Here is a 144,179-nt window from a genome sequence, read left to right as displayed (position 1 = left end):
TTATTTTCCATTTTCAATGCCTTTCACATATAAAGTAACCCCACTTTCACTTCTCTTGAAGCCATTATTGACTTGATAAATGTCAATTCTAGTATACAAGGCCCTAGGTGCCTACATAAGGTCATACAAAGCCTTTTTCAACTTGTATATCATATCAGACATTTCTTCAACTAAAAACCTCTAAAGTTTTTCAATAAGAATCTCCTCCTACAAGAGGCCATTCAAAAAAGCCTATTTTACATCCAAATGATAGAGCCTTCAATTTAGTTTTGCTGCTAAGGCCACCAATAGTTTGATGGTGTCATCCTTGTTACAAGTGCAAAGGTGCCACCATAATCCCCTCTTGGTAATAGTCCATAATCCTTTACCATTAACTTTGCTTTAAATTTGAAATATAATTATCTTAGTTGAATTTAGTCATATATACCTATTTGACTCTAATAACATGCTCATTTTAAGGCCCCGGTACAAGTTGGCAAGTGTAATTTTTATTAATCATGTTAATCTCCTCCTTCATAGCAAGTTACAACTCGTTGTCCTTCATATCCTCTTTATAATTTATTAGTTTAATGATGGTCAAATTGCACTTTTCATAAATCTCTGCCAATGACTTAGTCTCTGTGGTTGGTGTATCTGCAGTTAGATAATCAAATTCTGTAGAATCAAGTTGAACATTTTCAGCAACAACGCTTCGGGAACTTGAAGCTACAACAGTTGCATCTTGTATGAGTTTTTTTGCTTCAACTTGTTTCTTATCTTAATTCCATAATGTTGATTCATCAAAAACACATCCCTACTCGCAAAAATTTTCTCTGTCACCACATTGTATATTAATTTCAGCGTTGTCATCTAATTTAGTTCTTTTAACTAAGGGAATGTGAATGTAACATACTGAACCAAAGATTTTCACGTGTTGTGTGCATGGTTTTGATTCACTTCATGCCTTAATTGGAGTCATGTCTTTAATAGATCTTATGGAAAATTTGTTAATCAAGAAGAAAACAGTATAAATTGCTTCAATCTGGAAATATTTGGGAAAAACAATTCTCAACAAGCATGCATCTCACCGCCTCCATCATTTTTCTGTTTTTCCTTTCTGACATTTCATTCTACTTTAGTGAATAACTGACAGTAAACTGATAATGAATATCATTCTTGTTAGGGATATAATTATTATGCCCAAAATCTAATTATTCGTGTAAAACCCTACTGTGAACGTTATCTCATACCGGACGGGGTATGGAGACTTGGTCATTTGGCGCTCATACTAGACGAGGTATGGGGACAACCTGCTTCACTCTCATACCGGATGGGGTATTGAGGTTTAATATCTTGGCGCTCATATCGGACAGGGTATGGGAACGGCCCTAGAATTAAGATTATTAAGAGAAATGGTTCATGTATAGCAGGGACACACCTATGGATCCCCATAGATACTAGTAGGCTGGTGAAACAAGAAATGGTGATGATTAGTTATTGTTCATGAATATGAATTTATGATATTTTCTATGTTACTGATTGTGTATGAAGTTATGATCTGTATAATGTTATTGTCTTTATAGGTTGTTTTCACATATTTCCCAATGGTAAGTAAAAGAAAAAATGATTTTATTTTTAAATGAATGTATTGGTTTAAAATTTATGCTCCATTGATTGTTTTTGGCTTTCTACCAACCTTTGCCTCTATGCCGGCGATATAGTGTGATGTCTTTACTAGGCTAGTGTAGTTCACCCCTTATTTAACCATTTCAGATCAAGAGGACCCAGTTCCCGAGCCCGATCCGCAAGAAGGTTACGAGTAGATGCTAGATACTTTATAGTTTTTTTTTTGTTTTTTTTATTTCTCATATTTCTTTCAGAGAATTTGTTCTGTGATGTTTGTTAGTACTTTTAAGTTATCATGTAAGGGATGTTAACCTTAACCTTTATTTCGCTTCCGCACTCAAATTATTATATGCATTTCCTTTTAAATTTTTGGGGCCGTTACACCTCCCTCACTCACCGACTTCTTCATTCTCTCTCCTCCAGCAGCCTCCTCCATGTACATCCTTCACACCTCCACGCTTCCACCTACTATCTCTAAACGGAACCCTTTTCCGTCTATAATTATTACTATATACACATATATACATACATACAAAAAAAAAATTTCAACATCCAATTACTACAATATTGGAGTGGAAAGAATAAGCAAGTTGTACAAAGAAGGTTACCTTGAAAAATATAATTATGAATTATATCCAACTTATGAATGTTGTATCAAATGAAAAATGACGAAATTTCCATTTATTGGAAGTGAAAAAAGAGCTTCTAAATTATTGAAACTAATTCATACTGATATTTATGGCCCTATAAAAATTGGAGCCAGAGGAAGATATTCTTACTTTATCACTTTCACTGATAATATGTCACGATATGGATTTGTATATCTTATGAAACATAAATATAAGTCTTTTGAAATGTTCAAAAGATTCCATAATGAAGTTAAGAAATATAATAAAAAAGCATTAAAGTGCTAATGTTTGATAGGAGGAGAAAATCTTAGTGATGATTTTATTGGATATCTTAAAGAGAATGAGATTCTCCCACAGTAGACCCCTCTTGGAACACCATTACACAATGGTGTGTTCGAAAGAAGAAATCAAATCTTATTGGATTTGGTGAGATCAATGATGGGGTTTATAGATCTTTCAATTAATTTCTGGGGATATGCTTTGGAAACTACAACATATTTCTTAAATAAAGTAACCACTAGGTCAGGCTTTACAACACCATATGAGATATAGAAATGACATAAACCAAGCCTCAAACATGTTAAAGTTTGGGGTTCTCTAGCTTATCTTAAGACATTACAAATCGATAAGCTTAACTCAAGATATGATAAGTGCAGATTTTTATGAACCCATAAATAAAGCAAAAATTGTGTTATATTCTCATTGAAGATATTGTTGTTTAAATAGTACATTATTGGATACTGCAGGACTCGTTTAATAGTTTTTCAGTGTATATCTGTTAGAGCTGAGTAGCTAATGTCTGGCCTAGTGATGGTTGCATACTAAAGGGTCCTAACTACTTAACGATACATAGAGCCATCCAAAAGTAGAATACCCATAGATTTAGATGGTATAAGAGAGCCAGTCATTGGTGTTAGACATGGTTTTGCATCTTCAAGGCCTATTCTTGAGAAGATATCATGTATATATTTGGTTTGATTGAGGAGTAGCCCATTATGCTCATAGTTAACTTCAATACCCAAGAAGTAATGTACTCGTCCAAGATCATGTACAGGAAATTCAGACTTGAAGGATATAATGATGTGGTAAATGAGATTAGAATTATTATCGGTGATAACTAAGTCATCAACATATGCTAGGAGAAAGAGTTTATCAATTCCATGATGATAGATGAACAATGAGATATCAGCCTTGGAGACATGAAAGCCAACTGAGATTAAGAACTGACTTAGCATGGTAAACCATGCCCGCGGGGCTTGCTTCAAACCACATAGTAACTTTTGTAATTTGCAAACATAAGAAGGATGAGTAGTAGATTTAAAATCTAAAGGTTGTTCCATATAAATTTTATCTTCCAAGGTACCATGGATAAAGGCATTTGAGACATCCAGTTGTTGAATGTCCCATTTAAGAATAGAGGTAAGAGACAGTAGAATTCTGACGGTGGAAGCTGTAATGACCCCAGAAATTAAAAAGGAAATGTATATATTATTTTTGAGTGCGGAAGCGAAATAAAAAGTTCTGATTAATATCCCTTACATAATAACCGAAACGTACTAACAATATGAAAGAATAAGTTAACTAAAGAAAATACTAGAAATGAAATGCTATAAGGAAAACTATAAAATATTTAAGCATCTACTCGCCGTCTTCCTACAGAATGGACTCGGGAACCAAGTCTTCCTGATCTGAAATGGTTAAGTAAAGAATGAGCTACACTAGCCCAGTAAAGACGTCACACTATATCACTGTCACAGAAGTAAAGGTTGGTAGAAAAACAAAAATGACCAATGGAGCGCAATTTTTAACTAATTCATTAATTAATAATAAAACTCTTTACTGTCCACTTACCTCGGTGAGATTTATGAAAACAACCCATATAAACAACAACATCAAAGATATCATGAATTCATACATATTCTGTAACATAGCACATGTCATACATTTATTTTTCAATCATCAAACAGCAATTTCCCTCTTTTATCAGCCTACCAGTATCCATGAGGATCCATAAGGGTCCCCGCTACACGTGAACCATTAACTTTAACAACTTAATTGCAGGACCGTCCCCATACCCCTCTGGTATGGGTGCCAAAATATTTAAAGTCTCCATACCTCGTCCGGTATGAGACAACGTTCCCGGTAGGGAACCCCCTATGGACCTGGTCCGTCCACCATCTTTTAGAATATCTAGTGAGGCTGTCAACTTATTCATTTATCAATTCACATACCTTTTACTATTCTTCTCTTAGTTTTCTATTTCTCACATAAACATGAACACTTAAACAAGTAACGTGCATTCAACGAGGCAAGCATACATTAAATCCACGAAACCAAGCAGTAGTGAAGTAAACGGTGATTCATTTATCCGAAACCATAGAATAAATAAGCCACATGTCGTAACGCATTTAAAACTATAAAATAAATAAAACAAAACTGACCGAAAAATATATTAGATTCGGGCTCCATCATTCTAGCTCCCAGGTAGCCTCCCTTGGCGTGTGGTTTTGTCACACGACCTTTACAAATGATATTTTCCGGTTGCGGAGTATTCTGCTCTTTCGGTCCTCAATGCTGACTGATACTTCCTCATAAGATAAGTTCTCCTGGAGTGGGAGGGGTTCATGAGCCAAGATATGAGAGGGGTCTGAATTGTACTTACGTAGCATGGATACATGGAACACATTGTGGAACTTGAAAAGCTCTGGAGGTAGTGCTAGTCTGTAGGTGGCAGTACCAATCCTGTCTAAGACTTCGAATGGTCCAATGAATCAGGAGTTCAGTTTTCCCCTCCTGCCACACCTACTAATTCTCTTGAAATGAGTGACCTTGAGGAACACCCGGTCGCCTTTCTCAAAGGCTAAATCTCTCCTCCGGGTGTCCGTGTAACTCTTCTGCCTGCTCTGAGCCATCTGAATGTTCTTTCTGATTTTAACTATTTTAGATGTGCCTCTACCAGCTCCGGGCCGAATAATTTTCTATCGCCCACTTCTTCCCAACAAATCGGCGATCTGCATGGGTGCCCATATAACGCCTCATACGGAGCTATGTCAATGCTCGCTTGGTAGCTGTTATTGTAGGCAAATTTTATCAAGGGTAGATGGTCGTCCCAATGGCCCCCAGAGTCAATGACACAAGCTCGGAGTATATCCTCAAGTGTACAGATTGTCCTTTCTGATTGTCCATCAATCTGAGGGTGGAAGGCAGTACTGAGAGACAACTTTATCCCCATGGCTTGCCGAAAGCTACTCCAAAACTGAGAAGTGAACCTGGAGTCCCTGTCGGATACCACGGTCACTGGGACTCCATGTAATCTGACTATTTCTCGGATATACATTCTTGTTAACTTGTCCAATGGATCGGTCATCCTAATGGCTAAGAAGTGGAAAGACCTGGTAAGCTGGTCAACAATTATCCAGATGGCGTCATGTCCTGAGCGTGCCTTAGGTAACTCTGTTACGAAGTCCATGGTGATATGTTCTCACTTCCACTCCGGGATCGGTAAAGGCTGAAGTAACCTGCCTGGGTGCTGATGCTCTGTCTTAACCTGTTGACATACCAAGCATTTAAATACAAAGTTAGCTACGTCTCTCTTCATCTCATTCCACCAAAACTGGAGTCACATGCCTTGGTACATTTTGGTACTTCCGGGATGCATGGCAAACTTCGAGCTATGGGCCTCTGTCATGATGTCTCTCTTTAGCTCTCTGTCTTCTAAGACACACACCCTCTCCTGGAATCGGAGTAATGTATCGGCAGAGACTCGGAATCTTAAGCTCACTCCCTGATCTGCATCAATCTTGCGGGCTACTAAGGCGGGGTCGACTGACTGGGCTTCCATTATCCTCTAGATTAACTCGGGCTGGACAGTCAAATGGCCCAAACATGTGACTCTCTTCAAGTCCTGAAATCGAACCTGTTGTGTGGCCCCAATTTGCCTGCATTCTGAAACCATCATATGGGCTAAGATACCTGCACTTTTCCTGCTGAGAGCATCTGCCACCACGTTGCCCTTACCCGGATGGTACAAGATATCACAATCATAGTCTTTAAGGAGTTCCATGCACTTTCTCTAACGCATGTTGAGATTCTTTTGAGTGAATATGTGTTTCAAACTTTTATGATCAGTATAGATCTGAAAGGTCTCTCCGTATAAATAATGGCGCCAAGTTTTCAAGGCGTGTACGATTACGGCAAGCTCCAAGTCATGGGCGAGATAATTCTTCTCATGATTCTTTAATTGTCTGGATCCATAGGCTGTGACCTTCCCATACTGCATTAGAACACAACCCAGGCCTAGATAGGAGGCATCACTATAAACTGTATATCCCCCCGATCCACTTGGTAAAGTCAGCACGGGTGCAGTGGTCAGCCGCTTCTTTAATTCTGAAAAACTTCTTTCACAGTCCTCATTCCACTCAAACTTGGCATTTTTCTTTGTGAGTCAGGTTAGGGGAGCTGCTAGACTGGTAAATCCTTCAACAAACTTACGGTAATAGCCCGCCATTCCTAGAAAGCTATGGATCTCCTTAACTGATGTCAATTTTTCCCAGCCAAGCACAGCTTCAACCTTTTCGGGATTCACTGATACTTCATCCTTTGATATGATGTGTCCTAAGAAGGCGGTCTGCTCAAGCCAGAATCCGCACTTACTCAACTTTGCATACAACTTCTTTCTTCTGAGGACCTGCAGAACTTGGGCTAGATGGTGAGCATGTTCTTCTTTGCTTTTTGAGTAGACCAAAATGTCATCGATGAACACGATAATAAATTGATCTAGAAATTCTCTGATGACCCTATTCATCAGATCCATAAAGATGGCCGGGGCGTTGGTTAGCCCAAATGGCATGATCAGGAACTCATAGTGTCCGTACCTAGTTCGAAAGGCCGTCTTGGGGATGTCTTCTGTTCTTATTTTCACCTAATGATAACTTGATCACAGGTCTATTTTAGAGAAGACCTGCGCACCCTGCAGCTGATTGAATAGGTCATCAATTCTGAGAATGGGATATTTGTTCTTGATTGTGACTTTGTTCAATCCTCTGAAATCAACATACAGTCTCAACGTTCCATCTCCCTTCCTGGCAAAAATGACTCCAGCACCCCAAGGGGACACACTATGTCTAATAAAACCACTGTCTTGTAATTCAGTTATCTGTTTTCTCAGTTCTTCTATCTCAACGCGGCTCATGCGGTAAAGACCAACCGAAATGGGCTGGGTGCCTGGTTGTAGGTCTATGGTGAACTCGACTTCCCTATCCACTGGCAGTCCGGGTAGTTAGTCTGGAAACACATCTGAAAAGTCTCGGACTACCGAAATCTCTTGAATACAATTCTGTTTCTTGGGCTTGCCTAGTTAGAGAAAATAGCAAGGTTAAGGTACTTGATAATTAAGAAAACTTGCCATCAAGGAAGAAGTACTAAATGATTTTATTAATTTGTAAATGGCTCCTCGTTAGGAGGATTAAATACAACCTTCTTTCTAAAGCAATCTATGGTGGCGTGATACGTCTCTAGCCAATCCATCCCTAAAATTACATCAAAATCCCTCGTGTCTAACCCTATTAGATCTACACTTAGTTTTCTATTTGCTATCTCCACAGTACAAGCCCTGTAGACAACTTCTCCCAATAGTGTTTCACCCCCAGCACTAGACACAAATAACATTGAATCAAGTTTATCAGGTAATACATTAAATTTGGATGCAAAAATATGTGAAACAAATGAATGCGATGCACCAGTGTCAAATAAAAAATTAGTAATATAGTTATAGATAGTGTACATACCCTGTACCATGTTCGGGTCGGCATCGATATCCTGCTGTGTGAGGTTGTAAACCCTACCCTGAATAGGAGGTCTTCCTTGATTCTGGTTCCTGGGGCACTCTCTCGCATAGTGTTGGGCACTACCACATATGCGTCAGGTGTTGTTGAGGCAGTAGCATGGTCGGTCCCCGTGATCCCTGCCGCAATGCTGACAGATCTTACTACGTGCTACCCCTGAAGCTTGAGGGGGAGCCTGGATCATCGGTCTGGGCCTCTTATTCTGTTGGACAGGCGCAGTAGGTGCTGGTCTGCGGGTTGGAGCTGAGGATCTGTGATTCCCTGCTGACTGAGGGAGGGTGTGGAGGCTCCTCTCCACAATCTGTGCCTTTGCCAGAACAGCTGAGTATGTCTCGAGCTCCATTACAAATAAGTGTTGCTTGATCTCTGGGCGGAGGCCCCACTGGAACCTCCTAGCCTTCCTGCCCTCATCCATCAACGTCTCAGGGGAGTATCGACCCAGCTCTAAGAACTTACGAGCATATTCTGATACCGTCATGTTTCTCTGGACCAACTGGACAAACTACATCTCCTTTAGATGTCGGATGTGCTCAAGGAGGTACTCCGCATGAAAGGCTGCTAAGAACTGCTCCCAAGTGACTGGAGTAGGTAGGGTGGTCTGTTTGAGCTCCCACCAACGATCTGCTTCTCCCACCAGCATGTAGGAAGCAAGGGTGACCCTCTGCTCGGGAACTACTCCTAAGGTCTTGAAAGCCTTCTCTGTCTCCACCAACCAGTACTGGGCATCTTCAAAAGAGGATTCCCCGGCAAAGGTGAAAGGGTTCAGTCTTCTGTACTTTTCTACATAGCCTAAGTCAATCAAGGAATGAGCTGGGTCCCGCAGAAGAGGGATTGGGCCGGGCTGAGGATAGACTGGGGGGCTTTGTGGTGGTACTTGATGATATGGCAGGGGCACTGAATTATACTGTGGCGGTGCTAGGAAGTACTATGGCTGGGGCACCGGGTTATCCTATAGCGAGGGTGCCGGGTGGTACTATAGAGGAGCAGGCTCGTACCGGGGTGGCTCGGGATCCTATTACTGCAGCGGCGGCTCAACCTGTGGTAGTGGGGGAGGGTCAGGTAGCTCCCTTCTCTCCTCTCGACCTTGCTGGGTAGCAATGAGTCTTTCCAGCATCTCAAATATTCTGTACACCTTCCCGAAGCGAACCATCCCAGGCTGCTCGGCTTAGTGGGGGTCTTTCTCTCCTCATCTCTCTACACCTGCATTTCACAAGGAAGGGTTGAGTAATGATTCATTGGTTTGGTATTTCTCTATGTATTATTGTGTAAGGGACAAGTCCGAGGAACGCGGCTCTGATACCAACTGTAACGACCCCGAAAATTAAAAAGAAAATGTATATATTATTTTTGAGTGCGGAAGTGAAATAAAAAGTTCTGATTAATATCTCTTACACAATAACCGAAACGTATTAACAATATAAAAGAATAAGTTAACTAAAGTAAATATTAAAAATTAAATGCTATAAGGAAAACAATAAAATACTTAGGCATCTATTCGCCGTCTTCCTGCGGAATGGGCTTGGGAACCAAGTCCTCCTTATCTGAAATGGTTAAGTAAGGAATGAACTACACTAGCCCAGTAAAGACGTCACACTATATCACTGTCACAGAAGTAAAGGTTGGTAGAAAAACAAAAACGACCAATGGAGCACAATTTTTAACAAATTCATTAATCAATAATAAAACCCTTTATTGTCCACTTACCTCGGTGAGATTTATGAAAACGACCCATAGATACAATAACATCAAAGATATCATGAATTCATACATACTCTGCAACATAGCACATGTCATACATTTATTTTTCAATCATCAAACAAAAATTTCGTTCTTTAATCAGCCTACCAGTATCCATGGGGATCCATAGGGGTCCCCGCTACACGTGAACCATTAATTTTAACAACTTAATTCCAGGGCCATCCTCATACCCCATCCGGTATGGGTGTCAAAACATTTAAAATCTCTATATCCCGTCCGGTATGAGACAACGTTCCCGGTAGGGTTCTCTATAGACCCGGTCTGTCCACCATCTCTCAGGATATCTAGTGAGACTATCAACTTATCAATTTATCAATTCACATACCCTTTACTATTTTTTTCTTAGTTTTCTATTTCTCACATAAACGTGAACACTTAAACAAATAATGTGCATTCAACGAGACAAGCATACATTAAATCCACGAAACCAAGCAACAGTGAAGTAAACGATGATTCATGCATCCCAAACTATAGAATAAATAAGCCACATACCGTAACGAATTTAAAACTATAAAATAAATAAAACATGAACTGACCGAAAAATATATTAGATTTGGGCTCCATCAACAACCTTAATTAATTATACATATCTATTAATTACAAAAATACGATATTTCCATTCAATTAAACTTTAATTCTGCGATAGAAAATAGGGTGAGGGATCCTTACTTGATTCGAAGTCTAAAACCGATTTTTCACTGCGCCTACAGGCAGTCTCTAGATTCCCTAAATTTTTTTCCGAGAACTGAAACGCACTTATGGTACCTGCACATGTACCCAAATAACTCAAATTCAGACCCGGGGCCTACTCGGCCAATTTCAAAATTCTGACACGGCGATCCGCCTCGGATTGGCCATTTTTGGCTGTTTTCGGCTGAATTTGGCCAAACTTGTATTGGTTCCTATAATAAAACACCCCTAGGGCCCTCGGTGGGTCGAAAAAACACCAAAAACCGAAACTTACTGGCGGCAGGGCTCTCCAATGCAGTGGCTCCTCCGGCTCGAGTCGCAATTTGGTGTTTTGCTCTGATCAACCTGTAGAAGAAGGAACGATGGTCACAATGGTGTAAAAATTACATCGAACGAGAATCGGGAAGGGTCTCATCAGAGGCATAAATTCAAAAAACCTGCGGCGGCGCTGCTGGGCTTCAACGGTGTTTTTCAGCCAATTGGCCAGTGTTTTGGCTCCGATTTGGCCATAAGTGGGTTTAGAATCGAAATTCTTGCCAATGGGAGAATTTTTACCTCGTTTGGCAGCCGAAAGGTGCTCCGGCGCGGCGGCGGGTGGCAGCGGTCGGTTCTCCGGTGGCTGGCTGTCTTCTCCGGCGATGGCTCTGGCAGCTAAGGTTAGGGTTTGGGTGTGGATGAGATTATTTATAACCTTCCGCTTTTAATCTGAGCCGTCCATCGCAATTTAATCTGGACCGTCCGATCGCGATTAAATAAGAAATGAATCTGGATCGTTCATCGCGATACAATTTGGGCCGTCCGTGCGTGATTCAATCTAGACCGTCCGTACGCGTGCAATCTGGGCCGCCTGTACGTGCTTTTGATCTGGGCCGTCCGTGCACGCAGGAACGGATCTTAGCCGTTCGATCGCACGCACGCGGATCTTCCACGTGGCTCCCTTCCGCGTGGCGTCCCGCATCAGTGTCTCTACCACGCGGCGTGTCCTGGTTGGTCAAGGCTGCTGACGTGGCGCAAGTTTTTTAAATTGCGTTTTGACCCCTAATTTTCGATTTTCTTTTCAAAAATACCCTCATAACTCAAATTTTCACCCCTTTTTCTCAATTATTTTCAATTAAACCCCAAAAATAATTTTATTCCTTATTATTATTATTATTATTATTATTATTATTTCTACTTAACTAAATTAAACTAAATGATAAACATATATTATTACATAATAAATTATTATATGCATCAAAAATTTAAAAAATAATAAAATAATATTAATAAAAATAATAATAATTTGGGGTGTTACAGAAGCTTTTACAACAGGACTGAATGTCTCCTTGTAGTCAAGGTCAGGTTGTTGGGAGAAGCCTTGGGCGACCAACCGAGCCTTGTAGCGATTAATACTGCCATCAGATTTTTTTTTAATACGAAACACCCATTTGCTTCCAATGACATGTTTATGGGTGGATTTGGGTACTAGTGACCAAGTGTTGGTCGACTACAATGCATCAAACTCAGACTTCATGGTAACATTCTATTCTGTGTAACAAGAGGCCTGTTTATAAGTTTGAGGCTCAGTCTGAAGATAGTTTAGTATAGGAGAGTGTTTGACAAGGTAGGTGATATGTTTATGGGTCATGGTAGAAGAGCGAAGTGTCATGGGGTGGGTGCGCTGGGGATAAGTAGGGGGATTTGTATTTAAATTATATTGGGTGAGATCAACTATAAAGGGGATGAGAGGCATGGTAGTGGGTGAGGTGGAGGAATGAATCAAGGAGAGGATGTCTGGTTGGTGAGGAATGGTTGGGGGAGAGGTTAGAGAGAATGGAGACATATTTGTGTGAACTGTTAACCAAGGACAGAAAGCATCTGCAGCACCTAAAGAGGTGGAAGGAATAGAGGATGAAGAGATTTTGAATGGAAAGACTACTTCATTAAATTTAACATGGCGACATATATATAGACGACCGGATGAAGGATGAAGACAACGAAAACTAGAATGGGAGGGGGAATTACCTAAGTAAACACAAGGACTGGACCTATATGAAAACTTATGACGATTATATGGTCTGAGGAGAGGAAAGATGAGACACCCGAAGATTTTTAAGTTTTAGTAAATAGGAGCAAACCAAAAAGTTTGGTGAATGAGCAGGAATTGTTTAACACATTAGTAGATAGTATGTTGATTTAGGAGACTCCAGTCTCAAATGCAAATTGCCATAACCGAAAGGGAATATTTGAGTGACCAAGGAGAGTGAGACCCATATTAGTAATATGACGAATTTTTTTCTGACAAACCATTTTGTTTATATGTATAAGGACAAGCTAAATAATGAGTGATTCCCTTTGTTTTACATAATTGATTTACTTTTTTATATTCACCCCCAAAATCTGACTGCAGTGATTGAATTTTGGAATTGAATTGACGTTCAACATAGGTATTGAACTCAAGAAATTTTGATAAAAGCTCATTTTTATTTTTTAAAAAGTACACCCACATATAACGTGTAAAATCATCAATAAAAAATGGAAAAATACCTATAACCTTGACTCAAAAGAGATGGTGTCGGACCCCATACATCGAAGTGGATTAACTCAAATGGCCCCAGACTCTTGTGGGCAATAGAATGTAAAGTTAAGTGAGATAATTTTTCTGAAGGACAAGAGTTAAAAGTGGAGAAGTGAGAACTAGGCAACTTGTGAGACTTGAGGATGGAGGAGACAATACTGTGATGAGAATAACCAAGCCAGGAGTACCAATCAATGAAGGTGGAAGTGGTGCTAACATGTGCTTGCTTCTTTGGTGGTTGCAGTTCATAAATACCATTGTTACTAGGTCCGTGGAGAAAAAATTTCTTGGTTACCTGATCCTTAACAAGAAAATGTGATGACCAAAACTAAAAGAAACAATTGTTATCATGTGTAATTTTTGAACAAAGAATCTAGGTTATATAATTTTAGGCACATGGAGAACAGTTTTTAGGTAAAAAGTATGGGGAAAAGAGTAGTAAGTAGCCAAATCAGAGTGAGCAATTTGCATACCTTGGCCATTACTAATTTTGAGCTGATCATCACCATTATAATTGTTGGCAATACGGAGGGAAGCAATATTTAGAGTTATATGGTGGGAGGCTGTTGTGTCTGGATTCCACAACAGATACTGAGCACCTTGGTATGGCTGGGGTTGTGATGGGGAATGCTTGAGATTGATCTGGGATTACCGTAAGTGTAGTGGGCTTATACTGGAGTAGGATGTTATGGATGATACCTTTTTCGACATCTATCAGCGGTGTGATTTCAATAGCCGTAAATCTGGCACAATCCCTTGCGTCTGGATTGAGCAGACCTATTATAGTTGAAGGACGATTAAGATGGTTTTTTGTCAACTTTTTGAAAGCTGGTGGTGTGAATAATATTAGTAATCAGTGCGTCTTGAGTGCTTTTTATTAGAATTTCATGAGCATGTGGCTGCCCATGAAGTTCATAGAATGATATTGATTCAAGTTTCATATTAAGTGCAGTGATGATTCCATGAAATTCCTGACCTATATTGTGATAAATGATCGCGTTGAACTCTGCAGAAGAAATTTAATGACCAGTGGATGCAAGTTCATCAACCAAGGCTTTAGCTTTATAGAGAAACTATGAAATTGATATATCATTCCGCTTTAGGTCCTACAGCTCAATATGTAATTGAAATTAGTGGTTCTGATATACAAAGCCGAATGCAGTTGCTAAGGCATTCCAGATAGAGAATGAGGAAGTGAGACGAATCATGTACAGAGAAATTTCCTCTGATAATGAGGATAAAAGCCACGAAATAAGCATTTGATCTTTCTAAAATCATGCGAGATATGCAGGATTGGCAGTGGTGGTGGCAATTTCATCAGTGACTAGCAATTCAGGCGGTGCTGATTCACTGCCATCAACAAAGCCTTTGAGATTTTGATAGTTTAGGATAAGCATGAACTGAGTTTTCCATGCCAGGTACTTTTTGAGATTTAATTTGATAGAGAAGGAATGGTGAGTGGTTATGGGATTGTTGTTTGGGAAAGTAGAGATGAGAGAGAGTTGATCGAAAAAAGCCATTGTTTTTTTTTGTTCTATGATGGCTCTGATACCATGTTATGAACCTAGAAATAAAGCATAAATTGTGTTATATTCTCATTAAAGATATTATTGTTTAAATAGTACATTGTTGGATAATGTTGAAGCTAGAAAGCAGGATAAGATATATGTAAAATAGATAAGATAAATATATTGGAGTTATTGAGATAAAGATGAAGTCTTGAGGAGATAGACAATCTAGAGGAGATAGCTTTACAAATGTGAGGTGGTACAGATGACTGTGCTGGAGAGGAAATAGTAGATGAGGTTGATCTGGAGATGATTTCGGATGAATATCTTTAACAAAGATTCATTTGGTATCCCAAAGAAACAATAGGATATTATTCTATCACCCATTTGACCATAAAGTGTTTATGGCCAGAGAAGAAACCTTTTAAAAAAATGAATTTCTTTTAGAATGAAATCATGGTGAAATAATTGAACTTGATGAGGTTTAAAAAACTAATGAATCAATACAAAAAGAGGATCATGAAAAATTGGTTGAGCAACCTTTACTAGATATTTTGAAGATGACAAGGAAGTTGTCATCTCCAGTGGTTGAGGTTCAAGAAATAAATGTTGTTCAAGAACCAGTTAGTGAACCTGTTCAAAATCATATTAAACAGTAACCTAATCTAGTACAAAGTGAGCAAGTTGTACACGAATCTCTTAAAAGGTCTACTAGACAACATCGTGCACCAAATAGGTTAAATCTTGTGGTGCAAGATGATGTATCAAATGAGGTTAATCATGATGATGATGACCCCAATACCTATGAAGAGGTTATACAAAGCTCCAATTCTGAGAAATGGATAAAAACTATGGAATTTAAAATAAAATCCATGAAGTTCACCAAAGTTTGGACTTTGGTTGAAACTTCAAAGGATATAAAGCCTATTGATTATAAATGGGTTTTTAAGAAAAAGATTTGAGCAGACAAAAAGGTAGAGATCTAAAACCCTTCTTGTTGCTAAGGGATATCGTCAAATCGGATGAATCGATTATGACGAAATATTTTCCCCTATAGTAATGCTTAAATTAATTCGAATTTATTGTAGCTGCCTACTATGATTATGAGATATGGCAGATAGATGTGAAAACAGTTTTCCTAAATGGTGAATTAGAAGAGGATGTGTATATGACACAACCTGAAGGTTTCATATCCCCGTCTGATTATGATAAACTATGCAAGCTACAAAGATTCATTTATAGATTAAAGCAAACATCTAAGAGTTGAAATATTCATTTTAACAAAATAATTAAAAAGTTCAATTTTGTTAGATGCAAAGAAAAACCTTATGTGTACAAAAATGTTAGTGAGAGTACAATTATTTTTTTAGTGTTATATGTTAATGATATATTACTCATTGGGAATGACATACCAGTATTACAAAATACTAAGATTTGATTATGTAAACAGTTCTCCATGAAAGACTTGGGAGAAGCATCTTATATATTGGGAATAAAGATCTATAGAGATAGATCTAAGAAGTTGCTTGGACTTTCCTAGTATATGTACATTGACACCATTATGAAGAGATTTAATATGAAAAATTCCAAAATGAGTTATCTACAAATAGGAACTAGAATTACTCTTAGTAGAGAAAATTGTCCTAAGACCTCTAAAGACAGAGAATGCATGGGTAGTGTCCAGTATGCTAATGCAATGGGAGCTATCATGTATATCATGACATGTACATGTCCTGATGTGCCTTATGCACTGAGAGTGACTAGCTGATATCAGGCGAATCCTGGTGAGAAACATTGAAAAGTGGTAAAGATCATTCTTAAGTACCTAAGAAGAACTAAAAATCAATTCCTCATTTATGGAGAATTTGAGTTGAAATTAGAAAGTTATACCGATGCAAGTTTTACTTCAGATAAAGATGATAACAAGTCTATATCTGGTTATATGTTCACCTTAAATGGTGGTGCAATAAGTTAGAAAAGTTCCAAACAAACTACGATAGCTAATTCAGTGACCGAAGCAGAATATATAACAGTAAGTGAAGCTGCTAAAGAAGTTGTTTGGATGAAGAATTTTTTAACTGAACTTGGTGTGAGTCCTTCAATAGAAAGTCCAGTTCTATTATTGTATGACAATACTGGAGCTATCGCACAAGCAAAGGAGCTAAGATCGCATTAAAAATCCAAACACATTCTGCAGAAGTACCACTTAATTAGAGAAATTATTAAACGTGAGGACATTAAAATTAAAAAAGTTGATGGAAAGGATAATGTAGCTGACTTATTCGCTAGTGCTCTTGGTGCAAAGGAGTTTGAAAAGCATAAGTGGAATATGGGAATGAAATACATGATAAATTGGATCTAGTACAAGTGAGAGATTGTTAGGGATATAGTTGTTATGCCCAAGATCCAATTATTCGTATAATATATTGAATACATTATTATTTGACAATTTATTTTAATATATGGTAATAATATTTTTATTATCATATTTATTATAGTGTTGTTTAATTTATATGATAAAGTACTTGATTAAATTTAGAGATTTTACATCAAGATTGAGATCTTGATAATAAACGTAAAAAATTTTTGATTTAATTTAAAATGTTCTTAGTTGTTAAATCATCAAAATATGACATTAATAATTTGGTAAGACTAATATATATGTAATAATTTTTATAAGATAAAAATTAATTGATCTCATTAACTAAATCACATATGTAGATGATGCATATGGAGATATCATTGCTAAACCGACCAAAATGAGAATTCTTAATGGTTAATATTATCTTAAACTATTATTAGAATATTCTCTTAAAATGATGAGATGTAAGAATTTTCTTTTACCTGCTATCATCATAATAATTAATAAGTTATTTATCATATTTTGATTCTGAACACCTATAGTCATAGAACTATAGTTCATAGGATATTGGGTGTAATTAAATATTTATAAAATTAGTGATTGAGCAAGACTGAATATGTCAACTTTGGTAATAAGTTTAAGATCTATATTGTTATTTATTATAACGACTAAATTAAAACATTGGCCAAAACAATTGAATGAAAGAAAAAATGAATTTTTTATGTCATTTATTAGTCAATTATAATTGACATAAAACATGATTGGTTACCTATTAGGATTTAACAGTCAAACCATATCATATGGTTAACCTGGAGCAATAATGACAGAAGAAAATATTATATAATTCTTTAATAGGTTCATAAGAGTAATTCTACACTTCATGCTATCAAGTCGTTAAAAAGTGTTGCTAAACACTAATCTTAATTAGTAAATTAGTTTAATTAATTTGCTGCCGGTTTAGTATTGAACATATAAGGTCGCACACTAACGAATGTTCTGAGTTTTACTAAATAGATTAACTATTTTAATTATTTGATAATTAAATTAGAGAATTTAATTTAATTAAATAAATAAAATTTTTAATTTAAATAAAATATTATTATATTATTTAGTAACACAGATGATATAATTAATATTAGAGACTAACTAAAATTTTAATTTTAGAAATAAAAAATTAATATTTATATTTTTTGTTATTATATTATTACTCTAATAATATAATATATGTGATTATTATAATAATAATAATAATTATAAAATATAATTTTAAATCGAATTAATTTATAAAATTATTTTATTAAATAATAATAAAATACAACATATATATGAGATATATATATATATATAATTGGATGTTAAAAAAAAAAAAAAAAAAAAAAAAAGAGGGGGAGTCCAAATTAGTTTGGACGGTATAAGAAGTTGGACTTGAATTTTATATATAAGATATATATATATATATATAATTGGGAGTTGAAAAATAAAGAAAAAGTCCAAATTAGTTTGGACTTGTATAGGAAAAAGTCCAAATAGGAATTAATAACTACACATGCCACCAATATATATGGATATATATTTGAATGGAGATTGAAAAATTAGAGAAGAGAAGAAAAAAAAAAAAAAAAACCTTGCCGTACTCACACAAAAAAATAAATAAATTGAGTGAATTTTTTTTCATTAAAATTTTCTCATGAAAATTTTAACATAAATATTATTCAATTTATTTGCACGTTCTATTGATCAAAACGTTTATTAACAAAAGTCAGTTTCGGTGTAAATACACATAAAGTATGTGTATTTTTGAATAATTTTTATTTAAGAATCCGTTGTTATGTATGTCTTATATTTGATTTTTAACCTACAATATAATTTTTAAAGAACAATAGATCATATTGGATTATTTTATATTTTTCGTTGCATACTATGAACATATTACAATCTTTCAATTCTCTTTACCAGTTTTTTTGAATTCTGTTGAGATATATTCTTCTCTATTGTCTTATCTTAAGTAAGGAGTCTTGATTTCAGTTTGATTTTACTAAAGTTTTAAATTTTTTAAACACAAATAACACTTTATTTGATAAAAAAACATACTCAACTTATATGAATGTAATCATTAATAAAAAAATACAAAGAATCTATTTTTACTCAAAAATTCAATCTTCATAGAACCACACACATCAATATGTATGAGTTCAAGTTTCCTCACAGCTCTTCTCACACTAGCCAAGAGAAAACTAGTCCTATGCAATTCACCAAACTAACAGGCAGTACATATGCATTCACAAGCAGCTAACATAAGCATATCAACAACCATTCCACTCTTTTGCATAAACTTCAAAAAGTAAACATTATAATAGTCAAATATTTTCTGCCATAACTAGATCAAATCATCATTGGCAACGAACGCATATTGATTTACATATTTTAAACTAAACACATACTTATTCTTAATCTTTATTACTAGTACATTTGCAGAATCATAAATAAAACAATAATTATTTTTAAACAAAAGTAAAGAGCCCTTGTCTTACATTTGAAAAACACTCAACAAACTTTACTCTAAGCCAAGAATAAAAAGCATATAAGTTATGAGTTTGATACCTTACTTAGTTTGAACTGGTATTGAGTCTTTTTCTTGAGTTTTCACAACTACCTGATTGTTGTTAAATATAATGCAGAAATTTGTAAGTTACATATTTTTTTGTTTAGTCACATGATCTTTCATGTTTTCAATTATCTAAATTAATTGTCCTAATCTTATAGTTAGTGGGTAAGTGATATATATTTAAGGATCTGTTTATCATGGGTATCTAGTTGCTGATTTTGTGGGTTTATGGTTACAGTTTTAGCGTATAAATTGGTGGCTGGGAATAATAAAATCATGTCAGTTCTTCAGCGTTCTTTTCTCTGCCTAAAACCTGTTTGATAAAAGTCCTGAGTGTTTTTTGATTTGTTGCTCAATCTCTCTTGATTTTGCAGTCAAGCAGAGAAGTTCCTTTGTTTATTTCTAACCAGAATTTTAAAGTTAACATCTGGTATCAGATAAATGTTATTTAGGAGATCGCAAACAACTCCATATGTGTGAGTTCAACTCTTCCCTCGATACTTTAATTTAAAGGGAATGACTATGAACTATGGAATATAAAAATGAAGACTTTCTTCATTTCTCAGGACTTGTGAGAGTTGGTTGAGAATGGTTACAATGAAGCAGGTGTTTCAGCTAAAGTTTTTAAAGAATCCAATAAGAAAGATGTTAAAGCTCTGTTTTTTATTCAACAAGCTGTTGATGGCAACATCTTTTCACAAATTGCAGTTGCAGTGAAGTCTTAAGATACATGGAATGCAATACAAATAGCCTATAGGGGGATTGCCAAGGTCCAATCTGTCAGATTGCAAACACTTAGAAGACAATTTGAGGAGTTCTCCATGAAGGATGGGGAGGCTATGGAGGTTTATTTTTGCAAAATATTGGAGGTTGTTAACTATATACGCAAATATGGTGATCAACTATTAAAGCAAAAGGTTGTTAAGAAAGTGCTACGAAGTCTTCTAAAGAAATATGATTACGTAGTGGTTAAAGAATCTAAAGATTTGAGTCAACTAACAACTCATAAATATTTTGGCTTATTGCAATCTCATGAAGATAGGTCGAACAAATGTGAAGGGCATGGTGCTGAAAATGCATTTCACATAAAGATGCATTTTTAAAAAAATTCTAATGAGTCAAGTAATAAGTAAGGGTATAGAGACTATGTTGGCCATGGACGAAAAGGAGGTAAAGGTGGTGGATGTAGAAGTTATAATCACAGGAAAGATACCAAGAATAATGGTGAAGCTCATAATTAGAAGGCACAATATTTTTATTGTATGAAAATTGGTCATATCACAAAGTTTTGTCGACTCAAAACTGAACAAACAAAATTTACTAAAGAGAAGGAAAATGAAGATGAGACTGAAAGCTTGTTTATGGCTTATGTTGCTAGAAATAAAAGTTTGTTATATATTTATTATATGAACAGCAGCTGCAGTAACCATATGTCAACATATTTGAATGTTTTCATCAATTTTGATAAGACAATCAAGAAACGGGTGAAGATAGGAGATGGTATGGTTCGTGAAGCATGTGAAAAAGAGACTATCAATTGCAAAGATCAAGCACTTACAGTCTCTTTGGATGATAATGACTAGTTATGACACCACAGGTACGGGCATTTAAACTTTAATAACTTGAAATCTTTGTCTAATCAAGCTTTGATGGATAGTTTGTCACTGATTCAGCATGTGAATGATATATGTGAAAGTTGTATGTTTAAAAAATAACATCGAGATGTATTTCCAAAAGGATTGGCAAGGAGAGCATCATATCCCATTGAGCTAGTTATGTCAATTTATGCGGGCCTCTGAGAATTCTTTTACTAAATAACAGTTTATATTTAATTATATTTGTTGATAATTATAGTAGGATGATTTAGGTATATTTTGTAAAAGAAAAATCTGTTGCCTTGTCTATCTTTAAAAAACTTTAAAGTTATGTTAAGAAGCAAAGTGGAAATACTTTGAAGATTTTCATAACTGATTGAAGAGTTGAATTTAATGATTTTTTGAAAATTGTGACATTAAACGACAATTAACAACTAGTTACACACTCTAATAAAATGGTGTGGTGAAGTGAAAGAATAGAAGTATAGTAGTGATAGCAAAGTCCATGTTGAATGCAAAAACTCTTCTAAGATGTTTTTGGGTTGAAACTATTCACATGACTGCTTAACTTCTCAATCGGAGCCCTACATCAGCCTTGCAAAATAAAACATCTTTTGAAGCTTAGAATGGGTAGAAGTCAAAAGTAACTCACTTGAAAGTTTTCGATTGTATTTCTTACGTTCATATTCCCTTTTTAAAAAGACATAACTTTGATGAAAATAGTATCAAATACATATTTGTAGGCTATAGTAATGAAACAAAAGGGTATCGTTTTATGATCATATCACTAAGAAGGTAATTATTAGTCGTGATGTTGTGTTTGATGAGAAAAAGTAGTGGAATTGGTATGTGATACTCGAGCAGCTCTGACTTTGAAAAGTCATATGGTTACATGCAACATGAAGATATTGACTTTGAAAAGACGTTTGCACTGATGGCAAGATTTGACACCCTTATTGTCCTAGTTATAGCTGCACATTATAAATGGAGTGTCTATCAATTTAATATTAAATCAACCTTTTTAAATTATTTTTTAGATGAGGATATATGTGGAATAGTCGTTAGGTTATGAAGTAAAAAGGCAAGAGACAAAGGCGTGCAAATTGATAAAGGCCTTGTATGGCCTTAAGCAAGCTCTAAGGGTTTGGTATGTACGGATTGATGGACATTTCAGCAACAATGATTTTCATAGAAATGCTAGTGAGCCAACCTTGTATGTGAAACAAAGAGGAGTTGATGAGGTACTTATTGTTTACTTTTATGTAGATGATTTAATCTACACTAGCAATAGTCCTTCATTGTTGGTTGATTTCAAAAATTTTGTGATTGAAGAATTTGATATGACTAATTTGGGTTTGATGAGCTATTTTATGGGACTAGAAATATATCAAAGTGATGCTGGATTTTTTGTTTGTCAACAAAAATATGCAAATGATCTTCTTAGCAATTTTAAGATTACAAGATTGCAATCGGGTGAAAACTCCAATGGCAACTAATCAAAAGTCAAGTGTTGAAGATGAGAAAAACATGTTGATGCTCATGTTTATCGAAACTATGTAGGCAACCTACTCTATCTCACTAACACTTGACCGAACATCTTGCAAGCTATTAGTCTCTTGTCCTTTATGTAAAAACCAACAAAAATACACTATACTATGGGGCAGCAAAAAGAGTATTAAGATACTTGAAAGGAACAACTTCATATGGTTTGTTTTATAGCACCGGTAATTTAAATTTATATGGATATTCGGATAGTGATTGGAAATGTTGAGTTGATGGTCACAAAAGCACTACGAAATATGTATTTAGTTTGGAATCAAGTATTATATCTTAGAGTTCAAAGAAACAAGCATCTACAACTTTATCATCATCAGAGGCTGAATACATGGCTGTAATTTCAGCAGCTTATCCGGTAGTGTAGTTGTAAAGTATTTTAGAAGACATAAAGCAAAAGCAAGATGCAACTATGATCTATTATGACAATCAGTCCACCAATGTCATGATAAAGAATCCTATTTATCATAGTTGTATATGACAAATTAAAACTTGACATCATTTTATTAGAGAATTGGTAGCATAATGAAGCATTCAAATTGTATATTGCAATAAAAATGACCAACTAGGTGATATGTTTACAAAACTTCTTCCTTTAATAAAGTTCGAATATTTTAAACAAATGATTGGTTTTATAAACTTGTGTACTATAGGGGAATGTTAAATATAATACAAAAATTAGTAGGTCATATGCTTTCTTTATTTAATTACACGCTCTTTTATATTTTCAATTATCTAAAATAATTGCCCTCTTCTTATAATTAATGGGTAAGTGGTAGATATTTTAGGGATGTGTTTATCATGGGTATCTAGTTGTTAATTTCATGGGTTTATGGTTGTAATTTTAGTGTATAAATTTGTTAGCTGGGAATAATAAAATTAGATTAGTTGTTCAGCATTCTTTTTCTACCTAAAACCTATTTGATAAAAGTCTTGAGTGTTTTCTAATTTGTTGTTCAGCCTCTCTTAATTTTGCAGTCAAGCAGAGAAGTTTCTTTCTTTATTCCTAACCAGAATTTTAAAGTTAACAATTGTCAAGTTTTACTTAAGTTCTGCAATTAACATCTAAGTTGTTAAATAACATATGATATTTGGACATATGACTTGTTCACCCACTGTCCGCATACTTACACAAGAGGCCTCAGTCACTATGAAGAGATGACTTTCCTGTTGTACACACTTCTCAGTAAAATTGACTCTGTGTTGCTGAAGTGGTTGTTGTCATTGTTGAACCTCATTCTTTTTCTGTGGTACTTGATTTTTTATCTTCCACCACACTTTTTACAATCTTGCATTGTACATGCTTTTAACATTTGCTTTCAAGATGGTTGGATTTATCACAACTAACACAAGAAGGATATTTTCCTTTTTTCAATGAATATTTTGAACTTTATGGTTGCTTCCCTTTATTTCCTTAGGACTGAACTTCTTCTTTTGAAATTAAGATCTAAAATTTGTCCCTCTGCCTTATTTCAATCTCAATGATCTCACCATTTCTACTCCTGAATCTTGTTTCTCAAAGTCACATATTTCTTCTATCAAAGACAAAATTTGATTCAAACTTCTCAGGGAGGTTGTTCATCATTTTTTCAACCATTCTCTGATCTTTAAATTTTCATCCAAGTACTCTTATTTGATTAACAAGATTCATAATTCTTGTAAAATACTCTTTAATACTTTCTTCATCATGTATTCTCAATAATTCAAACTCTCTTTTTAGAGTAAGCAATTTCAGATCTCTCACTTTAGCACTTCCTGCATATTCTTCTCTCAAATAGTCTCAAACTTTTTTGGTTGTTTTAAAGGCCACCAGCCTTAGGAAATTTCTTCAAATACTACAAAATAAAGAATTGAAAGAGCTTTAAAATTCCTCATAAACCTTTCTACGTCTTGCGTAATTGTGACAAGGTGGGATTCTCGACAATGGAACTCTTACATACTCCTCGTCCGTAATGCTCCACAGATTATAGGAAAGAAGATAGACTTCTATTCTCGTTGCCGAAAAATTATAATTCTCCTTTATAACTACTGGTGGGGCTGGCAAGTTCACATTCGAAGCCTCTTTTTGCTGGAATGAGGAACATAATCCTTTATGAAAAGATTGAGTGAGAATTTAAGAAAGTTAAAAAGTGGGGAGCAAAATACAAGGAAGAAAGAAAGAAAAGTTGTTAGAAAATTTTTGATTGATATATTTTCAGCATTCATTCAACTCCTTAAATACAAAAATAAACTTAAGGTATAATTGTTAATAAGTGTTGCAACATAAAGTATTAAATCAGTTTTACTGATTATACATGTTCCAAATAGAAAGAAAAAAAAAAAAAAAAAAAAAAGGATTTTACAGATTTCCAACAACTTATAAATCAACACTTTTTTCTTTCAAGGAATTGCTTCCACTTCTCCTTCTAGTGGAGATTTTCTACTTCGCCTCTCTCATTTAGTACTTTTTTGTTTGAGACTATTAAGATTAATAGAACAAAAAATAGAAGAAGCATATGAAGAGCCGAGAAAAAACAAAAGAGAGAAATTAGGGGGAAAGAGACAACGTTGGGTGTGAGGAGTAAAGGCCAAGACTGAGAGTGAAAAAAGAGTTGAGCAGCGTGAGTTACCATGGTAGAGAATCAATAATTTGCTACCCTTTTTTTTAAAAAAAAAAATAGTTAGAATCATGATATTGTAACGATAATTTATCAAAAGTACTTTTGGGTAGAAGCAATTTAACACCCCTTACTATGTCTCCATTGTTAAATGAGAAATCTTATTAGCTTTATAAAGAAGAACAAACAAACAAAAGAAAAGACAAACTTTAAAAATTCCATGAATGAATTTTTCAAGGATATGCAACCTCTAGCAAAGCTTATAGAGTCTTTTAACAAAAGAACTCTAATATAGTTGAAGGATCTGTACATGTCATCTCCAAAGAAAAATTATGGAGATGAGGACTAATGAACTCACTGGAAAAATTAAATATTGAAGAATCATTGGTTGATAATAGAAATGACAATAAGGAAGAAATACAAGCTACGGTGAAAACCAAAAACAATAAATATACAAAGAGCTACCTAAAGAATGGAATTGTGCAAATGTTAATTTTAAGAACAACTTATAAGTGACACATTACGCGGAGTGAAAACTAGGAGTGTATTGAGAAATTAATGGCAATTTGTTGCTTTCATATCCCAAATTGAACCTAAAAATTTTAAAGAATGCAAAAAGGATAAAAATTGAGTAAGTGTCATGCAAGAATAATCAAATCAATTTGAAAGAAAGAAAATATGAAATCTAGTACCTAGACTCAAGGATAAAATCATTATTAGCATTAAATGGGTATTTAGGAATAAAATGAATTAGAATATGGGTAGTAGCTAGATTAACAAAGAAAATTTCTTAATTGTTCAAGTTATGCGAATGATATAATCTTTCGGTGCAGCTAACGAAAATGTGTTTAAAGAATTCTCAAAAAGTATCCCAAAAAAAGTCATACTTGCGTGCTCTCATGAAGATACTCAATTACTTAAAAGACACTCAATCTCTTGGCTAATTGAACATAAAAGAGTAGTAATAATAGAACATGTCAATTTTTGAAAAATATATCTGTTTCTTTAACTTTAAAAGAAAAAAAAAACACTTCAGATTGTCTTGTCTTAAATTTAAATAAAAAAATTAAAAAAAGTATTCAATCATTGCAAACCTGCTTTTCTTTTTCAATTATAATCTACATGTCTTAAGTTTATAAGCCAATTTTTGTTACTACAAAATTGATGGACCAAAAACAAGCATGAAAAAGAAAAAACTAATAAGGAAAATTCTCAGTTTCCTAATAAAATCATAACTAAAACAATCTTATAATTTGAAGATTCAAATTATAACTCAACGAGTACTTTTAAAGTCTAGTTGTAATATACAAAGAAGTGGTTTAAAAATTAAAATAATAATTTATCTTAAAAATGAGTATTTAATAAAAGATAAAATTAATTCGATAAAAGAATTTTACCAAGTTTAAGAAAAAAAAAAAAAAAACCCTAGTAACTTAAGCCATAAGCTTATGTAATCATTAATCATAATAAAATTATTATTTTTCATAAAATTAGATATAGGTTTTTTTAGGTCAAATTAGATATAAGAATAGGCCAAAATCAACTTAAAGAATTTTATATTTTAGTTTAATGTTGAGTCGGGTAAATACAGTAAATAATAATGGCTTCATGGGATGACAAACATGAAAGTAATATGAGAAGACTTAATTCCCATTAACTAATGTAACAAAAATGGAATTCTGCACACCCGCCAAGATTAGTGTCCCACCTACATGAATCAACAGATACTTCAAAAGTCGTTTAAGCAGGGTATCCAAACCATCATGATGAATACAAATATCAAGCCGGATCCACCAAACCTGTAAGGTGACACTATATATTCCTACATTAGCACCTAAATACTCTACAACCAGCCAATAGACGAATTCACAAGTATCGCCAGCCGCCGCCACCAGTCTCTGGCCACCCCGCCCCCTCATCCTTTCCCATCATCAGCCACAGAATTTTAGGTAAGGGTTATACCAGAAACGAAGGGGATAATACACTTCATCCATTTCGCCAGAAGGCACCTACAGCAACTCACAGGCTAAAAGAAAAAAGAAACCCTCAAATTAGCGCTCTGGCAAAACTTAACCACTTATGAGTCCAACATCTCATCTTGTATCTCGTTGGGGGCAATGAGCCCTGGAATAGAAAGCATCCGTTGCCGCTCTCTTTCTCTCTGAGCAGCTGCTTCTTCTGCATAAAGGTCTTTGTTGTCCTGAAAATTATTGGACAAAATTTGACACGTTTAAACTCAGAAAGATCACTCCAGCCTAGACCAAACATTAGAAGGATTGACAATATTCTAGTACCTGCGCTGAAAATTCTTTTGACTGCACAAGAAAATCTCGTATGTGATTTTTAAATGTGGAGAGGTCAGCTCTTGACTCGAGTAATCCATTCACAAATTGAGTGATCTGAAAATTTCAAAAGATCAATAATATAGCTCTAGGGTGTGGGTGGGACACGGGGGAATCAATATCAAAACACCACCAATAGGCCTTCAAGTTTTCATACCTCTGCTGCAGTCATATTGGGGAATGATGAACCCAAAAGTTTTATAGTGTATTCACGAACAAACATGGCATTATTTGGATATGGATAAGGAACAGCCGCAACATCCCATAAAGGTTCTGTTAGCGCACCACTCTCAACCTAAAAGTCAACGGTTTCAGCAACACCAACATGCTAAAAAGATAATTTTGCTTCTGGCCCACTTTAAACTGAAGGGAAACATTCTGGGGCAAAAGGAGGGTGCGGTACTAACCCCACCTCATTCTCAAATAGATGCTAAAAGGACCTATCATTTGCATGACACTTACCAGGCAAAATAAATGCTGTAGCACCAAAACATGTAGCTTGAACCCAGGTTTATGGAATGTGTCCGTCAAGACAGCAAATATTTCTTGCTCAATTGACAGAAAGTAAGTTCGGTAGAATTGGTTACAAAACTCAGAAGCCTATCAATTCCAAAACGAGGAAGTTAAGAATCAAGCATTAAAAAATCACGATTTATCTACCAAGAGAAGCAATAAAAGATTACATACCTGAAAATTCTTCAGCATTTCTAGTAAAAGATTTAACCCAGTTTCAGCAATATTTCTCTCTGTATGCCGAAATGCCCAGATGATTGAATCCATAACGAGTTTCAATTGCTGAAACAGAGAAATAAAGTAGTAAATAAGAGTAAGAAGGATGCATGCTTTAAAGTATACTAAAATCAACCCAAGCATCTAAACTAAGTAGAACTGCATTCCTACACATTAATCATAAGAAAGAAAACTAAACAACTATTTAGATAAATTCAAAGAAAAAAATTTCCCAGTTGATTCAATCCTCATTGAATTACTACCAAATTAACATATTGATAGAAAATTTTCATTGTAATGTTCCTCTTCAAACCAAAATTCCTCCCACATTGAATTCCTTGGGAGATATCCCGACTCTGAGATATAAGAATTAAAACCACCACCAAAGAATTGAAGGTTAGAGTGAAGGTGATCCAATTTGAAAAATTATGATGCAATTCCACCTATCAATCTTAGCGTGCAATTTATTATCTGAATAAGGTAGGAATTACATGAGAATTAATCAAGCAAGCCACTAAATACCAACCTGACTTGACAACTGAATCAATGAAGGGAAACAATGAGTGGCAATGGCCCGAAGTAATGAAAAGAACTTGAGGCGATGTTCTGGGTAATCTTCAAAATTTTTGGTTATCATCTGCAACCCAAAACAGATATTTAGAAAATAAGTGTAAGCAATAAATACACATGCAGATCCTTAAAGATTTGTCAGCTTGACCTTTACCCACAATTTTTTACCGACTAAAACAGTGGCAATAGCAGAAGATATCACCAAACTAGCACTGAGATCTTTCTAAGAAAGTTCATTTGCTCTTAATGAATTCCAGCAGGAAATATATATCAAAAAAATACAGACAAACAATTTCCATGGGTTTATTAAATGAACATAAATATAGACCATCATGCACTTAATCTAACTACATTTATATTAACTGCATTAACTTCCAAGCCATATTTTCATTCCCATCCAACATGCTATCATTCCAATCTCCTAATTTCCAATTAATAACTGTACAATTATGGTTGGTCTTTGCATATACCAGTTTAAGAAGAGCTCATTTATGGGCCTTTCCACTATATGAAAGATTACAACGAAGCATATATATGTATCAAAGTGGTTTGAAAATTAACTCCCACATTCTCACCTCCAATGTGCACTGGAAAATGGCCTCAAATATGCGAGGCACATCATCTATCATTGCAGCTTTGTACCTTCAGGCAACAAATAGAAAAATAAATTAGTGAAAAGAAAAAGTTCAATGAAAATTTGTTGTAATTACAGGACACCATGAAATTTTAGAAAAAGCAAGCAGCCTCTGCTGATGGACAAGCAACGGCATGAAGTTAAAGTGACAAACTTGACATACAGAAAACCAAGTGAAACAACACAAGAATATAAAATAAATCCAAATAGTAGATTTATTGCCGTTCCTGTGTTACGTAGAAACAAAGGAAGCATTACTCTTTGACACACAACGGATTAGGTTGTTAGTTTGTTTTGTCTTTTTAGCTTCCTTTTAGAAGGCTCTAGAAGGATATGCTGTTATATTATTCTCATCTTAATAATACTTCTATAACGAAGAAAGATTCAATAGTAGTTATGTTCTCTTTCCGAAAAAAACAAAAAGAGAACAAAAAAGATCTAGTAATTATGCTCTCTAAAGAACAATAGAACAAAAGATAAATAGTAAAAAGATTTTGCAATTCACAACAGCATCAGCCAAGTTAAGGATGATGACATGACCGCACATACATCTCCCAGAACACATGTCCGTATATACACACATATATATAAACAAGAGAAATCAAATACACCCCAAAATTATACATCTATATATACACACACAGAAACTAAGCATACCCTTTATTCAAATTATCACGATATTTTATAAGGTAAACATAGCATACTTGTTTATTATTGTAGAAAAAAGTGATAAGACTTCTGATTCTCTAGCATCAGGAACATTCCTCGCATAGTCACCAAGCACGGGATCCATCATTGGGGGCACAAACTGTTTTCCTATATGTGACTGATCTTCAGCTTTGTCTAGAAATGTCTCGATGAGCTTAAGAGTCTCCCTTTTAACAGATCTGTTCCATAGAATACATTTAGAACACTAAACTTTGGCTTACACAGTAAAACAAAGCAGATTCTTACTGAAATATCCTACCGCAGTAGCTTGACATACGAAGTCCTTGAAGCATAGGGCCCTCCTTCGGCTATGCTATTTGATACAAGCTCACTATACATTCTGTAGAAATTTCACTTAGGCACATATTAGTAAACATGAGATAACTAAAATACGCTACTGAAGTTTAATGTACATCAAACCCAGCTTATACGTTGAAACTTTCACCTGTACACATTTAACATGTCGAGAAAAATCAAAGATATTTGGGATAAGAAGTACGTCCCAAGAGAACTAGCAACACTAGTATTTGTCTGCAACACAACAAGGAATATTAAATAATATTCACAAAGCAGCTAAGCCAATATCACACTCCAAGTAAACTGATTGCTCAAGGTGAAGAAGTTAATATATATAATAAACTGATTGCTTCCATGACCATGAGAGAGCAAAACAAGTTCCAAGATGAATACAAGGATGAAGAAAATCCACACCTGCAATATATTGAGTACAGTCCGGATTACATCCTGATCTTTGAGAAAATCAACACTTTGCCTTGCCTGCCCGATTATTTCAGCCCATTTCTGTATAGTAGACAACATCATAAACCACATGCTCAGCGCTGCCCGGATTGTTCTAGAACAGGCAAAAATTGTGCATTTTTTTTTGTAAGGGTGGGAAGAGTATGGAGTGAATTATTATATCTCCAACCTGGTTAGGCAGATCCATTAATCTCTGCAGGTACTCATCCCTCTTCTGAGGATCAGATTCTGCTTGAATCATATGACCAACCTGAAAGGGCAGAGAAAAGTAGAAGATATTACCTAGAAGCAACATTATCTTATATGCCAGTTTAGATACCAACGACATGAAGAACTGCTTACAGATTCATAGAATGTGTGAATCTGGTGAGGTTCAAGGTCTGCCACAGTAGTTGCAAGTCCTGATAAAAGTTCGGATACAAATGGTTCACTTTCCCCAACCTGAAACCATGAGGAGCTTAGGAAATTAGTACTACTTTTCCCCTTACATAATAAATTGGCTCAAGCTAGTATTAATTTTAAGAGGAAAAAAGATACCTGTACGATAACAAACTTGCGCTTGCACTTTTGAACAATTTTCAAGAACGTATCACAGGCCATATCCTGGGAAATAAAATGTTACATACGTTAAACTAAGACTGTGAAACCTTAGATGATAGAATCTGGGTATACCACCTAACCAAAGAGCAGAAAAGAATTTTTATGAGTCATGCCAATACATAATGCAGTAGAAAGACGCCACTGTACCAATTACTGAGTAAATAACATATCTAAAGCCAGTGCTCCTAAGACCACAGCTTTCCCTAAGACGACAATCTGAATCTTCCAATCCCAAACATGGTTCCTTTATCACCTAGTTTAAAAAATTGTCGAGCCAAAGACAAACCACTAGTAGAGAGAAAAATCACAAATTTCAACAGTTCTAGGAAAGAAATATAAAGTATTAGAGAATCTTTTGCTCCATTTTTTAGGAAGGACAATTACTCCTTTACAAGGTGAGGAATGCTATTATATCTTGATCTTTTGAATTTTTTGGTTCTTAAACTACCTTTTTTAGATTATATGTGCAACCTATCCAATTGTATTTGTTTTTTATATTCCTCAACACATGTTTATCATGTATACACATAGGCTGATCACGTGTATATACACAATTTCACCCCTACCAAAATGAGTAATGTGTACTACAGGCCCAAATATGGGGCAACATGGACCACTCAGAACAATGTACCCTGATCTGTAGCGGGTACCATAACTATGACCTAGGTAACACCGCAAAACAACTTCCGGTCCCTAAGAACAGTAGATAATATCCAGTACAATCAGTTTGCTGTCACAATAACTCAAATTGGTATTTGATTTTGATTCTCAAAAAATTTCATTCAACTTAACTTTAAGCGTTGGTAAATGATAAATTTCGCTTATTTGACTACCGTATTAAATTCGATTCTTTCACTTCTCAGGAAAATACATTAAAACCTTTATGAACTCTTCTGCTTTAACTTGAATAAGTAAACCCCTAAATGTAAAGACTAAAACAAATTAGAATCTCTAAAACTTAGATCATGATTCTGGCCATATTTGGCAGGGTTCAACATTTGACTACCACCATAAGTTTCCTATCTTCCTCAACTACATCTTGTCACCAATGCCACCTCCCAATTGATTTCCAGAGACAGATTTAAGGAGAGAAAATACTTCCTAACCAACCCTAGGATGCTATGTCACACAATTCCAGCAATCAATTGTCAGTAATGTCAGACTAATATTTGTTAACACAGAAGTTACTAATTTGTTTTCATTAGTATTTGTTCAGATTAAAAAACAAGGTCAGTCGGTTTGTGAGGTTCTGATTGTATTTCTTTTGATAACTGACCATAGAATAGGATTTCTTTTTCAGGGAAACTTGATAAACTCGCCAAACACCGAAAACGAAATTGACTAAAATTAGTTCACTAATTTTGAATCTAGCCGAACTTTTTTTTTTGAAACATGAATTCAGCCCAACTTTGATCAGTACTATTTTTGTATTTGAACAATTCGATAAAATTTGATATTTTACGCTTCGGTTTGGTTACCAAATCTTTTATGCCCCCAGACCGAAATTTTACAGAATGGATACAAGAGACATGTGACTATTATGTTCAAAGGAACAACTGCTGAAAGTCCAGACTCTCAGTTAACTTACCAGCCCTTCTACATGACTATTAAGTTCAAGGGAAGAAACTGTTGAACATTGAGAATTCAGTTCAGTTAGCAACCCTTTTACACCCCCAGTCCAATATGTAGAAAATGGATACATGGAACATTTGCTTATGAAGTACAAGGGAAGAACTGCTGAAAAGCCCATAATTTTGAAGTTTTTATGATCATAAAATTTAGTATAAGTTTCTTAGGAGAGAAATAGTTATTTCATCAGGAGCAACCAGATATTTCAACATAACAAAAAGCAACAAATATTACCTGAACTCCAGGATGAGTTTCGTGCATAAACTCAAACAACTTATTCACAACAGTTTTCAAGAACTTCCAGTGAGCTCTTAAAAATCTAGGATACTGTCCAACAACATACCTGAAAAGGACCCAAAAAAATACAAAGGTATGAAAAAAAAAATCACCAATAAAAACCAAAGCCATGTCTCCAACTATTCTTCAGCAATCAAACACTGGAATACAGCAAACCACAAAGCAGTTTAATAGAACCCAATCCAAAACCTTTTCAGTTGAATTGCTACAATGAGAAAATGTTTTTTAGGAGGAAAAAACAATTTCACTAAGAGGCACCAAGGCGGCAGCATCTAAGGGTACAATGTACAAGAATTACAAAACTCCCAAAGACCTTATAAACAGGTCAACAACACAACCTATCTAACCTTAAAATAAAAAAGATAAGAACTATTCAAATTTGAAAATCTTACATGATATTACTTGCAATAACAGCTTTGTTATCTTTTCCTTTAGTAATTTCACATAAATTGAGTAAATCACGAATGACCATCACCAGAAATCTGTTTTCCTGCCATAGACCAAAATGTTATTAAGTGTCAAAATCTATATTCAGCAATCACAGGGTACAACTTAGATTCATATACTATGCAATTTTCCCAGCAACCATGAAATGAAACAACATGAAATAATTAAGAAAATCCCATTTCTTGGAGAGTTTTCTAGAATAATATTTCAACACATAAATGGAGAATTTTTCTCTTACATGTCAATTGTTCAACTTTTCGTACTAAAAAGTAAAAAAGAACAGTCTCAACAAGTCCCACACTCAACTGCAATACAGTAACCAAAGGTAAGAACAAAAAGCACGCTCCGAATTTGAAGCATGAAGGAAATTTCAAGATATTTAGAACAAGAGCAAAAGTATTTAGCCCAAAACTGTAAAATACTCTTGTAGAAAAGATATAAAAGTAAAATGCACCATTTTTAGCTTTTCTGTTTCATTTTCTTTTCATGCGGTTGGGAGAGATGTAGAGAAAAAGAAAGATTTGAAATTCAGTTTCCCACTCAGTTCCAGATGCATGTTCATCATTAATATTAGTGTGAATCCCTAATACTTAACCAGAAACAATATTTCAGACAGAGGTAGAGAAAGAATGTGAAAACCAACATGACTGATTTTATATGGGGCAAAATTATTCAACCAAATAGACAATATTCTCCGTTGCATGCAATTGGGAAGATAGGGAGAAGAAAGACTTTACATCCATTTTCCACTTTCAATTCCAAATATGCATTTTCACTTTATCAGATGGTGTCTAGAATTCCTAAAAGGAAAGACTGAATGCAGTATCGTACTTAAAGTTATTAAAGTAGATAAATTCTTACTTAGAAAGTTAATAGTTATGTGATAGTGTTATTGCAAAAAAAAAGGCAATTCATTTTTATAAATTAATAAAAATGAATATATCTATTAAAAAAAATTTATTACTTAAATTGTCTTATACTTTTTATTTGAAATAAAAAGTTAAATTGTTTTAGACATATATTGTTACTTTGAAAATGATTTCAAGACAATAAAAAAAAAGTAAATTAGATATTAAAGAGTAAGAATTTTTTTAAGATTTCAAGTGCTTGTTTTTCACCTTCTTAAAAGTCATATTTTTAAGAGAGCCTAACGAGCATCATGCTCTAATATTACCAAACAAAAATATTTTAGTATAGATGCTTTAAGTTGCATATAAGCACCAAGTAAGCAATCCAAAACTCCTCTTCATTTTAGTTTCTAATATTAAGCTAGAAAACAAGATGTTAGGACGAGAAAAGAGAAAGGATGATAAAACCAACATGACCTATTGCATACCAGGAACAATTACTCAACCAAATAGATAATTAGTGACTTGCCTTGCATGTGGTTAGGAGAGACATGGAGACAAAAGTTTAAACCATTTTTCCACTTTCAGTTCCCAATATAAATTTTTACTCCATTAATATTAGTAAGAATCTCTAATGTTAAACTGGAAAACAGGATGTTCATAAAGGAAAAAAGAAAGGAGGATACAACAAACATGACTGACTTTGTGCTGGCACAATTATTTAACCAAATAGACAATGATTGATTTTCCTAGCACGAGCTGATAAATAACTTATTTCAGATAGAAAAGAGGTTGCAGATAAATAACTTATTTCAAATAAAAAAGAGGTTACTGATAAATAACAATGTTAAATTTGACGTTGCTACTCAATATCCAACTTTATAGTTTCAATCCAGTGTATTTTAGATTTTATATTTAGGGAAAACAGAAGTAGGGAGGAAGGAGTTGGAAACTGGGCAAAGCTCACATACCACAGCCTACTATATAAACTAGATGTGATATTAAAGGGAGGAAAAAAGGAAGAAAGTCCATCCACATTTTTTTCCAACCTGGAATGAGAGAGATTACCAAGCTAGTGAAAAAATTAATTTAAGAGAGAAAAAGGATACCTGTTCTTCAGCCATTGAACCAGATATAGATCCTATCGCCCAGCACAATGTATTCAGGTTGTTCCACGTCCAGTCCTCACCACTCAGTTGTTTACTTAATTTCTTAAGCATCTGAGTAGGGCCAAGAAACACGTGAAAATCCAAATTAGACATCAAACAAGGGGAAGTTAATCTAAAAACACAAGCACCATGATCAACATGCCAAAAAATAATCAACCATGAAAGGAGTTCCACCCCTCTTTATCTTATGCACAAATACATCTGCATGCACCATACTGATTTACACAAGCTAAGATGTGCCACAAAAATATTTTGTTTTCCTTTAACGTATACAAGCTTCAGCTACATGAGACAAGCCACATACAGATATTAAACTCAGTTAAAATCAGACACCACCTCGCAAAACAAATTAGATCTCCCAAAAGAACAACCATAATTATCTGGATAATAGGCTATTTGACATGCATAACCTTGCATGAAAATTAAAGCAACAGAATATCATGAACCAATAATTGAATAATTACATTTATTTTAAAGAAAATGAAACAGAAACCATAAGTTATAATTACCTGTTTTTCGGTATCCTCATGGTCAAGGTGTGACAGGTAGATAAGTGTCTCCCTCATTATCTGCAACACTTAACTCCGGTTAACCATAGACACCAAAAGAGAACTGTATTTAGACAATATCTCATAGGATAAGTCATAACTGCAGCTCTTTCCCAAGATGCATACTCATAGACACAAATGTCCTCTCAGGAAATGAGAAAGATATCATACACTTGGAGAACATTTCCTGAACAATACTACACTTGATAACAGTATTCTGTCTAGTATATCTTCCTCAATGAAAGTCTTCTCTCAAATATATATATATGTAATAGGAAAAGGACTAATTTTCTTATTTGCGAGAATATCTTTTTTTGGAAAAAAAGAAGTTCTTTTTTTTTCAAATAAGAAAATTTTTATAGAAGGCAGTGAATAAATAAATATTTTACTTGTAATTCATAAATTTCCATCATACAATCAGGATTAGAGAATCTATACAACTGGGATACTTCTCATAAAACCATTAACAAATTACTAATGTGTCTCTTTCTCCTACTGATCCCTAATTGGAATTTTATTAGTTTAAACTATATAGAAAAAGCACAAAGAAGTAAACAAAGTCAAAGAGCATCAGTAGTATATTTTTTCTTTTTGAAATATAAAAAAATAGAACATCAGTAATATCTAGTCCCATTGTATTCCGAAAATAAACATAGAACATTCTTTAGTTCCCAATTGCTTGAAAAGGTTAAAAGTTCATGCTTAACCAAAGTCTGGAAGATATTTCAGTAAAAATGCTTTAAGCTAGCCAAACACTAAGGAAAGTTATTCACATTATCATTCATAATGGAGCATTGTCCTGCATGAAAGAGTGGAATGTAAAGCTAACAGTATCATTTCCAGTATCAAGCAACTAGAGCATTTTAGTCACGAAATAATATCATTACCTATGTTTCTTCGTCAGTCCATAAGAAGCATGATTGCAGGAAAAAAACAAGCAAATGAAGTTTGGATATGAATCCATATCTCAATATCAAAAATGTTTCACCTTATACTGAACAAGGACATCGTTGTCCTTCATAGTTTCACGAACAATGTTGCCATTTTCATCTTCAACTATGAGAACTTCCTCAGGCTTCGCCATACGACTGATCATGAGAATTCTCAACTTTGACATTGGACCCACATAAAGCTGCCGTCGCTGCAGTAGTTGTGATCCAAGGCCATCAACCATGCCGGGAAGAAAAGGCATCTGCAGATAGGATAATGGAGATATGAAGTAACCATTTCGCTACAAACATGCAAGCTTGTATAGACAATTAGGCATGAGCTAAGTAGGTGAATAGACACACACAACAATATTCATCTACTATGTTCCAGGTAGAAGACCACTTAAAACAAACCAACATGTCCACTCAATTTATGCCATGTTCCTACAGCCTCTAAGCTGTTTCCATGAGACAGATCAGCTATCGCAGGCCAGTGAAAGTTCAGAAAACGGATCATGTTGTTTGTCTGAAAGTTAATACCGGCAGGACAACTATTGATAATAACTATAGTATTACATAAAGAACATATATAAAGCAAAAGAGAAGGCAATTTGAATCAGCATCCAGTTAAAATTTTGCCTTTCTTACCATCGTAATCCAACTCAAGGTTTAAATTTCACATTTTTATAATCTATTACCCTGTTATGGTTGGTCCAAACAGCTTTTCATCCACTTTCGTTAAAAGAAGAAAAAAGAACGATTATTGAAAAGAGAAAAGAATAATACAAAAGGTGCAGCAGATAAGTCATCCAACTGAAAGAAAGTATAACAGAAAAGAGGATGAAAAAACAAAAATACAAAGTAATAGAGACACAGCTGAGAACATCTCGCGTGACCGAAGCATCCCAACTCCTATGTAAACAGACAAGGAGGTTTCCCTTGAGCTTTAGACCAAAGGGAAGCCAAGAAGGCTATATTCTTCCAGGCATAGATCTCAGAAAAAAAAAACCAACAGAAAGTGCACCTTTCCATGAAGGTCTAGCCTTAGCCCTAATACCAAAACCACCACTGCTTGCAGATTACAGGAAAATATTACATTAAAACAGAAAATAATATACCACAAATATAACAGGAAAACATCACTTTTCATCAACTTGTCCATTCTTCAAGAGTCCAGAAAAAAAATTACTCCCTCCCATGTCTAATTGATCATCGTTGAAGGAATCTACAAATTAATATACCTGCAGACCCATCATGTTTGCAGTCACTGCAGGATTATCAGAATTATGATGGGCATCGAAGAGTTCCAGAACAAAGGAGTTCCAATAATCTAAGCAAACCTGCTCAAATGTGAGCAAAGGTCACAGCATCAGTTGAATTGAATTTAACCGAAATGAAGGGAAATAGCAAGAGCAACAGACGACATATGTTGTTATTTTCTATCTAAAAAGGGCCACCATACCTTGAAGACCTCCGTGTCATCAACATATGAGATATTTATAAGATATTCGAGTCCTGTGAGCAGTGCCGCAATATTCTCCTGTGTGAGTTCTAAAACACGAATATGGAACTGCATAAAGGAACATGTAAAATAAGTAACTAAAGAAAGAGAAGGCTCCACATCACCCCATAAATGCTTTGAAAGAGAATGATTACCATTAATAAATTAAAAAGTTCACATGTAAGAGTTTAGCCATTAAATTAAGCTAAAATAAATTTTTGGAAAAAAAAGAGCATGGTACAAAAATGGTTGACTGCAGGAACCCAGAACTGTGTTTGGCTGACAGAACCAAAACCTGCCAACTCTAGACCCAGTTAATCAAGCAAACTGAGGAAAAAAATTGAAAATGCATTGGTCAGAAACCAGAATCTGCATAGTAAAACATAAGGTCAGAAATAACTCCAAACCAAAAAGGTGTTTCTATTCAGATTGTGATTCACATCTCATCCAGAAAATACAATATATCTGTTTCCATCAGATGCATCAAACTAAGCAACACACTTATGCCATAAAGTTGGAACTTGAAAGGTGCAGACATGTCAAATTTGATTCAATAGAGAAACCTAACTTTTGTTTGTAGAAGACAGAATTTACCTTATAAAATGAAGTGAAAAACAGTGCCAGGTTCTGAATAAATGCCTGAAGGAACAACATATGATATATTGTTATCAACATGCAGGAGCATATCAAATAGTGGCCTGATTGGAATTTTATGCACTTAAAAAACCTCACTTGTTCATCACTAGATCCATGTGCATAAGCCTCTGGAATGTTTGTTGTTGACGGGAGAATGGCCTATAAACGCCAAAAGAATATCAATATTGAACCACTGGGAAGAAGAAAGATAAATAAAGAATACAAATACTACTTTGAAGGTTCAGAATAAATTTATACGTAAGCTCAAAAAGAAAGACATAAACATGACTAATGAACATAAAATCTTCAGAAAAAGCTCACCTGCAATTGCACCATGAATATGCTATACATTTTGACATACTGAACATCATAGAAATCCCCGAAATTAAGAGCTGCAACCTGCTAACAGCAAAGAAGATTCAAGTTTAATCCAACATTAAAATTTTCCTTTTTAAAAGAATATATCAAATAACCATGTACCTCTGTCAAACATTGGAGAGTAAGATTGCGATATGCTGGCAAAGGGAAAAATTTTAGAAGTGTCTCCAGCTGTAAGATATGGAAACATGGAGGCCGTGAAAATATCACAACAATCATTAGTTTGCAGGTCAAAAGCTATATTCTTCCAGCAAACTGACTACATGAAGAGACAAAGGACATACCAGTGGTGATTCAAAAATGTAGCCCAAAGGAATCCAAGAGAGGAATGCATGCAATGTAGAAAGAGTTGCCCTAATAAGCTCAGTTCTTTGGGATGCTGATAGTACATATAAGCACAACTCATGAATGAGTTGAAACTCACTGTAACAAAACCGATCAGAATTCATTTTAGGACAATAAATTGCCCAAATATTTTAGCACTATAGCAGATATTCTATAAATAAAAAAAGAAAATGAACAAGAGAGCCATAAATGGCATTATTGTCCAAGATAGGTTCATATGATTTGGCATTTATGCAGATTTAAAGAAGGCGAACAAACAAAATATCATGTAGATTTAAAGAATTTTCAAAAACTACAAAGAGCTGTTTAATACTATAACTACATAAAGAAAAGGTACGGTGAACTGGTCACAAGATCCTGTTGCTCTAGTAACCAGATTAACCTAGGAGTTCTTTACGCCTAAAGTCCTTCCAGTTTAATAGAAGTCCTCAGGGCCTCAGTTTTTATATTGAATAACCACAGCTAAATTTCAGGTAAATATTCACTAACCAGTAAATCCTCTCACACAAATACCTAAATAAAGTTTAGTTACCAATATAACATACTCTCGCATAATTCATGATTTAGAACAAGAAAGAAAGAATAGGGAATTCACAATCACATGATTGACAACAAACACAATCATAGAAGTCCAAAAACCACAGGGCTGCAACTCAATCAATGAATAATCTTAATATATTTTATTCATCGAAGCCTTCTCACAATGTTGAATCATCTGTATACTCATAGGACATTTAAACAATCCAATATGACTAGAATCTAAATAGCAAGAGATTTCTCACTAAACATGTAATAAAATCCTGATAAAATATATGTATCTACTCCCCAAACAATCTTTTTTTTAAATAAAAGTATAGTATTAAATCATCGGTACTCCCCAAACAATCTTATACTAGTAATAATTTTCTAAGAGTAATATCATAGAGCGATAATTTTGAAATAAATATTTGAACAAAATAACTAAGTTTGGGTGAAAAGGAGTCCGTTTTTAAGGCTTCTAGAGGTCTCAGGGTGATCAATTATCTCCTTTGCTTTTCATTGTAGTGATGGAAGCATTAAATATGATGTTACTGAGAGCAAGGGAGTTGGAATTATTTAAAGATTTGAAAATAGAAAGAGCATGTTGAGGAGGTGATGCATCTAATTTTTGTGGATGATACTTTACTATTATGCAAACTGGAGGAAAGAGCAATGCTAAATCTCATATGCATCCAATTTAGTTTCCAAGCAGTTTCATGAGTTAATACTAATTTATCTAAATCTGAGATGGTGAGACTAGGGGAGGGGAGAGATGATTCAAGACTGGCAAGGGTCTTGAGATGTAAAATGGTGGAACTACCAATCAAGTATTTGGGCTTACCTTTGAGGGCAATATACAAGGACGAGAGAACTTGGCTCCCGGTGGTGGTTCGCATGAAGATTGGCGGGTTAGAAGAGAGTGGGGTAAAACTAACACTTAATAAAATACGTTGACTAACCTACCTATTTACATCATGTCTCTGCTGACAATCCAAGTGAACATAGCCAAGAAATTGGAATCTAATCAATGTAGGTTCCTTTGGCACAATCTGAAGGAAAGGAGTAAGTACCATTTGAAGAGTTGAAGGAGGTTAAAACAACCTTTGTCTTCGGGTGGTTTGTGATTGAGACCCTTTGTAGAGATGAATAAGGCACTACAAGGGAAATGGCTATAGAGATTCATGAAAGAGAATGGTTCAATTCGATGCAGAGTGATTAAGGCAAACTTCGATACTGTAGATAAGGGATGATTTTCTAGAGAGGCAACAAAACCGCATGGGAAAGAGATGTGAAGAAAAATAAGCATGAGTCAACACATATTTTAAGAATGCATCAGGTGGAGTTTAGGCGGGGAGGCAGAATTAATTTCTGGAAGGATTCCTGCCTTGAAGGGGGAGTTCTCAAGGATCGATTCCCTCATATTTAAGCTATTGCAAGGCAGAAGGATAGTACAGTCTAGGAGCCGTACAGAGATAAAAAAAAAAAAGGAATAGTGAGTGGAGTGTAAATGTTGTGAGGAATCTAAATGATTGGGGAGTGAATGAGTGTGAGCATTTTTACTAAGCAAACTTTCCGCTGTAAGATTTAATGGAAATAATGATCAATCATTACAGAATCTCAAGAGTAATGGTCTATTCATGGTCAAGTCATCTTATAACTACTTGGTTGAGAATGAAGTAGCACAGTCCTCCAATTTCAGCAAATAGTGAAGGTAAATGCTTCCCCATATTTGCCTTTTTTGCATGGTGGCAGGGCAAGGGTGTACTTTGACACTAGACAAATTGATGAAGAGGGAAACTTTTTTGGTGAATGGATGTTTTCTATGTAAAAAGAAGGCAGAATCCTGTGATCATATTATGCTTTGGTGTCCGTTTACATACAAATTATGAATTACAGCCTACAGATTTTTAGGGATTAACTGGGCAATAGCCGACTCAGTAAGAGACGAGATATGGGCATAATAAGGCATTAGTAATGGAAGGAAATATGTAGATCTCATCCCTCTTACCATATTATGCTTGTGTGGAAAGAGAAAAACAAGAGAGCTCTTGAGGGGAATAAAGAAGATTTGGTCAGAATTAGAGACAGATGACTCCAAGTGTCGGGTTTTTTGGTAATCAGGCACCCTATTCTTTCTGTTGAAGAGTTTAGAAAGTTCATTGATATACTAACCGATTTGTAAATAATTTTGTACACGGCTGGGTACCCTTTTGGTGCTAATGAATTAATGAAACTCTATACTTTTTGTTTCAAAAAAAAAACTAAGTTTTATAGTGTAATTTCACAAGGACTAAAAAAAAAAGTTATAATGGAATCATGTGCATGTGGCACAACTGAAAAATTAGTAGTTACTAATGAATTTATGAATTGGGTTGATCTGCTCAAGGATCTCAGATTGAGAAGCTCAAGATTATGCTTTCTGATTTACAACTAACAGTCGATGATCATATTGACACTTGGTAGAAGACATTATAGGGAAGCTGCTATTGTAATGGGCAACACCCCCTTGAGCCTTGTTTATAATAGTATCCTTTTTTTCTCTCAAGATAACTTGCCACAATGATACAGAGAAGAACTTACCATTTATGTTTATAGTCCTGATGTACTTACCTGTTTAGAGATTGTTTTAGCTCTTTGATCTTTAGTTGAGTCATTTCACCTCTCGAAAAATCAAAAACCTCTTCACTGAGAAGCTGCAAAACCAGCATTCCATATGTTTTGAAGGATAAAACAAGTATATCAACAACAGCAAGTGTTGACCATGGGTATTCAAACAAGCTACGAAGAGAAATAATATAAACTTACTTTTAAAATAGCCATGCAATTTTCACAGATCGTTTCACTAGTTTTGGCTGCTGCAACAAGATCCGGAATAAAGCTTCGCCATCTAGCTGGCCACTCATGCTTTACAATCTGCATATCCTCATTTGTCAGAATATATGCTTTATTAGAGAACACTCTCATCAACATATGCTTATGCAAAAGGACTTAGATTAAAAAGACAAGAGAGAAATAAAGCACAGCAATCCTATCACTCAAATTACTTAGGTTTATCTTTATACCTAACTCATGCTTTACAATATATCCTCATTTGTCAAATTATGCTTTTTTAGAGAAAAAAGTTGTCAAAACATGCTTACAGAAAAGGACTTGGAATAAAAAAAGGATAAGAAAGGACAATGCACAGCAGTTCTATCATCCAAGTATTAGTTTTATCATTATACTTAGGTTATGAATGCAACACCATTCCTTTGTTCTAGCTGAACTAGCAGGTAATGAGAAGTTCCCTGAAAACTTCACCAAAAGCTAAGTGGTGGCTAGTCCTGATAAGGAGCAAATTTGGGCATGGCAAGTTTTAAATGGTAAAAAGAAATTCTGGACTTCACCTCACTTTCTATTTTGTGAAAAGTTTTGAAAGAAAGAAACCTAAGAGCCTTTGAAGGAGAGGTTTCATCCTTTCAAAAAATTCAAGATTTTTGGGAGTTTTAATGTTCATAATACATTCAAAGAACAAGATCTCTTGGACCTGTTTACGATGTCAAATTGTAAATTTTTAACTTTTGCTTTCATTTCATACAAGATTGTTACCTCCAGACCCTACAGGCATCCCTTGTACAATAGACTTCTTTCTCCATCCATTTAGGTTATGAATCTAGAAATAGCACTAAAATTACTTTAGAGTTAATACAAGTTATTACTAAGAGGCTTCAAGATACTTTTATTAAATAAAAAGTATAATGTGTATTTATTAATTACAGGCACCAAGGGGGTGACAACCCATATACTAAAGATATTTACACATCAATAGAGAAGAAAAAGTTAACCAGTAACCAGACAACCCAAAGTTTGATACCATCTATCCCTTACCATATCAAAATCCTCTCCCATATCCCTTCAAACGCCCTTCTGACTCTTTCTTTCCACACCCCCCAAAAAATTGTAAGAGTGAGGCCCAAATGTTTTTTCCTACCACTCACCCCCTTCATGGCACGTCAAGATATTATCTACGAGAACAAGGAATTAGTTGGACTTCATGTTATCAATAGGAGTAGCCTTTGGCATTTATGTTCTTATGTTGAGTAAAAAGCTTTAGCTTTCATTTCATACCAGGTCGGTACCCCTGTGCCATGCATACAGCAGACTTCTTTGTCTATGACTTTAGGTTACGATTCTACTACTAGCAATAAATTTACTTTTAGAGTTATATATAAGTTATTGCTAAGGCACTTCATGGTATTTTCAAGGAGACGAACAAATTAGTTTTAGTTTATTTTATCAGTAGAAGTAGTCTTTGGCTTTATGTTCTTATGAGAGAGTAAATGACTTTTCTTGAATTAGAAACCTCATAATAACTTTCATTTCTTCCCCTCAAAGCAACAACCCTTTTTCACACATGAAAACATTTTTAATTTTCATTTTCCACATTAAAAAATAAAACATATGTCGTAGTTGAAAATAAAACTGAAGTTCAGAAAATGGTAATAGAAAATGTAAGTTCAAAAATAATAGAAAATTGTTTCAGTTTTGTTTTAGAGACCTATTTTTCAATTTACAATTAAATAGCATGGATGCACATACACATAAGCTTATGGAAATAGGCCAGAAAATATTTCTGTGCACCAAATAAAGCTATAAATTTTCAAAATGTATCTTATTGTTCTTCCGACTGCATCATCAACATGCCATACAACAGGCTGGACATATCTAAGTCAACAGCCATGTTATTTATCAGGGTAAGCGGACAGTTAGCTCATACCTGAACCAATATGATATTAAGTTTGTTGACATAAAGCCTTTCCAATCGAAAAGATGCCTCATTACTCGATAGCTATAAGAATGTAACAAAAGTAAGTACAGATATAACAAAAAGATAAAGAAAATTCTGGAAGAATAAACAGTACTCCTTTCTCCCATGAAAGAATCACAGCTTCTCCTTCAGACGAATACCTGTACAATGACTTCAGAAATGTAATTTTTCATTCCATCTCGCTGCTCAACAGGCAAAGCATTCCATCTATACTTGATAACACCTTCCAAAACCTGAGAATAAAAGCCAAAAAATGCTCTTAAGAGAAATGTTTTTAAAATAATTGTAAAAAAGATACCCATTAATCAACTAAAATTCCAAGCAAAATAAGTTGGTTTCTATCATGCCATCCAAAAGTTCTCGGGTATTATGGAAGGAAAATAGGAGAGCCTTTGAGGATGTTTTTGTCCGCCTCTTGACAGAATTAGACACCTTTGGTTTCCAGACCTTGTGTATTTTGCCAAAAGATCATTTTCTACCTAGCAGAGAAGATCTAGAGGACCTAAAAGATATACTGTCTACCTCTTTCCTGTAATCTTTTGTCGTATATGTTTCATCAAATTTGATAACACACTAAGGAATATTTTCCTCAAAACTAGATACTAAAATTGATTATCTTCATTCATACATATAATATTATATATATGCAACATATCAGAGTATAGAGCAATTATTTCACCTTACACATAATACAAATATAAACAGCACATTTTAGAAATGTAATTGACCTGCAAGGCAAAGAACTTGGTATTCAGATTCTTTGTATTTTGTAGAATGTGCACAACTTGGAGCCACATATCTGGATTGTTCTGTAAATCTCGCAAAATTTGGTCTGCAGCTGTTCTCTGTGCAATATTTACAGAAAAATTTGGACAAATAATTATTTAAAGGGAAGACCAACATCCAATTCAGAAGTTATGGAATTTACATTCCAAAAGCATCAGGCCACAAGTCTCTAAAACCAATGATGCACCAAATCAGTTACCACAAAATTAATAACCATCTAGAAAGATTGCATCGGATAACAGTTACCATAAATGGGGTTCATAGTATCTGAGGAAGGTACTAAACAATATTAGTTTAGTTAGTTTTAGAGGGGGTCACCAAACAGATAATTTCTATCGCAAAAAGGATGCTCAAAGTGTACCACGTCACTCCTGTCCTAATGAAGGTCATCCTTACAAAAGATTATCTAAACTAAAAGAATATACTAAAAAAGCATGTCACATCATCAGTGAGTATTAAACTGTTATTACTACTTCTCTTTCCACCTTTGTACTAAGCTTATAGATTTTTCTTAGTAAATGGTTTTCTACAAAAGGATTTTTTAGTGAACACGTAACTGCTAACTTTAATTAACTCCTTTGTCTAAAGGCAGACAGAAATTTGTTGATTTCCTCTCTTATCTACAGCAAATCATATTATCACTACATCTACCCCTTTTTTTACTTACCACTTTTATTAGATGGTCAACTTTAAGAGGAAAAAAGAAAAGGAAAATATACGTTCATAAAGAAAACCATCACTAAAAAGTTATGTTCATACTTTCCAAAAAGAAATCGATATCTATAACAGTAAAAAAAAAACCTCTTCTTTCCTCCTGGAACTTAAGGAAAGTCACTATTTCAAGCTATAGTTCATTAAGAAAAATTATAAACCAAGACAGATGTCAATTATATAAGTACTATCACCAACACTATCGCGAGGAAAATCTAACACAGAAAGAATCGTAATATGAGATATAATACAGTTCTCTATTTCAGCAACAGAGACAACCGAGAAAAAAATGCTAAAAACTCGTAAAACAAAACAAAAAGGAAATAAACGATCAAGAAAATGGGACAATTAAGTTAAGGATTTTAAGACAATTGGAGAAATAGGGTGCACTTTTCCAGTTTTCTCATGCACCACTCTAAAAGTCCCACGCAATCAAATCATTGTTAGGCCTTGAAGACATAGAACAGGATGAACCGAAAGAAAAAATATCAAACCCCCCATTTCTAGCAGTGAAACAATAATAACCCCATTCTGAAATGTCTCTAAACCCCTAATAACTGAAACCTCCCACCCCCGACCCCTTCTCCTTAATTTCTGTGCAGTTTATTGGGAACAAAAGCAACCTATAAACTTTCTTAGTTCAATTCCCCCCAAAGCAAATGCCCCGGCGTGTAAAACCCTAATGATGAAAATGCCCCAATCTCACCACATTCCGCAAAACTTTATCGCTACCAAAACACAAACAAGGAGAAGGAGAACAAAAAGCACTGAATGAAGACTAAAAGCCGGAAAATCTTATCAATTAACAAGTCCGAATTTCGGCCCATTTCGCTACAGTTGATGGAGAATCAAGAGATAAGCAGGCAGAGGAAACAAGAATATCCATTCACCTCTTCTTTAGATCCAGTGCCATAGAAGGCTGCAACGGTGGCGTCGAGCAAGCCGACGTCAATCGGCTGGCTCAAATCCCTGAGTTTCTCAGCCGCCATAGCCGAAGAAAAACACACCACACCACAAGGACACTCTTCCGATACTAAACCCTAGCGAGTGTACGGACCAAACCCTAAGAGAGAGGAGGACGAAATAGAAGTTCTAGAGAGAGAAAAGAGTTTGAGAGAAAGAAGTATATATAGAGGGAGGGATGTGAAAGACAGCTTAAAATTGAAGCAGAGAGGGAGAGACTTTGAAATGTTTTTTTTTATATTTTATTTTTATTTTAAAAAATTAAATTAAAAAAAAAAAATTTAAAACCCTCAGAACTGTTTGGCATTAAGTAGCAGGAAGAAGCAGCAGCATAGTTACTGGTTAAGAGATTTTTTTTTTTTTTTTTTTTTCTTGGGTTTTTTCTTTTTATGATTTTTTTTGTAAAATAATTTAATAATTTACTTTGATTCTTTAAATAATATAGTCGATTAAGGAAATTTTTTAAAATTTTGTATTATTATGTTATTACTTATTCTATTTTTTTAATTTTTTATGACTCGTACAGAAAGTAATAATATGTTAAAAATGTAATGGTAATAATGTGTTACGAATTTAAATTTAGACATGCAATAAATAAAAATCTAATATGATACATATAATCACAAATAACTTCACAAAAATATATAATTTAACCAACAGTCATGTGATGTTGTTAATGATGATATAATATATAGAATTTATTGATGAAAAGAATTTATTAAGATCTAGATACGAATGATTTTGAATTATTTTTACTATTATTTTAAAACTCAAATGGCTATGAGAGAAAGAGATAGTTTATGAAATATATAATGAAAGTCTAAGATGTTTTATTTTCTGAATATTTAATATTTATATAATGTTTTATTCGATGATTTATCATAAAATTTATTTAAAAAATATTTGTAACAACGAAGATAAAAGACATCGTTAATGATTGATCGCGGTATGTAATCTTACTAGTACTACTTGATTTTTGTAATGATTAAAAGTTAAGATACACTTATTTTCTAACCGGTGGTAAGAATAAACTATTTGAATTATGAGTAATTACTTTTTTATAGAATATAGTTAAGTAATAAAATATTACTAGTAATTTTACTTATTACATTTAGTTTTAACTTATTATTTGGTAAGACTATTGTTATTATTTATCAATAAATAATTTATATTAGATAAAGTATTAAAACCAAAAACATCGATAGTTTAATGAGAAAATCTATTTAAAAAAATTTTGAGTATCCTCAGTATCATTATAGAAGTACTTGATTTAGACAAACTAGCTAAACAAGTTTTTTCAAAAAATGATCGTCTACGATCATGACTCATCTTTAAATCGATATACTTATGTAATAATATTATTTTAATATTAACATTTGATTATTACTTATTATATACTAGTTTAAATATTATATAAAAAATAGTAAATAAGATTAGAAGAGGTAACAAATGTAAAACATTAACTAGAAATTATTTAGTTAATTTATAAGAAGAATATTAGGTTTAGACATTTGTATGACAATATTATCAATAAAAAAGAAAGAAATTTAAAAGAGATAAAGAAAAAAAAAACTCTTAAACTCACACCTTTTTTATTTCTATCGAACCCAAAAGCATGTATCATTAAAAACTAGTTAAACTTATTCAATTTTCTGAGCAAGTTTGATATATGAGTTAGTAAATATTTATTGCAAAGTTAATAATAAGAAATAACACTGGTAATTTTATTTAATATATATTTAAGTTTTAATTAATTAATATGAACCAAGATCTAAATTATTTACAGCTTAACGAGAAAATTTCTTAAACAAGATCCTTATATCACAAGATAAGTACTTTACAAGACAAGTTATTTAGACGTGCTATCAAAATAGTTATCCACCATCATAGCTTTTCATTGTTATGTCTTTGAACCAATTAATTACATAGTTATGTAAGAATATAATTATAAAAATATCTTTTCAATTATTAATCTTTGATTATTAACGTTACGTACCAATTTTGATTGATTTAAAAATTAAAAATAGCACAATAAAATTGATGAGGTAATAAATATAAAATATTAAATAAAAATCGTTTAATTAATTCACGAGAATAATATGACATATATTATTCTTTTTATTATTATAATTTTATTAGTAAAAAAGAAAAAAAAAAAGAGAAAAAAAAAACATAGACATGCACGCGTGAAATAAAAAAAGTTAAGACAACTCTTAAATTCACATGTTATTCAAAAAGTACGCAAATCTATTTAATTTTAGAACCGATTCTAACCTACGATTCATTTTCTTTAAAACACTAAAAAAAATTTATTTTCATTTCTCTCAAATTTGTATCTCCTTTATTTCTTGATGAAATAGAACGAAATCTAAATAGATGCTTGCTACCCTTCAAACAAGAGAAGAACCCAATGGCAGGGGTCTCTTATGCCACTTCACACGATGATTCACCTTGCAGCAAAAAAGAAAGCTTGGGAGAGAAGGGAAGCAGAGATTAGAGAAGTAATCTAATTGATAAGGTAGAAAATGAAGCAATTAAGGAGAAGCATAGAGAAACAATCTCTTCATATGACCAACTTCTCACCGACGAAGAAAGAAAAAAAGAAAACACGAAGACCACAGTCCTTTAGATCGCTCCACTCAATTATCTCATTAATCTACTTGTCTCGTCACGTGAGCTAAGTTGTAACATTATTCGCCATGGAAGAGCTTTTGGTAAGGTGCAAATCACTTTTAAATTTTGCTTTATTACAAATTTTCCTTTATTTATTCACACACAGTACACTTTTAAGTTCATTTCGATCCATTTGGACTTGAAATAGAAACCAAATACAAGCAAGCATTCAAGACAATAAGAAACATTTAATAAATGCATACATCACGCAACCTTGTACAAATTTCACCCCTCTCTTAAGGCAAAAAAACGTGCTTTATTAGCCTTGATTCAAGATACTAGGCGCAGCCACAAAGTGTCTTTACTCATTGTGTAAATAAACATTCTTCAGTTGTTACTCATACAACTCAATCTAGTTTTACATTGCATTTCAGAATTACAAATTCTTTTATCTTTTTGCCTTTGTTTGGCAGCTGCATAATAGGGTTGACATTGAGCAAGAACAAACCTAGAAACACAGCTGTTCTAAAAGAACCACTATACTAACTTTGGCTCCAGCAATCCAGACCTTCAAAATTTCCAAATTTGTATTAGAAATGGAATAAAGAATTGAATGCTAGACAATAAGGCCACAATCAGAACACTGTAGAACACAGGAAGGAATGGCATAGTCAAAGCATAACCAGAATGCCCATTCCAGAGATCCATATTCAACTTTGGCTCCAGCAATGCAGATTTTAGAAATTTAATGAAATAAAGAATCGAATGCTAGAAAATAATGCCACAACCAGAAAGCTATAGAACACAGGAAGGAATGGCACAGGCAAAGCAAAACCAGAATACCCATTCCACAGATCCATATTCAACACAATTTAATTCAGATGCACTTACAAGAAAGTGTAATCAAATACTTATTATGCTACAATAAAGGAAACATAAATATGATTCACATAGTATTCACCTAATTGCATCAGTAACACAAAGTTAGTTTAAAAAGAAAATATATGGATATTGGCTGCTGACAAAAAAAGTTCCCATGAATTTGTTTAAAAGAAAGCACAAGGACCAAAACCCTAATGATGATGATCCTGCACATATCGTAGACCACAATACTTGCACACAGCTGGCGCCTCCAAGTCAAGGCATATGAACTCAATTGGATGCCCAAGAGCAGGATTACTGTCTGTACCAGAGAAAGAAAATCCAAGGAAAAATATTCCAATCAGTGAGAAATATTGTCTTTATTAGGCCAAACTAATTTTAAAACTTTGTTTTAAGTTCTCTGGATGCACTAGCTTAGTTCCCATCCAGAGTGCAGAAGAAACCAAAAGGCAGAACTAACCTCCTTCACAAGCAACAATCCTGCCTTCAACCTTTATAGGTGGAACTTCATTGATCAACTCCATTGGAGACTTCTTCTTCATATCCTAGAAATAAAAGCAACAAAAGAACATTTGTATTAATAAGCATGGTAGTCACTTTTTTCTCTCTCTCTGAATTTGTTGTGTCCCATTTGGTACAATTCTCATCCGGTTCCTAACAAATTTTTTATTTCAATTTTCATATGAATGATTACCACATAATTCTTTTTTTATGTACATCCAACATCAATAATTCCTTTGGGATAGAACAACACTTTACGATTTGGGAACTGAAATCCCAGACACAGAATTCGATGAGGCCTGGGAGCAGCTTAAACAAAAATTTTATGTTGTAATCAAATTTATCAAGACTATTAAAAAATTAGTAAATTCCCAATAAGAGTGAGAATCAATTAAACATGGATTGCAAACTGAACCATCAGGCTGTTTCTCTTTCAAAGCCAACATCGGAGAACCATTTCCAAGCCAAAAACATTAAGGTAAATTGTTCGGCCAGCATAATAAAAAGAAACAAGGGCAATGCACATCAAGAAAAAACTATGAGACAAAGATTTTTAGATCCATAACTAAGAACAAGTAGAAGTCCCATGTTTCTACCTGCTTACAGCTTGCTTATTTTGCAGCATAAGGTATATGCACAGAACATAATAGCTATTACAAGAACAAGGCTTGTTACATTTTTTAATTTACAAAATCTTCAATTATTTTGGAATTGTAAATACTGAACAAGCGATGATCATACTTCACAAGGAGTCATGAATCAGGATTACAGCTATTTATCTTTATAACCGTTATATCCTCCATTAGCATAACAATTGCAAGTATGGATGTAGTTTTATATGAATACTAATTAAAATTATCTATATGAAATGGAGATTTATGAAATGAAATATCTGAAAATAATTTTACTAATTTATGAGTTTAAAATAGTGATAGAACAGAATTGAAGTATGAAGCTTCATGATTTCTTAACCAAAAGTACACGGAAATTTAAAATTTTGTGAAATAAAATATGTTACAGATATATAACTTAGTTGATTAAAACATAGATTTTATTAATTGATCATGTAATAGTATATAATTTCTTATGGGAAATTAATATAACCAACACTCAATTTCCACCCTCTACTTTTAATTGGGTCAATCTCCAATATGTAACTTTTTTTTTTTTGAATGTAACAGTTGAAATTGTATTAAAGAATCAAGGTACCAATGAGCTAACACCCATGTAAAATTTCCACAACATAACTTCATGTTGTCTAAATTAACACCTTCGGTTAGATTTAAAACATTAGTTTAAACAGGAAAATTTTAAATGTCAAATAACATACAAGTTAAACTAAGGAAATATAATTTTCTTCTTCTATGTTTGTTTCCCTCTTCTTTCTCCACTTGCAGCAGGCCCATAAACATCCCTTTACACTCTCTGAAATCCTATTCCAATTGGCAGACTCTCTTAATAAATGGGAGAATGGAGTTGTTTAAAGAACTTTGAGCATTGAAGACCAGCATTTGGGTTTTTCTCAAAACTTGTCACAGTCTAATGAGAGTTAGTTCATGACTAACTGCAACTTAAGACCCCCAAAATTTGAACCTTCAAATATTCATAGAGCACTAGGTATTTGATGAATATTCTTTCCTTTAGAAGACAAGATAGCAGCAGCGACCAACACCAAAAACTTATCGGCACCAAAAAACAATATATAACAAAATAATTAACCATCCCATTTGTTTATCTTTGATCTTATACAGCTAAACAATACGAAGGAAACAAAAAAATATTTACTTAAAAGACATCTCCTTTACTGCTATTGGAGGCTAGCTACTACAACATCAAAAGTTCGCAGAAGCATGACAATCAAGAGTTCCAAAAATGAAAACTTCTTGTAGCTCATTTTCTTTGCTCAGACTTGGCACTAGTACAATATTAAGTGTTTAACTGTGGGAAGAAGGGAATATTTATAGGCAAGAGCAGACCTAGGAAATCAGAAAATAAACAAAAATGGAAAGGAATACCACAACACCACTCAAACATCTGTTCAGAAATCTGGAGTGCAAAAATTATCTTAGCACGGGATGGAAAGAGAGAGCGGATCTGATTATAGACAGGTAGAGGAGGAAGAGGTAAGGAGGTCCTTTGCAGGAAGAGAGGGAGGAATATTGTAGTCCAGGTTGCCCACCACTCAATTTGACAGTTCTAGTACAAGTAAGTGCACATTAGATGGTTTCCTAGAGAAATATAAGGCCAGGCTCGTGGCAAGGTAACATGCACAAACGTACAGCTTGGAGGAAGAGATCTTCATGGATATTTTCCCGGGCTTCAAGGGAAAACTAAGAGACATTTTTTTTTTTAAATAAGGGAAAACTAAGAGACAATAAAGTTTGTAGATTGAAGAAAACATTGTAATCTAAAGCAATCACCAAAGACTTCATTTCGAGATTTGCTAAAATAGTGCCATTGGGTACAGACAGGGTCAGGGAGATCAGACACTTTTATTAAAGCACTTTGATTTAAAAGGAGTAACAACACATTTGATGTACGTTGATGACATAATTGTGATAGAAAATGATGAGAAAGAGGAAAGTCTAGATAAGATTTTCTAATCGAAGGATTCGAGATTAAAAAACATGGGAGACTAAAGTACCTTCTAGGAATAAAAGTTTCATTCCAGAGAAGAAATCTTTATTTCACAACAGAAATATGTGACTTATCTCACAAGGGAGAGAGGAAAGTTAGCATGTAAACTTTATTTCACACTGATTGAGCAAAATCACAAACTAGAAGAGATAAATGAAGATCTAGTTGTAGAAATAGAAATGTATTAGAGATTGGTAGGAAAAATTATATATCATGTCCATGTAAGGCCAAACATTGCATGCCGCGAACATGGTTAGCTAATTCATGCACTGCCTGAAAGAGGTTCACCTTCATATAGTCTACAAGATACTTTATTACCTGAGTCCAATCCATTAAAGGAGTTTTATTCAAAAGGAACACTGGATTAGCCCTTTAGATATACACATACAAAATATCCGAACCCATTAGAGAGGCGATCTGTGAATTTTTCTTGGAGGAATCTTGTAAACTGGAAGAGTAAGGAGCAAAACGTGATCGCTAGATCAAGTGCAAAGGTAGAGTTTAGGGTGATGGTACAAGAAATACGTGAATTATTATGACTCAATAATTTTAGATAGTTTGTGAGCAGAAGTTTCCCATTGACATTGCTCATAATCCTGTGCAGCATGAGAGGAAAAAACCACATTGAAATAGATAGACACTTCATAAAGTGAAGTTGGATAACTTGTACATTGTATGTCTCAACTAATATACAACTTTGCAAATGTGCTAACAAAATGAAAGGACTCAGTTGAGTGACATCTTAAGAACTTATCTGCAAGCTGTGAATGAAAGATGCATATTTATCAACTTGACAGGGAATGTTGAAAAATTTAACCTTTGGCAGCCAATTTTTTGAAGCTTATCTTACCTGCCCAAAAATTGGGGATTCCCTGATATAAGGATTTGATTTGATTTGGTTTCTTGTAATATGCTTCTGATTCTTTCTCTTTGTAGTCAATCTCTAACAGTTATATATCAACATGTATAGACTTCAATATACAACTCAATTCAGTTTGTCTCTAAAATTCCACATTAGTCTATCCGTGTCTTTGATAATCTTGTTTGCAACTAATCTTGTTTGAAACTATGACGTTTCTTCCCCCCAACACTCTCTCTTTCTTTCTATATATTGACTTGCACCTAACATGCACTAAGTTGGATGCCAAGGTAATGTAAAGTATACTTTTCTTGGTTTCCAGAAAGGAGTTAAGGGTTAAAGATCACAGGATCCAAATGTACAGAGTACAATCATTGGCAGAGATGTAGTTTTTGATGAGAGCACAATGCTAAAGAAAAATTCATGTCATGAAGATGTTCCCTCCGATTTACATGATCACATGGTGCAAGTGGAGTGTGATAATTTAGAAAAGTCACAATCAACCAATGGGAATAGCAACACTGAACCGTTTTAGCGACCTTGATGTTAAAACATTGCCATTTATAGACCCAGACCACTGATAAACCCTTCTTCCCTGCAGAAGTCCTCAAACTCTTGACTTTTGTACTCACCAACATTGTTGGACTTGACATAAAAGCCTATCGTCTTGTTTATCATTCAACCTCATTCAAGCTCGGCTTTCCATTGTTTAAACCTTGAGAATACTTCTAATTTTTTCAACATGAAGTAAATCCAACCTTTCTAGAAAAATAAATAATGATACTTACAAAGTATCTGGCTCCACCTTTTGCTAGTATCTTAGCCAGATCATATGCATCTGTATGTATGCATTCTAACACATCCGTACTTTTGTGTGAGAAAGATTGAAGCTCATCCTTTCCTATTTACCAAGGATGCCATGCTCGCATAAGTCAACCTTGGACTGTTTAAACCCCTTCAGTAGCTTCCTTTGGTATGCCCCAAAAGCATATGCTGGGATATACAGTCATCTATGTCAAATTCTGATGAAACCGTAGAAAAGCGTCGTCTATAACCATACTCCTAATTGACTTGAGCAAATTATTTTTATTCGCTTCCCTGTCATCACAGCCATGACACTCTTAGTAACCTTTAGGATTCCACTACCAAGGCTTACCGTAATGCCTTTTTCTAGATAGTCCAACCAAATCAAATTCTTTTTTCAATCCCAGATATGTTTGATATTTGATATTTACAAAAGTTTATTCCCTTCCTTCAAAAGGCCTATTGTTCCTTTCCTTCTAAATAGCCCAAAAATGGACAAAGAGATAAGACGTACAACCTTGTTGTTAAAAGCGAAGCCTTCTCAAGCCAATAATTCGTTGTTCACCAAACTCGCCATTATCCAATTGATCCCCATAAAGCTGTAAATAAGTGTCCAAAGGTTGTAGGAATAGGGGCACCATAGCAAAATGTGATTGCAATTCTCGGCGGTGCACTTGCAAAGGAAGCATCTGTTCACCATTATTTCTCTACATATAAACCACAATTGAATGGGTATCATTTTTCGAGCATCGTCATCTTTTTCTCTATTGGAGACAAAAACGCGTTGTGAATATTTACTCATCTATCATTAAAGAAGTAATTCCCTAGTGGCCCATTGTAAATCTTTATTTATTAACATGTCTTCCCCAATTCAATGCCACTGCAAATAGATTGTTTATAAATGGATTCACCCTCAGCATTTTGAACAACCAGCGGAATCTGATTTTTTAACTTAAACTGAACTTGATTCAGAAAATATAAATGACACTAAAAATTGCAGATTGTCCATTACTCTACAAAAATATAGGGGAATGTACATTTGAACTCTAGGCATCAATTATAACAGGTTTCAAAAACTCGCAATAAAAATAGCAAGGAAATGTGGAAAAGAAAAAGGCTGTGTACTCTGAGTTTTCATAAATAGATGAATTAATTAATACCAGCAAAAGGATTTGGCTTGCCTGAACTTTATTTACAGCAACCAAGAAAGAACTTATAAAACTTCCCAAGAATTAAAGCCAGGAAAAGAATACTCGTGTTAACTTATAATTTAAACCCTAAACATTTCAACTTTTTCCTAACCAAAGAGCACATCCATAAACTAATACTCCAGCTGGATGAAAAATCTCCTACCTAAAATAGCTCTGGTACTGATTTCCAAATTTAAAATATATACCTCAAGATCCTAAGAATTTATCTAGTTCTGATCCTTCCTTTGGATATAGAACTAAAAAATTAAAGAAAGAAATAACCGTGCTAAGAACACGTATGGAAAATAAATACATAGGCGACATACTATGTCATACCTGCATCCATTTAGCAGTGTGATTGCTGATGATTTGAGTGCGGACAAGGCAGAGGTTTCTAGTAGTCGACGGCAATTTTGATGACCTGATTAGGGTTCTGAAGAGACTCGACGCCATTCCTGATCTCTTGCAGAGGGAGGGAGAGACTACGAACGTTGGAGACGATCAAGAGGCGATGGTTTTTGAGACGTTGGACAATTTGGTGGGCTGGGCCTTACAAGTGTTTATAGAATTGTGTTTTTAGAGTAAATTATTAGAACATGGTTGAGATTTATACTAATAAATATGTATTTAAAAAATATATAAAAAAATAAATCAGAGTTATGTTACATTTTACCATTATTTTTGGAGGTTGTAACAATAAATTTGGTTTCTAAAATAAATATACAAAATAATCAATTAATATATTTTAATAAACAATAAAAAATGAATTTTAATTTGATCTCTTTGACTAAGTTTTGATGCGTTGACTAAATCGTTTGATATCGAATAATGTTGATTTTTAGTTAAGAGTGATTAGTTGAATCCTTATAACTTTTTTTTTAGAGATATTTTTAAAGGATATTTGTAAAGAAAATTTAAATCCTTAGGGAGGAACTCAACTTTTTAGCTATTTACAGCAGAGTATAGAAATTCTTCAACTCTTTAATAAATTTGTTTTTCGCGAATTTGAATCTATGAAGATGACTTTAACTTTTTAGTCCTAAAAACTATGAAGATTTTTTAACTCGTTGATAGATTTGTTTTTCGTGAATCCAAATTGGATTATATGGTGGGTTAGTCATTTTTTTTTTTTCTGGGCTAGAAAGCTTCGGAATGATTTACAATTATTAAATAACCAATTCATATACATATAAATAATAGCAGTAATAGCAATAGTTTCTTACATATATAAAAGAACTTTAGTTGTTGAATTGACATTTATTCGGCAACTATCTTTTGGTGTCATACGCCGTGGAAAAATTTAGTTGCTTCCAACCTTCTCAAGACCTAAACTTATTATGAGTGGAAAGAATTCAAAGAAGCAAGTGGAAACATTTGCATGATAGAGATGAAGATTGGTTCTCAAGAGTAGCAGATATTTGGAGATTCTTTTAGCTAAAAGAAGTCAATCAAGTCACTTTTTGTGTGCTTCTAATAGTCATGCTTTCATATTATGGAAATCTCAATTATAGTCCAATAGTTCTGCATTCTTGTCCTATGATAGAACAATAATTATAAATAAAACAAGTTATGTTATTGTGTATTCGCATAAACTTGGATAATATGGAGCTCGCATTACAACTTAAACAGAACGGTTCTCCTCCACTCCACCAAAATCATTTCCACCATTTACATTCCCCTACTTGACTTCTGCACCTTTAGCTCCCAAGAACCTGAAGTAGCCCAAACCACAAGTTTGTCCAAAGAGTAGTTTACATTAGTCCAAAGCAAATAAGGCTCCAGTTAAAATCTACTACAATATTTCCCTAACCCATCCGACAGTTGCACATGACACCAAGTTCACTTCATGTGACAAGAAAATCTCAATTGCTAAATGCTCCAAGCCTCAAATATCTCATGCCACTTTCTGGAGCTATCATATGCTAAACAGTTTTTTCCTCGACCACTGAAGGAGCATTCCTTAATTCTCTTTCATGTCATTCCTTCAATTCGTCTGAATCTTCAGACCACAGAGCTGCTTTTATGCAACTTGGATGGCTATGACTGCAATGGCCCCAACTGCGAGGCAGTTTGCATCTCAGGCTTCTATAGTAATAAACCATATTTAATGTCTTGGCAACCTGCTATTCTTTCCAGGTGATGAAATAACCAAGTTAACTAGTTTTATTTAGACTAGGAGGCTTTTACCTTAGGTCCAATCTCAAGGTTCTTCAAAAATTGGATCCCTGAAGAATTCATGAATTTTAAAAGACCTGCAGCCTCAGGCTCTTTTCCTACAGTCCTATAAAAGTGCACAGCTACACTCATTATAAACCTATCCAGTTCAGCAAATTCCTTTATCTGCTCATAAAAGGAGATTCCGTCTTCAATACATCCACAATTCATGTAACCTCTCAGCATGCTACGAATACATGCAAGGTCAGGACTTAAAGCATCTCTCAACAGTTTGTTATAAACCCTTTCTGCTTCTGCCATCATTCCTGCTTCTGCAAAAGCAGAGAGCAAAATGTTGAAATGAGCACAGTAAACAGGAATGCCCTTTTTCTGCATGGAAATTATGGTTTTCTCCGCTTCTTCATATTTCAAACTCAGTGCATAAGCTTGAACATGGTAAAGGTAAGTTACGGAATTGGGGGAGCAACCATCTATGAGCATGGCTTGGAAAAGTTTCTCAACTTCACTAAAGAGTCCTGCCCTAGCATATACCTCCATCATAATATTGTAGCTAACCTGCATTTTCCCAGAAAAGAAAAGAAGCAATCAGAACATCAGCAATTAAAAACAAAGAAGCTCCAAGCGATTATGGATAAAGTTCTATATTTGAGAGAGGTAGAGTGAGACTGCATTTCATATAGTGTCAATGCATAATATTTTCCTGTAAGGTGAAGAAAAGCTGTTTATTTCAGCTATAAATAAATTAGCAACCTTTTTGACAGACTTTTCTCAAGCATTTAGGCAATTATAAATGACATACCACCCCAGGTTTTATTCCTTCTTCCTGCATTTGAGAGAATAAAAGGGATGCTTCGTGCCTCTTACCTGCAAACCGATTCAAGGATGACAAAATGACATATCTCATGCAACAAAAAAATCTATGTTATAAATATTTTCAACCATCTACTGCTGAAAATTGAACTAGATGTTTCATATGTTCATCATGACAATAATTATTGAGTACATCAGCAGTCAGCTTAATAACAAATCAGAGCATTTCAACTCTTCTTTCAAGGATCAATCAGTACGAGAAACAATTAATGTTGGTTCGGTGTAAGATGACTTGACGATTTGATAATTTTTTTCATGATACCATTAACTGTGGCTGGAATTAATTCAAGCACCCATATTACTTTTGATCACTAGAAAGATGTGATGTGGAGAAAGTTTTGGAGAACAGCCTAATCGCTTTGGAGTTTGAAATATACACTCATCTAGAAACTTGGCAGACATAATATCTTTAACTATCAAAAATCCACTTTTCTTGACTAAAGAAATAAACTTACCAGCCTTCCCGTAGAAGGTTATCATATTCATGTATGCCTTCTCATCCAGAGACAAGCCTAAACTGCAAGCAGTGTTTAACATCTCCACAGCCTTCTCCAGATTTCGCCCTCGTCCATAAACACTGCATTCATTGACAAGAAAGACCAAATACATCAGAAAAGAATTGATACATATATATATATGTAACTAATACACACATTTACACATTTAATGTCCCTCCAATTTAGTCTATTTGGAGGGTAGTGTTTACTATTCTTCAAATTTGCACCTGATCATTAAGTTAATTGTTTGAATTGATGAAGAAACTCCGGAAGAAAGCATTCGCTCATAAATGCTGCCTGCCGAATGCAATTTGCCTGCAAAATCAAGACTACAGCTTGTTAACATCCTCCGGCACCTAAGTGTAGCCAAAAAAATTGGAAATGATCCACTCAACCTGCTTCTAGCATTGCCTTGATAAAGGTATTATATGCCACGGTATCAAGCTCAAAGCTCCTCTTGAAACTCTCTATGATAATATCCTCAGCTTCTTGATGTTTTCCTGCAGATAGATGATGGTTATATATCACCAATGACCCTATAATGATTAATACTGCACACTGAACTAAGCACTAAACACCAGTTTATAGATGAACTGTCGCTGATGTATATTGATCTAACACAGTAAAAACATATTTGGAAAGATAGAAAAAAGAAAAGAAAAATTTATCTACTATCACAAGATTGAAAATGTAACCACAACCACAGGTGGTTAAAGAACTCGATCATTGAGGGAATATATTTATACTTAAGCAACAGCTCCAAGAATAGAATACCATTTGTGTATTGAGCCCACGATGAGGCTAGAAAAGCCATTCTATATCAAGAAGAGATTGGGCTAAAATCCTTGTCTCTAAAGAGTCTGCCATTTCTCTCCAAGCAAAGCACTCATAAACCAACAAAAATAACTCCCCTTCAATGTGCCCTTTTCCTCCTTGATCTTTATCAAAACCACGAAGAAAATAGGAGATGAATCACTCAAGAGAAGGGGGAGAGATGCACATAACACTAAAAATTATCAGCCAATCTCGTCCAGGGCCTTCAGTAAAGTACATTAGGGTCCATGATTAACATACTATATTTGGAAAAATGAACTTTGTTCGTGGAATTTATTTCGAAAGAGTTTCCAACTCTCCTGATTAATATAAGTGTGAATTTCCAAATGAATTTCACAAGCAAAGTTCTTCTGTTCCAAATTGTAACCTACAACCAAAAATATATATATATTGATAAAATGACATAAAAGGATAATCTTTCTTTTTGGATAAAAGAAGAAGCATTGTTAAAGATTAATAAAGCAAAAAATTACAAAGATGAGCAGAGGATGCCCTCTAAGACATCTTGGAAAAGAGTAACAGAGAACCAAAAGAAACACAGATCAATACATGATATAGATAAAGAAATGTTCCTTTGTAGAATGGATAAACAAATGTTCCTGAAGATTTAGAATTGAATCTTTTGTTCTGAAATTTATTCATAATTCTTGGTTTATAACAGCTAGATATAGATAAAAGAAAATTAGACAAAATTTTCGAAGGAAACTAATTACGAATTCTGATTTTACTTTGTTAAGAATGGTTCATATGTATTCTATTGAATATTTCCGATCCATATATACAGGTTTTCTAGGATGGAAAAAAAGACAATAAATTACTATTAATTACAAAGAATGTTATTTACCTTTATATCCTTTACCCATGTGAAGCAATTGAAAACAACTTGAAATGCTTACATTCCCTTCCAACCAAATGACCCACAAACCAGTGAAAATTGCCCCTCTCCATGATACCTTAGGCTTCTTGGTCCTCTATACCCATAAAGTAAAAGATATAAAATCTCTAAAGATTTGGGGGACATGACTCAACCCCAAATAAAGAAAACAATCAATTCCACAAATTTGCAGGTCAAAATGTAACATCCCAAAAATTTTTGGGGTTACACAAAAAATGGAGAAAAAGTTAAGAATGGATCACTGAAGTAGTGAAAAGATGTTAAGAAAATGTTTGAAGAAAGAGCTTTACACGGTCTCTGAATTTGGAGAACAGGATTGGTGTTACTCCTATTCAAATCAGTAGTCTGTACAAAAGCTCCAACCTCAGCGGGAGCTTTCACTTTCCCGTCATGAATCAGTGTTACAACTTCTCCAGTGATCAAAATTTCAAAATAAGTTTGATTCAACCTACCAAACTGTGCAATAAGTCTCTATTTCGTAATAACTACTATATTTTTTGTATACTTTTGCCTTATACAGTAAACAAACGTCTTGTAAATGTATTGACTTCTGATTAACTAAATATTGAAAGATAAAAAAAGTTTCTTCTAACATGCTTGACATCATCTCTTGTTACAAGAAAAAATAGGTTAAGATAAATATCTAGATACTAGGAAGCGGCAATGATTCTTAAATAAAAGTTCATCGAATATTTTCTTGAGAATGGACGATTACGGAACATTAATATTGTTCTGGGATAACTAATAAATTCAGAAAGGAACAGAAGAAACTCGTACCACTGTTAGTCAAAGAATTCACGACGATGCTGATGGAAACAGCACCGAGAACATGGCCTTTCTCAGTTGATTCTTTATAAAGCTTGTATGCCTCCTCAGGTTTACCACATTTTGCATATGCATCAATCATTGCATTACATATAATCTTGCCAGATGAAGAACCTCTCACTGCCATAAAGAGATCTTTGGCATGTTTTAGCTTCTGTTGCTTCCCGTAGAAACCAATCAATGAAGCAATTGTTTCATCCTCTAATATGGATGCCATCTTCATAATCATACTTCTAAGAGTTTTAGCTTTAGATATATCACCTACACAGAAATCAAAATCAGCCTCAAGGAACCGAGTAGCTTCTAAATTTCCTTCATCTAAATAACATCTAAATGGAAATACATAAAGAAGATGATTCCATACCTTCCCTATCGAAGCTGCTAATGAGTTGACTAACCGCCGAGAAACCACTAGCAGTCTTGAGCAAAAGTTTCAATATTTCTTCTGCCTTATCCAAATTGCAGTATGCCAAACAAAGATTGAGCATCAAGCCAAGGGCCTCAGTATCGGGTTGGTCAAGGGTCTTAGCGGGACCTTCGAATTTCTTTTGTCCAATATATTGTCCATGCATACACTTCATGAGTGTTTGATTGAATTTTTCATTTTTAAATGATTGGTTTCTGCCCATCTCTTCTATCAACTGCTCAGCATCCCTTAGCATTCCCTCCTTGCAGTATACTCTAATAACTGTTTTGTAAAGCTCATCATCAAATTCTATCCCATCCTTCTTTACCTGAGTAATAAACTCCTTTGCCTTTTCTATTAAGCCCAGTTCAAGATATAAATTGAGCATGTCACTACAAGAAACAGTATCAGGAAGCCCAGTCTTTGATAAAGCCTGAAATGCATACTCAGCAGACCCCATATCTCTTTTCATCACGTAACACTGTAATGAAACAATATAACCAAATCTTGAGAACCTAATGTTTCTAAACTTCATTAGTTCAATAATCTCTAGTGCTTTATCAACATTTCTTGAGTTCAAATAAACTTGTGCCATAGATAAATATGTTTTCTCATCACTAAGCAGGCCTAGCTGCTTAACTTCTTCAAATGCTCTCTCAGCATCCTCATAAAGACTAAGTCTTCCATATATTCTAATGAGCAAACCATAGATAACCTCATCAGCTGTAATCTTGTTCCGTTCCATCTCCACGAAGAGAGAAAGGGCTTTCTGGTAATCTTTGTTTTTGTAATACAAAGTTAACATAGATGCACAAGTATAACAACTAGGAAGAATTCCCCGACATCTCATGTCCTCATATAATCTCAGTGCTTCTTTCCAGTTACTATCCCTTACACTTGAGCTAATAAGTAGGCTATAAGTTGCTTCCTCAGGTACAAATCCAATGTTTTTCATCTCATCAAAAGTCTTAAAAGCCTCCTCATTAAGACCTATTTTGACAAGCGAACTGATGACTACTGTATAACAAAAACCATTGGGTTCCACCCCTTTGTTCACCATTTGATTCCATAAATCTACTACCTTCTCATGCAGTGATTTCTTCTGTAAAGAGGACAGCATGAAGTTGTAGACCACAGTAGAGAGTGTGATTCCCCTTTCTTGCACAGCAGAATAAAATGTTAGCATAGCTCTGTGGCGTCCCCATCTGGCATATGCACACAGCATGGTACCACAAGCTACTTCATCAGGTTCACATCCTACCTCCAGCATCTCCAAAAATGTTTGTTCAGCCAGCGTGATCTTTCCAACTTGCCCATATAACCGTAAAACAATTGAGTACGCGATGACGCTTGGGCGATAGCTTAACTGTCCAAGCACAAGGCTATCATATACAGCATTAATCCCAGGCTTGCTTTAAAACAGCATTGTTGAACTTTACAGTTATTTAAGAAAGTAAACGATAAATAGTACCATCATAGCATGTGTTATACTACACCCTTTACCATTTTTCAAGAGTAGAAGCGATATGAATTCACTATATTAACATGGTAAAATAGAGAGGAAAAAGAAAACAACAAAAGCATAAAAAACAATGCAAAAAAGCCATATTCACCTGCAATTTCATCCAAGCAAAAAAGTCCCTTACTTGCCTCCACCCCTTCTGCTCCTTCAAGACCACACACATCTCCCTGAAACTCAACTTGCCGACAAAGCTACTCATCACCATTCTCACATCACTATCCCTCTTCCCTGCCATAGCCCTCACGGCCTTAATCGCCGCAACAACGTGCTTCCCATATAAATGACCATTCCTGTCATCCTGCAAATACTGCACCATTTGCTCAGGGCTCCTCTTGATCCATTTCGGTGTCATTGCGCCTGGACCCTGGTTCCTCCTCAACACACTCAGATATTGAGCCTTCTGCTTGATAATGCGACGGGCGTTATCATCGGATAATGGGTTTTTAGGATTTTTGGATCTTGGTTTGGGTTTTGTTGGGTTTCCATCGCTGAGAGACCATGGGTCTGGTTGCACAGAGAAGGAACGGGAGGAAGAGGAAGAGGAAGAGAGCCTGATGGGGGCTTTGTGGGTTGTTGAGGGGAGTTTAGGGAGGGTGGGTAAAGGGAGGAGTTGGAGTGTGTTGGAGACGAAAGTAGAGCTGAGGGAATCCATTTCCTCGTTTACTCTTACTGTATGTTCTGAGGCAAGCTCAGAGTTTCCATGGAGGATAATAGAGAGCAGGCAATAGTGGAATTTGGGGGATTATTGGCATAGCTCCCGTCTGTCTATTTTGAAGGAAAAAACGAAAACTTTCCAGGAAAATCTCACTATGGCTTGATTGGCTGAGTTCTCGTGGCGGCAGAGACGCCATGGCAAGATTCGGCCGGATCGATTGACTCGTCTAACCCGAACCCGGTCCATTGCAATTGGGCGTTCTACAACTTGTCCCAACCCAATCCTGTTAGGTAAGCCCAGCTTATCAGCTGCCTCTCTTCGGGAAAAAATCGTTTTTAACAAACAACAATGTTGATTATATATCACATGTTACATATATTTATATATATATATATATGTTTATGAGAACGTTGATTACAAATCTAATGAAATAAGTCTTGCCGTTTTGTTTATGAGAAGGTGTTTTTCTCTTTTTATGATCAGCTCCTCACTCACCCTCAAAGTCAAGTTCAAGTTAAGACGGGTTCAGATCTAATATGATAAAAGAAAGAACAGTTCAAATTTAGTTATATCAGCTCCAAACAAATCTTATTGTTCATCCGAATAGGTGAGGAAGAAACCAATTCACCATGTTTTGTTTTTATTTTTATTTTTTAAAAATTCACTCCGTCTTTTTTTTTTTTTAATTTTTTAAATAGTGAAAGAGATAAAATGAGGTTTTAACTCGTCGTGACTACTACATTTAAAAGAATTTAATCATCATAAAATATTTCATTTGTAAAAAAAAAAAAAAAAAAGCTTAATAAACTCGTTGAGACTTAACTCAATTTGGTCCTATAGTACCACCAACAAACTAATTATCATTTCACTAAAAAGACTTATCGTAATTTGATCACGATAACACTACTTATACATTAATTATTATTTTATCCAAAAATATAATAGAATTTTCAGTCAAATATAACACCATCAATACACTAACAAAATAAGTTCTTGATCTCATTAAATCAAACACTATAATCTAATTACTGTCACCCATAATATACCCATAAAACGTCGAGTTTTATTCCCCAATGAGATTAAAATTCATGATCTTCAAATAAAACATAAAATCTTAATCATTAGACTATCATGTTGTTGCTTCACTCGTTTCACTTGATAATTTAAATTGTACAAGTACAAATTTAAGGTTTAATAAAAGTTTTAATTTAAATTAGCGGACTTTATTGGATTATGTCGGTCATATACACCAAATTAAGATGTTTATTAAACTTTAAATTGTAATGAATATTTTAAAATATGGTTATTTCGGCTTCATATTGTAACGGCCCCAGAAATTTAAAATGAAATATGTGTATTAAAAATGTCAAATACGGAAGCGAAGTCAAAATTTCGATTAACATCCTTTACACTAAAACAAAAAACGTGCTCAAAATATAAAAGATTAAACTAACTAAAGGAGAAACTCGAAAATAAAAACTGTGAATATGACTATGGAGTCTTTAGGCGTCCCCTTCGTCGTCTTCCTGCAGAACGGGCTCGAGAACAATGTCTTCCTGATCTGAAATGATTAAATAAGGAATGAGGTACACTAACCCAGTAAAGACATCACGATATCTCACCGTCACGGAGGTAAAGGTGGGTAGAAAACACAAAAAGACCAATGGAGCATAATTTACAACAAATCCTTTTATCAATAATAAAACCTTTACCATCCACTTACCTCGGTGAAAATCATAAAACCGTATATGAAAGCAGTAACATTATCATCATCATGAAATCATATAAACTGTATAACATAATACCTATCACGCCTTTTGTAATTCAATCATTACACAACATATTTTTCCTCTTTTACCAGCCTACTAGTATCCATGGGGATCTATAGGGGTCCTGCTACCCGTGGACCCTTAACACTTGTAATCAGATTCTAGGGCCGTCCCCATACCCCGTCCGGTATGGGAGCTAAAACACATAGGGTCTCCATACCCCGTCCGGTATGAGAGACCACAATCCCGGTAGGGTTCCCTACGGACCCGGTCCGTCCACCATCTTCCAGGATATCTAGTCAGGCTGATCGCATTATACAATTAACAATTTACATGACATTTTATTCCCCTTTTCCTCAGTCAGCATCATCAATTCACACACAAATAAGCAAAACAGTAATTTATGCCAAACAAGACAACATACAGCATCAGTTTCTCAGTCATTCAACCCATAATTAATAAAACAGTAAAATATGCACACGAAACAAAGAAATGAAAACATCAGACCTCATACTGCATTTAAAACTGTAAAATATGCCGAATAACAGTTAACCGACCAACACACTAGACTCGGGCTCCATTGGCGACCTTAAACAATTTCACACATTCGTTGATTCAAGAATTTCCGTTTTATCATTATTGAACTTTAATACCGTGATAGGAAATAGGGTGAGGGGTCCTTACTCGTTTCGGGGTCCGAACACGGCTTCACAGTGCGCCTACAGGCTGTCCCTAATTTTTCCTGAATTTTTTTCCGAGAAACTGAAACGCACTACTGGTACCTGCACGTGTTCCAAAAAAATCCCAAATTAGGCTCAGGGCCCCTTTCGGCCAATATCATAATTCCGGCACGGCGGCTCCGCCGTGCTCCGGCGGCGGCGATTCACCTCGGGTTGGTCGTTTTTGGCCGTTTTTGGCCGAATTCGGCCACACTTGCATCGGTCCATGCGATAAAACAACCCTAGGGCCCTCGGGGGGCCAAAAAAATACGAAAAACCGAAGCTTACCGGCGGCGGTGCTCTCGGGTGCGGCGGCTCTCCGGTGAGGTTCGTGTTTTGGTGATTCGGCTCCGATCAACCTGTAGAGAAAAGAATGGTGATCACGGTGATATAAAAATTGCATCAAACGGAGGCCGGGAAGGGCCTCATTGGAGGCAAAAATCGAGGAGGGGCGCGGCGGCGCCGCTGGGTTTCGGCCGTGTTTTCCGGCCGTTTGACCGGGATTTTGGCTCCGATTTAGCCACATGGGAAATCAGCGTGGAAAAACGAGTAGGGGGTATGAAATTTACATCGATCGACGGTCGAAAATCTCCCCGGTGCAGCGGCGGGTGGCGGCGGCCGGCTTCTCCGGCATCTGGTTCGTCTTCTCCAGCGAGGGCAGGCGGCTAGGGTTTTTGTGGTCAGGTGTGGGGGTTCTATTTATACCCTTTTGCCTTTTGATCTCAGCCGTCCATTTTGATTTAATCTGGACTGTCCGTTTTTGATTGAATCTGGGCCGTCCGTGCGATTGCATCTGGGTCGTCCGTGCGCACGCTTGATCTGGGCCGTCCGATCGCGCGTACGCGGATCGCCAACGTGGCCCATCCCCGGGTCGACTTGGTCTTACCACGTGGCAGGTCCTGGTTGGCCAGGACTGCTGACTGGGCTTGCTGACGTGGCGTTTTTTTTTTTAGTAAATTTAATAAAAATAATTAATAGAAAAATTACAAAAATACCCATGTTTGGGCATTACACATATATTATTCTGTATTCAAGACAAATATTTTAATTTTGTTATATTAGCGTATTCTTTCAAAATTAGTTAAAGTTGGTAATAGTAATAGTCATGGGAGAAATTTGGAAAACATTTACATATCCTCATTAGTTATCTCTTTTGATTATTATCTCTCTCTATATTCACCTTATAGCTGAGATGTTTAAAAATTTATGTACTTGTTTCCACCTTATGAATAAGTGTTGGTATCTATCACGTCCTACCACACCCTACTCCAAAATTATGCAAAATGTTTCACGAGCATATGACTCGTGCATCTATGGTTCATTTTGATGATATGATTGTTTAGTGAAAGTTTTATATATATATATATATATATTTATTTGTTATTGTCATGTTTTCCTTATCAAATTTAAATAGCAGTTTTGTTTTATTTGTTGAAAACTCTGAAATATAATTATATCTTTTCAAATATAGTTGTGCATAAAGCTTTTGAAAGCATGTTGTTTGACTTTTATGAGGACAAATTAGAAATAGACGCTGTTAATAATCATGCTATATAAAGTTTATTTACTACACATTCATATTTTATATATGTTCTTAATTATATTGATATAGATGACCACTAATTAGTTTAATTACGAAAATTGTGACAAACATCATGTTGATCCTATATTAGTTTACTTGACGGACCATATATTTTTTAAATATAATAAATATTTATATAATAAAAATGTTTAATCTTGTATAATCATAAAACGAAATATATGACTCAAGTGAGAGATTACTGAGAAATTTCTAATTATGGGCCTATACGTTTATTATGTATTATGTGTGATAGCTAATAATTAACCTATAAAACGTTATCTAAATTATTAAAATGATTTGAGTTTTTGAGTCATATCTTAAATGATATGAATTTTGCAATGTGTAAAGATTTTATATTTTATTTTATTTTTATAATATACTACTATAAAATAAAATAATCAAGAACAGTCATAAATATGTTATAGTCCTTAGTTTAAATATAATAATTCATATACTTATGTCTCATCATTAAATGAAGCAATACATTCTTTCGGTAAAATAGATGTAAACGAATATCCACCTTAAACTATTGTGTTATTAAGGATTCATGTACTGTAATTATTGATGATTTAAAATACGATCCTAATATTTTGATTATTTTTTAACTTTTAAATATATTTATATCTCGTTATTAATTGCTCTTATAACTTAATGGACACTTATTGGTATAATTTTATAATAATATGATAAAACTTGATAGTTTGTCTTTTATTGAAGTAATAGATTATTACAATGATATTCACCTACTTAATTTGCTAGATACATTATTATTAATAATTCATTTTTGAAACATGTCCTACCTCTTATTATGAAGGATAATGAAATAATTCAATAGAATAAAATCCTAGATCTAGTGTAGTGTAGATACTAGGTAAAAACCTTGGCACACGTACAAAGTTTAGATCAAGAATCCTAACTTTTTAGAATTGGCTCCATAATAAGATGGAATAAATAAAGAGATAAAAACATGAAAGGGCTAAATATTTCTTGTATATTTTTTAATTTAATTTCATGTTATTAATTTTACAAAAAAAAAAAAAAAATTCTTTCTATTTATTTCTTTTACTTCATTAATTTATTAATGCATACAAAATTTATTATACGCATATTTAGAAGATAAGAGATATGTAATATCTCTATTGTATCCCATCTCTCATTATGTGATGTGTGCCACTAAAGGTTTGAAAATAATATTTTTTAAATTTATTATCTATTCCTTGTCTTCTTAAATAAATGTAGATAATGGTTACAATAACTTAATCACACACCGATCTATCTTAAAACTACTTTCTTATGATAGTAACTCTTTACTCTATTTGTTTTATTTATTTTTTGTGTTACTTATGTTTGTTTTCCTCCCCTATATGATGTACAAGATATAATTCCTAAGCTAGCATCTATAGTGCCTAAACATGGTCCTAATAAGAGTTCAATTTCAATCCCTTTCTCATTTAAAGTGGTCTCCTCATGTGTGTGTGTGTGTGTATGTACACATACAGACACACACACATTGACAAATGATCGTTTTGCCAAATTATCATTTTGATCCCCAAACTAAGACAAATATTTCATTTTTGTTATAAATGATTTTTTTGTTAAAAATTAGTTTTCAAATTTCTGTGTTGTCTTAAATCACTAATATTGTTTAATTTTTTAACAAAAAATACATAACAAACTTAGGTCTTATTTAGAGACCTTAAAAAAGTAACTTATCCTCGATTTTGTTTCCTTCATAAGCCTATTTTATCTCTCTTGCTCAGTTTCTTAGTCTCTCTATTTATATTATTGACATCCATCTTCTCCTTTATGTTTTTTTTTGTTGCTTTTTTTCATTCTTATTTATTTGCTTCTAATTATCATTTTAATATCCATATGTAACTCCTTGAAGCCGATCAGAATGCAATATCCAATCATGAAACTCTAAGTGGTATATTTAGTTTACCTAAAAATTCAAAGAACAAGACAATAAATAAAGTTAACAATAAATCAATTTATCCTCATCATTTTCATCATACAAAAAGTTATAGAAAAGAAAAATAAAAAACAAAAAAATGAAGAGATTTTACTAGTTAAAGATAGTAAATTAAAACTCTAGCTTTCTTCTCAAGCTATGTTTTCCTTGTAAAGAAACCCCTAGAGCTTGAAACCTTTAAGCAAAAGACTTTCTCCCCTTAATTCCTCGTTTGTCTTATTTTCAATTTCTTACACCTTTCATTTGGTTACTTTATCATTTTCTTTAACAGTTACTACCAAAGTTAAGATTGCAGATCAAATGTTATCACCTTTGATTTAGGCACGCGAGATGGTCCCTTTCGTCTACATCCTCCAAACACCTAATAGGCATGTTGTCTTTTGCTTTGTGTGGCTGGTAACCATTCTTCCTACGTATATCCTTTCTCTGTCTCTCCTTCATACTTGAGTCTCTCTGTTGTTTCTACAAAGCTTAAAGATTCCTTAGGTAAGTTCTCTCTATCTGTTTATAATTATCAATTAGTATGAAAAATGTTAATACTCTATATCTTAGAAAACATAATTAAAAGAATATACTAGAAATAAAATAAAATGAAAAGGACTAATATTTCAATGAAGGAGGAGATCTTTGATGTTGGCTTTTCGTGAAAAGTGAAATATAGTGAAAAGAGATGGAATTAGGAAGGGAACTAAAGAGAGATGAAGGGAAATCAACGGTGATGGCTTCATGAGAGAGCGAGAGAGAATCAAGATTGTGACTGAAAGACTAAATAAAAGAGATGGAATAAAGAGTTACAAAGAAAAAAAAAATCCATAACATAATTTATTCTTTTAGGTTTCTCGACAAACCTTAACTTTGTTATACTTTTTTCGTTAGAGTTAAATGACAATAATAATTTGGAAGAATACTAAGGTTTAGAAATTAATTTATAACAAAAAATATATTTGATATTAAAACATAATATTGACAATAATTCATATGGTGAAATACTAATTTGCCTTTTTTTTTCTTTCAATTTGTGTGTTCATAACTCAGATTGATCTTATGGTATCTCCAACTTGTTTTTTATTTTATTTTGTTGCTCTCTTCTTATCCTTTCTATTATTCAATCTTTAAAGAAATATGCTTGTAATAATGAGATAATCTTCTTATCATTTCTGCCTTCTGCTTTTCTATCATTTTAAGTACATAGGTTTTATTTTATTCTTCCAATTTAATTAAAATATTAAATTTTAACTAAATATTTTAAAACCTTGGTATTAGGAATAAGTAATAAATCTGAATTATACAAAATTATTTGGTAATTAAAAAAATTAAAATAAAATTTATAAAAATATTCAGCCAATTTGTCTTTTATTTTCTGAACTTAGGGTTTTTGGACCTAGGCAAGTGAGAGAGGTGCGATGGCAAAGTTCAACGAGGTGCAGAAGAGAAGGAGAGCAGAGAAAGCAAACAAGAAGAGAGCAATCCATGGCGACCCACTCACCGGGAAGCTCAAGAACAAGTCTCAGTCGCTGTCTATATCTAGCAAGCGCAAGAAAAAGCTGTTAAAGCACTGGCGCAGAGTATGTTTTGCTCTTCCCTAGGCTTTATGAATGTAGAAATTAATGATAATTTTTTTTTTTTTTCGTTTGGATTCCATTACAGGCGCAGAAGGAAGCAATGGAGAAAGGCGTGTTGAATATGCAAGATGTGGAGATGGCGGCTGCTGAAGGTAGGCTTTATATAAACCCTAATTTCTTCGGGCCATGTAGACGTAATATCAGAGACACAGTGAATTTTCAGCAGCTATAATGAATTGACCTTAAGCAACTCATTTGAATTTTTATCTATTTGAGTTGTATTGCCCATTGGCGTTGGATATGCCTCTTCGTTGCATTTGGTTCAACTTCATTATATTTTTATTCAATTTTTAAACTTCGATATGTAAAAGTGAATAAATTTATATGTTTGATACATAAATTCTGTTTATATCTTTAAATCCATATGTATGGATTTGTATTGTCAAACGTTGAAGAAGAGAATCGCAGAACATTTCATTTGAAATAGACATGGAATTTACCTGGAATTAGAAATTGAATATTTTTTTTTTATCTTTTTTATATTGTAGTTTCATTTTTATTTTTTAGAAGTGAAAAACTAAACTTTGAAGTTTTGGCATTTGGCATTGCGTTGATCCTGAATTGTTTCTGCCAATTAGGCCCATCTCAAGACTCCAACAAAGCACCCACCAAATTTAATGTGAAGAAGGCTTTGAAGCTTAAACATTTAAAGCGAAAAGGCAAGTTTACTACTAATTTTCATCTTTGCTCTTGTTTTTCTTTTGGCTTCTTATTTTTAATGTTTATGAATGTACAGGTAAAAAGAAAATTTCTAAGACTGCTGCAGTGGATGCCATGATGGAATAAGGTTGAAGCAGGGGAAGCATGGAGGTATATCCAATTGCTTTTCTTTTTCTCATAACAATTTGTTTGTAATATATTTTTGTTATTGGTTCTTACAAGCCCAATCAGCAGATTATAACATTTATTAACAAACACATTTTCTTCCTCTTTTTGTTTCATCTGATTCTAATTCTGCATCCCTTGAATCACATATACTCACAATTTTCCCTAGGATATATATTTTTGTTTTAGGATGTGTTTAGAATGTTTTGGAACAAGTGAATGATCTTTTATGAAATTCATCTGGAAACAAAGATCTAATTTTAAAAATCAACTGTTCGAGACACGGTAATAGGCTCAAGTAGTCTATCCATTTTTCCTGTTTGGTTGTTTGGGAGAGGGGAAGAATTTATTTAGGAATTCCGTAAAGTGTGTTATAGAGATTTTTTTTTTTAAAATATACTTTTAATTGATTTAATAATTAAAAGTATTATTTTCTAAGTAAAACTAAACGGACAAAAAATTATACCATTATCTTCCATGCATGTGTCTCCGATATTTTGTTAACAGTCAGATCTATTTGAATCGAATTTGAAAGTTCATGAGGTAACCGATCAAAAGGAATAACAAAATTTTGTTTGAAACTTGAAAAACAACTTGGTTAAGATTTTCATTCAGAATAAGTGGGACTAACAAATTCCTAGGACAAAGACATTAAAATCTATAACAGGGTAGAAAAGTTGTTGCTTATATTTCTATACTATAACGAAGTAGGTATATATACGTACAAGTGAGATTAAGTTGCAAGACTTGATTTATTTTCTTGATTGTAATAAAGTTAGCATCATTTTAATTTGGAACTTACAGTATTACTAGAAGTACTTTGTTTTTTACTCTTCATTTTTTTAGCTTTTTGGGACATATTTTTTCAATTCAACATTTACTAGTTAAAAAAGTAGCAATCAAATTTCTGTATGATGCGTAGACACACACACACACACACACACACACACACACACACACACACACACACACACCTAGTTGAAGCATAAAATAATAATGTGTAAACTCAGATCACTTACATTAGGTTGATTGATGTGCAGTACTGTAAGGCTCTAGTGTTGGGCTGTATCCACTGTGCCAACTCTGTGCTTCAAAGATCTTTAGGTGAGAATATATATACATTTTTTTATCTCACATCACTGCTGACATGGGATGCAAGTATTACAAATCCTTGCCATTAAATGGCTTGTGACATTGCGATGTAGGTTCAGATCTTGTCCAATTCAAATTAGAAAGAATGTAATGGTTGAGCTGCTTCTAAAACTTGTTGGCTCGTAAGTGTTTCAGGTTGGAGTTGTTACAAACTCCCTCCATTAATGTTATTGAGATTCCAAACAAATAGAAGCAAACTTGAAATCAGATTTAATCTAAACAGAATTCGTAATATCTAATATGACACTGGGTCTAAAAGTCAATTTTGATGGTCTAAAAATTTTCAGACTTAAAATTGTTGGTCCTAAAAAGTTTGAATTTATATTTTTGGTATAGTGCAATTTAAAATTTTATATGAAATTTAACAATTATATTTATTTTCAATATGAAATTGAAATATTAGAAATGATAGCTATAATGTGTATGCATGATCGTGTCTCACAAAATTTCATAATCATTGAAAAAAAAAAAAAAAAAATTCAATAAGTTAATAATATAATTATCTAATCATGCGAACACGCCATGCATTATGAGTGTGGTAAAATACTATTTGTAATATACTAGTTATAAGTAGTTCCATCATTGTAAGCAATTGCATTAGGATGCAATGGATATGACAATAATGTCAAAATAAATTATAAACAATTGTATTTGCATTAACATTACGCTTCTTATTTTGTCCTACATTTGTAATTTGTGTTATATGATTATTATTTATTTATATATCATAAAAAAACTCCAAGTTATGGAACAAAAATTAAAGTCAGAATGATAACAAAACCTATTTCTTATATAGCTTTTAGTTAAATTGAATTATCACCAACAACATATTGATAACGATTTGGAACCCGAGATTAAGATACAATCTGAATTTACACGCATGTAATTAGTTAGTAGTAAGACTTAAACCTAAACAAACTTTTAACTTTAAGTCACAATTAGCATGTAAAGCGAACTAAGCTGGTCGAGATGTGACAAAAAAGGAATTGATTAAAAAGTTGACAAGAAAATCTTGACAAAGTTGAAACTAATTATTGATTAAACAAGAAGAAAGTCTTTTATTTAGGGGATCCGATGCCTCTAAAGAGTAGAAAACAATCATATCCGTTAGATTTATTTCTAAGGCTAAAACCCAATGAATCTTATGTGTCACCTAATTAAAAATAATCCTTTGTGGCATAAGGTCCTGCATTACACATAAGAAAATAATAAATAAATCTAACTTAATTAATTAATTAGATTTTATTCTTCATGAATTTGAGTTTAAAAATTTGACTCAATTATTTGTAAAAGATTTAATGGGTTGCTTCTCCATTCAACTTCGTGAATTTGATCTATTTCTTTCATAACTCTCCTTCATTGATCCATTTTTAAGCATAAACTTGCTTGAGTGTCTTGACCCGTGATCTAGTGAGTGACCCATTTGACATTACGATATTCTACCCCTGTGGTCTATGTGCATCTTGAGTTGTTTTTACACCATGACTTGCAATTCACACTGGGTGTTGGGTTCATACTATGCTTTATGTTCGCACTCTATGTTTATCTCCTTGCACACGTGCTCCGCTATGCTTCGTGACTTGATCTCTATTAAATAATTTGATTAGAGTAATATATATTATACTTTTAAATAAAAGATATAATTCATTTCGTTGATTACTTATGTTGTTAATATGATATAAATATATAAGTGGTGGTTACAAAATTCTTCACTTAAGTGACAAAATTAGAATATCATAAATAAAGTCTTATTTTCGTGTTTTACATAAAATATATTTACGGGCACTAATACTAATACAAATTATTGTTGCACATTTAATTCTTAGATTTTAAATTATCATTTTTTGAAGGATAAAAATATTAATCTTTAATACTAATGTACATGGTTTATTATGACATATTAAGATAGTCAATTAATATATATAAGTCTTAGCAAAAAAATTTTAGTTTATTGATTAGACATTTGTACAAACTTATCCACCAATCAATAAAACAAGTCATGCTTTATGTTGCTGCTAATGAAATTTTATTTCAAAATCTCATTGCTATAAGAAAGGAATTTTCAATTATGTCATAAGTAATTATTGTGTTCAATCCAAATATATATGGTTAAACAGTCTAATCTTGTCGTAGTATGCATATTCTAAATCTATTTAGAACTTGCTTTAACATGTTTGTAAATAAAACAATAGTTGGCAAGAGTAAAATGTTTAGTAGGCAAGTTATCTGAAATATATGATAAACCAAATTATATAAAACACAAGACAACTAATCAGTCGGAATACCTAATAATAAGTCAATAACACTTAATAACTAAATTAATAATATTGATGCAGAGACCCAGAATTTAAATGGAAACAATGTCAAAAATTAAATGCGGAAGTGTCTAATAGCGTTAGAGTTTACATTCCTTACACATAAATTAACATGCTCAATAGGGATACAAAAATGTCATTTTCACAGTAGTTCATAAAAAAAAAACGTAATAATATATGAAAATAACGAATAAATATTGTAGGGAGGTTAACCTCCACTAACTCTTAATAGGATTCGGGGGGGATACCTAGTCATAGCCCTCCTACTGATCAGGATCTGAATATTGCTCTTTTTGATTTGAAATGGTTAATTGGGGAGGAGGTGAGATACACTACCCCAATAAGAATATCACACTACTCACCGATATAGAAACTGAAGGTTGGTGAATATCATAAAAACAACTAATGAAGTTTTTAATTTAAGTAAATTCATTTATCATAAGAAAAACCATTTATTGCATACTTACCGTTGCGAGATTTTCAAAATCGATCTATAAAGACAATAACTAAATAACATTATGATCTCATATTCAAGTGAGCAAGAACAACAACTTTTCTTTTTTATTTGCTTACTGTATCCTTGGGGGTCCATATGGATGTCTCATTACGCGTGAACTTAATACCTAAACTTGTCAACTAACCGGTCGTCCCTATACTCCGTCCGGTATGAGCGTCAAAAATATCATCTTTCGATACCCCGTCTGGTATGAGGGTGAATCGGACCGTCCCCATACCTCGTCTAGTATGAGCGCTAATAATACAATCCCTCGATGCTCCATCCGGTATGAGGTATCATTCACGATAGGGTTCCCTATGTACCCAGTTCGTCTACTATCTCTTAGGATATCCAGTAAAACAACTATTTATTAATTTACATAAACAAGCAATTCTCATTTGCATATTAATTTCAAATTTTACAAATCAACCGTAAATCATACAAGACAAGCAATATATGCATCAAGGAAGCACAACTGAATCATTTAACTATTTCAATATATTATCATATATTTAAAGCTGTAAAATTAAATAATCAGTTAAACATGACAAATAAATAACTAACAAGTTCTGTCTCCATTAGTGACCTGTAATTATTCTTAAAAGTTTTCTAAATTTAACAAAATACCATATTATTGATTATTAAGCTTCAATTCTATAATACGTAATAAGGTGAGAGATTCTTACCTGAATCGGTGTATGAAACATCGAACTTTCTATTGCGCCTACTGGCGATCATCGAGTTTCTTAAATTTTCTGGTGGTGATTAAACACGCTTCACGTACTTAAAAATATCCCAAAAATTTAAAATCGGTATTAAAAATTCTTTCTGGCCAATTTTGAGATTTTGGCACGGCGACACTGCTTTGCTTCGGTGACTGCACCATTGCTCGCGGCTGTGGTTTGCCTCGGCTTGGTCGTTTTCGACTAATTTTGGTCGGTTTCGGCCGACTTTATACATATCCCTGCGAAAAAGTACATTAGGGGGTCTTAGTTGGCCGAAAAAAATCAGAAAACGAAAATCTACTGGTGGTGGAGTTTTTCGGGTGTGACGGTTCTACCGACTTACCTTCACAGCTGGAATTTCTTTTTCGGTCAACCTGTAGAAAATAAAAAGATGAACACAACGGTGAAAAAATAGCAAGAAACGAAAAATGGGAATGGGCTCATCGGAAGAGGTTGCGGGTTTTTCCTGCGGCAGCTCCACCAGGTTTTGTCCGCAGTTTTCGGCTCCCTCCCAGTTCATTTTGCTCCAATATGGCCACAGGGGTGCTTGGAATTGAATTTCGAGTGGGTTGAAGATTTTTTACCTTTTTTTGGTGGTCGGAGAAGCGTCAGTGCGGCGACAGTCGGCTCCCTTCTCCGACATCTGGTTCTTCTTCTCCGGAGGGGAAGGGGGGTTGCGGCTAGAGTTCGAGTTCACTGTGATGCGAAATATTTATACTCATATCGCGTTAATCTGGACCGTTCATCGCGTTTGATCTCGATCGTTCGATCGCGTCTAAGGAAAAAACGGATCCAGACTGTCCACGCGCGTGAGATCGCTTCTTGGTCGTCGGATTGTGGGGCATGCAAATTGCCAGCGTGGCCTCCCGTGTGGCATTGAGTCAACGTGCCTTGTCACGCGGCGCGCTCCGATTCGTCGAGGCTGCTGATTAGGCGGTCCTACGTGGCCAAATTTTTTTATATTTGTATTATGATTCCTCAGTTTCTGAATTTTCTTTTAAAAACACCATTCGGACCTAAATTTTCATCTATTTTTTTTTAAAATTGTTTCTAATTTCATTCATAACTTATTTTTTTTTTTTTTATAATTCTACATTAAATTAAGGTAAATTAATTTCAAAAATAAATTTTTATACATTTTAGAATGTTAAAATTAATCACAGTCTAAATTCCAGACTCGAGTATTATAATTGACAACTAAGCCAGACCCAACAATAAAACATCACTTATGGTAGTCAACATAATCGTGACTAAAACTTTAAGTTATTGTGTTCTCTTGACGACAACATATGTTAGGAGACATGCTATTTATAGATAACTGAATAAGGATGGGAGAGAGCTATCCACTCTTTAATAATTATTCTTTCTCTATATCTCTCTTTGAAATATCCTACCTCATCATTTGTTTGTTCTGCAGGCTAGGAAAAGAATTTATGAACTACAATATAAAGAGAATTCAAAAAACGAAAATTACATTTTAATTCTTAATCAATTTTATGTCCAATTCATGAAATTTTTTGTTATTCCTTTATTTTTTTTTTTGAAAATAATTTTTGTAATTCCTCCATTAAGAAAAAAAAAAAAAAAAACAAACTAGTTTAGAATTTAAAAATGGAAAACTAATTGCTCCAAGAGTAACTTACCAAATTAATGTTCAAAATCTGACACACATTGTCTTTCACTTCTTAATGATTTTTTATTGTTATTTCGTTTATAATATTATTTATTTATTTTTTATATTAAATTTTCTTTCGTTCCCCGACATAAAAAAAAAAAGTTAAAATAATTAAGTTATATTTAGATAGTTTAAAAAGTAATTTTAAAAAATAAAATTTATTAATTAATTAAAGTAATAACAAATCAATAAAAATTTATTGCTATTAACTTGTTTTATTAATTTTTTAATATAATTAATTAGTTTAAATAATTTTTGATCTATTTTTAAAAATATCTAAATATAATATAATTATTTTACCCTTTCCTATAAGGAAATTAAAAAAATTAAATGTTTAAAAACAAAGAAAAAAAACATTAAAAATCAAATTATAACTAAAAAAATATCAAAAACTAAATTATAATAAATGTCAAATTTTGAAAACTAATTTGATAATTTACTTTCTTGATTCAATTATGTATAATATATGTAAATTATAACTAAATTTTAAGTATCAAATAGTTCAGATCTAGAAATTGAATGAAAGGAAAATAACAAACTTGACAAGGTGCAGGAATAGTGTCAAATAGAAATAATGTCTCCCAATATGTAATAATTTTCCTTCAAAAATAAATAATCCAAAAATAATTTCCTAATCAGGTTTAACTACTAAAAAAAATAAAATTAAATGCTAATAATGCTCCTGCATTACATCTTTAGACCCAAGGAGCAAGCAAGCTAGGCAGCAACACTATCAGAACCAACAGTATATCCTATGGCACAAGCCGGCTACCGCCTAAAAATGCCAGAAGTTTGGAGCATTTTACTATACTCTGAAATGATTGGAGAACTCTTCACAAATTCCCATATCTTGGCAGAATTTTTGAGCCACTCCCGTTCAGAAAGAGTCCTTGAAAAAGAAGGGCACGCCATGGACAAAACCTGAGGAGAAGAGACTTCAATATTTAGGGCTAGACCACCATTGTGCAAATATGATAGTGGATAGGAGAGAGAAGTGTGGATGACTGACCTGATCACGTAATTTCCATAGAGTAGAAATATAACTTTCATATTGAGCTTTCGGAGAGTCATCTCTGTTCTTCAAAGGAATAAATGAACTCAACAGGGTTGGGTCAACATTATCATCGGTAATGCATTTTGCAATGTTTCTGTGTTTCTCTCTCATAAATGAAGAGGAGCTAAAATAATGTGCAAGTGCTTTTCTCAAATGCACAACATTATGTGGAATGAGATGTTGATCATGAAGCCTAGAGAGTCGGAAAAGAAAAAAACACAAGTTATCTAGATTGTCCAACATTCTCCCTCAGCATCCAAACACATATAAAGCAGCAGAAGAAGGGTCACAAACTTGTATTCCAAAATGTAGAACCATAATCTTAAGTGAACTCATTGTTGAAACACGAGCAATCCATTCCAGGAAAACAATTTGAAGTTGAAGTTGCCAAAAAAGCAGTGCAACCAAATATAGTACATTAAGGATTTAAGACATCAATGACAAGTGAACGTGAGGATCTGCTAGTTTTAGTCCAATGCTCATCGTACACTAGGATACTATACAACACTCATGTGCAGTATGTTTCAACCCTTTGAGACCTCTTAAAATTCTTCTAATGAACACGAAAAGCAAGAACTTTTGCATTTTACTAAACCAGAAATAGAGCATATCTTTAAAGACTAACAGACCAAATGAAAACAAGCTCAGATTACTATATTTCCTAGCAAAATTCCTAGTCTTATATTTACCTGTTGATGTCTAAATCATTGCAAAGCCATACGCAGCAGCAAAAAGATACTAACAAAAAGAAGTCTACTCACTTTGTATGCACAAAAATAGGAGTGGCCATGTATTCTGCACCCACATGTAATTTATCTCTACTTTCTTTTTCAGGCCCCAAACTAGAGCTTTGGGGATGAGACAGCATTGGTGAAGATGGATCAGGTATGCTATGTTTCAGTAAGTCTACCTGCAGATTGGGAGAAACGGCATCATATTCAAAACAAGCAACATAAATGCACCCAAAAAATGAATCCGACGAGACAAAAAAGGGAAATTAGCGCAAAGTTCAATTCCACAATGGATGATAACACTTTCCAGGAACTAAAAGATATGAAAACATGTCAGAGTCCGGGCTCTGTATCTGGTCTACAAGGAAATTCAAGCAAAATAATCCAGACTTCTCATCTGATTGCCTTTACTTACCCCAGCCTCCCTCAGTCAAACCAAGATCAATTCAACCTCTGTCCCATATAGAGATGCTAAACCATCAAAGATATCTATTTCAATATTAGAATGGCTAATTATCCTAATTCAGTCCACATCAATTCATGTGGAAATAATTGAGAGAGAGAGAGAGATGGCCATGCTAGACTAGGTAGTGCCCTAGGTTGATTCATGCTTGGGTCACAGCTCCAGTTCCTTGATCATTCTCAAGCCTTGTTGTAGATTGTATCTTAGCTTCAGTTCTGGCTTGATCTGAGTTGTGCTCCAGCCCAAACCCAGAAATGTGTCCCAGTCAAGTTTTGGCTTGCGCTGGTACCAAGTCTGCCTAAGCCTCGTTTCAAGATTGTATCCTGCAGCAATTTGTGTCTCTAGTTGAGTTATACTGAGGTCAAGTGATGCTCATGCCAGTTCAAGGACCGTGGCCCATTCCATGTCATGCCCAAGCCTGGTACAAGACTGTGCTCAAGTCTAATCGTGCATTAAACAAGTTGTTCTTGGACATGATGCAAGATTATGTTCCCTGCCCAATTAATTTTAAAGTCTTCAAGATTTTTCCAAATTCAAGATTGTGAATTAGATTAGATCGAGTCTAAGTCCATAAGAACCACAACATTGAGCCAAGTCTGGGACCATTCCATGCACTATGTTGAGATTCTTAAAAGCCTAAAATCATGCCATGTTGTGTACAAGCCTAAGAATGTGTCAAAACCAGCTCGGTCATGACCAAGCCTATGACCAGTCATGCTAAAGTACAACTTTGTCAAAACTAGCATTGGGACAACTTTGTTTGTTTCCATTGTTTTGATTGGGACAAGTCATGCTAAAGAACAAAAGAAGAGAGGTGTCCAGACTCCAGTCCATATTTTAGATCACCAAACATGAAAATAGATGATTTTATGGTATCCTGCTCTGTACCAATACCAGGACAGCTACCAACCATAATGCCATGAAGAATTGAATGAGGAGAAGAGAGAAACCAAAATTCTCTTTCAAGGACAAAGACAAAAAAACATGAAATCCTTCCATGCTTAACTCATATCAGTGAACTTTTTCTCGTCCTTGTAGCACCTTAAGTCTGTAACCTGAATCATATCTAAGACTAGTGGAATATATCATAATTATTTCTGACTTGCACTTGTTTCCTTCACTCTAAGGTCTTGTTGCCTCGAACTTACAACATAGAGTAGCACTTTAATCAGGATGGTTTGCAACCACCAGTCCACAACTACAACCAGTACTTGGAGCGTCATGAAATTTCTTGTTTGGAAATGCATTAGCTAAACATAACATACACAACAAAAAATAAAAAAATCCTAAAATTAGATTTCTTAGTCTCTTATGATCACCTAAAACTTAAATAAATAGTAAATATCATCTTGTTAGCTCATAAGACAGGAAAACAGAGCAAGAAGACAAAAATAATCTGAATGAATTTCAATATATTACCGTCAACAACAAACGCCACATGTTATTATCATGAACTCCTTCAGATACCACCAGCAGAATGTGACAAATAGATGATAGTAGAACGCCAAGCTACAACAATTCCTTGCACCACCACCAAAATGTAAGGAATTTATTAGACAAATTACCTTTTAGACATTCTCAAAATGTGCCTTCAGCAGTGTTGAACAGAGAGAAAGAGAAGGAAGAAAAAAGAAAGAAATAGCCTCCACGAGAAAGAAAAAAAAGGTAATAACATAGATACGAAGACATTCATTATGTCTTACATAAACAATGAATCTAAAAACCCAAATTTATGGTTACCTGGATACCCATAAGTTCATGAGCCAACTCTGCAGACAAAGATTCACCACTCAAAACTGGAATCATGGATGATCCATCAGGTCTCATAATCTCAGCTAAAACAGAAGGACTAAAAACTGGCTGCAAATAAGAAGAATGACATTTTAAGAGAAATTGATGCACAGGAAAATGCGAAATCAAGAGAGTAAAAATCCAAGCAGAATCAGCAGAAGTTCATATGGAAAATGGAAAATGAGAAGGCCCAAAAACGGGTTTAACATTCTAACATTAGTACAAAGTGCAAATTGATATAACTGAGATATAAGAATGCAGTTATTCCCTGCAAACAAAATACAAATACTTAAATTACATGTTTTTTAAGAGAGAAAGGAATATTATTATAAACAAAGCAGAAAGGGTGGCCACCAGTGCAAGAGAAACTTTACATCATTTCCAAAGAAAAAAAAAAAAGATTCTATTAGTCATCTCCACAAAAGAGAGAATGTCCATTAAACAATATGTTTGAGTTATGGAAACAATGATGTGAAGTGGATGTGAAGGAGTTGAGTGTGTGTGAGTGTAAATTTTTTAGGGCCAGAAAGTTTCTTTCGCAATTTAGCAATAACAAAATTAAATCAGTCTAAGAGTGTCCTTTTTAGAGATTACCTTAGATTAAGCAGGCACCAAAATGAAAATTTCCCTATTTTTATTAGTTACTATTTGCCTCTTCAAAACATGCTCTTCAGTTTTTTACTCATGCTCCTTAGGCCACGTTTGTTACATTGGTTAGGGTAGAGTAAGAAGGCCATAATCAATACAAAATGTTTGGTTCTTAAAAAGGTTTGGATAGGGTAAGCTAAGAGTAGGAAGTCTTATTCACCCATCATGCATCCAACCCAAGGTGGTAATGTAGATATCTATATTAAAATTACTTTAGCCTCCTTAAATACTTCCTCACTATTCTTCCTACTTGTAATGATAAAAAATATTAAAACATTAATAAAAGTCAACCCAGCCACCACTATCCACTGCCAGAAATCATCCATTATTGGACCCTCTTTGAAAGATGCTAGACTAACACTCAACACTGTTAAAAAAATGAATTTCATGGCCAAGATTTTGCCTAGTTGTGAGGATTTTTGCAGCCATTTTCATTGATTGTAGCAGCTTCTATTGGTGTTCAGGATAACCTTTCTATCAATTTCATTTTTCTATCACTGCAATACATCTTTAACAGCTCCACGAAGAGGAAGAGTTATAACTTGATGAGCTTTGTTTTCTTCTCATCTTTATCTTAATTAATATTTTCTAAGAAACAATTCAAAATTAATCTTGTATTTTATCTTCTAGAAAATGATATGTATTTAATTTAATTCATTATTTCATTAACATAGATTCTAGACATCTATAATAATTTTTGAGATACTAGATATCTATATTAATATAGTTCCAGATATCTATATTAATACTCAAAAAAGCAGCTTTGCATTAAAGTCATCTAATTTCATAGATTACCCTCCTCAAATTACCACCAAATCTCTTCCCAAACACCAAAGTAAACAACCCTTCCCCAAAACAGATATATATTACCTTATCTGTCCTATTTGATTACTTTACCCTACCTGTTGTTTTCAAACATGATGTTAGTCTATCACAAGGCACCAAAAGGAAAAACTTATGCAAATGAAGTAGAAGACCTTATATTTTTAAATTTTTGCTTCATGATTTTCGCACAAAGATTTAAAATCAACTAATCATATTATAGCGTGTTCTAACTCAGATGCACTCTTAGAGCAGCTAATAATTACCCCTAGAAGAGTGCCTCGGGAACATAAGAAAACATCACTGATCTCATTTAAAAATTAGTTTTGATCTCAAAATAGGAGAAACTTCAGTTCCGTGATTGCTATAGAAATTAAATGTTTAAAGAGGAGTCAAAATGCACAAAACCTGGGTATCAAGAAGGATAAACCTTTCAGCAGAAATCCTTGGTTCAATGCCAACCGTACAATGCCTTGCCGACACTCTGATCTCTTCTGACTGGATTGCAAAGGGTGGTAACATCCCTGAAATTTAATGTTCAAAAAGAAAAAAAGTTCTTGTTAAATTAGCAAACTAGGGCTTTTTTGAAAAGTATCAAAATAAGGTTTATCTTTCAGGTCAATAGCAATGCATGTAAATACTAATTCCACGATTAATAATAATATACGTTGTAAGCTAAAAGAAAAAAAAAAAAATAATGATACACAAACTTCAGAGATTATTATTCATTCATAATGGACACCTTCGACAATTATATAAATGATATGAGAAGACTAGGAAAAAGAGAGAAGAAGAATAACAGGAAGATAGAAGACTACGAAAAAGAGAGAAGAAGAATAACAGGAAGATATACGAAAACAGAGGAAATCCAATCTTATTCCACAGTGCCTCAATTAATTTGGTCGACAGGTACTTATAGCCTGTACAATTACAATCAATCAACTATTCTACAACTTCCTAACTAATTTTCAGCTAGGGTTCGTTGAGTCAGTCCCACCCCTTCCACACACAACATTAAAACATTTGCATTATCTCTGGTTTTACAAAATTATACAGATTACTCACCAGGAGAAGTACCATCAAAGCCATAAATCTCGTTCATAATGGTCGACTTGCCCACTCCAGGCGGACCAATTATCCCAACAACGGTGAAATCAGTATTCTCGGTCAGAAACTGCAAAAACAAAACACCCAAAGAACTGCAGAATCAACTTATGTTCTGTTTTTTACGTTCAATTTCTATCAACTCAAGTGAAAAATTATTATCTAACGGGACGCGAACGAGAGAGAGAATGTTACAGGAAGAAAGCGATCGATGTGGAAATCCCAAGAATCGGAAAGGAGATTGAGAGAACCAACTGGAGGAAGACGCGAGCGATGCGGCACATTTTCATCTTCTCCAGCGCCACGAGCGAATTTACCAGGAAGGGGACCGGAGGAGGGTTTCGCTAGCAGGATCTTTGGAGGCGGAGGAGCTGGTGATGGATTAGAAGAGCTACCTCCGCCAGTCGAGCCTGCCATCTCGATTTCCTGATTCTAACAGTCCGGTATCAATCTTGCCTGTTAGTTGGTAACTTGATAAATTGAAGAACCTGGTTCTGACGCCAAATTTGGAGAGGAGGGTGTAATTATAAAACAAAATGCAAATAATAATTTGGTTGGGAAATTCAAGCAAATATTACAAATTAATTTCAAATATATATGTTTTTTATTTTAAAGAAGTTGTTAAACTCTCTCTCACCTTTAAAAACATTAATGTCGTGAAGAAATAAACGAAAAGAGCATAGTAAGTCTCAGGAACTATTTGAGCAACTTATAGATTACTGAAATTAGAAATATCATTTTTTCTTCAGTCTTTTGAGTGTAAAATTTAAAAAAAGATTATCTATAAAGAAACATGAGCTCTCTTTTAGTGGATATGCAAGACTTTTGTGGAACATTTAAATGGAAAGTAAGAGGCAAAGCTACTAAGAAAAAACTTGAAAATGAATGATAAAAATTAAAAGATCCAAGGAAATGGTTATCTGCAGAAGCAACTTTGGGTTTTTGGATTGAAATCCAGAGCTCAGGATTTTCAATTTGAGGTTAGGGTTTTTAGAAAATTAAAAAACTTGTGAGGTTTTATATAAATTTTTTTACTTTATATAGATAGAGATTGAGGTTTTCATTTAAGATTGAATCTGCTTAAATAAAATTTTCAAGAACTTTGTTTATGGAGATTAAAATTTTAATATGTAATATGAAATTACGAACGTAAAAATAATATATTTTTTTAACGAGAGAAATCATATGCAGTTAAACTCTCTAATATTTTTAGCACAAGGAGACTATACTCTCTAATATTTTTAGCATTTGGTCTAACTCTTCAAGTAAGTTGTGTTGTAGGAGAGCTCAGAGTTAACTTCTTGTAAAAAAAATAGTTTTAAAGTTGTTATACTAATTTTCTTAGGATTTTTACATATTTGGTGACATTTGCAACAAGTATAAAAGGATGGCTATCATTATAAGTACTGAAAAGATTGAAAATGATTACTTTTGGGTTAAGGCATTTTTTGAAAAGAAAATGTACTTTCGTCCCATCCCATAAACGTAACAAAAAATAATTATTAGATTCCTATTCAAGCACATATGGAGAGATATCTTTTAGGCCTATGAGCCTAAACTAACACATTTCGAGAGAGATCTACAAACGTAGAGCAAGTCATGGTGTTTAATTCCATCTAAAACCGCAATTCAAATAAAAACTATTTGAAAGCAGCTTTTATATCTAATTAAGATATAAAGATGAAAAAAAATATATATATATATATCTAAATGGATTAACCAACTAATAAAAAATTGAATATAAAACACACAAAATAGATTATATCATATTATTTTTTAATAAAAAATTATACACTCATTAATTAAATTAATATATAAATAATAATTATCACATAACAAGAATCAATTTTAACATTGGATAAAAAAAAAAAAATAACGTACCAACCATTCAATTAAATAAAGATTAGTTTATATTTTGTTATTAAAATTTGTAGATAAGATAAAGTATAATTTATTTTAACTTTTAATTTTCTCTCAAAAATACATAATTAATGTACCTTTGAATAAAATAACCTTTTTGTTGGAAACATAGAAAAAAAAAGTTCTTTTAATGTTACTATAAAATACAAAAGTAAATATATCTTCCTAAGTAAACCGTTAATTAATTAAAATTGCAATTTTAAATTTTTGCAACTTAATCTATTTTGTCAAAAGAAATCAGACAACTTATTTTATAACAATTAACTACCTCTAGATTTCATAATTATACAATGTAATAATTTTATTACTTAGAGTGCACAAGTTTTACATTATTTTAGGATTCATCTTTAGAAATAAATTGTCATTTTCTTCTTAATTTTGACATAATAATATCTACAATATATACTGCCCCAGGAAAACATTAGAACTTCAATTCCACTCAAATTATATTCATTCACAAATATTTCTGAAATAATCTTAAAAAAAAAAATCATTGTTAAACCTAGGTTATCTTCATGTTGGTTGCCCAAGTAAGCATGTTTCTTTGTTTTCTATAGTAGTTTAACCACAAGATAGTTAACTTCCACAACATAAAATGTCTAATTATAAGGAAAAAACTGTAATTTAATTTGTTTTGACAATTCATAAGAAATTACAATACTCACGAAGCGATAAAAGATAGTTCACATCTACAAAAATGAAGGGCGTAAGGGCTTTACACTGTTCTATTTCTGCATAATTAAAAAGTAAATTTGCTTTGTTCGGTTTATCACCACAACTATATCAAATTTCTTAAGTTAAAAATTTAACTCAGACCTCGAAAGGTAGAGACTGAATTCCACCGTCAAAGAATTTCAAACATATTAAGATTGAAATGATATTTAGAAACAGAGATTGACTATAAATTAAATGAAAAATGAACTGAGCACAACCTTAGTTCAAAATAGGGAGAGGTAACCAATCTATTTAAGTTTCTGAAAATGAAGGAAACATACAAGTCTAATTTGTGCAAATGGCATTCATATATCTACATATGTGAAATTCAAAGATTTCTCTCTTGTTGTGTCTAATAAGAAGATGGCTATACAGTTATAACAGATTCGGCGGAATCTACAAGCATTTGGCCTCAATTTCTTCAAGAGTGAGCCCCTTTGTCTCTGGTACGATGAAGAAGATGAAGAACAGAGAGAGAACAGCTATACCACCAAACATATAAAACAAAAGTCCAGCTCCGATCAACTCCTACAATGAAATGTTTCACATTTAAGGAAAATAACCAATATGTTAATAACAAGTGAGAAAAAGAGTTGAAATATAAATTAAGTGAAATAGGTTTTAAACAGTACGTATAGGAGGAAGTTGGGTAACTTTGTTAACCTAGCATAATTGTTATATGAAGATTTTATTTCTTATTTAATTAATAGTCATGTTTTGTTACTGTTTTCCTAATTAAGGACGCTTGTCATAGTATGTGATCTCTGTTACTGAATTCATAACTACTTTGATGACTTGCTTAGAACATTTAGAAACCAATAAAATTTTAATCAACTTCAAATTTTTACTGTCTTCTTACCAGAAAATCTATAGTGGATGTATAGAATAATATTATAGAAAGAAAAGAAACCATATGGTTTTCATTGTCAAATTCTATTTTGCTCCATGATGTTTAAGAAGCTACACTACTTGTTAAAATTGAAAAAAAAAAAACATATTTTGTGAACTGTATAAACTTCGCTTCCAGTAATACATTTTATAATAGAAAAAAACGAAACTAAAATATATAAATTATATAAACAAAAAAGGACAGGAAGTCGATACAATTAGCGAAAAATATAATTTTTTATAGAAAAAGAAAACTTATTGAAGAGAAAAGCAGAGAAAATACAGAAACAGAGAATAAGATATCCTCCAAAAAACTCTTAAAACTTGGGAGGCCAAAACAGGAAAAAAAAAAAAAAACTAAAAAACAATATCACCTGCCAATTTTTATGTAACAAAGAAACAGGGATGTCTGTAAATTCGCCCTGAGCTTAGCCCATAGGCAGGCCAAAAAAGTTATCATTTTCCACAGACACTCAAAAGGGAAGAACTGGTTTTTAAAAATCTGCGATTTTGAACCCAAGTACCCACAAACTCACAAATAATGCTTTGCCTAAAAGAGCTTTAGCATCATTTCTCATCCCTCTCCCTACAGATTCAAACTCATGAAATACGCCAATGAAGAGGGACACCAAACCAGAAGTATCAAATAGCCTAATCCACAACTTCCAAGCCACATAATCAGTGAAGAAACAGGAAGTCATGTTTTTTCCCTCTTCCTAAAACACATAACATAAATATCTAGTGAACGATCATGACTAAACTTAATAAACTTGCAATAACTCGTTGGTGTCAAGTGTTAAGCATGTTGAGAACAATAGTCCAAGCAAAAACCTACACCTTAGAAGGAACTTTGACTTCCCAAGGCGTATTGGTAAAAGCATTATTAAAGCAGCTATGGATATATGGGTGACATGTTTCAAAAAAGAAAGATTTACAAATATAAATTCCCAAAGAGTGTAAGGTCCAAATCTTGCTATGTAACTGGTGAGAACAATGGAAGTTCTCCAATAGGCTAACTAAGACTAACATGTAATAAAGAGGCAAATTCCAGGTATATTAACAGCCAGGTTATTAATGAAATTAGAAATACAGACTTTATAACATAAAAAATATTATAAAGACGAGAAGAATGGTTGGCTAAAGGACTATAACTGATCCAAAGATCCTCCCAGAACCAACTATGTGATCCTTCTCACACACTGAGAGGGGTTAAAGGGGATAAACATATCATAAAGACAAATGACTTTCCGTGGAGTTTTATGAGCTGTGGAATCTCTAACAATTGAACGATTTTAATAATCGTGTGACACAAATAAAAAGGTCCCTATGTTCAAAGTCATTTAGCCAATAGAGAAATTCTTTGAAACCAAATTCCCAATGTTCAAGCCACCATTAGTTTTAGAAAGGCAACACGCTTCTTTGCCTTACCAAATGATCTACTGACACCTCCCATGTCACATATTACAAAAATTTTCTCGTAAACCTCTCCAAACTCTCAACCACCCCCAAAGGGATTCAAACAAGGAAAGATAATAGAGAGGAATATTAGAGAGACAAGCCTAGATTAAAGTGAATTTACTACCTAAAGCAACCAAATCAGCTTTCAGGCATTGAAGCCTTCTAGATACTCTATCAACAACCTCATCCCAAAAGGATACTGACCTAATATTACCCTAAATGAAACACCTAAATAGGCAATTGCCTTGCATAACCTCAGCCAAATTCCTGATAATATTATCCGCCACATTGATCCTTACAAGACCACTTTTGTCGAGGTTTATGTGAAGCCTTAGGATACACTGAAAATTCTGAACATGTGTAAGCTCATTCTTGACCAACCTCTAATTGTACGAAAGAAACAAGATAGTATCATCCGCAAACTAAAGGTTTAGAAGCCTCCACTTTGTGTTTCCATACAAAACTCTTAACCTGACCTCTTTCTGACCCTTGTGTTAGCATAAGACTAAGCACATCAATCACAAAAGCAAAAACATATGGAGAGAGGGGCTCAGCCTGCCTAATATTTATAGAAATCGAAACCAAGGTTGTTGCTTACTATTAACAATAACTGCAAATGAATCAAGGATAAGGATCCATGAATCCATGTCTATCTCCATATCCTTTCCATAACATCACTCTCTTGAAAAATTTCCAATTTAGTCTATCACAAGCTTTCTCATAACCTAATTTAGTCTATCAAAAGTTCCTGATTTTAGCTTGATTCCATTTCCAATTAGAATCATTGACTCTAGGCTGATTTAGCTAATCAAATTAGATTTTCTACTACAGTATCTCCTAGATTTCTCCTATATAAATGTATATAAACATTGTACAGACTAAATCAAAAATACATATGAGAAAATTTTACTCAAATCACTTTGATTTCACTTGTCAATTCTATGTCCCAACAACCACTAGAAGCGGATCCTATATGAACGTCCTTAATAGTGATCTCTTTATTCTGCACAGTAGCAAAAATATCAGGATCCTGACTGCCCCCCCCCACCTTCCGTCTGATCATCCAACCAGAAGCTTACTCTATCCCCAGAACCCACTTTCTATTTGAGGCACTTTTTGGAACGTCCCTTTACTCATCATAATACTCTTCGACATATCAATATCATGAGCCACTCGAGGAGACCTAACAAGGATCAGAAATACTAAATTCAAGTCCTATCTTCTTCCTCCAAAATCTGCCATGCTTCTTCATGAATCTTTATAGCCACTTTCGTTGAAGAGCTTTAGTGAAGTCAACCAAGGACCTCGCTCCCAGCCCAACCCTGTGCGGTGATTGCTTCACCACATTCCAACCCACAGGATGATATCTCCTCTTGTCCATAGTGTCGCCCCACAACAATCTACATTAAATTCCCTCCAGTCTCTTAGCTGCACTAACAGGATGGTGGTCAAAGACGCAAAAAAAGATAGGGATGTTGGCCGAGAGAATCTTTCGCCTTGAAAAGCACTAGTGTTACTACTGAATGTGAAAGGGTTTACAACTCTTTCTAAGTGGGCATCGAAGAGAAGATTCTCTATATTCATCTACTCTATCTTTATCTTCCATTACTGCACGAGGCTCCCTTTCAATGAAGTCGCATGTCTTCCTCAAGCCAAGCTAGAAGAAGAGACACTTCCTAACACATGACCTAACAATGCAGCTAGGGTTGGATAGCCAAGACTTTTGAGGCCTGAAGAGGAGGAGACAATATTTATTTTTATCGGCAAACTTCAGTATCCACATAGTAACAAAGAGTGTAGCCTTAACTAGTTTGGTACTTCATACTGTTTACATTGATATACTATTTTCTATACCTCTCTTTATAGACTTGAAACCTTAATTCTACTTATTTCAACCTCAACAAACCTGTACCTAGATCTCAATTTCAGGAGGCATAACAGAAACCAACTTAAGTCCCCACAATATTAGTAGTGGCAAACAAGCACCAGAACCAAAACGGCACTTAAAAAATCCAGAAATGTACAGCAAGCACTGTAATTAGAGATTGCAATAACTTCAACAAAGAAATGTAATTTCTAGGAATTTTCACCACTAATATTCCCCTTCTTCCCACTATAGTCACTCTACCAGTTATAGCAGAAAGGACCTAAACATAAGACACCAACATAGCTTAAGGGAAAAAAGCATTTCAAAATTCCTCAAATGGACGACTTAATATCATATGGTTTGAGATGGTTCATAACAATGTAATCTCAAAATATATTAACCAAGAATATGTTTTACCCAGAAAAATGAAGAGAAGTAGTTGAGAAGCATTAGAAGTAAATGAATAGAAAAGTTGGATTGTTTAAAGAAAAAAGCAGGAGGCCGCTGAAGTACCTTCAGAGGTGAAAATGCAAAAGTCACAAGAGCATTTGCACCAAAATTCACAAGCACCGCTATGCCGAGTCCACGTCCTCTCAAGCGTAGAGGAAATATCTCGGATATCATCAGCCAACCAATAGGACCAAAGGATAACTAAAAAACAAATTAAAAACCACAGAATAAAAAATATATATTTTGGACCGAAATTATTAATTAATTCACATAGAAAGAAAAATAATAGAACATTATAGAACATAGTTATTCTTTTTTTTTTGGTTGAAGAGATACTTTTTAGTAGTAGTTCTATTAGCAACTTCAACGCAAAAGTATCAAGAGAACATGCACAAATAAAAGGAAGATGACAAAAGGTTTATTGACCTTAATGATGCAGAACGAGGACAAGCCATGATTGAATATTTTCACTATTAGAAAGTGATTTTATAATAACTGTTAAGTTTTTACATTTCTCATGTTCTTTTATAATAACCGTTTAGTTTTCACATTTCTCATGTTCTTACATATAACATATTACTTAAGTTTAGGATGTTTTTGGTTCAGTCTTTTTCTTTCACTTTTCTAATCATTTGAGGAATTTTTACATTTCTCATGTTCTTACATATAACATATTACTTGAGTTTAGGATGTTTTCTAAGCATGTTCTTACATTTCTCATCTTATTATCGGTAGGATGCATGTAGAACCTTATTTCTATTGGTTATTTAGGTACTAGATATTGATTTATGTTAAAGAGAGAATGTAATTAGGTTAAAGAGCATTACGATAAAATACACTCTATGTAATTAATGTATAGAACAGTGACTTTCCAGCGGCGGTTTCACATATTTTGATCAATGTTCAGCCATAAAACTATATAATTATAACCTGGACATCATTAACTTTCCATAAACAACAAAATTGTATGATTTGCATGAGAATTGAGGAAGTTATGAATTTTTGAATATTTAGGTCTGTTGGAAAAAAATTCAAATCGTAACAAATGTTTTAGGGTTGTGAATCTCTATTTCCTTTTTTTCTTTTGATTGATTCTTCTTCTAAATTATAGTTCTATATTTCTATTTCATGGATATTTAAGAATCATTCTTTAATTTGATCTGCATCGGGAGAACTAAATTTTAAAACTGGTTGCACATCATACAAATATGATAATCTAAATACTAATTTCAAAGGAATAATTTTTGGATGCTAAAATTGATATTGTGGTTGAAAATTTGTGAATATGTAAATTTTGCCATATATTAATATTGGGGTTTATTAGGTTAAATAAAAAGAGTTGTGAATTTCAAAAATAATAAGTTTGTTTTAAATCCTAAGAAGTTTAATGAATTTTAAGTTAGAAGAAATAAACGGTATGCCTAGACACCCCTTAAATCACAAAAATCATACATTAGACTTCTATCAACATGTATATGTATTATTGGAATTTTTTGAATATTCATTCGATATAATGAATGAATAGGATTTTAAAAAGTTTTTATCATTTTATTAAGAATTTTGAATTTAGCATTATAAGTCAGTAACCGCGAGCTTATTCTAGAATTTTATAATTTTTTTGAAATAATATTCTAGAGTTTTATAATATCTAAAAGTTATTTTAAATTTTATAAAATTATCACACTATTTATTCACCTTTGAACTATCTATGAATTATCCAATTTTTTAAAGACACATAATCATCTACAATTATTTATTTGAATACAAACTCTAAATCAAGTATCTATTTTGATAGAGTCGAAAATTGATGTATTTAATGAAGTTAAATATTTTGATGAAAATAAAAGACGGTTTATCTGCTTTAACGAAAATACGAGGTGATTTATAAATTTATTTTAAAAATCAGTGTAACTATAATCTGACTTTGCCAATGAGGATAAACATTGACACAAACTTATAAATAGATTTTTCGGCTCCTAATGTAGGGATATATGATTCTAAACTCTGAAACAAGGATATATGTAGTACCTACACCATAAGGATTAATTATGATTATGAGTCTTTTCACAGGAATATAATATGGTCATAACTATAAAATATTGTGATGTTTTCTTATTCAATATTTTGCTAAGACTTAATTTAATTATCCTAAATATTTAATTTGAAAATGATCTGGAATTATTTTATAACTTCAGTTTCTTAACTACTTAATTTATCTACTTTTGCTATAATTCATAAAATCTGCTTAATCTGATTAGTTTAGATTTTTGATTATTTACTTAGTTGTGAAGTTTAACTTGAAAATGATTTGGAATTATTTTACAACTTCAGTTTTTTTACTATGTACTAGATTTATTTTCGGTATAATTAGTAAAATCTGTTCAATCCGACTGGTTTAAATTTTTTATTATCCACTTATCTATGAACTCATTCTATCTTTTATTTTCTTATACATTTTGAAGATAAGGCGCGCACATAGGAAACTTGGGATGTATCAGTAATTGAGGGTTCTGATTTAGAGAACTAAAATATACTAATTGAATTTCGTATTTGAATTGAGAAATTAATTTGAAGATTTTAAATTTTCCGAGGTTTGAGATAAAGTTTCAATGTAAAGAATTTATGAATTATTAAATTTTCAAGATATGCTATAGTTAAGTTAAAGGTTTGTTTTGAATTTGCATATTTATTGAATTTTCCATAAATATGCGGAGTTATAATTGGTTCAATTCTGAGTTTAGGGCATTACAGAATCATAAATATTGAGAATCTTATTACAAAAATAGGCCTTCCAAGCTGAGAAACCAATTCCCAGTTCCATCATTGTGGAGATTCTTAACTGAGATACTCATGATAGAGTGTAAATGATTTCTTCATATACTAAAATTGCTAAAACTTGGATTGAAAAGTTAATCTGTACAAGAAAAAAATCTTGCTTACCTGGTAACATCCAACATATAACAGCAGTGCTAGCACAGCAATAAATGGTGTGTCCAGGAAAATGTAGTATGAACCCAAAAGGAATAAAGATATAACCTGGCACCCAAATAAGATGTACAAATTGTAAGAGGACATCATGCTTAAGATTTTGTTTCTCACATGTTCGTTCATGTAATTGGAACAACAATGTTGTAAAAGTTCTTCGCATTTGGATTAAAACAAGCTGGAAAACGAGTGAACTTCTTTGTTGAAAGAAAGCCTCCATGCAGCTAACAATTTTAGCATAAAGTAAACAACTAAACATTCATAAAAGAAGAGAAAGGACCTACAATGCCAGAAACACCTCCAAGAAGTAAAGGCCTCCTTCCTAGTCTATCAACAACTAACACAGCTACTCCTGTCATAAGCAACTACAATCACAAAAGAATGTGTAATATATTATCAGTAAAAGAATCGTCAACTGCAATTAGTAGTAAAAGAGGCTAGTGAATCATACAACATGAACAACATAATCAATCAAGAAGTCATTTATTTAAATATAACAATAACAGTTCTATTACAGTGCAATCAATCCCTAAAGCCGATTTCTTATAAGGTGATGTCTTTATATACTTTGTAAAGATATTGAATCTCCATTTTGTGTTGAATGCTTTCTGTTTTCATTTTTGTTTTTCTTGTCTCTTTTTCTATGGTTTGAGGATATCTTGTCTTTCCTATTTTGACTTCCTCTTCATTAAAGTTCTTATTTTATCTAAAAGAAGTTACCTTCAAAAAACCCAGTAGGAGAGAGACCCGTGTTGCATCAGAAGCAGCAGAAAAGCCTGCACTCTATCACATTATATTGGGTTAGGATGGAAAGATAGGCTTCTTCCAGGCATGCATGAATTCATCAGATGCAAGAGCAGAAACTCCAATTCTGTATATATAGTGTACCTGCAGGATTGATGCAGCATAATATAGTACACTTGGCTGCCCTGTGATCTGTCATTAAAGATGATCAGAGATGTGAATAAAAGTGTAACATATGATCACTTTATGAATACCATTTAAAATGTTAAGTACCTGTTGAAACACTAATATTCCTACACCAATAACAAGGGCTTTCAAGCACTTTCCACGGAAAATTTCTGCCAATGTAACCTCTTTTTCTTCACCAACAAGAGACAGCTCAGCCAGGATCCCATCTACTTGTTGAAGTGCTGAATCACCAATTGCTTGACCCCTTAGCTGGCACAGGCAACAGATTGCAGCCTCTCTTAAAGCCTGGATATCGCCTTTTCCTTGTACGGCACATAATAATAGCCATCTAGGTGATGGTGGCAGACACCACATACCGATTACCATAATCACTGCCAGTGGGGTGCTAGCTCCATACATGTACCGCCAACCAGCTACTACATCTATTAGAAGGCTACCAATTCCATAACCTCCCTGCACAAAATTCGAGGTATTAGCAACTAAAAAACATTAAAGTGAAATTGAACTAGTGGAGAAGGCTTCAAAAGAAAAGGGAAAGGGATCCAATCAATTACTGTTGGTTCCATGGCATGGATCATACAACCTAAAATACACTAGTCCATAGAGCAAAGTCGAAAACTTACAACCATCCCAAGAACAATGAAGAACTCTTTGAGAGATATCAGTTGACCACGAATCTGACTTGGAGCTGTCTCAGCAATATACACCGGAGCTGCATGCATTGCCTGAAGGTGAAAGAACAGTATATAATTCTTTTGTCAAAATGGTAGTGTCACAAAGCATGGCTAAAATTAAATTGGTAAGCAGAAATAAACCAATATGGAAGAACTTTAGTATACGCCAGAATACCCTCAAACAAACTATGTGATTTTGATTTTAATAGACTATTATATTTGTTTGCTTAATTTCTGAAATTTGGGATTAGGAAATTTAAATGGGGTGTAGAGATTTTACTTAATGGTTTCCTTTCCTACTGTTATAATTATCTCAAGGAAATTCAGGATTAGGAAAAGTATTTACTTTCTTTTATTGTTTGCTGTTCCACAAATAATCAATTTTACTACAACTCGTAACAGATTGCAAATTCTGTTAACTCAGCATAATCTATGCAATTTATCACAGAGAATGTGAAAAATGTAAGCAAAAAATGAAAAGAAAGACAACAAACAGACAATGAACAATGTGGTCCACTCTGCACTGACCAATATCTATGATAGTTGCATACACTGCTCTGACATCAAACTCATAGATAAAAGATAAAATTCCATGATCTCAGGTTCAAGTAAAACACTCTACTGAAATATATGTTAAACATCATTACACAATATGAATAGTCATCATTATCAGTATCTGTTCATGTTCTTAGACATAAAAAACTAACATGCAAATGTATAGCTATCCACATGCATAGATGCAGGCATGCACACACCACAGCTGCCCACAACCATGTCAAGAGTTCATTAGTCAAAAGAGCATAATTGTTTATTACCAGTCCAATTCCTATACCATATACAAATCTCCCAGTCACCAAAATAATAAAGTCAGGTGCTACTGATGTCACAAGGGCTCCAGCAAGATACAAGAAAGCAGCCAGAATCAACTCCCTTCTTCTTCCTTCAATTCAGATCCATCAATTGCATCAGGAAACAGATCTTATCATAAATATCAAACTTGCAAGAACTTAAAATAAGGACCAACCTAGAATATCAGCAACATTAAATGCCAAGATAGACCCAATTAAGGCGCCATATAACGAGCCACTGGTCTGCAAAAGAATTACCGACAATCTAGATAACTAAATTTTAAAGAACATCATTGAACAGAAAAGTGGCTGGGACGGAGAAGAAGAGTAAAAAATGAAAATAAAAGAAAGCCAGCGCTAAATAATCAGCAATTATAGAAATAGACAGCTACAATCAGTTAGAAACTTACAATTAGACCGAGTTGCACAGAAGACAAGTTGTACCACGATATTCCACTTAGTGTAGCTGACTGCAGAAAAAGGAAAAGGTTAAATAAGATATGACATGATTTTTTTTTCTTTCTTTGGGGTCTCACATGGGGAATAAAGGACAGGAGAGAGGTATCAATTAGATTCTAATGTCTGAAAAATCAGATGATGAAACATATAAATTCCACGATTAACTATTAAATTATATAGCTCGAAGAGACGATTTCAAACAAACAGTGAAAATATTAAATTACTTGCAATCTAATAGACATGATGTTAGCACATACATGCAGATCTAGTTCTTACAACATAACACTAAACCCATGCTCTAACAAAATACGCTTTTATTATGACCAAGAGTTTGTCTTCCTGCATGTGCTCTTTGTACTTGTACCTTCACCAAACACATGATATTCATCTTCGTGCACAGCTGCATGCTTAAACCAACTCTTAGTGATCTTCAAGCTATTTTTTTCCTCCATTTCAGAAATCACTATTTCCTTTTTTATCTGATTCTTAAACCCATATGATTTTTCATAACAACCTTCCATTACTAAGCTTATGAGTTGTGGCCCAAAAGATAGTAGATGCATTAATAATAGGCTTCTAAAGTTCATGATATTAGATCTAATGGGGCTTGTTATTGTAATGATTTGAATCAAAATATCATGTATAAAATCTAATGTTTACTAATATGTCTGTTTTTTTTTTTAATAATTTCCTGTTTAAGAGGAACATAGACATGGGTAGATATAGCAAAACAACAAATCAAATCTCATTATATATTAGAATAGTTGTTATATTTGTTTTGGGTAATTTTGTGTAATTGTAGGGTTATATTTGTAATTGGGCATAAGTTAATCTTTATGTATAAATACGCACACATTTACTGTTTATAATAACTGAAGTAGTTTTTCCAGATTTCTCTTTGTGTTCTCTTCTTTCCCAGAGGCTTCTGATTTCCTTTTATCTTTTTTACAAAAATTGTTAATCTTCAAACTTTTCCTTTGATTATCAGTTCAATTTATACAGTAAGTTTAATATGATATCAGAGCCACACTAATTTAATTTGTTGGTTTGTTAATCGCTCAATTTTTCACAGAAACCCTTAGTCTTCTTTCTGATCAAAATCTTGATGATTTCATCAGTAAATCTGTTATGGAGACTCATATGATTCATGAATCTTGAAAGAATGAGGAAGTCACAGCAAATCCTTTCTACCTTCACCTGAACGAGTCTGTCGCTCATGCTTACCTCCTTGGTTCTGACAGGTAATAATTTTCACTCTTGGTCCCGTTCGATGAGATTGGCCTTAATATCCAAAAATAAATTCAAGTTCATGGACTGTTCTATCCCGGTCCCAAACAAAGATGATCCTATGTATGATTCATGGAAAAGGTGCAATAGTATAGTTGTCTCATGGATTATGCAATCGCTATCACCGTCCATTACTCAAAGTGTAATCTGGATTGATTACGCGAAGGATCTCTAGAAGGATCTCTATGATAGGTTTGCATAGTGTGATTTGGTAAGAGTTTCAGACATATATGATGACATTTCTTCTTTAAAGTAAGGAACCTTATCAGTTAAAGAGTATTTCACTCAAATAAAAGATCTTATGGGATGAATTATCGAACTTAAGACTAGCACCTAGTTGTCAATGTCCAGTTAAGTGCACATGTCATGTTGGTATTATAGATAGAAAATATTAGGAAGAGAACCGCATTATCAAATTTTTGAAATGGCTGAATGAGTCTTTTAGTGTTGTGAAATCTCATATTCTTATATTAGATCATTTGCCTCTTTTAAACAAAGTGTTTGCATTGGTTTTGCAACATGAAAGGAGCATTACTGTTGGAGCTTTGGGAACACAGTATGAAACCAATGTCTTATATGCAAATAAAACTACTGGTCAACAACAGCTACAAATTTGTATACTCCTGGACAGAATAGATGGAATTTTGGAGGAAATAATAAAAGACCAACATGTACACATTGTGTGTTTGTTGGCCATACTGTTGACAAATGCTACAAAAAGCATGGTTATCCTTCAGGTTATATACCTAGGCAGAGGAATGTCTCCATTATTAATCAAACAAGTATTCAGCCTACAGAAGTAAATTCAGATATAACAGAAACTCGGGTGAGACTTAATTCTCATTGCAATATTTCAGATGACTTTCCTCTTTCACTCACCAGAGATCAATATCAGAAACTCTTAGTCATACTACAACCTTTAATTCCTGCAACCCATACAAACACCATGCCTTAGATTAATACACTATCTGGTAACCTTAGTAACCTTCAATCTGCATCCTTGCCAGGAACTACTTTACTTTTATCATTTCATACAACTAAAAAATGAATGGATCATAGATTTCGGAGCTACAGACCAAATAGTTAGTTCCATTGAAATGTTTACTATGTGTAGACTTGTAGATAATTTATTCATACGATTGCCAAACTCTCAAACCATACCAGTTACTCATATAGGACTTGTACATGTGACACCTTCACTTGTTTTACATAATGTCTTATATGCACCTAGCTTTTCACTCAATTTGATATCTATTAGTTATTCATTAAAACATTCTTGTTACTCCCTAACATTTCACAATGATTGTTGTATCATCTAGGAAAACCCGAGGAAGATTGGTTTAGCTAAAGAACAACAAAGATTGTATTATCTTGAAGCAGTAGATTTGAAGAATACAAGTGCTGGAAATTTTATTGTTAAGTCAAATTATGTTGGTTGTTCTTTTGTAAACACAAATTGCTCTGATTGTACTCGTACTTACACTGTTACTAATGAAAATCTTTGGCATTTTTGTCTTGATCATCCTTCAGCCCCGAGACTTCAAATTCTTCATCAAATAAATAAATATGATGTTCCTAGTTCTTTTTCTTCTTGTGATGTATGCCATCTTGCTAAACAAAAAAGGTCTTTCTTTCCTGTCAGTCATTCAATAAGTAGTAATTGTTTTGATTTTATCCATGTTGATATTAGGGATCCTATAAATGTTGCTTCTCTTTATGGTCATCATTATTTTTTGGTAACAAGAGTAGATATACTTGGTTGTACCCCATGAAAACCAAAGCAGAGGCAAGAGGAATTGTAGTCACTTTCTTTGCCTTTGTAGAAACTCATTTTAAGACAAAAATTAAATGTGTTCGATCTGATAATGGACAGGAGTTTAAAATGCCAAAATTTTATGCAAAAAAGGGGGTAATTCATCAATGTACTTGTCCATACACACCGCAACAAAATGGTGTGGTTGAAAGGAAACATCAACACATAACGAATGTGGCAAGATCGTTGAAATTCCAAGTCAATCTTCCAATAAAATTCTGGGTCGATTGTGCATGCAACCTATTTGATAAATATTTTATCTTCTCCGGTCATCAACAATAATACTTTTTTTGAGTTGCATTCAATAAAATTCCTCAATATTAGCATTTAAAAGTCTCTGACTGCTTGTGTTATGCCTCCAATCTTATTTCTAGTCGATCTTACAAGACCATTAAATGTCTTTTCCTTGGATTCCCCGCTCATGTTAAAGAGTACAAACTATATGACATCCAATCTCACAAGTTTTTGTCTCTCGAGATGTTCAATTTGTTGAACATATTTTTCCTTTTTATGTTATTCCTCCTTTGTCCCATACAACATTAGATAAATTTGTTCTTCCTTTCACTGATGATTTAATAACATATTACAGCATTGTGCAACAATCTCTAAAACATCAAGGTAATGCAGATTCTCCCATCTTTGCTGATTCAAATTATTCTGGTAATACATCCATTTCTTTATCACCGTATAATCCTTCTCATTCTCTACCCAGAAGTGATACTGAAAATAATTATAATAATTCTCACATAGAACCTGATTCTTCATTTATTCCAGTTCTCCTTAGAAAATCTAGTAGATCCACAAAGTGTCTATCTCATTTACAAGATTACTATTTGTATGGTCTGAAGCCTCATGTTAATTATGTATCCACTCCGCACTGCATATCTAATGTTCTTTCTTATGATAATATTGCCAGTATGCACAACCCTTTTGTTCTTGCTCTTTCACAAGATATTGAACCATACACCTATAGCCAGGCTGTTCAAATTCCATGTTGGTAAGAGGCAATGGACACTGAAATTAGGGCACTAGAAGAAGACCAAACCTGGGATCTTGTTACTTTTCCTTCTGATAAACATCCTATTGCTTGTAAATGGGTATATAAGATCAAGAGATAGGCAGATGGCTCTATTGAAAGATACAAGGCTAGATTGGTTGCTAAAGAATATACTCAACAATCAGAAATTGATTTCCTAGATACATTCTCCTCGGTTGCTAAGCTCACTACTATTCGAATTCTTTTAGCCGTAGTTGTTGCCAAAGGTTGGTATCTTCATCAGTTAGATATCGACAATGCCTTTTTACATGGTAATTTAAATGAGGACGTGTATATGAGTCTTCCACTAGGAATTCAAAGCATATAGTCTAATCAAGTTTGTAAACTGAAAAAGAGCTTATATGGTCTTAAACAAGCTAGCCGACAATGAAATTTCAAGCTGACTGAAGTCTTGAAAAATCATGGGTTTGTGCAGGCTCATTCGGATTCTTCACTTTTCTTCAAGCATTCTGATTCTTTTTTTTTTTTAGTTATTCTGGTGTATGTTGATGATGTTCTTATTGCTAGCAATGACTTGAATCAAATTCAGACTGTTAAGAATTTTCTTCATGATGCTTTCAAGATTAAAGACCTTGGTGAGGCTAAATATTTTTTTGGGTTGGAAATATTAAGGTCCTCTGCTGGTCTTAATGTTTGTCAACGTAAACAAAACATATTAGTGTTTCTCTTACAGATCCTATTGTGTACAGACAGCTTATTGGTAAAATGCTTTACTTGACAAACACACGACCGGATATCTCTTATTCTGTTCAAGAGTAGTCTCAAATTTTGGATACTCCTACTCAAGCACACTTGCAAGCTGCACATCAGGTTTTATGGTATCTAAAAGGAACATCAGGGCAAGGTCTTCTTTACTCAGTTCAGAATACTCTTCATCTCAAAACCTTTAGTGACTCAGATTGAGGAGCTTGTCGTGAATCCCGTAAATCTCTTACTGAATTTTGCATTTTTCTTGGAGATGCTTTAATATCTTAGAAAACCAAGAAGCAATAAACGGTTTCTTGGTCCTCCTCTGAAGCTGAATACAGGGCCCTTGCTACGCCAACTTGTGAATTGCAGTGGCTTTCTTATTTGCCTAATGATTTACAAGTTTCATCACCACCCACTGCTTTGTACTGTGACAATCTTTCATCTATCAAGATTACTGAAAATCCAGTATTTCACGAGCGCACGAAGCATATTGAAATAAATTGTCATGTAGTGAGCTCGTCTGAGAGCTAGATTTGCCTCAGTTGTTTGTCTCTTGCCTTCAGCTTTCCTCAGGTTAGCTTCCGCTATTTCAAGAGTTTGCTGAGTTTCTTGTGGATCGATGTCACTGCTCTTCTCGGCATCATTTACTAAAATAGTGATTTCATTATTGCCTATTCTAGCAAAACCACCCATTAGAGCCATCGTTAACCATTGGTCATTAAGGCGTATTCTCAAAATACCTATATCTACAGCGGTGGCAATAGGCGCGTGATTTGGTAATATGCCAATTTGCCCATTATTAGTAGATAAAATTATTTCTTTTACTTCTGAATCCCAAACAATTCGATTAGGAGTCAGTACACAAAGATTTAAGGTCATTTCTTCAATTTGCTCTCAATTTCTAATTGTGTAGCCTTCGCAATAGCTTCATCGATGTTACCTACTAAGTAAAAGGCCTGTTCAGGAAGACCATTTATAAAAGATTAATTCAGTTGATGCTAGTTTCTTCTTCCCATAAGCTTTGCTGATTGCTTTACAAAACCTCTCGCTACAACCCAGTTTCAAAATGCTATTATCAAGCTGGGTATTCAAAATTTATATACTCCAGCTTGAGGGGGAGCTCTTAGAATAGTTGTTATATTTGTTGTGTAATTTTGTGTAATTGCAGGATTATAATTTTAATTGGGCATAAGTTAATCTTTATGTATAAATACCCACAAATCTACTGTTTATAATAATTGAAGCAGTTTTTCCAAATTTCTCTTCGTACTATCTTCTTTCCCAGAGGCTTCTGATTTTCTTTTATCTTTCTTACAAAAATTGTTAATCTTCAAACTTTTCCTTAGATTATTAGTTCAATTTATGCAGTAAGTTTAATATCCGTGACATTCCCTAACCGGTATCCCATATTTTTAAAAAGATTAAATTTCTTAATATTGAGATAGAAGATTGAGACATTTTCTAATACTTCCCCATAAGGATGGCAACTGGTCAGGTTCGAAATAAGTTTCGTAAAACTAGAACACAACTCGTAATTATAACATAAAAACCTGAACCCAAAGCGGGTTTAAAAATGCAATTCTTATTTGAAAATATACAATTTATGGACTAAACCCACCCACCCCACCCGGTCTCCCCTTCTCTCTTCCCCTACCCCCTCCCCCCTCCCACCATGAGTCATATTGAAACCCAAAAGACTAAAACCTAGATGCTTTTGGGCTTTAGTTTATATATATACACATTATGAAAAAAAACCCAAAAGGTTTAGGTTTCAGAGTCGTGGAGGGGAAGATTTCTCTCATTCCATAAGGAGACTTTTGAGCAAGAGATAGATTTTTTTTCACTTGATGGGTTATATGGAGTTCTAAATTCTATCTTGATTCCTCTAATTGTACACTCTAAATAGAGCAAGAGTAGAGCAAGAGATAATGGAACTTGCATTCAATGATTTGTAAGATCACCACACAATCACAAAAGGTTAAGTGATTAATATTTTTGGGGTTATTAGTCTTTCTCCAAGTTTGTATATATGTATTAGAGCGATTTCTTCCACTACATCTTGAATTCAACAAGAGCATTACACTTGAAGACCAAGAGGATCAAAACAAGCAACGGAAGCAAGGCCCTCCTGTTCATGTCTACATTGCGTCCTATCCCATGTATGTGATTTGTTGCATAAATTATTGAAGCATGAAATCAAAATCCTAAACGACGTGCAATTCATATGATGAAAGATTTTGAAGTTGCTGCCTACATAACATGTTCCTTACAAGATATTGAGGATGTAACTCATATTAAGAGAGAGAGTTCAAAAAGAGAGATAATCCCCTAAGTGATGAATATTCAATTTATCCCATCCCTTTTACATGGTTACCTAGGAAAGTGCAGGCCTCATGATATGGTACACTATCTTTGGCCTCCTGAATTTTTATATGGGAGCTATTCTCATATTTTGAGGTTTTCTCCTGAAACAACTATTTAAAGGGAAAGCTGAAATTGTAACAAGTTCTTTACAGAGAAAAATTAACAGGTCGTTCCACAGATAGATGTAGAATTACTGAACAACTTAAAATTTAGCACTCTCTTTCTCTCCCGGCTTTACTTTAATTTGCAGATGTGTTGTATGAGTTAACCTCCAAATGTGAACACACTTGTGCACACAGATTGTTAATAACAGAACTATTAAACCATGTTGCTACAAGGATAAGCAAGGCAATCAAAAAAGGGAAGTGAGAAGTTGACAATTTGGTATAATGATATCATTCAGATTCTACACCTATCAAAAATCATCTTCTATTCCCAATTTTATAAAGCACACCTGAATGGAAATTGTAGCACAAGATGTAGAACCAATATCATAACCATATAGTAGCCCTCCGAGAGCTGGGAAGAGAAATCTGAAACCACCAAATACAAGAATATTATCAACGAGTTGGAAATTAATGAAAATGATCAAGTAGGCAGCCACTTCAACCTTTAAGTGGAGTATGGAATATGCATCAAAAACTATAAAATGGATCTCTTCAATACTTAGAATTGGAAAGACAAAACGACAGCAAAAATAGAGAAATAAGTAAAAGAAAGATAAACTAATGGAGATCCTTTTAACTTCGGAGTATAATTAGATAAACTAATGCAATCCTTATATAAAAAATATATTTGTGAATTCAGTCAAATTTCTTCGTAGATCTTAAATAATACCTAAATGAAAAAAAAAAGAAACAGCTACATTATGAGTAATTTTTCTTTTGAAAAAACAAAATAAGTTAGGATTTCAATTAAGATGGCAAAGAAGTAGCAGTAAGGGTGCAAGAAGAACAAAAAGTTTGTACCAGAATCTATTATGACCTGTTTTTGAAATTTCTGCTTCAGTTAAAATGGTGAAAAATATTTTGTTATTTCTTAAAAATAATGGATTAACTGGTAATGATTCCTCAATATCAAGGACCTTTTTATAATTTATCCTAAAAATAATAAAAAGACAGCAATAGCAAAAAGAAAAATATTAAAGAAACATTTTGATAGTAGAATCATTAAAATAAATAAGAGAGTACCATATTTCAACATCTTATAATTCATAACCAATAATCACAAATCTCATATCTATATTAATTTAATTTTTACCTATAGAATTGAACTTTTCTGCTTCTATTTCCCATTTAGATACAAAAATGCAACATGGAACCTCTAATATGATTTGGATAATTAGTTTCTCTTCTAAGTTCTAGAAATTGTTTTATCGAAAAAAAATTGCAATGAATTGTAGCCTTCATACCAAATGACAATGCAATGAAGCTGAACCCAACTTGAAGTGTTTACAGGTCAATTGAAACCCGAGAACAACCTTTTGAGATTCGGACCAATAGAATTTGTCACTGTGAATCACAATACCCTGAGCAAAACACTCCTATAATTATTAAATCAAGTAGCCCTCTGTATATAAAATTTTCAGATGTGTTCAGCTAAGAAAATCTCTTAGAAAAAATATCACTAGGTTTGAGAAATGTTCTTGGAAAACTATGACTGCTACCATCTGGCTCAAGAACCAGATATATAAATAATCCTTAAATTTGCAAGGAATATCTAAAATATGATTGTCAATTATAATAAAAGTTTAAACCAATAGGAAAAAATTTAATATATTATTTATATTATAACATGCCCCATCCTATACATACCCACCTGAATAAAAGTGTGGATCAAGCAAAGCCTACACTACACCTTGAGTTGAAATTTAATTGCAAGATTTAGAGCAGTAGCCAGAATCCAAACTAAAGATCTGGTTTTGATATTGCATCAGGTAATTGATTTGACCTGATTATCTCAAAAGCTTTAGTATGAAAGAGCTCAATCTATTATTTAGTCTTTAATGGAATCAAAATGAGAAAATGGTTACAGAGGACCAACACAGAGAATTACATTTTAATTTCAAATTAGGAAGAAATATCACAAGTCCAACCATGTTGGGACTCACCTACTCATAAGAGACTTGATGAGCAAATAAGTTCATTTTGATACTGTTGACATGAATATTTTGTTGTCTAAATAATTGTAATATTTTTTCTATATAACTCTTACCTTTAATTATTTAATATCTCTACTATAAGGATAATTTCTCTATTTGTATGTAAGAATCTTGTATATATATGTATCGTCTGTAACACCAAAACATATAGTAAAAAAAACATAAATATTTTTTCCTAAATTTTTACATGGTATCAGAGTAAAATAAGAGTATTTTAGGCTTTTTAAATTTCAGAGTTTCTTTCAAACCCTAAAATATTTTCAACACCTACCCAAACAGAGTCTTAACCTCACCAACGGCCTGTCGCCCTATTTCGGTGATCGTCTCGGCCCTACCTGATCCCTCTGTTTTTGTCGCACCCGGCCGTTCGTGCTGCTTCTTTGCGCACGACCTCTAGTTCCCACTGCTTCCTTCTCTAGTTCACGCAACCCAACCCAACACGCTGGTTCGTGCTGCTTCCTTTGCACACGGTGTCTGGTTCCGTCGCGCACACCCAGCTCCTCTAGTTCGCGCTGCTCCTCTGGTCCCTTCGAGCATGGTGTCTGGTTCCGTCACACACACCCAACGCTTTTTGGTTCGTTGTTTAGTCGCGCACACCCAGTGTCTCTGGTTCCCGCTGCTCCTTTGTTCCTTCAGGCATGGTGTCTTCTGTCATGCACACCGGGCGCATTTTTTGGTTCATGCACGATTTCTACTTCTTCGACAGGCTTCCAGCAATGGATCCTCTGGTTTTTTGATCTCAAGCTTCTGATTCCCTTGCCCAGATTCTGCTATTTTTTCTTCTGTTCCAGCAAGGGCTCTCTGTGTTCTTTTGCGATCTGCTTTTTTTCCAGCGCACACTTCAGCTCTTGTTTTCAGTAATCTTCTCTGGTCTCGCAGCAATTTCTTGACTTTGGTGGTGTTTATGAGGTTTGTTCTCTCTCTGTGATATTCAATATTAAGTATTATTTTCTTATTTCTAGTACTTACACATGACGAAAGCAAAGAACTAATTGTTCCTAATTCTGACAACCAATCATTGCAAATAAATACTGTAAAACTCGGTGAAAATAATTATCTTGATAAAAATTTTATTTACTGTTTATCAAAACTAGGAGATTGCAGAGTTATATTACTGCTGATGAGAAAAAACCAGATGTCAGTTGTTTAAAATATCACATATAGGACTCCAAAACCTCATTCGTAATGTCTTCATTCATTAATTTGATGCAATCTCATATTGTCCGAATATATCTGTTGTTTGATACTACAGAAAAAATATGAAATGCAGTGTCTCTTACATATTCACAAGTGGATAATGATGCTCAAATTTATGAACTCTAAAATAAGTTTCACAGTACAAAACAATGAGAGTTGACTATCTCTCAATATTTTTTTGAACTTTGTGAATTATGACAAGAGCTCGATTATTATCAAAATTTTCAAGTAGATTGTCCTAGAAATGTTGTCAAATTTCAGAAAATTATAAAAAATGAGCAAATTTATGAAAAATGATCAGATATGGGTCCAGGAACTTGGTAAGGATCTCCTTCCCTCATTAGAACAAACTTATTCTTATATTCGGCGAGAAGAAAGTAGAAGAATTGTCATGCTCCACATAACACTAGTTGACAAAGTTGGGTTAATTGCTTAGTCTGATCACTCCAAAAACTAATAGAATTGTGATTATTGTGGCAAACCGAGACACACTAAGAAGACTTGTTGGAAATTGCATAGACGGCCCACTAGAGGTCATGGGAGAAGGAAATGTGAACCTATGAGAGCTCAATCAAACTTAGTTAAGGCAAGTGAAATACCTGACATACCAACGGTTGAAACTTGTTTAACCGAAGAGTTTCAAAGTTTAAAGCGTATTCTGTCTCAACTCAACTCTTTACAACTATTAGTGCATCAAATATGGTAAAATCAGGTATTTCTTCTCTCCCTCTTATTTCCACTCCTGATATTTGGATTATAAATTCTGAAGTTAACAGACACATGACAGACTCTTTTACTAAATTTCTAACCTATTTTTCTTGTACTAAATGAGAGAATGTTCGTATAGCAGATGAGTCATATATTCCTGTGTCTTGAACAGATTCTATTAATTGTATTCTGACTATTACATTGTTTTCAGTTTTACATGTGTTTAATTTTTCTAATAATCTTTTATCTATCAGTGCTATTACTAGAGATCTAAACTGTAAAATTTAATTTTTTTCTTATTATTGTATTTTTTAGGATATTTGAACAAGGAAGATGATTGACACTAGTAAACTGCAGGATGACTTATATGTCTTGAAAAAAAGTTAAAACCTAATTGGGAATCAAGCGACCATTGAGAACAAGGAAGTCAATATAGAAATAGTACAATGGCACCGGCGGTTGGGACACCATTCTTGTTTTACTTTAGAAAAATTATCATACTTTATTTAAGAAAACTTCTTTGCATTCTTTATTTTGTGATTCATTTGAACTTGTTAAACATAATAGAAGTTTTAATCCTTTTATAACTATTCATTCTGATGTGCGCGGACAGACTCAAAATCTCTTTATCTGGTCATCAATAGTTTGTACTTTCATTGGCTATCGCACTCGATTAACATAAATTTAGCTGTTAAAAGTAAAAAATGATATATATTTATGCTTTCAATTGTTTCATAAAATGATATGTATATAGTTTGATACTAAAGTTAAGATCCTAAGAACTGACAATGGTACATAATATATGCATAGTGGGTTTTATACTTATTTAGAGTTCAATGAAATAACTCATCAGACAACTTGTGTCCACACTAGTGAATTGAATAAGGTTGCTGAAAGGAAAAACAGACATATACTAGAGATACCTAAGACACTGATGTTCATTATAAATTTACCTAAGAGTTATTGGAGAGATGCAGTTCTCTCATCAGTCTACCTTATTAATAAAATGCATTTGCGAGTACTTGATTTTAGAAGTCCTCTGTAAGTTTTGCAAAGTACAAATTCCAATACTGTTTCCCCAAAAATGTTTGAATGTGTTTGCTTTGTCCATACTGGACATGTGAGTAAGTTGAAACCTAGAGCTCTCCGACATGTATTTGTCGAATAATTTTCCTACTCAAAAGGGGTACAATTGTTATCATCCACCGTACATAAAATACTTTGTGACTATAAATGTTACTTTTAGAGAATCAAAACCATACTTCAGCTCTACCCAATACCTCTTCAGGGAGAGAGTGATGTGGAAGAGATAATACCCAATTCGGTAACCCTTTATAATCAAATTCAGGGGGAGAATTCTATGTCAGAAGATCTTGTTTAAGAAGAAAATGCTATACAACTGGATAAACTGGACTTGAAGAGGTAATCAAGGAGCGATAAGATAGGAAAAACCATCTTACAGTCTATCTCAGGTCAAGAATCTTCCCCAGTTCCTGAAGATACTGGTGAGTCATCTTTTTCTTTTGAATTATCTGATAAACCCATTGCTCTTAAAAAAAAAATTAGAACTTGCACTAAGTATCCTATATCTAACTTTGTTTCCTATGACTCTCTATCTTCCTTCTATAAAGCCTTTGTCTTATCTGTTTTTCTGTGTCTATTCCATATGATTGGAGAGAAGCATTAAAAATCCCAAATGAAAGGAAACGATGATTGAATAAATGAAAACATTAGTAAAAAATAAAACATGAAAACTTGTTTTAACCCCATAAGGAAAGAAAATGGTTGGTTGCTAATGGGTGTTAACTGTAAAATACAAAACAGATGGATCGATTGAAAGATAAGAAACTAGATTAGTAGCTAAACAATTTACTCAGACCTATGGAGTTGACTATCAGGAAATCTGTACTCCTGTCGCAAAAATGAATACAATCAAAATATTACTATCCTGTGCTGCTAATCTTGATTGGGACTTGTACCAGTTTGACGTGAAAAATGTCTTTCTCCATGGGAACTTAGAGGAGGAGGTATACGTGTAAATTCCAACTGGATTTAAAGATGAAAGAACACAATGGAAGGTTTGCAAATTAAAGAAAGTCTTGTATAGATTAAACCAGTCTCCAAAAATATAGTTTGAAAGGTTTAGAAGAGTTATGATTTCTTTAAAATATTAGTAAAACAATGTTAATCATACTCTGTTCATCAAGCATTGTGAGAGTATAATCATTCTTCTCATTGTTTATATAAATGGTATCGTGATGATTGAAAATGATACAAAAGATATGTCTCGACTAAAGGGACTTCTTGTTCGAGAATTTGAAATCAAGAATTTAGAAAAATTACAGTACTTCATGGGAATTGAGATTGTTAGATCTAATGAAGGAATTTTCATTTATAAAAAAATATATTCTAAACTTATTAGAAAAGACTAGTATGATGAGTTGCAAGGCAGGAGAATTCCTTATTGAAAATTATCACAAACTACAAGCTGGTAGTGGTACATTAGTTGATATGGGAATAAATCAAAAATTAGTTGTAAGACTCATTTATCTCTTATATACCAGACCAGATATAGCATATGCGGTTAGTCTGGTTAATCAGTACATGCATGATCTTCGCGAGACTCATTTACATATTGTCTTTCGAATATTACGATATCTGAAATCTGCATCAGGAAAATATTTACTCTTCTCCAGAGACGGTCACCTTAAGATAGAAGCATTTACAGATACTAATTGGAGTGGATCTCCAGATGATAAAAGGTCAACTACTAGTTACTGCATACTCGTTGGAGACAACTTAGTTACATGAAAAAATAAGAAACAGAGTGTAATTGCCCATTCTAGTACTGAAGCAAAATATAGAGCAATGGCTCAAGAGTTCACAACTATTGCAACGAGACTGGCGAGTTCCATAGATTACCACTTCTTAACAAGCTCAACCAACAACTTGCAATGAAAACATTGAACAACAACTTCATTGAAGAATGACGAACTCATAAGCATCAAATTTTAGTTGAACAGTGTTTGTAACAACAACTTGTCCCCAACTTCAACGTATCATAAACTTCTCCTTTAGTTTTTGTTCATTGAGGATCCAATCTTTAATCTCCGTAGCCAACAAGCTCTAGAAGTTCACAATATTCGTGGGACAACTAGCCCTTGCACCTCAAAGTAGCAAGCTCTATGTGTCCATAATAAGTTCTTTTCTTTTTATGCAAAGCAACTAGATTTAACATACAACACTCGACTTCAAATTGAAAGATAGAGCATTGATTTTAACAAAACATAGCCTCAGAACAAGAAAGAGCGACTTGAAAACCCTAGGAAATTGGTGCAAACCAGTATAGAACTAGTCAATATTAGTTTAAACACGTAAAATCAAACCAATTTGTTTAAACCAAATCAAATTCTAGTCACTTTTGTACTGGGGATTTAAGCTATGGGACCCTTTTAAGGTGTAGGATTCATCCAATATGAATATGCAACTTCACAGACAAAAAAGTGGCGTTTCGACATAGTAACAGCGGTGCAATGTGCTCATGGGAGGTGCAACTGGTTGCGACAGATTTGGAAACTAGACTAGGTGGTTAGGGTGACAAAAACCTTTTGAGGGCACCAGAGAGTAGTGTCATTCACCTCCCTGCAATGGTTTGAGATCTAGATATAGCCAATAGCTCTGGTTCGTTGGTGCATTTTTTCAAATCATATTGTTTTTCCTTGGGAAATTGAACATAAACAAAAACTAGCAATCTTATAAAGCTTTATTATTTGTAATATACTTGTTTTCTTAGTTGTAAAAGGGTATATTCCTAGAACAGGCTGATTTAACTTTTTTTGAAATAAAAAGTGTGATAATAATATGAACAAAGTACCGAAGAGGGTATCACCCATATGAAAAACATTTACAATTGTGTTAGGGTGTAAATCACATTCCCAAAATTCTCCAACCTAACAATGTCATGTCCTGATTTAATTAGTTTCCTAAAATGAGCGTAATTAATTGTTAAGGTTTCCTTTTCTGCAGTTAGGATGTATATGTATAGTGGCATTATTCAATATTATTTTTTGAAAGAAAAAGTTAAAGTATAAATTAGTATAGCACCAAAGGGGGTACCGCCCATATACATAAGAATTTACAATGATGTAAGGGTACCAATGACATACTCAAAATCTTCATTCCTAATGATGTCATGTTCCAAGATAAAAGACTCAAAATATTTAAACCACCTACCTCTAAGTTTAAATCTATCTACCTATAATCCCTCCAAAGCTCTTAAATTCATTTCTTTTCAAATGATCCAAAAAATAGCCAATGGGATAATCTTTACAATATTTTTAGTTGAATGAATTCCTCTCCAAGCCCGTACTTCAGCAAGCACCGACCCCGTAGAGACCCAATGAATACCAAGTAAGCTATAAATTATGCACCACAACTCATACACCACAGGGCATCTGAGAAGTAAGTGACAGCAAGTTTCCTCTGCTTTTCTGCATATGAAGCAGCCATTAGCCAGAACCAGTCCCCTCTTTTGTAGCTTGTCCAGGGTCAAAATGTTTTCTCTACAGGCTTCCCAGCCAAAAAATGCAACTCCCGGTGGTATCCTGACCTTCCAAATCTGAATATGAGGGAATGAATGCCCACTGTTGTAATCCTTCCCAATTATCCAATTGTAGTATGATGAAACAGTAAACTCTCCCTGCTTATTCAGAATCCAGATAACATTGTCCGGTTTATCAATGATTTGACAATTGGAAATCAACTCCAATTGTCACCAACTTCCCAATCATTCAAATTTCGTGTGACATTAACCGACCAAGAGTATCTGCCATTCTCCAATGTATAAGCTTCCTCAACCCGCTGATTTTTCACCTGTGCAATTGCATACAGACTAGGAAATCTGTTTTTTAGAGATTCCCCTTCCAGCCACTTATCATGCCAAAATCTGATGACATTGCCTCTACTTAACTGCCATTTGAAGCATTCTTTGAAACAAGGCCACCCCTTCTTTATGTTCTTTCACAGCCCAAACCATGGCCCTTTTTATCCAGTCGCCCAACATCTTCAAGTGCGGCCCCACACCATCTTGTTTCAACAACCTTTCTCCATAGCTTTTCATCTTCCTTCACGTACCTCCATAACCACTTTCCTTTTAAAGCTTTATTCATTTCAACAAGAGAACAGATTCCTAACTGACCCTCCACTATCGGTTTCTTAATTTCTGACCATCTTACCAAGTGATATTTTTTCGTTTTTTCACCATCACCCCAAAGGAGTCGACATTGAATATTTTCAAACTTTTAGCAATACTACATGGAATGGTTAATGTGGTAAGATAATAGATGGGAAGATTAGCAAATGTGCTCTTTATGAGAGTATACCTACCGCATTTTGATAGAAAATGTCTCTTCCATCCTGCAAGTCTAGATTCAAACATCTCCACCACAGGTTCTCAAGTTGTTTTATCTTTAAATTTCGTACCTAGTGGTACGCCAAGATATTTAATGGGTAAATTTGCTGATCTGCATTCCAGTATCCTAGCAAAACTGCCATCATCACCATTGTTTCCCACCCTAACCAATTCATATTTTTAGAGATTAATATTGAGACCCAACACACCTTGAAAGCACAAAAGAAGATTCTTGAGATACAGCAAGCCTTTCTTTTCAGGTTGGCAAAACAGCAGTGTATCATCTGCAAAAAACAAGTGCGAAATCTCCATTTTATTGTCTCCTTTGCCGACTGTCACCCCTCTTATCAATCCAAGTTCTATTGCGCTGTACATCAATCCATTTAAAGTCTCCATAACAACAATAAATAATAGCGGAGAAAGTTGATCTCCTTGCCTCAAACCCTTGAACCCATAACGACAATAAAATTATAATATTCTCCGACATGATATTAGAGACATAAGGGGTCATCTTCCACAATTTTTTTTGGCCTTTATTGCCAACAACCTATAGCCCTAAACCGGTCTTCATAACTGGAAAACATCATCACCAACCAGCCTTTATGGTCGAAAAATTTCTAACAGCTCCCAGCCGCACCTAAACCCAATAGCACCCAGCCCACTGTCGCGTTTTACCTAAACCAGCCTTCATAGGTAGCCTTAATCATTAAGATATTGAGAGGATAACGTCTCTTATTAATAATCTAGACAAATCTTCAGGTACTTGCTCATTGGCATATTCAGGTAAGTTTTGGTTCCTATTTAATTAAATGTCTCAGGTACAGCTTTCGCGAATCCATGGACTTGGGAGCTACTAGTCATATGACCCACTAACTGATTTTCTTTTTTCACATGTCCAAGTAGGAAGAAAATAGCCACATGTGATGATTCTTTGACCATCATAATAGGAATATGAGGTGTCAAAATAAACTTATCTGAATTTAAAAAATATTTTTCATATTCCTAACCTGCCCACAAACTTCATCTCCATCCAAAAACTCACTTGAAATTGCATTGCAATATTGTTTTTCACCACAGTTTTTGTGTATTTTAGGACAAGAAGGGGACGATGACTAGACATATTAGCGAAGGGGATGAGCCTCTACTACCTCGAAGCACCGAGTCAATAAAACGTTCCCAAGGGCAAGTTTCCTTATTCTTTTATTTTGGAGTCTTTTTCATCCAATAAAGATAAAATTTGGCTTCATCATCACCAACTTGGACATCCATCATTTCAATTTATTGAAATCATGTTTCTTGTTTTATTCAAAGGTCTAGATGTTGAATATTTTTATTGTGAAGTGTGCCAACTTGCTAAAGACAAACATGTATCCTTTCCAATTAGTAATAAAAGAAAATTTGTTTCTGTTTTTTCTAATTAAAAGTGATATTCGGGAATCTTCTATTGTTCCTTATGTCTTTGAGGCAAGATGGTTTTTTGTCGATTATATTTTTTTGCTCAAACATAAGAACAAAGTCAGTATTGTTCTCCTAAAGCTCTTTTCCATGACTAAGAATCATTTGGTGTCAATATCAAAAGATTTACTTCAGATAATACAGGAGCCATCTTGTGTCAACATCCAACAACAAAATAAAATCTTAGGAAGCAAAGATGATCATCTTCTTAAAATCAATCAAGTGTTTCTGTTTCAGCAATCCTAACTTATTTTGGGGGAAGCATATTCTTACAACCACACATCTCATCAATTGGTTACTGTTAATAAGGATTTCATGTTAAGTAGGATAATATGTTAAATAAGATATTTTATTATTTAAACTTCTAATAATAAAGCAATATCATATAATTAGAATCCTCATAAAATAAGAATAATTCACTTCATATACACCTTAAGTGTAAACACAAATAAGAAGAAATAAAATTAAAAATTTATTTTTTCTCCAAAAATCTTCATAATATTAAAACCAAAATAAAACTATTTTAAAGTTTTAATTTAAGAGTTTTTTATAAAACTCTAAAATAGTAAAAAAAAAGCTGAGATGGTATTCAACTACCAAAAAAACCAAACTCATCACGACCCAGACAGAGTCGCTGCTCAACCCCGGCTAGCACACCAATCAGTTTCTGCGTGCGTGAGCCACACGCGCCGCCGGCAGCAGAGGTGCGTGAGCCACACGTGCCATCGGCTTTATCCCTTTCGGCCAGAAAAACTTTGGAACAACATCGGAAAAGCCCAATCGAGACAAATCTGGCTCATTTCTGCACGAAATCTGGCTTGATCACACATATCCAGCCTTTTATTTGCGCAGCAGCGCGCATCCGACAGATCTGTATTGCACCCTCCATCGCTCTGTTCCAGCCAATCCGCGTTTGGAGATGGGTCAATTGCTCCTCCTGCACGCCACACTGCTCCGGTCGCTGCTGAGTCGTGCTGTATTGACCAGACAGATCTCCTCCGCCGCGCCATTCCGTTTTTCCACGCAAGGGGACGTTTGGTATGGTCATTCTGCGCGCCGGACCACTCAAACCTGGTCCGTCCGTGCCTGAGCCGAGCCAAGGCAGATCTAATTCCCCTTTTTTTGTCCTTTTTCGGTTTTTTCCTTCTTTTGACTCCTTTGGTGCAGATTAGGAAGTTCGCTTTTCATTACTAGATATTTTTCTTCTTGTTTTTAGTATTCTAAGATAACATAAGCAAAAAAAGTAAGTGTTACTAGTTTTAATAACTCTTCATTACAAATCAGTTTCGTAAATCTTGATAGAACTAATTATTTTACTTGGTCGATATCTTATTTATTGTTCATCAAATCTAAAAAATTGTAGGATTACATTACTAATTAGGTGAAAAAACCAGATGTTGGTAGTTTAAAATATAATAAATGGGATTCTGAGAGATCCTTAATAATGTTATGGCTCATCAATTCCATGCAACCATACATTGACATAACATATTTATTGCTTAATACTATCGAAAAGATATGAAATGCAGCATCTTTTACATATTTACAAATGGAGAATAACGCCCAAATTTATGAACTCTATAATAAAGTTCATAGCATAAAGTAAAGAAAGATGACTATTTCTTAATATTTTTCTGAACTGAATGAATTATGACAGAAGTTAGATTACTATCACGATTTTCAAGTAAATTGTCTTGCAGATGCAGTCAAATTTTAGAAATTAATAAAAAAAATAGTATATTTATAACTTTTTAACTGGTCTAAACAGCGAATATGATTAAAAACGGGTCCAGATGTTTGATAAGGATCATCTTCTCTCATTGGAACAAACTTATGTTTATGTCCACTCAAAAAAAGTATAAGAAATGTCATGCTTCACATTGCACTAATTGAAAAGATTGGATTAGTTGCTCAGTATGACCAATCCAAAGATATTCGAAAGTGTGACTATTGTGGCAAGTCAAAACACATTAGAAAAACTTGTTGAAAGTTACATGGAAGACTAATTAGATATTGGGGAGGAGGAAGGGGTGGAACCACGAGAGCTCAAGCAAATTTTGTTGAAGCCAGGGAAGCACGTACCTCACCATCCATTGGAGCTTTTTCTACAGAAGAAATACAAACCTAAAGAGTCTTCTGAGTCAACTTAACTCTTCATCAACTGTTAGCACATCAAATTTGCTAAAATTAGGTATTGCTCATTTTTATCCTATTTTCACTCTTGATACTTAGATCATAGATTCTGAAACTAATAGATACATAATCGATTCTAGTAAATAATTTTTAACATACTCTTCTTATACTGAAGGAAAAAATATCAGTATAGCAGATGGGTTATACACCCTCATGTCTTGGACAGATTTCATTAATTGTACTTCTGCTATTACACTATGTTCAGTTTTATATGTGTCTAGTTTTTCTAATAATATTTTATATATTATCATAATCATTAGAGATCTCAATTGCAAAATTGAATTTTTTCTTGATTATTACATCTTTCAAGATCTTCAAATCAAGAAAAAGAATGGGACTCGTAGACTACAAGATAGCTTATATGTCTTAAATAGAAACCAGAACTTAACTGTGAATCAAGCCACAATTGAGAATAAGGAAGTCAATATAAAAATACTACAATGGCACTGACGATTGGGAGATCCTTCATTTTTTATTTTAGAAAAAGTATATCCTACTTTTTTTAAAAGAACTTTTATGAATTTTTTATTTTATGATGCATGCGAATTTACTGAATATAAAAAAAGCTCTTATAATTTAAGTAATAATAAAAGTACTAATCTTTTTATAACTATTCATTCTGATATGTGGAGACCTACTCAGAATATCTCTCTACCTTATCATAGATATTTTTATTGATATTGTATTAGATTAACATAGATTTATCTGTTAAAAACAAAATGTAATGTATTTTCATGTTTTCACATTCCATAAAATGATATGTACACAGTTTAGTGTTAAAGTTCAGATTATGAGAACTGACAATAGTACAGAATATATGGATAGTGGATTTCGTGTCTATTTAGAGTCAAGTTGGATAATTCATCAGATAACTTGTGCCTACACTAATGAACAAAATGAGGTTGCTGAAAGAAAAAACAAATATATATTAGAGGTAACTCGGTCACTAATATTCACCATGAATCTGCCAAAAAGTTACTAGAGAGATGCAGTTCTCTTATCTGTCTATCTTATTAATAGAACGCCTTTGCAAATACTAAATTTTAAAAGTTCTATGGAAATTTCGTAAGGAAAAAATTCCTATATTATTTCCACAAAAGTGTTTGGATGTGTGCTTTGTTCATGGTACAAATATGGATAAATTATAATCTAAAACTATCATGTGTGTATTTGTTGGATATTTTTCTACCCAAAAATATTACAAGTATTATCATCCATCGTCTAAAAAATATTTTGTAACTGTAGATATTATCTTTAGGGAAACCGAGCCTTACTTCAACTCAAACCCAATACCTTTTCAGGGGGAGAGAGAGAAGGAAGAATTGATTCCCAATTGGGTAAAAATTAACAATCACATTGAGGGAAAAAATTCTATTACGGAAGGTCTTACTTAAGAAGAGAATGTTGGACGTTTAGATAAACCAGACTTGAAAATGTTTAATGAGAGATAAGTCAGAAAAAATCATTATACAGTCTGTCACACATCGAGAATCTTCTTTGGTTTCATAAGATACTGGTGAATTATCTTTCTCTTATAATTTATCGAATAAATCTATTGCTATTAGAAAAGAAAGCGAGAACTTGAACTAAGCACTCTATATCTAATTTTGTTTTCTATGACTCTCTCTTCCTCCTATAGAGTTTTTATCTTATTTATTTCCTCTGTATCTATTCCACAGGATTGGAGAGAAACTTTAAAAGATCCCAAATGAAAAAAAGTCATAAATAAAGAAATGAAATCATTGATAAAAAGTGAAATATAGGAACTTGTTTCATCTCCATAGAGAAAGAAGATGGTACATTGCAAATGAGTGTTCACTATAAAACACAAAGCATACGGATCGATTGAAAGGTACAAAACTAGATTTATTCAAACCTATGAAATTGACTATCAAGAGATATTTGCACCTTTATTATTTTTGTTTTGCGCAACTAATTTTGATTGGGATCTACAACAATTTGATGAAAAAAATACATTACTTTATGGAGACTTAGAGGATGAGGTATACATGAAAATTCTAACTGAATTTGAAGATGAAATGATGCAAGGAAACATTTGCAAATTAAAAAATGTTTTATACGGATTTAAACAGTCCCCAAGAGTATGATTCGAAAAGTTTAGAAGAGTTATGATCTCTTTTGAATATCAACAAAGCAATACTGATCATACTCTGTTTATCAAACATCGTGAGGGTAAGGACATTCTTCTTATTATTTATGTAAATTATAGTGTGGTGATTTAAGATGATATAGATGAGATGACTCGACTGAAGGAACTTTTTGCTTTAAGAATTTGAAATAAAGAATTTAAAAAAATTACAATATTTTTTGAGAATTGAAGTTGGTAGATCTAATAAAAGGATATTCAGTTTTCAAAAAAAGTATATCTTATACTTATTAGAAAAAACTAATAAGATGGGTTGCAAGCTGACAGAATCATTTATTAAGAGTAATCACAAACTACAAGCAGGTAATGGGACATCAGTTGATTTGAAAAGATTGCAGAGACTAGTTAGACGACTTATTCATCTCTCACATATCAAATCTAATATAGCATATGTAGTTAGTCTAGTGAGTCAGTAAATGCATGATTCTCATGAGAGTCATTTACATGTTATCTTCCGCATATGACGATACTGAAGTCTGCGCACCAGAAGATATATGTTTTCTAAACATGGCCATCTTAAAATAGAATCATTTACAGATTGCAATTAGGCTGGGTCTCTAAATAATAGAAGATCAACTAGAAGTTATTGCACACTTGCAGGAGGCAACTTGGTTACATAGAAAAGTAAAAGCAAAGTGCAATTGTTCGCTCTAGTGTTGAGGCAGAATATAAAGCAATGGCCTAAGGAATATGTGAATTACCATGCCTGCAAAAGCTAATGAAGGAATTAAAACTGTTTAAAAATGAGAGTCTATCCTTATTTTATGACAATAAAGTAATCATTAACATTGCTCATAATCTAATTGAACATGATAGAACAAAATACACTAAGATTGATCGACACTTTATAAAAGAGAAAGTGGTTTATGATTCCCTACTCTTATATCATGTATCTTCTGGTTCCCACGTGCTTGATATTTTCACTAAAGGACTATACAATAAATCTCTCCAGAACTTGATTTGCAAATTGGGCATGTGTAATATATTTGCATCAACTTAAGGGGGAGTGTCGATAAAGATTCCATGTTAAGTAAGATATTATGCTAAATAGGATATTTTATTATTTAGAGTTCTAATAATAAAGAAATATCATGTAATTAGAATCCTCCTAAAATAAAGATAACTCATTCTATATATACCTAAATGTAAACACAAAAAACAATAAATAAAATTAGTGGTTTATTTTTTCTCTAAAAATCTTCAGTTACCTTCTAGAGTCTTCGAATTCTAGAGTTCAACAGGCATTCTCTCCACATAATATCCTAATCTGTATGCAAATCATCTTGTCCCCAAGATATTTGGATGTGTATTATTTATCCATATCCACAATCCAACTCAGGGGAAATTAGATAGCATTAAAATATGTTTTTGTAGATTACTCTTCAACTCATACCATTTTCATAAAAAATGTGCTATGTCTCGATGTATGTTACTTTCCATAAGCACAAGCATTTTTTCATCACTCCTTATCTTTAGGGAGAATTACAAAATGGAAGATAAGGATCTTTTACTTGACCTTCTGAAACTAGCTCCTTTATTCTTTGCTCACGTGCATGTAAGTTACTAATAAGTTCTGCAACAGTAAGCTTTGGTAGATGACATAACTTTTCAATTGCTGAAATTTTTGGTTCAAACCTCGCCAATAAGCTTATCAACATTTTTTCAACTACTTTGTTGTTTGAAAATGGCTCTCCAAATAACTTTATTTTGTTTACAATCTCCAACAATTTTCCAGCATACTCTTTAACAGTCTCACCTTCCCTTAGTTTATGCAATCTCAAACTCCCTTTTCAATGTAAGAAGTTTGAATACTTTTCATCCTATCATTGCCTTCATACTCCTTCAACTTTTCCCAAATTTCTTTAGGAGTTTCACAAGTCATCAAATTCAAGAAGATAGTTTCTAACAAGGCTGAGTGCAGACATGTCAGAGCTCTTGGCTTCTTGGCTTTTTGCTCTCTATAATTTTTAAGTTGTGCAATAGTTGGATCACCTCCAAATGGAGTTGGTTCCTCACCACTTTCTACTACTTCTCATAAATTCAAGGCCTTCAAGTAGGCTTTCATTTTGATCATCCACAGTCGATAGTTTCTCCATTAAACAATAGAGGTCTGGTCCCTAAGAAGTTGTTTGCAGACATATTTCCGCTGCTCTCAAGGTGTTTGATTTCTTTTCCTTACAAACACTAAAGATTGCACTCTCACAGGTCTCTCAAGAATGAGAGCTCTAATATTATTTGGTAGATATATTTAAAAAAGAGAAAGTATAAATAGAAACTTAAGTTTTCTTGTTATATTGTATTCAAAATATAAAAAGAGTTTATATAAGAAAGAAGATACATACATATGGTAAACCATACATAAATGTACTTACATGCACCTTAAAATTCATGTACTTATCTAAACATACATGCACCTTAAGATTCATGTACCCATCTAAGCATATGTGCACATTCACAAAATGTGCACTAAGAAAAATCTTAATACATTAATGATTATTTCAAATAATTTTGTGATTTCACTTATTGATCATTCAAATATTAAATAATATTATTTTGAGAATTTCTCATAATTGATTTTGTGACTCAATCAACCCTAGGTGCGATGCCTAAGAACCTTAGGTGTGAAATTTAAATTTTTCTCTATTTCTTAGTAGGCAAATTAACTCTAAATCCTACATTACTTAGCCTACAAGCTGGACTTACTGTCTGCTGCAAGGATTCATCTTTGTTCCCATGTCTCTTGCTTGAAGTCATAGTAGTGAAATTTACGAGGCTTGCGTAGACTCCAACCTATGTAAGAGAAAGGCACTCATAGACCAGCACCTAAAGGTGGAAAGGAACAACTCTTTATCAATTAGGAAACACTCACTAGCTGATGCTTCTTGAGAAGATGAAGTGGATCTAACCACCCGTATCCTACATCGACACTCGCGGACAAGCACCTCAACTAGGGGACAAGTGATGCTATGCACATAAGCCATAAACAAACCCCCCAACTGATTCACAAGTCAGGTGGATAAAAGAGAGAGCCAAGGAAGAAAAGCAAAAGAGAACTACAGCATCCACCAGGAGCCCTACTGACAACCTCCTTTGCTCCTAGTTATGACTTTTAGGTCCCTTATAATTTGGACTTTAGTTAGTTGGTATTACAAAAGTAGGGCACGGGACCCATGGAAACAACAAATGGAAGGAGGATGAGTTTATGGATGGATAGGAAGTTGGTTTCTTTAAGTAACTCCATAAAAGCTACATTAAGTAACTAAATAAAAGTTGTAATTCTTTAACAATTTCTATTAAGTATTTAAATTTAGATATAGACTAAGAAGTTGGAATGAAACAAGAATTATAATTCCTAAAATTATAATTAGATTTAGATTAGGAATTGGAATAAAACTAAGATTATGATTCTATTGATAAGAATATTTTGTTGCTTAATTAGTTGAGATGATGTAATTAATTAAAATCTTATTAAAATAGTAATTTCTTTCAATTAAAATTCTATTATAATAGTAATTTTTTATCTGTAGGTAGGAATTTATTTATATATACTCCAAGTATAACAACGTACAAGGTATCATAAAATAAAGTGAATATTTTCTTTAAAAAATCTTTATGATATTAGAGTCAAATAAGTATGTTTTAGAGTTATGATTTCAGGATTTTTTTTTTCAAACCCTAAAATAGCACAAAAGGGTGAATTAATACCCAGCTATCAAAATCTAATCTCACCACCCACCTAAACAGAGTTGCAGCCTCACTGCCGGCCTGCCGCCTAACTCCGGTGACTGTTTTCTCGAACAAGTGAGCCACACGCGCTGCCGACGTGCAGTCAAAAAATTTGTGACCCAGCTCAAATTGTGTCGCCTCTTCCTTCGACGGCCTTGGCTTATCCTTCTTCAGCCTTCTGGTTTAGCGCACAGGGTCCGACTTCATAGATCCGGCGCCCCTTCCTCTCTGCCACGCGAATCAGATTGCATCAGGACCACTGCGTGATTCCGTACGTCTTCTTCAGGCAACCATGAGCGTGTGGATCTTCTTCTCCAGCCAAGTTTGGTCTCACATTGCATCATGCGCTATGATCTGGTCACGTCGGCCCTCTAATCTCCCCACGCCGCACACTTGGTCCTGTTCAGATCTAGTTTCTTTGCAATCTGTGCCATTCAGATCCGTTCCTCCGCGCACCGAGTCGACCGGCCTTCTCTGGTTCCGTTCTTTAAGCGCCGCCACTCCTAGTGTCGCATCTGTGCTACTGCCTACCTGGACGAATCTAGTTCCGGTGATCTTCTCCGGGCTTGCAGCATTTTTTCCAGCCTTCGTTGGTGCTGGTCAGAGAGTGTATTCTATCTCGTTGAGATTAGCTAGTGAGTATTGTTTTATCCCTGTTTTTAATTCTCTAAAATGACAGAAACAAAAAACTTATTGTTCCTAATTTGGATAACCCCACATTACAAATCAATCCTGTAAATTTTAATAGAACTTGTTATCTTGTTTACTCAGAATCTTGTTTATTGCTCATCAAAACTAGAGAATTTTAATATTATATTATTGGTGATATAAAGAAACCAGATGTTGTTAGTTTGGAATATAATAGATAGGATTCTGAAAACTCCTTGATAATATCTTGAGTCATCAATTCTATGCAATCTCACATTCGCCGAACGTATCTGTTGCTCAGTACTAAAGAAAAAATATAGAATGTAGCATTTCTTATATACTCACAAGTGGGTAATGATACTTTGAATAAGATTCATAACACAAACCAATGAGACATGATTATTTCTCAATATTTTTCTGAATTCAATAGACTATGACAGGAGTTAAATTATTATCAAAATCTCCAGTCATATTGCTCTGGAGATGCAGCCAAGTTTCAAATATCGATAGAGACTGAGTGGATTTATGATTTCTTATATGGTCTGAACACACCGAATATGATTAGATACGGGTTCAGGTACGAAGTAAGAATCATCTTCCCTCATTACAACAAACTTATACTTACGTTCAATAAAAAAAAAATAAAACAAATGTCATACTTGACATAGCACCAGTTGAGAATGTTGGATTAGTTGCTCAGTTTGATCAATTCAAAAACCTACAGAATTGTGACTATTGTGACAAGACGAGACACACTAAAAAAACTTACTGAAAATTGCATGAACGACCAAATAGAAGTCGTGGGGGAAGAAAAGATGGACCTATGAGAGCTCAAACAAATTTAGTTGAGACAAGTGAAACACCTAACACATCAACAGTTTGAGCTTTTTCAACTAACGAGATTCAAAATCTAAAACATATTTTGTCTCAACCTACCTCTTCATCAACTATTGGTAGATCAAATATGATAAAATCAGATATTACTCATCTCCCTCTTATTTCTACTCCTAATACTAGATTACAAACTTTGCACCTAACAGATACATGATAGCTCTTATAAAGAATTCCTAACATATTTTTCTTTTACTAAAGAAGGAAATGTCAGTATAACAGATGGGTCATACACTTCTGTATCTAGAACATATTCCATTAGTTGTACATCGGCTATTACACTGTGTTCAGTTTTATATTTGCCTATTTATCTCACAGTCTTTTGATCTATTAGTATCATCACTAGAGAGTTTAACTGTAAAATTGAATTTTTTTTTTTTTTATTATTGCATCTTTCAAAATCTTCAAACATAGAAGAGGATTAGCACAAGTAGGCTGTAGGATGACTTATATATTTTGGATAGAAGTCAGAACTTAATTGGGAATCAAGTCACTGTTGGAATAAGGAAATCAATCTAAAAATATTATAATGGCACCAGGGGTTGGGAAATTTTTTCTTTTTTGTTTTTGAAAAATTATATTCTACTTTGTTTAAAATTACTTTCATGAATTCTTTATTTTGTGATGCATGTGAACTTACTAAATATAAAAGGAGTTCTTATCATTTAATAGAAATCCAACTCTTTTTATAACTATTCACTCTGATGTGCGGGAATCTACGCATAATACATCTTTATCTGGTTATAAATAGTTTGTTACTTTTATTAACTGTTGTACTAGATTAACATAGATTTATCTGTTGAAAGCAGAAAGTGATATCTTTTCATGCTTCTAATCATTTCATAAGATGATATGTACATAGTTTAATGCTAAAGTTAAGATTATAAGAACTGACAATAGTACAAAAAATATAGATAATGAGTTCGGTACCTACTTAAAGTTAAACGAGATAATTTATCAGATAAGTTGTGGCTACACCAATGAACAAAATAAGGTTGTTGAAAGGAAAAACAAACACATATTGGAGGTAATTCGATCACTAATGTTCACCATGAATCTATCAAAAAGTTATTGGGAAGATACAATTCTCTCAACTGCTTATCTTATCAATAGAATGCTTTCATGAATCCTAGATTTTTGAAGTTCTCTAGAGGCTTTGTAAGAAAAAAATTTCTATATTGTTCCCACAACAGTGTATGAATGTATTTGTTTTGTTCATACTAGAAATGTGAGTAAGCTGAAATCTATATCTCTCGAGTGTATATTTGTTAAATATTCTCTTAACTACAAAAATTACAAGTGTTATCATCCACTGTATAGAAGATATTTTGTGACTATGAATATTGTCTTTAGAGAATCTGAGTCTTACTTCAGCTCAAACCCAACAGCTCTTCAGGAGAAGAGTGAAAATGAAAAGATGATGCCCAGTTTGGTAATTCTTAATAGTTACATTTAGGGAAAAAATTCTATCTTATAAGATCTTATTTAAGAAAAAAATGTTGAACATTTGGATAAACCAAAATTGAAAACATATTCAATGAGGGACGAGAGCAAAAAAGTTATCATATAATCTGTCTAGATCAAGAATCTTCTTCAGTTCCTGAAAATACTGGTAAGTCATCTTTAATTTATAATTTATCTGATAAACTCATTACTCTTAAAAAATGAATCAAGACTTGCACCAAGCATCCTATGTCTAACTTTGTTTTCTATGACTCTCTATCTCTCTCCTATAAAATCTTTATCTTATTTTTTTTCTCTATATCTATTTCATATAATTTGAGAGAAACTCTAAAATATCCCAAATAGAAGGAAACTATGATTAAAGAAATGAAAGCAATTGGCAAAAAATGAAACATCAGAACTTGTTTCAACTTCACAAGAAAAAAAAAATGATTGATTGCAAATGGGTGTTCATTGTAAAATACAAAACAGACGGGTCAATTGAAAAGTACAAAGCTAGACTGGTGATTAAAGGGTTTACTCAAATTTATGGTGTTGACTATCAGGAAACTTTTGCACCTATCGTGAAGATGAACACAATTATAATATTACTGTCTTATGCAGCTAACCTTAATTGGGACTTACAACAGTTTGATGTGCAAAATGTCTTGCTCCATGAAGACTTAAGGAAGAGATATACATAAAAAACCTCCCTTGGATTTGAAGATGAAAGAATGTAAGGGAAGATTTGCAAATTTGAAAATGCCTCATACGAGTTGAAGCAGACTTTAAGAGTATGATTTGAAAGATTTAGAAAAGTTATAATCTCTTTTGAATATCAATAAAACAATGCTAATCATACCCTATTTATTAAACATCATGAGAGTAAAGTCATTTTTCTTATTATTTATATAGATGATATTGTGGTAACTAAAGATGACTCGATTGAAAGAACTTCTTGGTTAAGAGTTTGAAATAAATGGTTTAAGAAAATTGTATTACTTTTTGAGAATTGAAGTTGTCAAATCTAATAAATAAATCTTTATTTCTCAAAAAAAGTATATTATAAACTTACTATAAGAAACTGATATGATGGGTTGCAAGCGTGAAAGCAATCATAAACTACAAGCAGGTAGTGGTACGTCAGCTGACTTTGAAAGATATCAGAGATTGGTGGAAAGACTCATCTGTCTCTCATATATCAGACTTGATATAGCATATGAGTCATTATATGCATGATCCTCACGAGACTCATTTATATGTCGTCTTTCACATATTATGATACATGAAATCTGCACCAGAAAAATGTATGTTCTTCTCTAAAAATGACACTTTAAGATAGAATCATTTATAAATGCCGATTACACTGGATCTCTAAATGATAGAAGATCAATTACCGATTACTGTACACTCGTAGAAGGCAACTTGCTTACATGAAAAAGTAAGAAATTGAGTGTAATTGTTTACTATAGTGCTGAAGTAGAATATAAAGCAATGACCCAAGAAGTATGTAAACTATTATGGTTGCAAAAGTTAATGAAAGAATTTGAATCAGCAAAATTCATTGGAAATTTGTTTTTTGGAAGTTGTATAATCAGTAAACCTGATTTAATATTTATGTTGACTATTTTGAATTCATTTTCTATTTAATGAGCTGATATATGCTGAAAAATATCAATCAAAAAAATCATTCCAGCAACTTCTTCTTTCTTCCTTGTACTTTGCTCTCAATTTTTCTACATTTTCTCAAGTTCTGACTCAATTTTTTCACAAGCCTCAACATGTAAAAACTATTCTTGTTGGAATTTGAGAAAGACGAGACAACAAATAAGGAAGAAGCAGGGGATGAGAAAACATTTCATTTTGGCACTTGTGGACAAGTTACAAAATTGAAAAAAGCAAGGCGTGGGACCAATGAAAGCAGATAGAAAGGAATGTGAGTCTATAGTTGGGTAAGAATTTTGTTTTTTAAGTAACTAATAAGAGTTATAATTCTTTAAGAACAGAATCTATATTAAGTATTTAGATTTAGATATACATTAGGAAGTTGGAATGAAACTAGGATTACAATTCTTAGATATACAATTAGATTTGGGTTAAAAACCGGAAAAAATCTAGAATTATGATTCCTAGATTGTAATAGGGATCTATTTCTATTGGCTTCCCTATAAAGAACCTATTATCATCAATAAAATCATCAAACTACTAATCCAAAGAATTTCTATCTAAAATATCGGAGGTTCTCTAAGATGAGTCTCACCATAGGCCAAGAAGACTGGAAAACCAGGAAGCAAGCAGCTTGCTTGCTTCAAGATTTTACACTATCAGGCCCTGTGATCATATCCAAAGCCCAGGACCATGAGAGTTGGATGTATAAGGAAGTTCACACTTCCCGAAACTCGCAGTATTTTAATTGTTTTAAGTTTCTGCAAATTAGGAATTGGTTAGATTTCTTCCAAAGTCATAGAAGCAACTCCCCTACAAGTACCTATCTTAATAATACAATTATTCTATGAATTAATGGATTCCCTAAGAGATCATGGGTCTCTCCAGCAAACCAAATCATAGGCTGTTATAGCTGCAAATCTAACAAGCAAGGTTCATGCTTGCTCGAAGACTTTTTGATTGACAGACCTGTGAGGCAATCCCATAGCAGTGGACATAACAGCCACACAGTATATGCAAACCTTTTTTCGCAGCTGTAAGTTCCCTACCGAAGATAAAATTAGATCGCGATTTCCTACATCTATGATCTCCTGAGACAGTGTCAGTAGGATTTATCAATATAGTATACTTAAAAAAATAGTCAAACTAAAAGGGCTCCGTGGAAAATTCTCTAATAAATATAACTTCACTTGGTATCAGAATATTATGATACTAGTTTACAGGGAAGTTACACTTGATCTTTTATCTAACTGCAATCTGTTCTGTGCATAACAAAATTTCCGCATTTTTTAAGCAATGACCATTAATTAAAAAGGTTCAATTTTCTGAATATACGTGAAAAACTTAAGTATTTGCCCAAATTTTATCACAGTTCATTTTCCAGTAGCTGCAGAATCTCATATTAGCTACAAGTCATCAGATATTCAATCATATTCCAAAATACACATTTCCTCACAAAATTAATCAGACATTCAATTACTTTTACTCAAGCATTTAAAAAATAAAACTCACGGGAGAATTGTAGCAAAAACAGAATAATCTTCTGAACTGTTTGTACCACTAATAAGAGGCTCTTGTTCGGTATCAATCTCCCCAGAAGACTTTCCAGCCTATAAAGCAGCAAGATAGTCAATGAATACCAATGAACTTAAACATCAGCAGTAAACTTAAGTGATTTCTGTGGTTGGTCCAAATAGAGTAGAAGATATCATAACTTAACATGATTCTGATTCTTTTAATAATGAAGATGCTGTTTATCACAAATTGTTTTGATATGAGTGAATTAAGTGGCATTGGTCGACAATTGTCCAAGTTAATGGACAATCATAAATTTAAAAAGCTTCTTGTCTCTCTTATTTTTTCTCTTTTCCAGTGTTTTATTAACCAAAGAAAATAAAGATGTAAAAGAATACAAAAAATAGAATAAATTAAAGAAAGATCTCATGTAGGAATATTAAACAAAGTCCACTCCGGAGAGGACCAAAGAAAACTAGGGCTAAAATAACGGAACTAATTAGAACAGTTTTGATTTAGCAAGACTAATTACCAACTAGATTGATTTGTGTGACTAATTTCAATTTCCTAGATACCTCAACGAAGAACTCGCTGTTTTTCATTTCCCCTTACTTTCTCGATTCTCAGGCAACAAATAGAAAAAAAAAAAATAATAATTTGAAACTCCCTAACAAACCCCAATGCGACCCCAAAATTTAAAAGCAGAGCTCCATTTTGGAGAGAAAGAAGAAATCAGAAACTTCAATTTAATGTGCCAGGCATATTCGTCTCAAAAAGAAGGAATATGGAAAAGTAACTATAATGAAATCCAAGGAGATGATGCCTTTCACATTTGTTTGTTTGATTAGATTAAAGTTTCTCATCTGTCATTCGTTTGATCAAGCATATAACCTTCTTTCTTAGCTCAACTCCCATACAACAAATTAAAATCGTTTCCAATTACACGGAGATAATTTACCCACGCAGTGTCTCGTGAGCCAAACAAACAGCAGACAAGTAGTGCTACAATAGCGAAAATGATTAAGGAAGCAATGAAACGTTTACCAGGGAAGATAAAGTCGGCTGCTCAATAACCGATGTCATGCTTTCAAGATCTCAACACAGAGAGAAACTTTCGGGATGCGTGAATTTTTGTTATGAAATAGAGGATTAAGGAATTATATAGTAAATGTTGATGAATTAGTTTGTGTTTCAACAGAGTTGTATAATAATGAGGCGACTTGGATTTTAGCTAGAAGGATGTTGACAAGGAAAAAGTAGTTGAGGACTTGGGAAAATACTAGGGAACGTAATAAGTAAGATAATAGGATAAGTCATTGTTTGTTTTATTGATAACCGTGGTAATAACGATGATTATAAAAATAATAATTGTGACAACAATGAATACCATACTAATAAATATAGTAAAAATAAGAGCCTTAGGGACAAAAATGGAGTAACAATAATGTACCGAAAATATTCAAAAAGAAATAAATGATAATTAAAGTACGAAAACAAAATAAATATTCAAGATTTATATTATTTATATAATAACTTAAAGTACTAATTAGTGTTTCGAAATTCATCATTTTGAAAGAAATACAAAGAAATAAGGAAATAAACGAAAAATAAAGAAAATTAGTATTCTACTCGCAACCCTCTTGCAGATCGGGATCTGGATTTTGGTCATCTTGATATGAAATGGTTAAATAAGGGATGAGTTACACTAGTTTAATAAGAATATCACATTATATCAACGACACAGAAATAAATATTAGTAGAAAATCAAAACAACTAATGCAGCACTTAATTTAAACCAATACATTTATTAAAAATAAAACCATTTACCATCCACTTACCGCAGTGAGATTTATAAAAACAACCTATAGATACAATAATATAGTACTTATCATGATTTTATATGCAATTGGTAACATGCACACATTATAAATCCATATTCAATAAATCAAACAACAATCTTTCCTTTTATTGGCCTATTGGTATCCATGAGGGTTCATAGAGATGTCCTCGTTACGCGTTAATCATTTCCTTCAATATTCTCAATTTAAGGGCCGTCCCCATACCTCGTCCGGTATGAGCGCTAAACTACTAAATCTCAATATCCTATCCGATATGAGGGTGAAACAGACCATCCCCATACCTAGTCCAGTATGAGTGCCAAATTACTAAGTCTCGATACCCCGTCTGGTATGAGACAATGTTCACGGTAGGGTTCCCTACTGTACCCGGTCCGTCCACCATCTCCCATGATATACAGTAAGGCTATCATTTCATCCATTCACTTAATCACACAATTTTCCGTTTTTCTTTAGTTTTCATTTTTTCAATTCAATGGCAATCACATAAATCAAACAATACATGCATTCAAAGCTATAAAATCAATCAATAAGGTACTATCATGCATTTAAATTATAAAAACAATCAATAGAACAATATTAGATAATTTCTGGTTCTGACTCCATTAGTAATCCATAATTAATTATGAACATTTTCTAAATTGTAACAAAATACCGTATTTATTGTTAATTATACTTCAACTCTATACCAAAGAATAGGGTGAGGGATTCTTACTCAATTTGGTGTCCGAAAAGCTAAACTATTTACTGCGCCTATAGGCGGTTCCTGGGTTCCCTGAATTTTTTTTCGGGAATCAAAACGCACTATAAGTACCTATAAATGTCCCAAACAAATCCAAAATCAGTCTCAGGGCCCACTTTGGCCAATTCTGGAATTCTAGCACGGTGGCTCTGCCGTGTTCCGGTGACGGCGCCGCCGCCCGCAGCGGTGGTCGGCTATTTTCGGTCGAATTCGGCTGATTTCAAATCAATCCCTGCAAGAAAACATGCTAAGGGGCCTCGGTTGGCAAAAAAAACACAAAAAAACTGAAACTCACTGGCGATGGGGCTCTTCGGTGGGGCGGCTCCTTCGGCTCACGTTGTGATTAGATGTTTTGCTCTAGTTAACCTATAGAGAAGGAAATGGTAATCACAACAATTAAAAAATTATGCAAACGGGAATTAGAAAAGGCCTCATCGGAGGCGTTTTGTGGAATTTCTCGCGGCGGCGCCGCCAGGTTTGCCCACGTTTTTCGACTAATCAGCCAGTTCTTTTGCTCTGATTTGGCCATGAGAGTCTTTAAAATTAAATTTTGAGCAAGGGAGAAAAGTTTCACCTCTTTTGGCAGTCGGAAAGGGCTCTAGCGCGGCGGCGGGTGGCGGCGGTCTCCTTCCCGGTAACTGAGTCTTCTTCTCCGGCGATGGGGTCTGGCGGTTAGGGTTAGGGTTTGGTGTGAATGGAGGGTTATTTATATTCGTTCTTTTCTATCTGGGCCATCCATCGCGTTTGATCTTGACCGTCCGGTCGTGATTAAATAGAGAGTGAATCTATACCGTTAATCACGATCCAATCTGGACCATTCATCACGATCTAATTTGGGTCGTCTGATTACGTTCAAATCTGACCCTCTGATCACGTTCAAATCTGACCGTCTGATCGCATTTGGGGAGGAAACACATATGGGTCATTCGTGCACGCGGGAACGGATCTGAACCTTTTTTATTGCAGGCACGCGGATCGCCCGCGTGTCTTCCCGTGTGTCACCGCACCAGCGTCCTCTGCCACGCGGCGCATCCTGATTCGTCGAGGTTGCTGACCGGGCATCTTACGTGGTGAAACTTCTCTAAATTATATTTTGACTATTGGTTTCTGATTTTTCTTTCAAAAATACCCCCCATAACCCAAATTTTCACCATTTTTTCTCCAAAATTATTTTCAATTTAATTCTCCATCAATTTTACTTCATTTTTACTCTAAATTAAAATTAAAAAATTAAAAAATTAAGAAATTATATTTATAATTAAATCCTAAATTATAAAAAATTAATTTAGGGTGTTACAACTCTCCTCGTTTAAAAGAAATTTGGTCCCTCAAATTTGTCTTTCTCACTCTCAATCAAATAGCTAGGGATATTTGGCTCTGAAGTCTAATTCTAGCTCCCATGTTGTCTCTCTCGGTGTGTGATTCTGCCATAGGACCTTAACAAATGGAATTTTCTGGTTGCAAATTAATCTGCTCTTTCGGTCCACAATATCGATCAATACTTCTTCGTAGGACAGATCCTCCTAGAATGAAAGAGGCTCGTGGGCCAAAATCTGAGAGAGGTCCGGGTTGTACTTGCGTAACATGGACACATGAAACACATTATGGATCCTGAAAAGTTCTGGAGGCAGTGCCAGTCTCTAAGCGACAATACCAATTCTATTTAAGATTTCGAATGGTCAAATAAATCGGAGATTCAGTTTCTCTCTCTTGCCGAATCTATTGATTCTCTTGAAATGAGTGACCTAAGGAACACCTGATCGCCTTTCTCAAATTCCAAATCTCTCCTCCGGGTGTCCACACAACTCTTCTGCTTGCTCTGAGCCGTCTAAATGTTCTTCATGATCTCAACTATTTTGGATGTAATCTCCTTTACCAGATCTGGGCCAAACAGTTTTCTATCACTCATTTCCTCCCAACAAATCGGTGATCTGCATGGGCGCCTATATAACGCCTCATACGGAGCCATGCCAATACTTGTTTGGTAGCTGTTGTTGTAGGCGGACTCTATTAGGGGTAGATAGTCATCGCAATGGCCCCCGAAGTTAAGAACATAAGCTTATAGTATATCCTCAAGTATGCGGATTTGTCCTTTCTGACTACCCATCGGTTTGAGGGTGGAATGCAGTACTAAGGGACAATTTCATTCCCATGGCTTGCTGAAGGCTAGACCAAAATTGAAAAGTGAACCTGGGGCCCCTGTCGAACACTACTATCACTGGCACTCTATGTAATCTGACTACTTTCAAGATATACATTCTTGCCAACTTGTCCAAGAATCGGTCATCCTGATGACCAAGAAGTGGGAAGACTTGGTAAGCCAGTCAACAATTACCCAGATGACATCATGTCCTGAGCGTGCCTTAGGTAATCCTGTCATGAAGTCCATGGTGATATGTTTCCACTTTCACTTCGAGATTGATAATGGCTGAAGTAGCCCACTTGGGTGTTGATGTTCTGTCTTAAGCTGCTGACATACCAAACACTTAGAAACAAAGTTAACTATATCTTTTTTCATCCCATTCTACAAAAATTGGGGTCGCATACTTTGGTACATCTTAGTACTTCCGGGATGCATGACAAACTTTGAGCTATGGGCCTTTGTCATAATATCCCTTTTTCACTCACTGTCACCTAGAACACACACTTTGTCCTGGAATTTGAGTAACCCATCGGTGGAGACTCGGAATTCTGGGTTAACTCTCTGTTCTGCATCTTTCTTGAGGGCTGCTACAGTGGAATCGGCAGATTGAGCTTCCTATATTCTCTGGATTAACTCAGTCTGAACAGTCAGGTGACCCAAATATGTGACTCTCTTCAGGTCCTGAAGTCGCACCTGCTGTGCGGCCCTTATCTGCATGCATTCTAAAACCATCAAATGGGCTAATGTACCTGCACTTTTCCTGTTGAGCGTGTCAGCTACCACGTTGCTCTTATCCGAGTGATACAAGATGTCGCAATCATAGTCATTAAGAAATTCTATCTACCTTCTCTAATACATGTTGAGATCCTTTTGAGTGAATATATGTTTCAAACTCCTGTGATCGGTATATATCTGAAAGGTCTCCCCATACAAATAATGGTGCCAAGTTTTTAAGGCGTATATGATTGCAGCAAGCTCTAAGTCATGGGTGAGATAGTTTTTCTCATGACTCTTCAACTGTCTGGACCAATAGGATATGACCTGTTCATAATGCATTAAAACACAATCCAAACCTAGGTAGGAGGCATCACTGTAAACTGTATATCCACTCGATCCACTCAGTAAGGCCAACACAAGTTCAATAGTCAGCTACTTCTTTAGTTCTGAAAAACTTCTTTCACAATTCTCGTTCCACTCAAAATTGACATTCTTCTTTATGAGCTGAGTCAGAGGAGCAACTAGACTAGAAAACCATTCCACGAACTTGTGGTAATAACCTGTCATCCTCAGAAAGCTACGGGTCTCCTTAACTGATGTCAAATTTTTTCAATCGAGCACTGCTTTCACCTTTTCGGGGTTCACTGACACTCCATCCTTTGATATGATGTCTCCCAAGAAGGTAGTCTACTTAAGGCAGAACCCACACTTACTCAACTTTGCATACAGCTTCTTTTCTTTGAGAACCTGCAAAACTTGAGTCAGATGGTGAACGTGTTCCTCTCTACTTTTTGAATAAACCAAGATATCATCGATAAACACAATAACAAACTGATACAGGAATTATCTGAAAATCATGTTCATCAAGTCCATAAAGATGGCTGGAGTGTTGGTTAGTTCAAATGGCATGACTAGGAACTTATAGTGCCCGTACCTAGTTCGAAAGGCTGTCTTGGGGATGTTTTCTGCCTTGATTTTACCTGATGGTAACTTGAACGTAGATCTATTTTGGAGAAGACCTAAGCACCCTGCAACTAATCAAAAAGGTCGTCAATCCTGGGGAAGGGATACTTGTTCTTGATTGTGACCCTGTTCAGACATCTGTAATCAATACATAACATCAACGTCTCATCAGTGTTTCTTGCAAATATAACTCCGGCACCCTAATGAGACACACTATGTCAGATGAATCCACTGTCCTGCAGTTCAATGATTTGTTTCCTCAGTTCCTCCATCTCAACACGGCTCAGTAAGGAGCAACCGAAATAGGCTGGGTGTCTGGCTAAAAGTCTATGGTGAATTCGACTTCCCTGTCCACTGGCAGTTTAGGTAATTCATCCGTAAACACATCTGAAAAAGTCTCAAACTACCGAAATCTCTTGAATAAAAATTTATTTCTTAAGTTTGCCTTGTTAAAGAAAACAGCTAGGTTAAAGCATTCGATAATAAGAAAATTTGCCATAAGAAAAACAAATGTGAAACAATTTTATTAATTTATAAATGACTCTTCATTAGAAGGGTTGAATACAACTTTCTTACTAAAATAATCTACAATAACGTGATATACCGTTAGGCAGTTCATTCCTAAGATTACATTAAAGTCCTCTGTATCAATTTCTATTAGATCTACACTCAATTTTCTATCTACTATATCTATGATACAGGCCCTATATACAACCTCTCTTAGCAATGTCCTACTCTCGGAAGTAGATACGAATAACATATAATAAAGTTTTTCAGACAGTACATTTAATTTTGATGCAAAAACATGTGAAACGAATGAATGCGATGCACTAGTATCAATCAAAACATGAGCAAGATGGTTACAAATAATGTACATACCATGTACCACGTCCGGGTTGGCTTTTGCATCCTACTGTGTGTGATTGTAAGCTCGGCCCTGAACAGGAGGTCTAACTTGGTTCTGGTTCCTCGAGCACTCCCTCGTATAATGTTGGGCACTACCACATATGCGGCAGGTGTTTTTGAGGCGATAGTAGGGTCAATCTCCATGATCCTTGCCACAATGCTGACAGATCTTGCCACATCCTACTGCAGGAACCTGAGGGGGAGTTTGAGTCATCGGCATGGGTCTTTTGTTATGTTGAACAGGTGCAGTAGGTGCTGATATGCGGTGTGGAGCTGAGGGCTTGAGGTTCTCTACTACCTGAGGGAAGGTGTGAAGACTCCTCTCTGCTAACTGTGTCTTGGCCAGAACAGCCGAATAAGTATTGAGCTCAAGCAGAAACAACTGCTATCTAATCTCAGGACGGAGGCCCCACTCGAATCTTCTAACCTTCCTGCCTTCGTCCATCATGCTCTCAGGAGAATATCGACCCAACTCTAGGAACTTGCGAGTATATTCTGATACAATCATGTTCCCCTGCACTAAGTGTGAAAATTCTATCTCCTTCAGATTTCGGAGATGCTCTGGGAGGTACTCTGCATAAAAGGCCGTCAGAAACTGTTTTCAAGTGACTGAAAAGGCCAGGGTGACCTGCTTGAGTTGCCACCATCAGTCTGCTTCTCCTACTAGTATGTAGGTAGCAAGGATGATTTTATGTTCAGAGATCACCCCGAGGGTCTTAAAGGCCTTCTCTGTCTCAGATAACCAAAACTCAGCTACTTCAAAAGAGGATCCCCCCGCAAAAGTAGAAGAATTTAGTCTTTTATACCTTTCTATGTAGCTTGGGTCCATCATGAGATGAGCTGGGTCCCGTGGATGAGGGACTAAGCTAGGTTGAGGAGGGACTAGATGGCCCTCTAGTAGTACTTGATGATACGACGAAAACACTAAATTTTACTGTAGTGGTGCCAGGTGACACAGTGGTTGGGGCACCGGATCATACTATGGTCGTATCGGATGGTACTGTGGAGGAGTAAGGTCATATCAAGGTGGCTCAAAATCTTTCCGCTGCAGGGGTGGGACCTGTGGCAACGGAAGAAGGTCAGGTAGCTCTCTCATTTCCTCTCAGGCCTGCTAGGTAGCAATAAGTCTTTCTACCATTTCAAATAACCGGTCGACATCCTCTCTAAGCGAACCCTCCGGGGTTGCTCGGTTTAGTGGGGGTTTTTCTCTCATCATCTATCAGTACCTGTGTTTCACAAGGAAAGGTTGAGTGACAATTCATTGTTTTTGGTGTTTCCTAAGGGTTTTGTGTAAGGAATAGGTCTGAGGAACGCGACTCTGATACCAACTGTAACGACTCCAAAAATATTCAAAGAAAATAAATGATAATTAAAGTGCGGAAGTGAAATAAATGTTCAAGGTTTACATTCCTTACACAATAACTTAAAGTACCAATTAGTATTCTGAAATTCACCATTTTGAAAGAAACACAAAGAAACAAGAAAATGAACGAAAAATAAAGAAAACTAGCATTCTACTCGCAACCCTCTTGCGAATCGGGTTCTGGATCCTAATCCTCTTAATCTGAAATGGTTAAATAAGAGATGAGCTACACTACCCCAGTAAGAATATCACACTATATCACTGACACATAAATGAAGGTTGGTAGAAAATCAAAACAACTAATGGAGTACTTAATTTAAACAAATACATTTATTAAAAATAAAACTATTTACTATCCACTTACCGTAGTGGGATTTATAAAAGCAACCTATAGAAATAATAACATAACACTTATCATGATTTTATATGCAATTAGTAACAGGCACACATTATAAATTCATATTCAATAAATCAAATAACAACCTTTCCTTTTATCGACCTACTGGTATCCATGGGGGTTCATAGGGATGTCCCAGCTACGCGTGAATCCTTTCCTTCAACATTCTTAATTTAAGGGTCGTCCCCATATCCCATTTGGTATGAGTGTCAAACCATTAAACCTTAATATCTCGTCCGGTATGAGGGTGAAACGGACCGTCCCCATACCCCGTCTGATATGAGTAGCAAATTACCAAGTCCCTATATCCCGTCCGGTATGAAACAACGTTCACGGTAGGGTTCTTTATTGTACCATGTCCGTCCATCATCTCCCAGGATATACAGTAAGGCTGCCGTTTCATCCATTCACTTAATCACATAATTTTTCGTTTTTCTTTAGTCTTCATTTTTTCAATTCAATGCAATCACATAAATCAAATAATACATGCATTTAAAGTTATAAAATCAATCAATAAGGTACTATCATATATTTAAACTGTAAAAATAATCAACAGAAGAATAGTAGATAATTTCTGATTCTGCCTCCATTAGTAATCTATAATTAATTATGAACATTTTCTAAATTATAACAAAATATCATATTTATTGTTAATTAGACTTTAATTCTATAACAGAGAATAGGGTGAGAGATTCTTACACAATTTGGTGCCCGAAAAGCTAAACTATTTACTGCGCCTACAGGCGATTCTCGGGCTCCCTGAATTTTCTTTTGGGAATCAAAACGCGCTATAAGTACCAACAAATGTCCTAAACAAATCTAAAATCAGTGTTAGGGCCCACTTTGGCCAATTTCAGAATTTTGGCACGGCGGCTCCGCCGCTCGCGACGGCGGTCAGCCTCAGGTCTGCTATTTGCGACCGTTTTTGACTGATTTTGCATCAATTCCTGCAAGAAAACATGTTAAGGGGCCTCGGTTGGCTGAAAAAAATACAAAACAAATTGAAACTCACTGGCGGTGGGGCTCTTCGGTGCGGTGGCTCCTCCGGCTCACGTTGCGGTTGGATGTTTTGCTCCAGTTAACCTGTAGAGAAGGAAATGGTGATCACAACGGTGAAAAAATTATACAAAATGGGAATAAAGAAAGGCCTCATCAAAGGCGTTTTGTGGAATTCTCGGCGGCAGCATCATCGGACTTTGCCCACATTTTTCGACTAATTAGCCGGTCTTTTTGCTTTGATTTTGCCATAGGTGTGTTTAAAATTAAATTTTGTGCAAGAGGGAAAAGTTTCACATATTTTGGCAGTCGAAAAGGGCTCCGGCGCGGCGGTGGGTGGGGGCGGTCTCCTTCCCACCAGCTGGGTCTTCTTCTCCAGCGAGGAGTTCTAGCGGTTAGGGTTAGGGTTTGGTGTTGATGAGGGTTATTTATATCCGTTCGCTTTTGATCTGGGTCATCCATCGCGTTTGATCTTGACCGTCCGATCGCGATTAAATAGAGAGTGAATCTGGACCGTTAATGTAACGGCCCCGAAAATTTAAATGAAATATATGTATTAAAAATCTCAAATGCGGAAGCGTAATAAAAATTTTGATTAACATCCCTTGCACAATAACCAAAACGTACTCAAAACATGAAAGAACAAACTAACTAAAAGAGATACTCGAGATAAGAACTATAAATATAACTATGGAGTCTTTAGGCGTCCCCTTCGCCGTCTT

The 144,179-nt window shown here is 34.1% G+C and overlaps 6 protein-coding genes, 1 long non-coding RNA gene and 1 pseudogene across 14 annotated transcripts; 2 read left to right on the top strand and 6 right to left on the bottom strand.

The window, feature by feature from the left end:
- Positions 1-16,254: 16,254 nt before the first annotated feature.
- LOC148269218 (secreted RxLR effector protein 161 pseudogene) lies at positions 16,255-16,952 on the top strand (annotated as a pseudogene).
- A 9,974-nt stretch (positions 16,953-26,926) lies between these two features.
- LOC110816351 (protein EXPORTIN 1A) lies at positions 26,927-48,342 on the bottom strand. Its single transcript, XM_022044506.2, has 32 exons — positions 48,086-48,342; positions 46,427-46,543; positions 45,839-45,931; positions 45,648-45,719; positions 43,697-43,804; positions 43,502-43,584; positions 40,312-40,450; positions 40,130-40,198; positions 39,971-40,048; positions 39,746-39,808; positions 39,608-39,652; positions 38,975-39,082; positions 38,754-38,852; positions 37,572-37,775; positions 36,545-36,604; positions 35,976-36,086; positions 33,964-34,061; positions 33,509-33,617; positions 31,583-31,648; positions 31,388-31,486; positions 31,215-31,295; positions 30,998-31,087; positions 30,732-30,817; positions 30,546-30,626; positions 30,283-30,465; positions 29,520-29,586; positions 28,901-29,011; positions 28,333-28,440; positions 28,108-28,245; positions 27,803-27,940; positions 27,598-27,702; positions 26,927-27,503 (listed from the first exon to the last, which is right to left on the bottom strand). Exons 1-32 carry the CDS (start codon positions 48,182-48,184, stop codon positions 27,381-27,383), a joined length of 3,231 nt encoding a protein of 1,076 aa, XP_021900198.2. The 5' UTR covers positions 48,185-48,342; the 3' UTR covers positions 26,927-27,380.
- A 3,244-nt stretch (positions 48,343-51,586) lies between these two features.
- Positions 51,587-58,166, bottom strand: LOC148269217 (NADH-ubiquinone oxidoreductase-like protein). The gene is made up of 3 exons (XM_088219866.1): positions 57,981-58,166; positions 52,114-52,198; positions 51,587-51,954 (listed from the first exon to the last, which is right to left on the bottom strand). The coding sequence occupies exons 1-3, from the start codon at positions 58,095-58,097 to the stop codon at positions 51,845-51,847; spliced, it is 312 nt and encodes a 103-aa protein (XP_088075992.1). The 5' UTR covers positions 58,098-58,166; the 3' UTR covers positions 51,587-51,844.
- A 922-nt stretch (positions 58,167-59,088) lies between these two features.
- On the bottom strand, positions 59,089-66,492 carry EMB976 (Tetratricopeptide repeat (TPR)-like superfamily protein). 4 transcript variants are annotated; one of them, XM_088219856.1, is made up of 8 exons: positions 65,760-66,492; positions 64,105-65,512; positions 63,693-64,001; positions 61,582-61,686; positions 61,414-61,501; positions 61,145-61,266; positions 60,619-60,683; positions 59,089-60,374 (listed from the first exon to the last, which is right to left on the bottom strand). In XM_088219856.1, exons 1-8 carry the CDS (start codon positions 66,318-66,320, stop codon positions 59,817-59,819), a joined length of 3,216 nt encoding a protein of 1,071 aa, XP_088075982.1. In that variant the 5' UTR covers positions 66,321-66,492; the 3' UTR covers positions 59,089-59,816. The 4 variants fall into 4 exon arrangements, with proteins under 4 accessions (XP_088075982.1, XP_088075985.1, XP_088075989.1 ...); XM_088219859.1 differs by having other exon boundaries at positions 65,793-66,492; XM_088219863.1 differs by having other exon boundaries at positions 64,105-65,528; positions 65,793-65,928.
- Positions 66,493-67,707: 1,215 nt separating this feature from the next.
- Positions 67,708-75,886, bottom strand: LOC148269216 (uncharacterized). Of its 2 annotated transcripts, none has more exons than XR_015819080.1 (5): positions 75,832-75,886; positions 72,676-72,827; positions 69,100-69,170; positions 68,777-68,874; positions 67,708-67,884 (listed from the first exon to the last, which is right to left on the bottom strand). It is a non-coding gene; the product is annotated as an uncharacterized LOC148269216 (long non-coding RNA). The 2 variants fall into 2 exon arrangements; XR_015819073.1 differs by having other exon boundaries at positions 72,676-72,866; positions 75,832-75,885.
- On the top strand, positions 73,717-76,198 carry LOC110816363 (uncharacterized). Its single transcript, XM_088219845.1, has 5 exons — positions 73,717-73,930; positions 74,013-74,079; positions 74,566-74,646; positions 74,724-74,797; positions 75,853-76,198. Exons 1-4 carry the CDS (start codon positions 73,769-73,771, stop codon positions 74,771-74,773), a joined length of 360 nt encoding a protein of 119 aa, XP_088075971.1. The 5' UTR covers positions 73,717-73,768; the 3' UTR covers positions 74,774-74,797; positions 75,853-76,198.
- Positions 76,199-81,723: 5,525 nt separating this feature from the next.
- On the bottom strand, positions 81,724-88,531 carry LOC110816362 (uncharacterized). Of its 3 annotated transcripts, XM_022044518.2 has the most exons (9): positions 88,426-88,531; positions 87,984-88,282; positions 87,750-87,858; positions 87,093-87,208; positions 85,164-85,283; positions 84,843-84,932; positions 82,991-83,139; positions 82,185-82,422; positions 81,724-82,096 (listed from the first exon to the last, which is right to left on the bottom strand). In XM_022044518.2, the coding sequence occupies exons 2-9, from the start codon at positions 88,203-88,205 to the stop codon at positions 81,944-81,946; spliced, it is 1,197 nt and encodes a 398-aa protein (XP_021900210.2). In that variant the 5' UTR covers positions 88,206-88,282; positions 88,426-88,531; the 3' UTR covers positions 81,724-81,943. The 3 variants fall into 3 exon arrangements, with proteins under 3 accessions (XP_021900210.2, XP_021900211.2, XP_021900209.2); XM_022044519.2 differs by lacking the exon at positions 88,426-88,531 and having other exon boundaries at positions 82,185-82,248; positions 87,984-88,413; XM_022044517.2 differs by lacking the exon at positions 88,426-88,531 and having other exon boundaries at positions 87,984-88,410.
- Positions 88,532-90,641: 2,110 nt separating this feature from the next.
- VGT1 (vacuolar glucose transporter 1) lies at positions 90,642-134,637 on the bottom strand. 2 transcript variants are annotated; one of them, XM_088219827.1, is made up of 14 exons: positions 134,419-134,637; positions 133,372-133,469; positions 108,650-108,728; positions 100,936-100,995; positions 100,702-100,768; positions 100,493-100,617; positions 99,627-99,728; positions 99,088-99,456; positions 98,959-99,006; positions 98,791-98,853; positions 98,355-98,435; positions 98,026-98,121; positions 95,149-95,286; positions 90,642-90,950 (listed from the first exon to the last, which is right to left on the bottom strand). In XM_088219827.1, exons 1-14 carry the CDS (start codon positions 134,455-134,457, stop codon positions 90,819-90,821), a joined length of 1,497 nt encoding a protein of 498 aa, XP_088075953.1. In that variant the 5' UTR covers positions 134,458-134,637; the 3' UTR covers positions 90,642-90,818. The 2 variants fall into 2 exon arrangements, with proteins under 2 accessions (XP_088075953.1, XP_088075955.1); XM_088219829.1 differs by lacking the exons at positions 133,372-133,469; positions 134,419-134,637 and adding an exon at positions 121,209-121,231.
- Between the last annotated feature and the right edge of the window lie 9,542 nt (positions 134,638-144,179).

The sequence above is a fragment of the Carica papaya genome, chromosome 1, assembly GCF_054855325.1.
Source record: "Carica papaya isolate Zhongbai chromosome 1, ASM5485532v1, whole genome shotgun sequence".
Taxonomy (NCBI): domain Eukaryota; kingdom Viridiplantae; phylum Streptophyta; class Magnoliopsida; order Brassicales; family Caricaceae; genus Carica; species Carica papaya.
Note: the sequence above shows the minus strand (reverse complement) of the source record. Positions and strands in the feature narration are given on the sequence as shown.

What these genes read in the sequence shown, in the direction of transcription:
- LOC110816351 (XM_022044506.2), bottom strand. Translation starts at nt 48,184, where the DNA reads ATGGCGGCTGAGAAACTCAGGGATTTGAGCCAGCCGATTGACGTCGGC. An exon ending in CTAAAACAATCTCTAAACAG is followed by an intron (nt 40,451 to 43,501) that starts GTAAGTACATCA and finishes GTTTTGTTACAG; the next exon opens with TGAGTTTCAACTCATTCATG. An exon ending in GTTCAATGGCTGAAGAACAG is followed by an intron (nt 34,062 to 35,975) that starts GTATCCTTTTTC and finishes GGTCTATGGCAG; the next exon opens with GAAAACAGATTTCTGGTGAT.
- LOC110816363 (XM_088219845.1), top strand. Translation starts at nt 73,769, where the DNA reads ATGGCAAAGTTCAACGAGGTGCAGAAGAGAAGGAGAGCAGAGAAAGCA. An exon ending in TGTTAAAGCACTGGCGCAGA is followed by an intron (nt 73,931 to 74,012) that starts GTATGTTTTGCT and finishes ATTCCATTACAG; the next exon opens with GCGCAGAAGGAAGCAATGGA. An exon ending in TAAACATTTAAAGCGAAAAG is followed by an intron (nt 74,647 to 74,723) that starts GCAAGTTTACTA and finishes ATGAATGTACAG; the next exon opens with GTAAAAAGAAAATTTCTAAG.
- EMB976 (XM_088219856.1), bottom strand. Translation starts at nt 66,320, where the DNA reads ATGGATTCCCTCAGCTCTACTTTCGTCTCCAACACACTCCAACTCCTC. An exon ending in TAGCAGCTTCGATAGGGAAG is followed by an intron (nt 64,002 to 64,104) that starts GTATGGAATCAT and finishes ATTTCTGTGTAG; the next exon opens with GTGATATATCTAAAGCTAAA. An exon ending in GAATTCTTTGACTAACAGTG is followed by an intron (nt 61,687 to 63,692) that starts GTACGAGTTTCT and finishes ATCTATCTGCAG; the next exon opens with GAAAACATCAAGAAGCTGAG.
- VGT1 (XM_088219827.1), bottom strand. Translation starts at nt 134,457, where the DNA reads ATGACATCGGTTATTGAGCAGCCGACTTTATCTTCCCTG. An exon ending in GTGCTACAATTTCCATTCAG is followed by an intron (nt 100,996 to 108,649) that starts GTGTGCTTTATA and finishes CTTTTTCTGCAG; the next exon opens with TCAGCTACACTAAGTGGAAT. An exon ending in TCCTACTGGGTTTTTTGAAG is followed by an intron (nt 98,436 to 98,790) that starts GTAACTTCTTTT and finishes TTGTGATTGTAG; the next exon opens with TTGCTTATGACAGGAGTAGC.
- LOC110816362 (XM_022044518.2), bottom strand. Translation starts at nt 88,205, where the DNA reads ATGGCAGGCTCGACTGGCGGAGGTAGCTCTTCTAATCCATCACCAGCT. An exon ending in ATGAACTTATGGGTATCCAG is followed by an intron (nt 84,933 to 85,163) that starts GTAACCATAAAT and finishes GAATTGTTGTAG; the next exon opens with CTTGGCGTTCTACTATCATC. An exon ending in TGTGGCGTTTGTTGTTGACG is followed by an intron (nt 83,140 to 84,842) that starts GTAATATATTGA and finishes CCCAATCTGCAG; the next exon opens with GTAGACTTACTGAAACATAG.
- LOC148269217 (XM_088219866.1), bottom strand. Translation starts at nt 58,097, where the DNA reads ATGGCGTCGAGTCTCTTCAGAACCCTAATCAGGTCATCAAAATTGCCG. An exon ending in ACACTGCTAAATGGATGCAG is followed by an intron (nt 52,199 to 57,980) that starts GTATGACATAGT and finishes TTTTATTTCTAG; the next exon opens with GATATGAAGAAGAAGTCTCC. An exon ending in GATTGTTGCTTGTGAAGGAG is followed by an intron (nt 51,955 to 52,113) that starts GTTAGTTCTGCC and finishes TCTCTGGTACAG; the next exon opens with ACAGTAATCCTGCTCTTGGG.